Source organism: Adiantum capillus-veneris, chromosome 30, assembly GCF_014529385.1.
Source record: "Adiantum capillus-veneris isolate H3 chromosome 30, ASM1452938v2, whole genome shotgun sequence".
Classification (NCBI taxonomy): Eukaryota; Viridiplantae; Streptophyta; class Polypodiopsida; order Polypodiales; family Pteridaceae; genus Adiantum; species Adiantum capillus-veneris.
In genome coordinates, this window is record NC_140960.1 from 9,288,483 (window position 1) to 9,432,661 (window position 144,179).

The window sequence follows — 144,179 nt, forward strand, 5'->3', positions numbered from 1 at the left end:
GTAGGATGTCTCAAGGGGGTTCTGGAGACCAAATTTTGAAATTCTGAGTTGACCAGTGTGTTTGGAGGGTAGGTTTTACCCTAGTAACATATTGACTTGAGTGTTTTTCCCTATTTTTGTTGACCAAAAGCCAAAAGGCGGAGTCAGAAAACGTAAAATTTTAGAAAAGGCTTAAATTGAGTGATTTTTGCATGTTTTTGCAATTGTGAAGCATACTTGCACTTGCTGAGAGCATAAGGAAGCATCAGGGACACTTCAGGCTGAAAAAATAAGCAGTAGACATCCTACGTGTAGGATGTCTACAGGGTGATTTAGTGGAAATTTTGAAATTCTGAGTTGACCAGTGTGTTTAGAAGGTAGGTTTTACCCTATTTTCACTTGGAAAGTGGAAATTTGACCACATTTTGACAGATCAAAGCCAAAAGATGAGAATTGCCAGACATCCTACCCAAATTCTGTCCAAGGCCTGATTTTGAGACCAAACCATAGGATGACTCCATAGGCATGTTCTAAATGTTGTATTGAGTGCATGTGATAAATTTCATCTCATTTGGATCAGTGAAAGGAAGATTAAACAGACTTTAGTATTTTTGACTGAAAAAGACTAGAACATCTAAAATTGGGGTCTTTTGACATCCAAACCAAAATCTAAGCATAGCATTGGGTTGCTAACATCAAGGGGAAGCTTTGGGTCAAGTATGGGGTCAAACAAGCCAAAAAGACATCCTACGCGTAGTATGTCATATGTGTGATTTTGCACTCCAAACTTAATTCTGAGCATACCACAGTGATCAGCACCTTAAGGAGAGTCTATGGTTCAAATTTGGAACAATTCTGAGCAGTTAGACATCCTACATGTAGTATGTCTAAGGCATGATTTAGAGGCCAAATTCAAACTGTGGACATAGCAAGGTGTTGTATAGCCTTAGATAAGCCTCCTAGGCAAATTTGGTCCAATTTGGAGTTGATTTGACTTGGGAATTCATCAGAATGGACATCACGCTTCTGGAACAGATTCTTGATCATTTGACCAACCTATAGGTGTTTGAATCAAAAAGTAAAAATAGCTGCCCTGTGAGTTTAGCACATCAAGGGGAAGCTACATTGCAAGTTTGAGCTGAAACAGAGCAAAAAGACATCCTACGCGTAGGATGTCTTCAGCTTGATTTAGGACTCCAAACCAACTTATGAGCACACCACTCTGATCGGCACATCAAGGAGAAGCTGGGGTAAAAATTTCAAGTCATTCTGAGCAAAAATACATCCTACGCGTAGGATGTCTAAAGGCCATTTTTTAGGTCCAAATGAAATTTTGAGCATACCATTGTGTTGCTGGACTTAAGGGGAGTCTCTGGACCAAATTTTAAGGTCCAACTGTAATTTTGACCAGTCTAAACTGCATTTCACTGTTTTGGCCATAACTTTCACAAACGGTATCGGATTGGAAAAGTTTTTATATCAAAACCTAGCCTGAGAGCGGCTCTACAGATCTTAGAGCAAAACTTGAACTAAATGATGCCAATGGAAACCATTTAGTTCAACTTTGAAAAAAACATCGTTTGAGGCTCAAAATTCATCCGGAAGTCAGGGGTGTCTAAAAGCGACAATTTGCAAGAATTGTGACGAAACGGTTGAGGTTTTGGACATAGTTTTGACTTTTCCCTAACCAAAGCACTTGAACATAGTGGACTAAGTCTACTTGAAACAAGCAAATGCTCTTAAGCCCAGAAATCATGTCTACCCTAGATTCAAACACTGCTTACACAAGCTTGGAGATCCCGACGATAGAGGAATATCCTCCCACAATGGATCTTCCAAACATGCAATTGATAAAGATCCATCTTGTTGAGAGAGTTTGGATGATTGGTCATGAGAGTGAAGGACTATATAGATACATTGACGACAATGAGGTCAATCTTTATAGGTGCTCAGATCCATACCTAGAAGAGATAACGGATTACAAGCTCTTATATGTTTACACATACGGAGTCGACTGTCAATGGAAATCTATAGTTGTCGACAAGTATGGACGAGAATACAGAGTTGTAGAAAGCACAAATCCACAGACTGTACTAGAAAGAGGTGGATATTTGGTCAATGAAGGACTATAAATGCCTCCACCAAACACGAGAATTCCTATAGGAATTCCAAGAAGAGAGCCACCAGGATTCCCTTCAAGAGCGATAACGAGAGAAGGATTGGGAGAGTCTCTGGTTAAACTTGTAGACAATCGACGAGTTAGACCATCCCAAGTCCAGAAATGGGTAAACAGAAAATACTCCGGAGATAAAGATTCGAGAGATCACGTGATGGCTTTTAGAAGAGTGATTAGAGCAGAGGAAGTTTCAGATTTTGCGACACAATTTGCGAGATTTGGATTGACTCTAGAAGATGATGCACCTACATGGTTCGACTCGGTGGAAAAATGGGATTTTGAGACCCTAGATGAGCTGTTTGAGGAGTTTATTGAAGAATTCTCGCCTTTTATTGCTCACAACACGGTCTCGCAAATCCATAGATTCAAACAAAAAGAGGATGAATCAGTACGCAAAGCATCATTACGACTCAAGAGATATGTTAAGCTTTGTCCGAGAGCGGAATTACCTACGTAAGCACGACTGATGTTGATCTTTATCCAGGGAATGAGACATGTGGGCCTTCAGAAGGATCTGCATATGATAAGGAGGATGACGCTAAACGAGTTGATCAAAGAAGCTCTTTATCTAGTGGATAAATGTGAGGCATACAAAGAAAAGGACTTAAAGATTCAAGGAGATGACACATCCTCTCAACACAGTGTTTCGCAGATAAGTGAGTCCATTGCCAAGCCAACGACACCTATTGATCAAGAAAAGCTTATCGACGACTTGGTCAAGAGGTTGATTCCTCTTGTAAGGTCTGATTCGGGAGAGCCGAAGTGGTGTGAAATTGAGAGAACATGGACGAACCATACGGGGGAAGAGTGCTATTATAGCATGAAAAATGCTAGGGAGAGGTATGTACAACCTGTTCCAGAAGCTTCTAGATACATTAGGGGGAATGCGCCAGGACCAGTAGGAGTTTTAAGGCCCACAGCTTGTCTTAGGACAACAACCTCTGCTGCCAGGTGCTAGAATGCCGGTAGACATGAGATACATGCCAATGATGGAAGCATCAAATAAACCAACGCCAGTACCAGCTACAATGTGGTATAGCAACCAAAGTGAGTACTACCCTTTGGAGAAACAAAATGTGAGAGAAACACATGGAGTGGTGAGGCCAGTACAACCTCCACCTCCTGGGTTTCAATCGAAACAAAGAAGGTATGAGATGGACGAAAGGACATTGCAATTCATTGCAAATAGCGGCTTATCTAGGTCAAAGCTTGCTTATAGCCAAGAGGAAATGCTAAAAGAATCTCCTCAACCAGAGACAGATTTTCACAAAAGTCGTGACAACCACGTGGTCAAACAATGTCCTCATACGGAGATCATTGAAGTAAATGCCTATTGTCTTGAGTGTGGCATCACTCACTTGATCCCCGATTGCCCAAAAAACCCAAACCAAATCAGGAAAATCACGACAAATGTATTAGGGATTGTTCAGCTACCTAGTAGCTCAGAAAATGAAAATGTTGTACCAGTTCAAGTGATTACGAGAGCACAAGCCCAAAAGAAAGCTGATGAGAATCCAGAGACAAAGAACTTGGAAAGTGACATGAGTCCAAAGACAGATGATGGACCAAAGACAAACGCACCTAGTCAGAAAACCAAGAGCAAACGAAATAGTTGGAAAGCTAGAAAGACTAGGATGAAAGCACGCAGGGAACGAGAGCAAAAATCCCTAGCTGAGAAGCTTACCGAAGCTGAGGAGAAGATAAAACAACATGAGGAAAAGGATGCACCTTCTCTTACACAGATGGTTAAACCTCTAGAAGAACCATCCACGGATGAGAAATCGAGAAGTGCTAGTTCAGGAGGATCTGTGTTGGTAGAGAAGGTTAATGAGACATTAGATGCCCTCTTGAAAGCCTATGATGTGAGGCTCAAAAACAACCAAACCCAAGAACACAGGTGGATGACATATCCCAATGCGGAACTAGAAAAGCAAAGGTTTGAAATGTGCCAGAAAATGATGCAAACAGCCCAAGCTTTACTAGAACCACCAGTTGCAAAACCTGAGGATGTGATCCGTGTCATACCTAAACAAGTAATCCCACCAAACCAGGAGCTAGAAGAGCCAGATTCTAGTCATAAGCACAGACCAAACCTCAAAGACCTAGCATTAGAACCAAGGATAGTACTGAATACCACGGATAACTCTTCCGAGGGATTTCACCAAGCTATACCTGAGGATTGTAAAGAGATAGATGGTCTTGATGAATTGTGGAAACAAGTCAGAGAGGCCAATGAAGCCGATGGCCTAAGAAGACGAGTAGACAAGACTGGTGATGAACAAGGAGTGTTTCTACCACCAATAGAGGAATTTGAGACTGGATCTCAAATGAATCTAGAAATGCGATCGTATTGGGACGACAAAGGATCCGTACAATCTATGGATAGTCAACCCCATTCGCTAAGAACACTACCGTCCTACATGGGAGAGTACGAGACCAAGTCAGATGTGGTTGTAGTCCCATCAAAGAGACTGTCTCCCAACAAGGCCATCGATTCAAAGGGGCTAGTAGATATTCTATCTACCCCAGTCACCTGTACAATAATGTTAGCCGAGTTGCTCAGAATAAGACCAAACATGTGGGCTAATGTGGGTAAATGTCTAGAGAAATTTGGTGTAAAAACCCCAATGACTCAAATCGAGGAAGGCATCAAAGAGCTTGAAATGCCTCAACTAAATACTAGGCCAGTGCCATTAAACAAGGTAGGCGAGTATTACGAGGGAGAAGATGGAAACACCACCCTTCCTATGGAATTCAATGGTGTAAAAACCATGGCAATCCTTGACAGTGGAGCTGGTGTGGCCATTGCAACCAAAGAGGTTTGGAAAAAATGGGGAAAACCTGCCTTGATATCCACACGAATGACCCTGCAGCTTGCAGACGGACACAAGGAAAAGCCCTTAGGACTGCTAGAAAAAGTACTTGTTACTTCTTGTGGCATTGAATACGAACACACTTTTGTTGTTGTTGACTTTGGCAAGAAGAACAATTATGACATCATTCTGGAAAGACCATTCATGCGACAATTGAAAATGGTCCAAGATTGGGGTTATGACCATATATACATGAGACATATGGAAACCATAACAAAGATAAACTTGAGGGACCATAGCTATAGGGATGTGACGAGAACACCGGTTGAGGAGTTTGATTCCGCCACAGTTGCAGGATCAGAACTTCCAGCTTGGTTAGGTAAGCCTAAAGAACTGTGGATGTGTGGAGCTTCACAATGTGGTAGCTTGAAACATGAGGAATGTATCTTAGAGCGGGTTATAGAGGATATGGACTATATCCCAAAACCATTTCCTGAAGAAGAGTTAGAGCCTTTTGGATGGGAACACATCTTGGCTACTCTGGACGTGTGCGCCGTGGAGGATGCTCCCACAACAAAGTTTTGTGATGAAAATGGCTATGATGCCGTTCCTTATTTTGCAGTGAGTGTAATCCAGGAAAACGAAGAGATCCAGACATCAACAAGCTCTCAAAATAAGGAGCAAACAAAGAAATGTGGAGAATCAAAAGATGAAGAAGACGACGAGTTCTATGACTCTGTAGAACACTTTGAGCTTCAAGAAGATCAATGACCCGGGAATCAATGTCATCGCTACACGAATAAAGTGCATCAAAAGTGGATTCCAAAGTCCTCGATGAAGACACAGCCACCACAAGCATCCTCATACATGGCTCCTAATAAGGATGCAAAGACTCAGCTAGGAGGAATACGACCAGAGCAACGAGCTAACAATGCTCTAATCAATGGGCTAGAAAAGTCCTCCAAGAAACTACCACCCACGAGCAAACAGACAGTAACTTTCCACTACCAGCCAAAAAATCAAGGGAAAGTACAAGAAGTCAACCTTGCTGAGGATAGTAGCGATAGTGATGAATCTTACGACATCCCCTATCATCAACTCAGGCCATCACTATCACCAACCCCTTCAGCAACAACCATGACAGGTCAAAAGAACAGGACAACAAGTCAAAGCCAAAAAGCTCGACAAATCTGGATACCAAAAAGCCAGATCAGCCAAAAACAGATATGGATCAAGAAGACAAAGATCTCTAATGACAAATCACAAGATCCAGCACCAAAACAAAAACAAGGAAAGTGTGCACGAAACGGGTAAGAATATCACAAAGTCGCAAGCTTTCACAACTCAGGTTTGGGCTCCAAAGAAGTTGATTCAAGCACAAAAAAGTTAGGAATTCATTTGGATTTCCAAACAACCACAGTATCAAATTTCAAAGCCTAAATCCCGTTCCCAACCCAGCGTACAGGGGCTGAAGCAAAGACCACTGTTGACTCACACAACAAAAAGGTGGATCCCAAAGAAGTCTCTTCAAACACAAACGAAGCACGGGCAAGTATGGGTTCCCAAACGAGCATCAGCAACAAAACAACCAATAATCGCAAAGAAATGGGTCCCAAAGAAGAACAACAAAACTGTTGTCAGTGCATCGCCGCTTGAATTCTTACAATTCTTCCTACGATTACAGTACAGTTAGACGAAAGCAAGTCGCTTCAATCAAGCAACGATACAGGAGCTTCAAAGACCATTGCATTGCTTAGAATAGGAAGCCTTGTCAACAAATGCCAATAAGCAAATTGCTTATACCCACATCTTGTACAACATAAATCTTTTCCATGCATTGACTGTGTATGCATAATAGGGCTACATTAGAAGGCCTGCATAGGCACAACTTTTAATTGCCCAAGCACAACACATACCCTTTGCGATACCCTGTCGTAAAGGATGACTCCAAATAGGAAGGGGGGAGGCATTCTGAATGCGGACCTAACATTATGACTATTAGAGGGCAATGTTTTGTGAGATGCATTGAATTTTTGCGTTTTATTGTGATAATTTTTTGACGAAATTTAGAGTATATGCCCTCATAGTAGTGTTACAGAGGAGTATGGGGACAAAATCCATATATGAGCCCCTAGGGACATGTGTATAGTGTACATAGCATTTAGATTTCTATTTGAATGATTTTTCTTTTGTTGAGTTGTTTTAAGATTTTCTTTGTTTATTATTAAGAAAAAATAAAAAAAATCCATAATCCACATGAAGAAAAGACTGACGAGAGGCCTGAGCACTACAAAGAGAAGAAGGTACAGGGAAACAATGAAACTTCACGAAGTATGTCTCAGCAGCCACTACAACAGCCGAAGAACTTGTCACAAAGCAATGTCAACATGCAACCGACAAGTCATACAAGTCATAGTCGAGTAGCTAAGCCACAAAATGAGTGAGGTGTTAGTCCCAAAGCTTCAAGTAATATTCTATGTGGTCTAAGCGTCTTAGCTATTCTAGGTACTGCTCAAGCTGGAAAAGTTGAGCATATTTACGTTGTGTCGCTCATGCTGGTATAGGTGAGCAAAAGAGTCGAAGTCTAAGTACTTAAGTCTGGTGAAGTGAAGGAGAAGGTCCAAAAAACACTCACGTACTGAGCACAGTGAGATACGAGTGGAGAAACTTCTACGTCGACAACCCTTCTTGGAAAGGTGGAAGCTATTGAGACATCTTTTGATGTCACATGTGCTACATTTATTCCTCGAAACACCCATCATCTCCTTCTTTCACATTGCATGCTTTTGGTGACAAATTTCTCATATGCATATAGAGTGTCTCATAATTGGCACTTGCATCAGGCACTCTTTCCGTGTTTCACCCAAGCACTCACCTTTCATGAACATGTACTTCACGTTCAACTGCTCAACTCCAATAAGAGCATATACCAAAGGCATTTTTTTCCCACCGAGTTTTTTCCCTTTGGTCATCCAGGTTTTAGACCCTAATCTAAAGACACCTATCACCATCCTCTTGTACATATTCCTTCTACATCGACAATAAGGAAATGCTACTCAAATCAATTGACAAATGAATTGGAGCACCGATTTCAGATCATAGCATACTTCTCCTCAATGGCGAGTCGAAGAATGGCCTACAATGACAACGCTGCAGACAACACTAACAACATGATTGCACAGGAACAAAGAAGTTCCCAATGCAGAAGAGTAGACATAAAAGTAATCAGAGAATCTCAAAAGATGAATGGTTACGATGATAGATGTCCGCTCTAATGGATCATAGTTCTTGTTGTGGTTCAACAAAGTTACAAGCAGTGCAACAGTTGAAGCCAAAACGACAGCTTGTCCTTGATAATGCGCATCGAATGCTCGGCAGGGTTTTGAACCTCAAATTAGAATAATTAAGTCCTGGATTCGACCTGACAGACAGACTTTGCATTGGAGTGCAACCTGGCCTAAAGAAGTTAAGGGTTTAGCCATACAATTTCTACAAAATCCTTACAAAGTTGTCATTGGCTCACAAGATCAGAAAGCCAATCACTCAATTCTACAGATTGTAGAAGTTGTTTCTGAGAATCACAAATACTCCGAATTGGCTGATTTGCTGGAGCAAGTGATGGATGGAGCTTTCTCTATCCATGATGATAAGAGTCAAATTAAACGACATTGGGTTCTTTTTGAATTTAGATCTGGCAGTAGACCTATAATGACAGAAACAGATGCTGCATCTCGGAGCGTGCATGTGAAAGACATAAAGTTCGTCATCAATTATGATTTTCCTGAATCATGTGAAGACTATGTACATCGGATTGGACGAACAAGACAAGCTGCTGCAAAGGCTATAGTCTATACTTTCTTTACAACAACAACACGGCAGCAAAGACCACATCGCCATCGACAATCAGGTCATGTCGGGGACGACATGAACGCGGAAGGGGGGAGTGTTGACCGCTGGGTCAACAACACAACATAACTCAAGTTTCATACCAAAGTCTTATCTTTTGCGAGTTATGAAATGCTGCAGATTATGGCTATAAACGTCATTTGTAATGAGTAGTTATTCTAGTTTCAGAAGCCGGGGTGCAATGGCACTTCCAGATTGTAAATACAAAGCCATTTGACCCTTTCAACCCCATTTTTGGTTAAACCTAAGGTAGCCTTAGTATATAAGGTACCTAGGTCATTTTGTAAGAGGACTTTTCATAATCAAACTTTAGCGTTGCCGTCTACTGTGTGTGAGAGAGAAAGAGAGTGAGCGTGAGCTTTATCCTCTCGCTACGCCCGGCTCGCTCAACACATTGGAGATCCGACTGCACCATTGTTGTAGGCTCAAGGAGAGCTACGCGACAACGCCAAGCATTCCACACGAGACGAAGCGCACACGTCGACGCATCTACGAGCTATTTGTGGCCGTAAGTGTATCAAACGATGTCTGTTTTTTGCGCGCTAGTAGTCTATAGAATCGTGGCGACATAAGCTACGCATAGGTACTCATAAATTTCAGTTTCAGGAACTTTCAAAATTCTGCTCTGTCATCCTACGCGTTTTTTGCAGACGGGTTTAGAGTGAGGGTTTTGAGTGTAGAAGTGTAGGGACAGGTGTATCCTAGTGAGGGGATGGTGTTCCTTAAGTTTCGCATGAATCTGGCATGATTAGGTGAGTTACCTTCCGTATGTGTGTATGTGGCTAGGTGGTGTAGTTGAGAAGCAGTGAGGTTCTTGATTGTGGTTTAGTTGGCCTTCCAGAGTGTTGTATGTGTAGGATGGTCTCAGCCTAACAAGCTAAAGAGATTTCCTCTGTGTGCCTATCGTGTCATCTGTGTCCTCGATTGACATTATGTTGATCTTGGTAGTGTTTGCATGCACTTCATGGGTGTGTGAGTCGCTCCGTCCAACATCTACCCGACTCAATGTAAGCACTTATCAAGCATAAACAAGAAAATCCCTCTTTCATCATTATTTGCAAGAGCCATTATCTCCATAATGTAAGTTTATCCCATTAGCAGTGATATAATGTAATTCAATTGTTTCTTTGATAGCTCTACAAATTGTCTTAAGTGTTACATCATATGTCATTCAAATTGTTGTTGCATATTAACTTAATAGTGAAGATTTTCTTGCTTTTGTCCTCTTCAAATGGCTCATTGTTATCTATTACTAGTTGTTAATTACAGTAGCACTTGACAACACCACTACCTTTATTAGGTTTACCACTTTTTTTTTTGGCAATATAAGTCTCTGTCTTGATTGACCTTATTCAAATGATTTTTATCATGATCTTCATTTGTTTTTGTTACATTTCTCTACCTCATTTAAGGATTCACAGAAACCTATGCAGACCATAATGCAAGACCCTCAGATAAGTCATCTCCTTACTTTATTTTGCAAACTCGTTTTAAAAGCTTCAGTGATCATATACTAACCATGTTCTCTACGATTTTCCAATACCCACCTTCTTGGCTAATCAATCAAATATCTTAATTAATCCATATCTTACTGCTTAATGGTTGACTATACCAACACTACCATACAAGATTGCGCCAAAATCCTAGATGTGTTTGCTTATACCATTCAAAGAGACAACACAACTCTCTCGACACGCATACATAGATACCCATTCAATATCCTGATGGTATGTACAACAAATACATTAGTGTTCTTTTTATATTTGTTTACTTTGACTTCTGAGTTGAATACTCATGCACTGCTACGGTCATGGTCTCTCATTGATTTAAAGGCTTTTTCATTAACATGATTTGTCGTTAAGCTATACAGCTACTCCTTTGAGCTAAGGTGCTATGGGATAGTAAACAACAGTTTGTGAGTACCCTCCTACTCAAACATGCTCCAAATTGGTCTCACACATGTGATAAATGTTATATTTTTATGCCTAGCCTAGTCCATTGGTCATGAACACATAGATTTGTCGATTAAGACAGTGTGTAGATACTCCTCTTGGTGCAGATCCGTCGATTTATGCAACACATTGATAAATTACAGATTCATGATTTTTAAATAATATCAAATGCAGATTCACCGATTTAGGCAATATTAGTGCAGATTTGTTGATTTAGGCAGCACAGCTTATTGGTGTAGACTCGTCAATTGAGGCAACACCGATCACAAAATCATGCTGCAGTGGCTAGCCACCATTGTAACTGGTATGATTTTGTTACCCGGGTATACAAAATGAAGGATATTTGGATTTTGGATTTGAAATGGGTATATGCTGGCAGATATTTGGATTGGATTTGGACTTGGATTGGGAATTGGTATATGGTGCTTTCATATCTCGACAATATTTATGAAAGTGAACTTGAGACTTATGAGAATATGCTTATTCAATGATGAGTGTGACCAATGATATCCTGATTCATCAGGGTATGACATATACTGCTTATTCTAGTGGCATGGGACACTAAAATAGGTAGTATATGGATGACGGCAGGCATAAGCAATGTTGTTTCATTTCATAAATTTTTCATTTTACAACGTGCTATTTTTGACATAGAATACTAATCACTATTTTTGACAAGTATGCTTTGCAGATTTTTATCTTCGCAAGACATTTGCTTTCTAACAGAGAGGTATGCAATGGAATTGATATTTTATTGTCTGGTGCAACTGACAGGTGGAAAAGGCTAAGGGTTATGCAAAAGGATCTTGAAAGGATATTATATGTTATTATTCAAGCACTATTTTATGGGCTTTGGCCATTTATGACCGAACTGGCCAGTTTGTACTCAATTTAACCATTCAAGAAATCTATAAATCAAATACGTGCAAGAGGGAAATGGTCACTCTTGCATGGGGGGAGATTGCACCCAGTGCTTGTGTCTTTCTTCTCTCCTCTCCTCTCTTCTTTCTCCCGGTGCCGGTGTAACACTCCGCTCTAGGAGGTGTGCGTGCACGCTTTCTTTCTCTCTCTCTCTCTCCCGCTCTCTGTCTCTCCCTTATCGCGTACGGCTTGGAGTATGTGCAAAGATGGTCTCTAGGTATACGGTTTTGTCGATTTATCGCTTGCAATATGCTGTTTTCTTTATTTGGCCAGGCCACCTCGCCTCCCGTTTGTAGCAGGTGGCTTTCTATCCTTTGCAAGGATCTAGGAATGGACATTAAAATAAAGAGTGATATTTATGTTCATATCAAGGGATTGTGAGTCTTGGGTCATATTTTTGTCAAAATATTAAGCCACCAGGCATGACCATATGTTATCGAAAAATATGACATTAATACTTATATTTTCCTTTTTGATAATACAAAATTGGGGTAGAATATTTTTTGTAGGAAAGCTTATCAAGCATTGCTTTTTGTTTTTAATCTTGGTACTTATGTAGCCACTAACTGCATGCCCACAAAAGTCCACATGATATAAACATTAAGTAGACTTTTAAAAAAACTTAGTATTTGCCAAGTCACATTCCATCTACAAAACTTGTATCTCTTTCTTCTCGTCTCCTAATGCTCTATGTAGTGTAGCCATGTGAGGTGTGATTTTGAGTGTTCAATGTGAGTGTATACGTAAGCCTTAACAACTTCACAAGCTTCACAGAAGAGTTTCGTATGATGTATATATTCCATGTTAAAAGGTTTATTAAGACAATGAGTTCTTGCCCTTAACGTTGTGTAAACATCTTATTTTCATGTTTTCTAGATTAACAATTTTGAGCTAAATACCCTTTGTTGAGCTTATATTTTTGGGGTGGCATACACTCCATCATGTATACATGGACGATTTGAAATCATCTTGCTTTTTGGCCTCAAACTAAGACGAGTGGATATAATTGATCACTCTATCAAACTCCGTCTTTTGAGTGTCTAATTGTGGAAACCCTCGGCAGAAAGGGAGGGTGTATGCAAAGCAAATTTCAGCCCCTGTACAATGCTCCAATTTTACTTGGGTGACATGTGTCCACTTTGCTATTTTCATACCAATTACCAGTTGAATCTTGATTTTCAACGTTTTGAGCAAACGCAATATGGACTCTCTCTCTCTCTCTCTCTCTCTCTCTCTCTCTCTCTCTCTCTCTCTCTCTCTCTCTCTCTCTCTCTCTATGAACTTTGTGAAGGGCACCACTAGTGAAGCTTTAAATAGAGGTGATGGCGAGTGTTTTTATATGCTTCTTTGATTGGCAGAAGTGCAACTTTATTCCCATATGTGGATTGGGTATATGAGGTAATAAAGATGAGGGTGCGCATTTCTTTTGTACTGAGCACAAATATAAGTAGGACTCGGTAGGACTGTCGACTTGTTGATGTCTTTGCGTAGAAGAAGCTTTTGTATATGAAAGAAAAAGAAATACCTTTATCCCATCACGTTTTTATCATGAATATGACAAGGAAAACCTTTCTCTAAGATGTAGTAGCTTATATAAAGGTCACATGTTTTCAAAGTATCATCTTGTTACAACAAAATGCAACCGTAAGTATAGAAGTGGCTATCAAGTATTGGTTTGTTCAATTTGTTTCTACATTCGGACACTTGGGCTAATGCCTCGCTCATGAGCTCGTTGTCCACTACAAAAAATTTGGGCACTCCAACTAATGAGCTATGGTAACACAAGCAAATATAAAAACTGACTTGGCTCTCACTGCTGCCAATCTTCTTATATGGTCAAGAGGGTTACACTTTATGTTGTCACCCAACTTGCTACCCCAAATTGTAGAACATTAATTTTGATGCAATGAAACTCTTAAATATGAAAGCTTCATGCCTATTACTATCGCAACAAATTATCTTCAACTACTAAAGCTCTCATGTGGGTGGTAACTCTTGGTACTTGAGCATGATTGGGCTCTCCCTAGCATGGTCTTGAGTCCTTAAAGGTGCCCCATTAAAACCGTTTAGAGTGGATGATACATTTTGGTGTGCACAACTTTGTAGCGATACACAACACGTATGACCAACCACCACCAGCTACTTGACATTGGTCAAAGAGATGACCAGGTCACTGAAAAGTAATGGTAACATACTTAAAGGGCATTGCTTTTCTAATCTTGAACAAAGCTCGTGATTTCACCTATGCCGTGGTCTTCGCCCTCTCTAAATAAGCACCCTTCAAAAGCTCGTGATTTCACCTATGTCATGGTCTTCGCCCTCTCTAAATAAGCACCCTACAAAATCCTTCTCCCCTCTCTTACCAATTTTTTTTTTTGTTTTCAGAGTCGGGTAGGGCACGCCCTGCCGCTCCCCTCATACACCAAAAAAAGTATACAAGAAGAACGACCAGGACTATGCACCCAGAAATCGAAGGCAGACACTTTTGTCATCTCTTACACATTAGCCATCCTCGTCTATAACTCACGCGGGCAACTGCAGATGGGATCAACGCAGCATGGAAATGGAGCAATCTAGACCGTGCGATGCCATGGCCACCTTGCATGCAAAAGTGAATGTAAAAAAGTATGCACGGTATTAAATGCAGTGCCGTTTACAGTAAACTAACCACGCGTAGTCCTCTCCAGAGTGCGGACCCTCATGAGCTGAAAATACACCTTCGCCCGAGTTTACTTTTTTGCAGAGGCTTGCATCCCTCAAACCTTCTTCTGAGCCCTTTTTGGCCATGGTGAGCTTGCCTTCCTGCTCTCAGCCCTTTTCGGCAATGCCTTCCTACTCTCAGCCCATTTCGGCCATGGAGACCTTGCCTTCCTTCTTCTGAGCCCTTTTCAACAATAGCGAGCTTGCCCTCGTGCTCTCAGCCTCAGCGCTCTATATCTTAGCCCAAGACTCCATTATATTGCAAGGGCACTTGTGCCCGATTCCTATGCATGAGCTACAAGTACCTCGACCAATTGCTTTCGGCCATGCTGCTTGTTCCTATGCTCTGTGGAAGAAAGCTTGAATATTAAGCTTCAACTACCTCTTTCCTTAGCTCTGATGATGTGCAAGCATTATAGCTTTAACAATACTAAATTATAGTGTGAATTCTGGCATCCGGTTCTCTGAGTGAGCAATCAACGCAATCGTCAAATTGGGTGAACAATTTTGGAGGCGGAGTTTGGGCAAAAAAGAATCAATTTTGTAGGCGGAGTTTGGGCAAAGCACCAAAATTAACACAAGATCGCAAGTGAGAAAAGTGTTACTCTAAATGGAGGTTGGTACTTTATCGTGAGCTTTTTCGCATCATTGAACATTTTGAATACGTTTTATTTTGTTTGTGATTAAAGTGAAGTAATATTGTTGAGTGTAAGATGCATTAACACATTGTAAAATCAAGTATATAATCAATTACATTTAGAATTTTGTGTCTTTAGAATGGGGCTTTTTACATTGAAAAGACTAGAGAACGTGACAACACGACAGTGCGATATTGTCGCGCATCGGAAGATTGTCCCAATAAGAATAGAGCTTTTCAAAAAAGGATCGATATGATGCACCATTTAGAGAGTTGTCATCAAATTTTCATCACCATTAAAGCTACCATGTGGTCGACCTAAGGAGGGAGAGATGATTCAAAAGCCCACATCTTCTAGAGCAATTCGACAAACCAAGAAGCGCTTCACTAACTTAGAGTTCAAGATTAAGAATGCTAGAAACAAGCATCTACTAGATATAAAGAAGAGGGCACCGATCGTATGGGAACGTCGACAACATCGACCACGTAAAAAGAAAATCGATGAAACATATGATGAATGGTAAGATTCATATGTGAAAGAAAAGATGGAGCAATGGGAGAATGGGATGCCACGTCGTGTGCAGATGATTGAATGACATATCAAAATCGGCTACGATGACGTGGTATGTAGCTACTAAATTCATTTGTTTTTTTAATACATAGTGTAAGCCAATCATTGAGTGAAACATGACTATTAAATCTTTTGACTATACACCAACAACAGAGAAGGAAAAAAAAAAGTAAGAAGGAGATGGAGGAGCAAGCTAATGAGAGTGATGAGAAGGCACAAGAGGATAATGTCCTCGAGCAAAACCATGGGGAGCCCACTTCTGTAAGCCACTCACCTCATCCAACTCCAAATATCCACATTGTATTGTTGTCCAATACCATGTATTAAAACGTTTAGTGTTAATTTTACTGATATAGATGTCACTTGGAGTTGAGAATACACAATCGCCCATGGCTCCGCGAAAGTCTTGTAGAAGATCAATTTCAAACTCACTTTCTTTGATTGCTGGTACACGACAGGTAGGGCTTTATATCGAAGTAAGATGAAAAATTGATTTTCATTAGTGCTTTCACTTATGGTTCTAATTTTGTTATGTTCTCCATATTCTTCCTCGTAGGAGCATTTGTATGCTAAACCAAAAACTCCAACTACACCTATAGAGATAAACTCCCCTATGGGGAGTAGTGGGACTAGAGATATCTATGGCACCATTTCTCAAGGTGTTTTTGATTGGAAAATTCCACCTACATCATCTAAGGCTTCCAAGTTGGAAAGGTGAATCCTCTCTCCTTGACCTTTAGCTTTGTTTTCTGTTTCATGCACAATTAGTGATTGGATTGATGTATTTTGCTATGGGATTGTGGTCTTTATAGTGACATGGTATTCTATTTGAGATCCTCACGTTATGGCATAGCAGTGGATTGCGATATAAACCTTATCAATGACATCATATCCAGTGAAGCCAATACTCAATCAATGAATATGTTTGCCTTGTAAGTCTATTATTTTTTTCATTAGTTATTGGTTTTTTGATTGATTGAGTGCTAATAAGTAATAGACCACACGTAGATTGTAGATGGATGGAGCACATTTTTTCTAGTGACATTATTGAGCATGTTTGGTTCGTGGATAGTTTGCGGTTCTCATATATGCTCACAAATACAAGTCAACTTGCTGTGGAGAATTTCTTTGGAAAGGTGGACTTAGCAGCCCAAACATTTACATTCTTTCCAATTATCAGTAGGTATGAGGAAATTTGTCTCCCCTAAGATCGCTAGAGTTTGTCTTAAAGTTTATTTAATAATAGAATTTGTGTCACTTTAGATCACATTGGACTCTCATGGTATTTTATAATGGCCATCTTTGCCGCTTGTCTGGGTTGCCATTTGGGCAAAGTTCACTCTTGTTTTTTGACTCCTTATCCATGTGCTCAATAATTGACTACTTGCCACACATAGAGAGGTACTAGTCAAAATTTATTTGCTGTATGTATATATCCATAATTATTAATAAGTACTTACGTGAAACGAGCGCGATTTTCTTAGGGCACTCACACATTTCTCCAACTACTGCTCACATGAGATTATTAAGGAGGAGCTTTTGAAACCTCGACAATATCGTCACATTGACTCAATAGAGGTTTGATAAGTACTTTTGTAGGTTTACTATAATGGTCATTGTTACTTGGATGAGATCTTTCTGAATTGATGCTTTTTGTAATAGACACCTATGCAGCCAAATGGGTTTGATTGTGGCTATTATGTCATGACAATTATGAGATTTCTCATTATGGGAGGTATACAACACAAAAGATCAAGGCAATGGGTATGTTCTTGGGCTTTGTTTCAATCTAAAAATGTTGTAGTTATTGTGTGTTTAATATGAAGAACTTGTGTATGCTAAAATTAGTTTTTTTTTTTGTAGCTATAAAAAAAAAAGTTCAAGCATGAGGATGTGGAGGAGACAAAGAAAAGCTTGCATAGTTGGACCCAAAAGCTCTTGGTTGATCATTAGGGACTTTATATTATGGGCCATGGCATGTCACCTTTTATGGCGTTGCATTTTACTCTCTTATGGCGATCATGATTTTTTGCATTGGCCAATTTTGTAATGGAAACTTTTTGAGAACAAAAAAAGATTTTGTTTTGGCCAATGCCTTGCTATTTTCAAATGGAGCCTTTTGTAATAGTTCTTTTCAATTAGAGACAATGAGCATGTGAAAGGGATTTGAGTTGTATTGATAAGGTATTGCAATAGAGTTTAAATTTATGCCACATTTTTTGCATTGGTGTATCAATTTTATTTTAAATGGTGGTTGATTATGGTCTTGAGAATTTCCAACTTAGGGTAATAGAGTTTTTATGACACATTTTTTGCATTGATGGTTGATTATGTTCTTTGGAATAAGAGCCAATTTGCACAAAGTTGAGATGTACTTACAAGGTAGTGAAATGGACAGGATATGCCACAATTATTTATTTTTTGCTTTGGTCTTCTAATTTACTTACAAATGTACACAAAGTATCTTCCAAGGGTGCACACTAAGCTTGGGTAAGACGCTGGAAAAAAGTAAACTCGGGTACCCAAGTTTACTTTTTTCCATAGAGGTGAAAAACCAAATATGATCCATAATAAGAGATGTGGCAACAAAGAAATGTCATGGCGAGGTCATATAGTTTAAATCACTCTCAATAATCTTTGAGAATTGAAACAAATTGAGATCTACAACCACCAAGAAAAGGGCAAATAAAACTTCAAATAAAATCTATTTGAGTTTGGAATGTGTTCTCTATACAAAAGGAGAATCCTCATAATGGAGGCAAGGACCCTAATCTTGTTACAACCATTATCAAGGCTCAATGTGTAGATTCAATCTTCATTTTCAGAATCGGGATACTCACATGCCACTATTTGACAATAAAAAATATTAGAGTCATCACAAACCTGAGCACCTTGCCCCACGATGCTCTTCTCAGCACCATCAGAGCAATGTTTTTTTACCAAAGGCAATAATGCATGCCATGTATGACACGAAAATGTACTAGTAGGATCTACAATTAATGTCTTAGTACAACAATGAGGGCACCAAAATCGCGCCCTTCCTTCAAAACACACTCGATGTCGACCTCGTTAATGCTTTCTCCTTAGTACACCTGTGTGATGAGGTGGCTTTGGGTGTTGGTTAGTGGCTATGCTCGCATATTAGGATAGTTTCCAAGTAACAAGCAAGAGAAAGTCACAAAAACATACCTATTTCTTGCTTTTGTTTGAAGAATCTCAACAAGGTTCCCCCCATGCGATTGCCAGTCTTAGAGTCTCCCACAAGGGCATGTAATAACTCTACAATTGATCGATTGATACGTGCTTCCAAAAGGGTATACTTTATGTACTACCACAATCGCTCTACTAAATTTGTAGTGTCCATGTTGTTGTGGTTGAAAAGCCTTCCAAACTTTGGCCATCATTTTCTCCACATGCAAGAATCCCCACACCAACCATTTGTGATGTATCAAACTATATTCTAGTAGGATGCATATCTTTGAAGCAATAGTTGGTATCTTCCCACAAAGTCTTCCTCTGTTGCCCTATGCATGAGATTTGACATCTCCACGTATACATCTCCGCGTATCTCCATGGGAACCTTCCACAAGAGGAATTTACTATCACAAAAAATATGCGCTATTCACAAAACATGCTATAAGAAAAAGAGATACCTGTGGAAGAAGATTTTCAACCCAAGCCTTCTTGGTGTGGAACCAACACAGCAACACATGGCAAGAAATTTGGGATCGATCACCATTTACCTCATGCATCCAACAATGCGGATCTTCCTCCACTACATTGAGTAAGGCTTCAAGTTCTTGTTGCGATTTATCAATAACAAGAGCACTTGGATATGTCCCATTTTTTAGAACACTTTACGAAGTGTTAGCTCTAAAGCTACAACCTCATGGCGACCACCAACATCTGAGGTGCACAACATGAACCATATTGGAATACCCACACCAAGTTGATTGGGAAGCATAGCCGCAAACAATGGTAGACCAAATGCATTTGTTTTGAAGGTACTATCAATTGCCCACGAGTTATTTTGAGAAAAACGCATAGCTATCTCGAGCATCCATTCATCTTGCAATATTAGGATGAATGGTCTATCTTTTGGATCCATGGCATTGGGATTATATGGTTGGACGTACAACACCTACATGTAACAACTTATCAAGACATAGTAGTTATGGTAAAAATACTCTCATTGGTTTGGATCTTACCTTATGTAGTTTTTGCAAGGCTAAAGCTTCCATATACATTGTTGTCCAATCATCATTACTTACTCTATCTTTAAAAACCATACACGCATGCCATAAACTTTCACATTCTATTACACTCACTAAAGATTCTAATCATGTGTAGTTGTTTAGAAGTACCTTGAATGCGAGGTGGATATGACAACATTTGGATCTCCCCTGGGATCATAAAGAATCTGTAGATTATGCGCTCTAGTATGGAAGCCCTTTCCATTTGGATCTTTTCTTTGGACAATGACAATTGTGCAACATGGCGAGAGCTTCCAACATCAAATAAGTCATCCAAGCAACATTTTATGACATGTGGGTGAATTGGCAAATGATAAAGATCACTTCTTGACCCAGGAACATGCCCTTGATGGACTGGATTGACAATAGTGTGCACATCGTTGTGTTCCTCTATGAACTCCACTTGTACCTGAAGGGGATCGGACAGCACCACAGACGGAGAGAGAGAGAGAGAAGGAGACATACGACACACAAATATGGGTGGGGAGACTCAATCAGTGAGAAACCCCCTATACACTTATGCTATGTATAAGGTATACAATTCAGTGGGCGCCCAGACTCTGGGCGGCCGGGCAAGGCACAGGCGCCTATACCCCAACAACCTCCTACTTAAAGGCGATTGTGTCTTTAAGCAAGGGAACCTAGTGTAAAGACTACAAAAGGCGAGAGAAATCCTCTCAACCGATGCCCACTGGCTGACTGTGATCGTGTGCATCCGACTGTCCTGCTCCCGTGTAAGTCCATACACCACCAGACGTACCGCACACGTACTGCAAGTATGTACACAATACTTGCATATCTCCCTCGTACACTATGCCATCATCAGTCAACAAACGACTGACAACCCCAACTGCAAATGCTCCCACTGCAGCTGCGATATCCGGTCTCAAGATCAGCATCTCATACATGAGACCACCGAATGCCGATGCAATGCTAGCGGGCCCTGCTAGCTCTACGGAGCATGCATCAACATATATATCCCTGGCAATAGGCATCTCTGACTGACAAGGCGTGTCAGCCACATGCATCTCCTGACTGTCCGCAAAAGACGCATCAACCTGTCGTCCAACCTCGGAGCAAACCAGCTGCTCTAGGTGCCTGCTGGAAGACACATCCTGCACAACTATATCCCCATGCTCACTGTCGAGCATAGAAAGGAATGACTACATAATCGCTGACATCTCAGCCTCCTCTGCAATCATCCACCGCAAACATGACTACTCAATCTGCTGTGACTCACTAGAGCTCTCATGCTCTAACTCCTTATGCATAGACTCTTGCACAACTTCCTCCTGCCGTGACTCACTAGAGCAAGACCACTCTACCTGTCTATCCTCCATAAAAGTATCTCGCACAACTGACTCTCTGCTTTGCTCAGTCACTAGCAAAGCATGCATGTTTGACTCTGTCACCTCTCTGTGTGACTGCTCAAGTCGTGCCCCAACTGTGTGCACAACGAGCTCACTACTCTGCACTCCATGCAAAGCACCCTGCAACCCATGAGCAAAAGAGACTGTTCGGGTCTCTCGCTCTCTACATGGCTGTAACAAGATTGAGACTCGACCATCTCGCACCAGTACTACGTGCAATGGGTACCATGTGCCAACTCTAGCACCTCTCGCAATCACCAACGAACCCAAATGCAACGCAAAAGATCGCTCAAGCAGCGATACCCGACATCCACTATCCTTGAGCTGACCAACGGAGATCAAAATCATCGTCAAATCTGGCACATGACACATATCTCTGAGCACGTACGATGCACCGCTCGGTAATGACAGTCTCACATTTCCTGAACCAGCAATCTCATGCAGTGACCCATCTGTCAATCGCACACTACCATGCACTCTACTAGAATAGCTACTGAACTAGTCACGATACGGAGTGACATGAAAAGTAGCGTCTCTGTCTAGCACCCACTGCAAAAGAAGTGCACTATCCTTAGACGTCAAAAAATCAGGAGTAATACAGGAAGCAAATGTGACCTCACTGTCACTAGGATACTCAAACACTGTATCTGATCCTGCAAACTGTCAAGTCAACGGAGCCTATAGCATCTACTGCATCCTTGAGACTAGCTTGTCTCCTGTGTTGTCTCATATGACGAAAGCATCGCCGTCTAATGTGCCCTGTATAACCACAATGCCAACATCTCAAGTGTCGACACGAACGAGAACATCGTCTCTCATGAGTCATTGTCCTAGACTCGAAAGTCTCACACATATTGACTACTATAAGTGAATGTCAAAAATAACCAAGAGCTGTAACTCTACTCTAGGTACGGTAGCAATGAAATGCACTCAACTGATCCAAAAGAAGCAACCTGCAACGAGAAAATGCTCTCAAAAAAGAGCTCACCAACACCTACAATGCTCATGCGAATCCACGCGTAAAATCTCTCGCAGTAGTGTAACCACACTGTGCTCCACAAATGGCAATGCTGCAAATCCCACATGCCAAGTGTACGAGGCTCCTATAGAGTAAACCAAGCTCCCGTATGGCTGCAAATCAGCCCCAAAATTAAGCTCTTAAACAGCTGCATAAACAAGTCACAAACGTGTCCCACATCAGCTTACAACTGAGCCATACATGGACACCTGCAAAGAGAAAACACTGGCTGAAAATTCAGCACCCAAATAAGCCCTCAAACCTGCCTGTAACTTGTAAACCTGTAGTTGAAACCTGTTTAAAAACCTCAAGCCATTAGTGCTCGAATCCGGCTATCTGGCTCGTAGCCACACAAGCATACATCACAATATTCACTCCTGTGAGTGTGCCAAGATAACTGTATGCCTGTCAAACCGTGAGCTAATCACCAAGCCCACACTGTGCGGTATCGATGCATACACACGCACAAATCTTCCACCTGCAGAAAACACCGCACGCAAATGCTGAGTGCAACCCGCAATCTCTACCTAGATCGCATAAATGATGTGCATAAAACTCCTGGGAAAATTTCACCAGAGTTTCGACACACAATGGCTATCAACACAAAATAACCATTGTCTTGCAAGCTCAATACAATGAGCAATCAATGCGCATCAAACTACACTCAACATACATGCATAAGTTCTGCAAACCTGTGTCCAACAAATGTTCACAAAGAGTACCACATGTGACCATACATGTCATCCACAAACAATCTCTGCACTTGCTCACAAGATCTACTGCTCACCACATAAGCATACATAGAGCATTACCCGCTCAAAGACCATGTATGCAAGCCACAATACTGCAGAAGAACCATTCAACTGCAACTGGCAACACCTGTGGGAGTACTAGACTCAACTTGTACCTGGGAGTCAAACCCGGTCTTGTAACACCTCATATGTGCTTGCTACTTGCAGTGTGCACGGGTAAGCTATCTGCAGCAAAGAAAACAACAGAGCCCAAAACTGTCCTGAAAAACAGTCTCTGTGTTTTTAATTTCAGACCCACCTGCACTCCGAATCAGAAAACAATTCCTTTTACAAAGTCGTAGAGCTTGAAGCCAGCTCCGTTTTGAACCAAAAAGTTTTGGAATCGGAGCTTTGTAGCTCAAGTTATGAGCAAAACAATAGACTGCTGTCAAACTGTCAAAAACTGAACGACTTTCTTCTGTGCTTCTTTGAACTCATAGAAAGGCTCAAACTCATTTCCCACCTCGATGCGTGAGCTGAATGCATCAATCTCACAATGCTTCCATGTCTATGGAAGCTCCAAGCTCCAATTTGTTGCCGATGTAGCTGTTGCAAAGCTTGCCGAGAAGACGGAAAATGCTGTACACAGTGGGCTGATCTGTAGAGGAATTGTGGACTGACCTATGAGCACTAGGAAGCTCCTGAGAGCTCTCCTGCAAGCCTCTGTATGGCTGCCCACAAGCCTCCTCTATTTCTTTGCTCAGATCTGTGACCTCTCCGCCATAGCCGACGAGTTCATCGCAAAGCCGACCATCTACGCTCTCACACCTGTCGCTCTGATACCAATTGAAGGGGATCGGAGAGCACCACAGACGGAGAGAGAGAGAGAGAGAGAGAGAGAGAGAGAGAGAGAGAGAGAGAGAGAGAGAGAGAGAGAGAGAGAGATACGACACACAGATATGGGTGGGGAGACTCAATCAGTGAGCAACCTCCTATACACTTATGCTATGTATAAGGTATACAAGTCAGTGGGCGCCCAGACTCTGGGCGGTCGGACAAGGCAGAGGCGCCTATACCCCAACAATACCTTGAATGTGCAGCCACACTTCTTTGATGTTCGCAGTGGCTTTATCAATCCACTCCGCTTGGGTGTTCCTCCTCTATGGCATATGTAGTCCACTTTGACTTTGGAAGGTGTATGCTTCTTTGACGATCGGGCAATCACTAGCTTGACTTTGTGCTCTATCATTATATGTGTGAGATGCTTGTCCACATTATCTTTGTTTGTGTTGATGATGGACATTGCTGGCTTATTGAGATCAAAATCATTGCATCGAGTATTTGACATGTGAGGATTCTTTTAACAATGCATCCACATGAGTTTACAAATGCCTTGATGTAAGCTATCGGTATTCCATGGCGATGAATATCAATAGACCATTTTACCTTGAGAGCTTCGAGCGTTGAAGTGACTCCTTGGTGTTGTTCACCACCTTCATTGCAATAAGCATGCCTAACAATGCTTTCCCAATCCTCAATGCAAGCAATCCGTAGCTTGGGTTCCACTTTCAAGCAAAGTCCAAGCAAGCCATCTTCATCCTGTAGCAAACAAAGGCTCTCTTGTATTCTTTGCCACTTCTTAAGATCTAGCATTCCCCTAGTGTCATATTTCTTAAAAATATCCAAGGGTATGGACATTCCTTCATGTAGAACCATTATCATTAACTTGTAAGTTCCTTTATCAAAAGAGAAAAATGTTGGTGACAAACATTGGAGAGGATCAACCACAACCACATCGAATGGTTCAATGTCTGAAGTATTGCATGACTCATCAGAGCTTGTGCTATCATCGGAGTGATTTTCAAGGTCATCACTTGTGAAAAGCCAATCCATGGTAATCAAGAGTACCAAATATGCTTAATACATAGGAAAAATTGTGAATAGTAGAGTATGGAGGTTATGTAAACAACAATGCTTGAAAACTAAGAGGAGTGTTGTGTGTGTGCAAGGAGAGAAAGCAATGGCATGTGCTTGGAAATAGTACTTCACTTTCACAAGCCCTCTTATCCGAATTTTGGAAAAAAGTAAACTCGGGTACTCGAGTTTACTAAAATACCCGAGTTTAAACTGACAAAAGTATCTTTGATTATAGCACTATCATCATAATATGCAGAAGGTACAATCATGAAAGCTAGAGAAAATCTTTATAATTCTCCACCATAAAAGCACCTTACATGCTTTACATCCAAATTTAAAAGTAATCCGAAATCCCCTCCGTGGTCCCCACCAAAAGTAAACTTGGTTACTTTTTTGGCACCAACAAAATCAACAGATCTCCTCTGTAGATGTGATTCTTAGCCCATTTCCACCCTTGATCCCATCTCCCATGTCCGTGTTAGATATAGTTGAGGGTTAGCCATTAGGGCTCTATTTCAATCCGAGATGTATTGTTATTTACCTTAGCATAACATTAAATGGGCTTTAATAATGCTTCATTCATCTCCCACAAGAGCCATTCTGGTTGTTCGTCTCTACTATGGTCCGAGTTCTACAGCAGCTGGTGAGGCGTGAATGGCTTCCTCAGCGTCATCAGCGCTACTTCTGTTCCGTTCCGCATCTCTCATCCCCTTTTCAAGAGGCATCTCCTGGGGTGAGGGCGCCTGCCCCTTTTCCCTACGCATGGGGTCTGTTCCAGCTCATGGCCGTCCCAAAACGCAAGGTTCCCATCTCTCTCTCTCTCTCTCTCTCTCTCTCTCTCTCTCACACACACACACACACACACACACACACACACACACACACAGTATGTCAAGGGTACATAATCTCAGTTTTTTTCTGTGGAAAATAGGTGAGCCGTTCCAAGAAGGGTATTCGAAATGGGCCTAAGGCTCTCAAACCTCAACCTGTCATTATTCGGTGCACGTATGCTTTTCTTGCCTCAGTGCAATTCTCTTATTGAAGAAAACAAATAATGGGTCGTGATTAAATTTTAAACTTGCTTCATACCAGTAGAAGCTGCATTACTGCTTAGAATGACATTTTTTGTGCCCTACCAATTACATGAGGTCTTAGTTTGCAGCGGCTTGCAGTTTTTGTGCTTTGCTTTCAACTAGCATAAAGGATATGGCATATGCATATCTGGGGCTGAACAGATTTGGCTGGAAATTGTAATTGTTGATTCTAAAGCGTCTCTCATATGCATATCTGGGGCACTTTTCGATGAACAGATTTGGCATGAAATTGTAATGGATGTGTGCCATTCTAAAGTTCTTACTAGAGAATGTTAGACTTGGTAGCTTTTGTTGTTGGCAACTTCAACTTTTGTGAGTATCTGTCTCTAGTTAATTGGTGTTAGATTAGATGCCATCCTTGTTGTCCCCATTGCTTGTGCAACCAGGTCAAGTGACTGAAGTGTTGTGACAATCTGATGACATGGCATGGCTACAGGAGAGACACACACACACAGACACCTTCTGTGAACACTGCAAATATAGAGAACAACGCCAAGATACGGAGGTATGGATCTGGCAACAGGAGCCAAGCTCAACAGGCAACTTCTCAAGCAAGAACCTTGGTGGTTTCCCCTCCAAGCAAGATCCCATCCCTAGCGTTTTGCATCAGGTACTCATCGCCCTCATCAGCTTCAGCCTAGTGTTTTTAGCAGGAGGTCATCGCCATACAGACCCCAGTATCTAGCGTTTTTGAAGATACTGCAGCCCTAGCGTTTTTGGAGAGTTCTAGCCCTTGCAGATTCTCAACGTTTACAAATTCCAGCCTTGGCGATTTTCAACAATGAAGACCTGCAATTTCAACAATGAGGACCTGCAGTTTCAGCCCCAAAAGACCATCAGTTTCAGCCCTAAAGAACATCAGTATTCAGCCGTAGCAGATTTCAGCCCATAGCGTTTTGGACAGCAGATAAAAGATTGCAGATTTCAGTCCTTAGGCCGGTCCCGCCATCACCGTCGTCGACGCCGACATAGCCTAGACTTGCATCAGTCACATGCATTTAGTTTGTACCAGTTTGTGCAATCATAAATAGACCACTCTCGTCGACGAGAGTGGGGCCTTCGGAGGAGGGCTTACAACGTCTCTGGTGTCGTATTTCTCTTCTCTCTCTGTCTCTCAGTCTCATACACCTTCACGCACAGTGTCCATTCACTTTGTTTGTATCAATTGCACTCTCTCATTAAGAACGGAAGGCTCTCCCTGCCATAAGAACAAAAGGAACCTTGAGCACAGTTCGGAGCACTCATCTTGAGCCAAGTTCAAACATTCATTCCGCTGCACCTAACCATTGGTATCAGAGCTTTGGCAGTGTTCTGTATCACTCAAGGAAAGAACCACAAGAATCACAAGATTTTTTTTGCTTGTTGCGGTCGCACGAACCCAAGTTCCCTTGGGCGTGTCGATTCCTAATCGTGTTTTTGAAGAGTGACAGGATTCCCAAGAAAGAAGGGCTTGTCCAGCCTCCCCTTGTGTCTCTTTTCACTCATTGAGAGCGGACCGTGCACTTAGCGGCCGGCCAATCGACGTGAGGTGGGAAAAAGCAACCTTGGTGTGAGCGCAAGGCCGCCAAGGGGTGCGCCCGCGGAAAAGAGGAGAACTCGGATGAAGAGAAGATCCTTCTCAAACACAGATTGCAAGCGAAAGAAAACCTCAAGAACCTCAAAGACCCTCAAGAACCCAAGAACCCAAGACCCTCAAGAACCCAAGTTGCTCGTGAACTTAAGAACCAAAGGTCATAGTGCATGGTCATCACCCGAAGCGGAATGGATACTTCGCATATAGGTGATGAGCATGAGAGAGGCGACAGTTCTCCCCACCAAGAGATTTTTCCGACCCTCCCCCTTCTCCATCTACGCCACAAGTTGTACCAACTTGTGAACGCGAGCGCGATGAACGAAACGAAAGAAAAGCACAAAGAAAGGAGGAACGGGAAGCTCAAAGAGCGGCCTTGGAGGTCGAGCGTGAGGCTCAGAGAGGCCTCCGCACTCAAGGATTGATTCGACAAGTACTTGTTTCGAAGTCCAAACCAGCCAAAGATTGTGGGAGTTCTTCAAGCGGTGCAAGCCATGATGCGGATTCCAACAACCCAGTTACAGAGAAGTTGACTTTCAGCAAGTATGATGGTAAGATGGATGCCACGGTGATTCATTCTTGGTTGCATCAATTTAATGCTTATGTTGCGACAACTAAGAAGATAGAAAATAGCAAGGTTTTGACGGCAGCTATGTACCTTACCGGTGATGCCATCAATTGGTACCACGCATGGCAAGAGGCATAGTTAGCCGCGCACCTAGAGGAAGCCGACGAATTCACGTCCCTTTTCTTCAATTGGGCTGATTTCCAAGACAAGCTCAAGGCGCGGTTTATGCCACCTCAGTACCTCGCACGATTGGCGCGCTCTCAAGAAAAATGGTATGCCGGTTATATCTTTTTCTAATCGTGTTTTGCAGCTGGGTACCCCAATTACGCAAGTCGGATGATGAACGCAAAGAGGCATTCCTTTATGGATTGGACGAGTATATCAAGTACGATGTCGAGGTGCTCGATCCAATTGATCTCAACAAGGCGGTAGCGATTGCTCTCGCACAGGAGATGAAGCACAACAAGGGAAAGCCTAAGGAGAACAAGACTTCCACAAGTACCTCGCAGACTTCTCAGAACCCTCAGAACGGTAAGAATGGTAAGAACGGTAACTCTTCTAACCAATCTTATTATGTGTTCGCACGATTGATACGCACGCTTTGTTCGAGTGTTTCATTCTTGATTGTTTCCTGTATTTTAGTCAGCATCTATATGTGATCCCTTTTCCTAAGCAGGACATATTGTATGTTGAGCACGTTTCACTCATGGATGAGCACGAATGTATACGGATTTTTCATGAAAAGCTGAAAAGTATGCATTCAAGGAAGTCACATTCCATGTCTCTTCCTTGGCATGACACATTTGTAGAAAGAGCACATGAAAGTATGAGCACCAAGTATGTGCATTTCCATTGTGAATTGCCACAATTGATTGATTTAGATAAAAAAGACATGATTCGATCTCATTGTTTGCGTGTGTGTGATGAACGGGTTAGCACTCCGTCTCTTTGTCCATCTAGATTGCATGCACAGTCTTTGAGGGAGACAAGATTTTTTCCACTCACTTTACATGGAATAGGTATCATGGTTATGTGTTGGAAATGGTTTCAAGAATTTTCAGCCATGGAGATTCTTGAAGAAGAAAGAAGCATGACACTCGACGAAGTTGAAGCATCGAAGGAGCCACAAAAGACTTTGTGTCGCTTTCGGCGCGGCCCAAAGAAGCAAGCGTTGCATATCTTTATGAAGTTCAAGTACCGCACGACCCACACATCAGAGTGCGCCAGCGAAGAGTCCCTTCTAGGATTCCGGATGCTATTGGCGATCTCCCTCGACGCCATACAGTTCGGTACCAGTACCTCACTTTGAAAAGGAGGGGATGTTACGTGACACATCCAACCCTATGTGTCCGTGGACAAGCTACAGCACGACAAGGGTTCAGTCAGTCCAGTCAGTCTAGATTAGAAGTGATATGGCACTTTTGTGAGTCTTCGTAGACTGTGCATGTCCAGACACTTCGTGTAGATGCATATCCTCTGGTTGCACACAACATGATCATAAGCATTCCCATCAGAAACCATTAGAATCCTTCAAGGGAATTTTTGAGTGCATTTAGTCCATTTTCCCTATTTTTGACATTTTGTACTTATTATTTTTAAGTGACTTTTGTTGGAAAGTAGGCAGGGCAAATTGAGCAAGTTTGTATATAAGCAAACCTAGACTAGCACAAAATGGCAGAAGAGGCAATAGGAGCCAAGCTCAACAGGCAACTTCTCAAGCAAGAACCTTGGTGGTTTCCCCTCCAAGCAAGATCCCATCCCTAGCGTTTTGCATCAGGTACTCATCGCCCTCATCAGCTTCAGCCTAGCGTTTTCAGCAGGAGGTCATCGCCATACAGACCCCAACATCTAGCGTTTTTGAAGATCTGCAGCCCTAGCATTTTTGGAGAGTTCTAGCCCTTGCAGATTTTCAGCGTTTACAGATTTCACCCTTGACGATTTTCAGCAATGAAGACCTGCAATTTCAGCAATGAAGACGTGCAGTTTCAGCCCCAAAAGACCATCAGTTTTCAGCCGCAGCAGATTTCAGCCCATAGCGTTTTTGGACAGCAGATAAAAGATTGCAGATTTCAGCCCTCAGGTCGGTCTCACCATCACCGTCGTCGACACCGTCATAGCCTAGACTTGCATCGGTCACATGCATTCAGTTTGTACCGGTTTGTGCAATCATAAGTAGACCACTCTCGCCGACGAGAGTGGGGCCTTCGGAGGAGGGTTTTACGTCTCTGGTGTCGTATTTCGCTTCTCTCTCTATCTCTCAATCTCATACACCTTCACGCACATTGTCCATTCACTTTGTTTGTATCAATTGCACTCTCTCATTAAGAACGGAAGGCTCTCCTTGCCATAAGAACAAAAGGAACCTTGAGCACAGTTCGAAGCACTCATCTTGAGCCAAGTTCAAACATTCATTCCGCTGCACCTAACACAAAGACTGGCGCCCCTTGCGATATTTCTTCTATATTAATCTTTGAGCAAAGTACAACCAACTCGCGGGTGCTCGCTCTTAGACTCTGCGTCCAGATGCTCTGCAGAGTGAGCCCCCCCTTGGGTCCTTATAAACATTACAAGGGTTGCTAAAAGTAGAGCCCAATAGCATTAAAATCAAAAGCAAACTATCCTAAAAGCAACTGGTCTAAAATTTGCCAACAAAAAGTAGTCAACGTAATCTGTGGAAATCTGTATGCCCTGTCACGTTAGCAAGTTAGCATAATCTGCGAAAATCCGTACGCTCTGCCACGTCAGCAGGCCATCGTAATTTACGGGATTCCATACAGCTGCCACATCAGTATGCCAGCGTACATTGCGGGAATCTGTACTGACAGCCACGTCATCACGTCCGTGTTGTGTGTGTGTCCGGGCATTGCCATGTCATTAGTTTGTGACTCGGGGCCAATGAACGTAAGCAAGTCGCCAGCTACCTGAGTTGAGGCATGAGGTGAGGCAGCAAGCAAACTCCAACATGGCGGGAGGCTAGTCATGCTGAAAGCCGCCCGTAGGGCGGTAGACTTTGGCTTTCACCCGAAATTCTTTACTTTAGACACACACAGAGAGCACTTTGGAAAGGTAACCTGCGACGGGAATTAACAATTAAGCACACATTGCTCGGAAGCTAGAATGCCCCGAGCAGACGCCGACAACCTGTAGGCGTCAAAATTGGCGTCGACAACCTGTAGGCCCCAAAATTGGCGTCCCGTTCGGTATTCTTTTTACTTTAAGAGGGTACATTACAAGAAGATTCCTGGGAATTCTTTACCTGTATCCAGCTAGATACCACCTGTTCTGGCAAAATTTCGGCAGCATAACAGCCTCAAAACTTGCCCGAAACCAATTCTCCTGTTGGAATTCACTTCCACTGACATGAACCCTCTGATTTCTGCCCAAAAACAGTAAATTCAGCATGCTGTATTTATTGGTTTTTGCCTTGTTTTCAACCCTAAACAGTCCCTCAATTGTCCTCTAACAGTGGGGCACTGTTCCCATTGGTTCTGGCATCCGTATGGCTGAAAAACAGTCCAAATTCAGCACATAACCAGCGCTGAAAACGCACCTGTACGGTGAGGTTATCACCCTCACCGGTGCCTGCTTTTGGAGCAGTAGTTAGCTACTTCTGTTCCTGCTCAGAGAGGCTCTTGCCTCAACAAAAATGCATATAACCACACAACTGTACATGAGTCAAATGAAGAGCCCTCTTGTGGGGCATCACATTACTGGACGTAGGGGAGAGAGAGAGCAGTGTGAAGTGTGCAGGGCATGATTTCTTGCACCACACTGTATATGAGAAGAGAAACTTGCGGTCAATATCTCATAACCTGTGACAACTTGCAAATGAAGCCCCTTTCAGCCAACGTCACCATGAAACGTGTTTCGGTAGGTAAGAACAGGTGAAACGTTTCGGGCCTTGAAACGTTTCGCTCACCAAGTGAAACACAAGCCGTTTCACTAACAACAAGTTACCATGGTTTAAGTTTCAAAGTCGCTAAATGTACGTTTCGGTGTCACGTTTCACTTTGCTCTCATTTTTGATTGAAACGTTTCGTGGTGAAACGCCGCGTTTCAAGGTGAAACGTTTCGGCCTTGAAACGTTTCGCGGTTACGCTGCTTTCAGCTAGAAATCGAGCGTCCCTTGTTCTGCATGAGGAAAGTGCACCAGAAAGTGCCACTTGGCACTTTTACAAGCATTTTCCCATTTTGGGCTTCTCGCTTTGCGCAATTGATTTTGCACCAGAGTTCTAAAATGTTCCCCTTGTCATTCTGGAGGTAATGATGCGAACATATTTCATGGTCCAAAATAGCAGTTCCCTACATTTTAGGGGATGCTTCCGTTGGACCCCCACTGGTCATCTGACCACTGGGACCGCATCCAAAAATGCTATGTGGCCCAGCTGTGGGTACTTTCCTTTGGTGACCCCACCTTGGCATTGTGCCTTTATTGAGTTCACTTCCTAGTATCAACCAACTTGCTAAGTGCGACGGGGGGATCTACATGATCTTGAACTGAGCCTAGACATCCTCTTACTATACGAGTTCCAGTGCCGACCAACTTCCCGTTTACGGGTGAAACTACTATTCACGTCGGCCATACAATGTCCGACCATTTGCTGACCATTTGCAACTTCAAAAAGAGTCTCAAAAATTAAACAGAAATCATTGGAAAGAAACCAACAACTAAGGTTAGCAGTTGCCACGTCCTCGTTACATAGTTAACAGTTGCCACGTTCTCGTGACACATGTCAAGAAGTATGGCAAGGTTTGATGGTCTGTTTGGACAACAAAATCAACACCTAAGAGGTAGTGCTTCCAACTAGAAAGCGCATGAATCACGGCCAAGAGCTCTTTCTCATAGACTTGCATAGTCTTGTCTGGCCCTTGCAAAATTCGGCTTTCATAAGCTACTACCCGTCTGTCTTGCATTAGCACTGCTCCGATGCTACTGCCACGCGCGTCACACTGGACCACAAATGACTTCCCGAGATCTGGCAAAACAATTACTGGATCTGAAGTCAACTTTTCCTTTAAGAGACTAAAAACTGAAATCTCTTTTTGGGTCCATCTGAAAGTAACCTCTTTCTTTTGCAAAGCGTGAAGAGGTGATGCTATCTCTGCAAAATTCCTGATAAACCTTCTGTAGTAGGAGCACAATCCCAAGAAGCTTTTGACATCGTGCACAGTCTTCAAGTCTGGCCATGTCTTAATAGCTTCGACGTTTGCGGGATCCATTCTGACACCATCCTTTGAGGCTATGTGGCCAAGAAAGTGGATCTCTTCTAGGAAGAATTCACTTTTCTTAGGATTGACAAGTAGCGTGTGACTGCACAGCTCTTTGAACACAATGGTCAAGTGACGCCTATGCTCCTCTTCATTCTTCGAATAGACTTATAATGTCATCGAAGAACGTCCCAACAAACTGTTGATGCAAGCGGAAAATACGATCCATGATTCTGATGAACGTGGCAGGAGCATTTGTTAGACCAAACGGCATCACTAGAAACTCATAAAGACCAAATGTTGTTCTAAACGCAGTCTTGTGCACATCCTTTGGCCTCATACGAATTTGATGGTACCCACTCACAAGGTGGAATCCGTATGTACGTAGGTACCATTTCGTACGGTACAGTACATCGTAAAAAAAATAAATTTGGGCGTTTTCTCCTCGGACGAGTTGCGCTAGGGGGCACTTTCAGATGGGCTTAATAGTGTGAAGGGGAGAAAGTCTTAGGCTTTTTTAATCGACCACGAAACCAAAAGAGTCTGTTCCGTTACAGAGAAGTCTGCAGAGCAGTGCACAGAGACCTGCAGAGCCGAGCTACGTGCGTGAAAAGGTACTGCTTCTGCCACCATGCACTCCGTACTCTTCTCGCACTCCGTACTCCTCATGTGTGTGCACTCTTTTGCATTTGCAATGTGCAGGATTCATTATGCCGTGTAAAACCAACCCCAACTGGTCGCTCCACACCAATGTGTTGAGCATCATCACGACCACTTCTCAGCAAGGTTCCGGCACACGCTTATGGCAATGCAAGTATTGTGGGGACCAGTACACCAACACTATTATGCGAGTCAAAAAGCACTTGACAGGCATCGGGTGCACTGATCAGATTGGTGCATGTGAGAAAATACCACCACCTTTGAGGGAGCAGCTTATTAAAGAGTATTTTCTTGTTGGTGCTCCTGGTTTGAGAGGTGCTCTCAGCACACAGGATGCTTTACATGATGCTTTTGTTGGAGAGTTGGAGTCTTTAGGTGCGGAGACAGAGGTTGGAGGGGGTTCGGCCTCCATGCAACCCCCTACTTCCAGGAAGAGAGCACGTGTTGGCGGTGAAGATGAGGATTTCTTGCCACGTGAAAAAGGTACATCTGAAACACCAACGCAGACCACTTTGCCTAGTCGCATCTCTTCTCAGGCTTGGGGCAAAGAGCGTCAGAGGGTGGCAGTGAAACCGGCCCGTGGTGGGGCGGTAGGCTTTGGCTTTCACCCGAAATTCTTTACTTTAGACTTTACGACACAAAGGAACTTCACGAATAAGCCTGTGACTGGAATTCAACACTTGAAAACAAACCACGGCCTGGCAGCTAGAGCGCGACCAAGCAGACAACGACACCCTGTTGGCCCCAAAGATTGGCGCCCCTTTCGGTATTTCTTTATTCTTATTATACTTGAGAAAAACCTGTAAACTTCCACAAGATGTTCCACTTTTATCGGGCTGAAATTCCTCTACTCCAACCCGATTTCGGCAACATAACCGCAGTAGAAGTCTCCACGGACAAACTCCCAAGTAAACATTGACTTTCCACGCACTTTAGAGCGCTTTGCAAAACCTGGCGAGAAAATGCAGCTCGCTGAATTCTCTGTTTTTGCGCTCCGATCTGCGTGCCGATCACTTTTATGGGTAGCCCTCGAGCTCTCGCACCTGTAGGGTCACTTGCCCCTTGAATTAGATGAGATTCCTCGTGGGAAATCTCTCCAAAATGGCCTGTACAAGCACCCAATGCTTTCCCGAGACTCCCCTGACAAATAAACGATCCGAACTCTTGCACCTAGCTCTCACCAAGCTGTCCCACCCTGTCCATGGCTGTAATTGCAGTTTTTTGATCCAATTTCGCCAACATAACGGCGCAAATATCCCTGTAGGTCAAAAGTACACGTCAAGGACACTTTCCCTTGCGGTATGGAAGCTTTCCAGTGAGCTGTAGGTCAATTTCAGCGTGCTGTAATTTACTGTTTTGCCACTGTTTGGTGCCTACTACCCTGTACACGCATCACAAGGCCTTTCCGAGGCTACCCTGACAATTCCCTGCAGTTTAGGTGCGAAACCCTAAACCTGCAGAAAAACACAGCAGGCTGTAATTCTCTGTTTTGGACCGTTTCGAGCGGAGCGAGCACGCCTACGCGTGTCTCAAGTGCTCCCGCACGCAATGGGACAGTTCCCCTGTAAATCGGACGAGTTTTCACGCGAGAAAACTCTCCATTTTCGCATTCCTTCGCTATGGAACTGTGCGTACTTGAAGGGGATTAGCAATTAGCTAATCCGGTTCCTGTACAGAAGGCTCTTGCCTTGGCAAACGCGCATAAAACCGCGAGAACTGTACATGGTCATCTGAGAAGCCCAACTAGTGGGGCATTACCATATGTGCAAAAGGGGAGAGAGAGATGCGCGAGAGCAAATCATCGCGCTACATAGAGCAAGGGAGAAGGCAAGCTTTCCATTAAAGCTGTGATCACCTGCACCCACTACTCACACACACTGTAGCAACCTCTAATGGGCTGAAATCAGCCCCCTTTGTTGATATGCAGCTCGTTTTTGCCTCCCAGAGTGGCAGAATCGCTCACAGGCTGACATGTCGCCCAGTTTCCGAGTTTGAGCTTTCCCTGCTAAAAATATCTCAACTGGTGCGTCAGTTGACTTGGCAGCAGAGCAATAAAATGTTCCCCTTGTCATTCCAGAGCCAATGAGGCGAACACATTTTCCGGTCAAAAATAGCAGTTCCCTAAATTTTAGGAGATGCTTCCATGGCGTCCCTATCGGTCTCCTGACCATCATTGAAGACTACCATTTGACCAACATCTACAATGTGGGTTAATTTACTGGCCCCTTTCACTGACAACTCGACGAGTGGCCCAAATTCCAGTTTGGCGCACACAGGCTTCCATACTCATCAGAATTCAGTGCTAACTGGCCCGACCAGTCCCAGACTAACCGACCCAAACTCCCGATGTGAGAAACCCATTTGGCTGCAGCCGTTTCACACTGGCCATGCAATGTCCACTTGCACCTTTTCAAGGGTTCCGAGAAAAACAAGTAAAAAATAAATAAAAATATATAGTACTTATTTACGGAAGGCAACAGGAAAAATACACCTCCTGGTGACACACCCCACCCTTGAAATACTGCAAGCGACCTCGCTTGCATGCCAATAATACATGCGGTATCTCCTGATATCACATATATTCTATGATGGGAATCCGAGATATACATGCTTCCGGAAATGTAGCGTTGGACGATGAAACAATCCCACCAACCTGGCTACGACACATATATCAAGCATAGAAGTCTTCTATTGTACTCTTGAGCACAAACTTCTCTAGCTAAATTCTGTATGGAAAGAGTAGATACAATTGCTTAACTACTCTCTTGAGCATCATGAACCATGCTCTTGCCTTGCTCCAAAAAGGCTGGATCAAGTCACTGTGGGTTTCATCTGAAAGGCTTCAAGATACAATTGCAATAGCTGAGGTGAATCAATCAATTCAGACTCTTCCATCCATTTGGCATCTAACGATGGATAGTTCTTGAACTTCACCACATAGCATCTTGCAACCTGTCCCTTAACTTTTTACATGTGCAAGAGGCTCTTGTCTCTGCAAACGAGCATAATTCCACAACCTGTGACGTACCACCCACGACATAGTAAGCTCAAATTTCAAGATGATTTACCAATGCGTCATAGAATCCAAGCAATCGCCTCAGAGAATCGGCAAGCAGCGTGTCACCTGGCAGACCCACATCACTCCCGCAAGAGATCTAGTGGCCAATCTACCACCGTGAGACCTCTCCCTATCTCATCTTGGTTCATACTTGCAAACCCTAAAAATGCACCAGAAAATCAGCCCTAATTTGACCACTTTTTGGCAGGGCGTACATGCGGAATTTCCTATGTGTCCTGTGAAGAGGAACCCTCTTCCCTGGTGTCATCTGTCCTGTCAGCCATAGTGTAATTCCAAGTTCCTGTACTCTGTGTCTTTACCCAAAACAACCGAGGCTCACTCTTTGAGGAAAAAGTGATTCAAATCCCGGCAATGGAACCATGAAACCGGCCCGTGGTGGGGCGGTAGGCTTTGGCTTTCACCTGAAATTCTTTACTTTAGACTTTACGACACAAAGGAACTTCACGAATAAGCCTGTGACTGGAATTCAACACTTCAAGACAAACCACGGCCTGGCAGCTAGAGCGCGACCAAGCAGACAACGACATCCTGTCGGCCCCAAAGATTGGCGCCCCTTTCGGTATTTCTTTATTCTTATTATACTTGAGAAAAACCTGTAAACTTCCACAAGATGTTCCACTTTTATCGGGCTGAAATTCCTCTACTCCAACCCGATTTCGGCAACATAACCGCAGTAGAAGTCTCCACGGACAAAATCCCAAGCAAACATTGACTTTCCACGCACTTTAGAGCGCTTTGCAAAACCTGGCGAGAAAATGCAGCTCGCTGAATTCTCTGTTTTTGTGCTCCGATCTGCGTGCCGATCACTTTTATGGGTAGCCCTCGAGCTCTCACACCTGTAGGGTCACTTGCCCCTTGAATTAGATGAGATTCCTCGTGGGAAATCTCTCCAAAATGGCCTGTACAAGCACCCAATGCTTTCCCGAGACTCCCCTGACAAATAAACGATCCGAACTCTTGCACCTAGCTCTCACCAAGCTGTCCCAACCTGTCCATGGCTGTAATTGCAGTTTTTTGACCCAATTTCGCCAACATAACGGCGCAAATATCCCTGTAGGTCAAAAGTACACGTCAAGGACACTTTCCCTTGCGGTATGGAAGCTTTCCAGTGAGCTGTAGGTCAATTTCAGCGTGCTGTAATTTACTGTTTTGCCACTGTTTGGTGCCTACTACCCTGTACACGCATCACAAGGCCTTTCCGAGGCTACCCTGACAATTCCCTGCAGTTTAGGTGCGAAACCCTAAACCTGCAGAAAAACACAGCAAGCTGTAATTCTCTATTTTGGACCGTTTCGAGCGGAGCGAGCACGCCTACGCGTGTCTCAAGTGCTCCCGCATGCAATGGGACAGTTCCCCTGTAAATCGGACGAGTTTTCACGCGAGAAAACTCTCCGTTTTCGCATTCCTTCGCTATGGAACTGTGCGTACTTGAAGGGGATTAGCAATTAGCTAATCCGGTTCCTGTACAGAAGGCTCTTGCCTTGGCAAACGCGCATAAAACCCCCAGAACTGTACATGGTCATCTGAGAAGCCCAACTAGTGGGGCATTACCATATGTGCAAAAGGGGAGAGAGAGATGCGCGAGAGCAAATCATCGCGCTACATAGAGCAAGGGAGAAGGCAAGCTTTCCATTAAAGCTGTGATCACCTGCACCCACTACTCACACACACTGTAGCAACCTCTAATGGGCTGAAATCAGCCCCCTTTGTTGATATGCAGCTCGTTTTTGCCTCCCAGAGTGGCAGAATCGCTCACAGGCTGACACGTCGCCCAGTTTCCGAGTTTGAGCTTTCCCTGCTAAAAATATCTCAACTGGTGCGTCAGTTGACTTGGCAGCAGAGCAATAAAATGTTCCCCTTGTCATTCCAGAGCCAATGAGGCGAACACATTTTCCGGTCAAAAATAGCAGTTCCCTAAATTTTAGGAGATGCTTCCATGGCGTCCCTATCGGTCTCCTGACCATCATTGAAGACTACCATTTGACCAACATCTACAATGTGGGTTAATTTACTGGCCCCTTTCACTGACAACTCGACGAGTGGCCCAAATTCCAGTTTGGCGCACACAGGCTTCCATACTCATCAGAATTTAGTGCTAACTGGCCCGACCAGTCCCAGACTAACCGACCCAAACTCCCGATGTGAGAAACCCATTTGGCTGCAGCCGTTTCACACTGGCCATGCAATGTCCACTTGCACCTTTTCAAGGGTTCCGGGAAAAACAAGTAAAAAATAAATAAAAATATCTAGTACTTATTTACGGAAGGCAACAGGAAAAATACACCTCCTGGTGACAGGCAGAGATGGAGATATGTCGCACTCTTATTGAGTGCAACATATCTTTCAATGTTTTGCGCACGGATCAGTGGAAAAGAATGGTAAAAGCCATTGCACAGGTGGGGCCTACTCAGACATGGACATGTCTTGATTACACCAAGATGTGCACCACTATGTTAGATGAACAGAAGGCCTTAATTGACAAGGCACTTACGCTTGTGAAAGCTGGATGGAAGGAGTTTGGATGCACCATTATCTCAGATGGTTGGGTAGACATACGCAGACGACACATAATCAATATCCTTGTGTCTTCTGCTTTGGGCACCTATTTCTTGCATGCTGTGGATGCAGGAAAAGCAGGGGAAAAGATCACGGCTGAGTTTATATTTTGTCACATCAAAACAACCATAGAGGAGGTTGGCAAGGAGAATGTTGTGCAGGTGGTGACAGATAATGCAGCTAATTGCAAGGCAATGGGATTTATGGTCGAGCAACAGTTTCTAGGCATAGTGTGGACTCCATGTGCTGCACATTGTTTGGATTTGCTCATGGAGGATATTGACAAATTTTCATGGGTGCAGCCCATAGTTGCAGATGTAGTCAAGGTCACCACATTCTTTCGCAAGAAACATCAGGCTCTTGCTATCATCTGCAGCCATAGCACTTTGGATATGGTTCGACCTACAAAAACCAGGTTTGCCTACATTTACTTGGTTTTACAGAGGCTCTACAAACTTAGAGATCCACTACTCCAGACAGTGGTGGATCCAAAATGGCGAGGCATGTCAAGATCCATGATTCCTTTCTCAGGTTAGGAAATTGCCATCCATGATTCCATTGTATATACTACTTTTAACTTCATCTTTATATTACTTGACACTTGTCACTCTCCTAATTTTGTGTGCATTGATGATTGCGCTCTTGCTTGAGCACTGAGCAGGATTGCTCGGCTGGAGCATGTGAGCGCAATTGGAGTGCTTACTCTCTTACACACGAAGATTCGAAATCGCCTTAGCACTTCTCAGTTGGAGAAGTTAGTGTATTGCAGAGCCAACCTGAGGCTCGTGCGGAGTGACCATTCTTTGGGGCCAACCCAAACAGGTAAATTATCTTGATGTTAGCCACTTTAAACTCAACCTGCAAGCATATGCCATAAATAAGTCATTTTAACTTTATTTTACTCTTCAACAGGTTGATGCGACAGAGCTGAAAATGGTAGATGCTCCTAGACCAGAGGAGGTGGACCGACAGATCAGAGACGAGCAGGAGCAGATTCTCAGAGAGCTCGAGAGCGTGGATCGTCGTGTGACTAGATCACATGCACGAGCTCTTAGAAGTTAGCCTTCCTCTACGCACGGTGGGAGGAGATCCAGACACTGTGAGACGAGAGAGTATTTGCAGGAGGAAGCTTCCTATTCGCTCCAATCGCAGGCGAGAGTACAGGTAATTGCCCAAGGACGGAGTTTGCATGGTCCCACAAACATCACTATGCACAAGCTGCAACCTGCATGTGGCCCGAAATGAACCATCCTTTGGAAACTTAGAATGCTGCATCTTACCCAAAATACAGCTTTCACAAACATGTTTGACAAGTACTTCAAGAGGCGGCAAAGAAGCAAATATATCAGATTTCTGCAAACGCAGCAAATTGGCAAAATTCAGATGACCAAAACGTGCATGACAAAGTTTTGCATTTGAAATAGCCCTTGAATCTGCAATAGCATTTGCAAAATTTTGTCCACACTTGTCATACAAAGTGAGCTTATACAGCCCACGACACAAAAGGCCAGAATGAAGCTGTCCGGCTCATCCATGCAGAGATTGCTGATATGCCCGAGGAGGCTCGTGGTGCAGAGGTGCTTGTACCAGAGTTGACATATGTTGAGCCTTACCCTGAGTTTGATGAGGAGGGCAATGTCCTTGATGATGGGGGCTTGCTCTCTACTGACGATTCATCTTCTGTATCTGACACAGACTTTTGAGTTTGCACGTCTTAGTGCACACTGTTGACTGCATGCTTTGGAGGACAGGTTGCAGCAGACTTTTATTGTTATTATGGCATTGTAGTATTTCACAGTACTTTGTTTTGGATCTTGATTCAGTTTGTATGGTATATGCCGACTTTTGGCTGATGCCATGGACACGATGTTTGTAGTTGTTATTTGGTTTTATGATTTATGGTCATTGGTTTTCTCATTGAGTATTGAGTCTTGAGTCATTAAGTTTTATGATCAATATGTTCATTTTAAGCATTGCATTGTTAATGAGGCTGAATTTTGAAAGGTCTGTGAACTTAAATTTAGTGTAATTATCTTTTTTTACAAATGGTACGTACCTATCACGTACCTAAAGGTTAATTCAGTACGGACGTACGTTCCGTACGTACCTAAACCGTACCATACACTACGTACCTTTCCACCTTGCCCACTCTTAAGGTCTATCCTGTTGAAAATTGCAGCGCCCTCTGAACGATCGAGAATATCATCAATCCTAGGAATAGGAAACCTATTCTTGATGGTATTCTTATTCAACGCACGGTAGTCAATACACATGCACCATGAGCCATCCTTTTTCTGTACCAGGAGCACTCGGGAGCAAAAGGGTGAAGAACTAGAGTGAATCAGCTCCTTCTCTAATAACTCCTCAACCTGGCCCATAATCTCTTTCTGTTGCGCCGCGCTAACCTTGTAGGGAGGTCTATTTGGTGGGCTACACCCTGGGATCAAATCTATCCGATGGCCCTCACGTCTCTCTGGCAGCAATTGCGACGGTAATGAATCAGAGAAACAGTCACTAAACTCTTGCAAAAATGCTGACTTTTCTTTATCTAACACAAATAAATTTGACTGACAATTATCCGAGACTTCACGTGCAAAAATCAAGTACACAGAAAGATGATTCTTTATTACAGAAGTGATAGCCGAAGCAGATACAATAGGGACAGACTCCCCTTTGAGCTTTACATCCAAAACATGAGTTTTGCCCCTATGCTGAAGGGTGATTGTCTTGCCGAAGGCATCCAACACACCATGTACTGTGAACATCCATGGAATTCCAAGTAGCGCATCGCACCCTTCCAATGGCATGATATAAAATTCTTCCGTGTCTACATATGACTGAATATGTAGACGTAGCTTTCCAATAATGGGAGTAACACACTCTGAGTAGCCAAGACATGCCAACCCTGTCTCCGTGTACCCCATCTCGTCAACTATGGTGCCCAATTTCATAGCTAACTCTGGTGAGATAAAGTTTGCTTTGGCACCTGTATCAAAGAAGATGAGTGCCGTCTGATCTCCAACCTTACCCATGCTCTGCATAACTCGTTGGCATCTGTACTAGGCCTGTCACCCACCATATCTGGCATCAAACCTGCTGTGGGTTTAGGCTTCTTGCCTTTCTTGTCCTCTTTATCATCTGAGTCAGCTGGTCTTTTCCTTTGTGGACATGTCACGTGACACATCCAACCCTATGTGTCCATGGACAAGCTACAGCATGATCAGGGTTCAGTCAGTCTGGTCAGTCTAGATTTAGAAGTGATCTGGCACTTTTGTGAGTCTATTCGTAGACCGTGCATGCCCAGTCACTTAGTGTAAATGCATATCCTCCGGTTGCACACAGCATGATCATAAGCATTCCCATCAGAATCCATCAGAATCCTTCAGGGGAATTTTCCAGTACATTTAGCTTATTTTACCTATTTTTAACATTTTTCACTTATTATTTTTAAGTGACTTTTGTTGGAAAGTAGGTAGGGTAAATTGAGTAAGTTTGTATATAAGTAAACTAGAGCTAGCACTAAATGGCAGAAGAGGCAACAGGAGCCAAGCTCAGCAGGCAACTTCTCAACAAAACCTTGGCGGTTTCCCCCACCAAGCAAGAAGAACTTCAGCCCCTAGCGTTTTCCTTCCACAAGCCAAGCCTAGCGTTTTGAAGGAGCATCATCGCCATACCTCTCAGCGTGGCGTTTTTTGCATCAGATCTTCCCGCAAGCATTACACAACACTAAGCGGTTTTGGAAGACCAACAAGCTGGCGTTTTTGGAACACATCAGCCTAGCGTTTTTGAAGGTCCCAACTTCAGCCTTTGCAGATTCAGCATGCAGTGTTTTTCATCATTAAAGAATGTGCAAGATCAGCCCTAAAGAAGTAGCAGATTCAGCCTGGAAAGACCATCAGTTTTCAGCTTTTAGGAACCTCAGTTTTCAGCCCTAAACCTGCAGATTTTCAGCGTCAAAGACCCACAGAAAACAGCCCCCAAATCAGCGTTTTTGGACTAGTCGCAGATTTCAGCCCATAGCGTTTTGGACAGCAGTAGAAAGATTGTAGATTTCAGCCCTAGTGTTGGCCTTGTTATCCCTGTCGTAGTCGTCAACATAGTCTAGACTTGCATCAGTCTCATGCATCACCATTGTACCAGATTGTGCAATCATAAGTAGATCACTCTCGCCGACGAGAGTGGGGCCTTCGGAGGAGGGTTTTACAACGTCTCTGGTGTCGTATCTCTCTTCTCTCTCTATCTCTTAGTCTCATACACTTGCACGCACAGTGTCCATTCACTTTGTTTGTGATGATAGCATTCTCTCATTAAGAACGGAAGGCTCTCCCTTCCATAAGAACAAAAGGAACCTTGAGCACAGTTCGGAGCACTCATCTTGAGCAAAGCACAAACATTCATTCCGCTGCACCTTATAGGACAATTGGTAGCAAAGTGATCAGGCTACTCGCATAAAGTATTTGTTTTCAGCCATTAAGACCTTCTTTTCCTCGAGCGACTTACGCACAAAAGGCTTCCTTTTCTGTTTCTTTGCCTGCGCTCCAGAAGTTCCGGCTGAATTCTTATCTTTGTTGGCCTTTTTTGATCCCTGTGACGCTTTAGGAGCCGTTTTCACAAAGGGCTTTTTCGCTGAATTTTTCTTCTGCTGCCCTCCTTTCTCGTTGCTCGGAAACCCATTGTCCTCTCCTTTCAACAAGGCAAGACCAATGTTAGCAACTTCCATGAGCTGGGCGTGTCACAAGGTGCGCACCACGTGCCAATAGAAAAGAATAGACTGAACAGACTTTTAACACTTAAATAAATACAGAACTGAGAGAGAGAGACGACACGCGACACGGAGTGGGAGAATTCCACCCCAGAGAGTATTGGCCCCAAACCTTGGTGCCCCTTTCGGTATTTCTTTATATTGCATCAACACAATACAAGCCGGAAGTCCACCCTCTGCACCTTCTTCAGGAAGCATGCCAGAGAATGAGCCCTAGCCTCATATTTAAAGGCCCTAGGCCCCAAAAGCAGTTTAAAGTAAAAAGCCTTCAAACTCAAAAGCATCTGGTCCAAAAGCAAAGCCAAAAAGCTGCCAATGCAATTTACGGAAATCCATACAGCTTGCCACGTCATCAGTCAGCGCAAAACGCGGAATTCCATACAGCATGCCAGCGTAATTTTTGGAAAGCTGTCACGTCATCAGTTTTTGCAAGTGTGCGGGTCTTGCTTTATTTTAATCTTTTATGTCACTTGGGGCCCCATCGGACGGGGTCCCCATAAGTTGGTAGGACTTCTTCTTCTGTTACTTGTTCTTCTTAGGGTTTAGGCCCCTCGGCTGGCATCTGCAAGTTGACTCAATTCTTCAAGGCTTTGACACGTCAGCAGTTTGTTACAGGTGAGGGTAGCTACTCTGTTCTTGGTACAATAGTCCCGAAGCCCTTTAGGTAGCCCACAACAATACTTCTCTATCTGCTTTGTCAATGGCACAAATGTGTAGGAAGTCACTGAGAGTAACGCTTTACAAAACCTCCGATTGTACTCCAGCAAGCTCTTGCATGTAGCCGAAGTAAGCTGGTGCCAATCTGTCATGACGTCGGCTTTAAATTCATTTGATAGCCAAGCAGATGCAAACATTTGCTTGAAGTAGACCCAAGTGGCGGGTGCCTATCCTTGCATTAACAAGGTCGTCCACCATGTAAGCGCATCATCTTTCAAGAAAGTGGCAGCTTTCCTGACCTAAAGAGGCCTCTGTAAAATTCTCTCCAGCATAAGCTGTATCAAACTGCTGGAGGAAAGTAAGAGCCTTTGTTTTATCCTCGAAGCCACTGAAAGTGCTAAACTTTACAGTTGCACCACCTTCTTTGTAAGCTTTCAGCTTTTCCAGTGTCCCCAAATTGTCATAAGGAATTGTATGCAACATGGGCACTGTAGTAGGAATCATTGGTGCATCTTGGCCAGTAACATTTTGCGTCATAGGTGCCATATCTGGCTGCTGTTTAGAAAAACCAGCCATGTCGAAATGACCCTGTGGGACCCCAAACTGGCCCTGGTTGCTGTGAAAACCTTGTTGCATGCCGATGCTACCATACATGGGGTTTGGCATCATGCCTTGCATACCCCCAAATACTGTTCCTGGCATGTATGGCTGGTTTCCAGGCGCATAACCAGCCATACTCTGGAACACAGATCCACCTCGGAAATACCCAGTATGTACCGTGGGTGGTGGAAAAATTTGATGCATTGCTTGGTAACGAGTTCCCTGTCCATTTAAGACAACATGCGGGCTCTGAAAGGTGGTAGGCTGAAGTGGCATATCTGTGGAATAGGCGTCCTAACCACCTGTACGAGTACAGGAGGAACTTGTTTTGGAGCCCCCGACTCCACAACATGCGAGTGTTCCCTATCCTGTTGAGACGCATGAAGTATTTGGGCTTGAGCCTCAACAAGCTCTGTTCGCGGTGTAGGTTGCCTATTTGCAATTGCACTGGTGGCGCTTGCAAGAACTCCATAAACCTTGGGTTCTGCACCAGTTGCGAAAACACATTCACGGCTGCAACTAACTGAGTCCTGAACGCATCATCCTCAAGTTGCCCAGTCGTAAAGCCTTGTACTGGAGGAACATTCACATCAACAGGAGGTACAGACAGGCGTGGCCGTGAACTCTCGCCAATCTCGAACACCATAGGAACTTCCCGTTTGTCCTTTGAGGAGGAACCCTCTTCACAATGCCCTTCCCTTTGTCGGCCATAGTGTAATCCCACGTTCTTGTACTCTGTGTCTTTACCCAAAACAACCGAGGCTCACTTCTTGAGGAAAAAGTGATTCTGTTCCGGCAACGGAACCATGAAACCGGCCCATAGGACGGTAGACTTTGGCTTTCACCCGAAATTCTTTACTTTAGACACACATAGGAGCACTTTGGAAAGGTACCCTATGACGCAAATTAACACCTAAGCACACACACGGCTCGGAAGCTAGAATGCCCCGAGCAAATGCCGACAACCAGTAGGCCCCAAAATTGGCGCCCCTTTCGGTATTTCTTTATACTTTAAGAGGGTAAATTACAAGAAGATTCTTGGGAATTCTTTACCTGTATCTAGCTAGATACCACTTGTTTTGGCAAAATTTCGGCAACATAACAACCCCAAAACTTGACCAAAACCAATTTCTCTGTTGGAACTCACTTCCATTGACATAAACCCTCTGATTTCCGCCCAAAAACAGTAAATTCAGCACGCTGTATTTACTGGTTTTTGCCCTAATTTCAGCCCTAAACAGTCCCTGAATTGTCCTCTAGCAGTGGGGCACTGTTCCCATTGGTTATGGCATTCGTATGGCTGAAAAACAGTCCAAATTCAGCGCATAACCAGCGCTGAAAATGCACCTGTACGGTGAGGTTATCACCCTCACCGGTGCCTGCTTTTGGAGCAGTAGTTAGCTACTCTTGTTCCTGCTCAGAGAGGCTCTTGTCTCAGCAAAAACGCTTATAACCACACAGCTATACATGAGTCAAATGAAGAGCCCTCTTGTGGGGCATCACATTACTGTACGTAGGGGGGAGAGAGAGCAGTGTGAAGTGTGCAGGACATGACTTCTTGCACCACACTGGACATGAGAAGAATAACTTGCAGTCAATAGCTCTTAACGTGTGACAGCTTGCAAATGAGGCTCCTCTCAGCTAGAAATCGAGCGCCCCTTGTTCTGCATGAGGAAAGTGCACCAGAAAGTGCCACTTGGCACATTTACAAGCATTTTCCCATTTTGGGCTTCCCGCTAAAAAATCTCCCGATTGATTGCGTAGTTGACTTTGCAGCAGAGTTCTAAAATGTTTCCCTTGTCATTCTGGAGGTAATGACGCGAATAGATTTCATGGTTCAAAATAGCAGTTCCCTACATTTTAGAGGATGCTTCCGTTGGACTCCCACTGGTCATCTGACCATCTATCCCCATTGGGGCCGCATCCAAAAATGCAATGTGGCCCAACCGTCGGGTACTTTCCTTTGGTGACCCCACCTTGGCATTGTGCCTTTATTGAGTTCACTTCCTAGTATCCACCAACTTGCTAACTGCGACGGGGGGACCTACATGATCTTGAACTGAGCCTAGACATCCTCTTACTATACGAGTTCCATTGCCGACCAACTTCCCGTCTGCGGGTGAAACTACCGCTCACATTGGCCATACAATGTCCGACCATTTGCAACTTCAAAAAGAGGGTCTCAAAAATTAAACAAAAATCATTGGAAAGAAATGAACAACTAAGGTTAGGAGTGGCCACGTCCTCGTGACATAGTTAACAGTTGCCACGTCCTCGTGACACATGCCGCATGGACCAACTATTATCCATCATAACACATCAAAATTTGCCAAATTAGTTGCTGTGTATAGGGTATCCATGCCTTGTGGAGTTCACAACTACAGCCTCGGTGCTGGCAGTCAACAAACCGAAACTAGGGAGACTTGCTACTAATTGCTAGGGTGGGCAAATGATGGAGGAGAGGTCAAGGGCGTGTCAGGTGTAGCGGAAGGATTTAGCTCGGATCTAGTACTCCGCACAAACACAAGGGACACTTTAATTCACTTGAAAGAATTGAACTAAACTGAATGAGAGAGAGACACACACAAGAGAGAGAGAAAAGAGATGACACCGAATGTCGGGTCTCAAACCCTCAAGGACCCCCTTGCTTTGTTGCCAGAGCAAGTACTTTCTTTATTCTTGCACAATGCTGATACAATGACTAAATGTTGAGATGCTGATGCTAATGGGTATTGATGCGACTAATGCTGGGTACTACTGAGATATTGAAGGGTACGGCGGGTACTGAGTGTAACTAACTTGGACACTCCAAGTCAAGATTCTACCACGACACAACACAAATTCACTTCAAGACAGTTCACAATTGATTCGACACGGCCCGGCGGAGTTCCGTGCCAAGAGGTATTGGCTCCAAAGACGGGCGTCCCTTTCGGTATTTCTTTTTATATTACTTCAAGCAAAGTACAACTCTCGCGGGTGCTTACTCTCAGACTCTACGTCTAGATGATCTGCAGAGGGAGCCCCCTTGGGTTCTTTATAAAGGTTACAAGGGATGCTAAAAGCAGAGTCCCAAAAGCTTCAAATTCAAAAGCTTCTCCACTTAAAATAAAGCAATCCCTTAAAATAGGCTTAAACACAAATTCACTTCAAGACAGTTCACAGTTTATTCGACATGGTCCGACGGAGTTCCGTGCCAAGAGGTATTGGCTCCAAAGACTGGCGCCCCTTTCGATATTTCTTTTTATATTACTTCAAGCAAAGTACAACTCTTGCGGGTGCTTGCTCTCAGACTCTACGTCCAGATGCTCTGCAGAGGGAGCCCCCTTGGGTTCTTTATAAAGATTACAAGGGATGCTAAAGCAGAGCCCCAAAAGCTTCAAATTCAAAAGCTTCTCCACTTAAAAGAAAGCAATCCCTTAAAATAGGCTTAAAATAAAGAAACTTTTCCCAAAAGCCTCTCAAGCAATTGCGTAGGCCAAAAAGCTGGAAATCCGTACACTAGAGCGTGAAAAGCGGGAAGCGTACAGCCAGCCACGTCAGCACTGTCAGCGGAAATCGCGCTGCAATTCACGGGTTTCCGTACAGTGAGCCACGTCAGCCAAAATCCTTAGCGTGCTGCCAGCCAAGGAGGATTTGTGTGTATGCTCGCCATTGTAAGGCCAACCATGTCACCAGTTTGTGACATACCCCTCTCTTGAAAGCATTGTAATCGCCCTCGATTACGCCTGCAAAACAGACAGAGGCCATAAACTGTCTTAGTAGACACTAACTGTTAGTACCGACGCACTAGGAACACACATCTAGCACATGTACCAATCGACAGTCACATCACAGGACATCACATGACAAAATCACATTCACAAATTCATTCAGATCTTAGACCATGATTAATTGGCAATGTATTTAGCAATCGCATCTAGATCCTCTCGGGACCTCATAGATGCCCGATTAACTTTCCTTATTGCAATCACGTCTATCGAGATCTTTCAGACCAAAATGCTGCAGTCATTTCGTCTATCAGTTCCTGCACTTAGACAAGTCAAGAACAAATCAGTATCATATTATCGGGAATTCGAGTTCATAAAGTCATACAACAGAATACTGTCAGCTCACAGTATCCCGAAAACTCAAAAGAGACATTAGTGACTTTAATATCAAAAATCAGGGCAATCTGTTGACAAAGGAGTTGAGCGACTCCCCTCTTGTGCATACCCGCTGCACCAAATTTCGCCCAACTGAGTTCTGGGTTCAATTTGGAATAGACTATGCTAAACCAAAGGCGTAAGGTAAAGGTTCACAATTTGAAGAGTATCTGCCAGGTCCTCCTGCTCCATCCACTTCGCATCCAATGCGGGATAGTTCTTGAATTTAACCAAGAACCGCCTTATCATTTTACCTTTTACCTTTCTATCTTTATGTGCCAAAATCTGTTCTGGAACGAGTATCTCCTCGTTTTCCTCCACTTCCGTTCGCTCATCTGGCTCCCCATCATCGGGCACATCGCCTTTAAAAGGCTACAGAAGACTCACATGAAAAGCATTGTGAATCCTCCAAGTATCGGGCAGCTTCAGTCTAAAGGAGACATCATTTATCTTTTCGGAAATCTGGAAAGGTCCATAATATCTCATGCTAAGCTTTGGAAAAAGCCGCTCCTTTCCCTTTTTCTTTCTCAGGCGTGCCTTCTTAAAATGTAAGAGTACCCAATCGTTCTCCTTTAATTTCAAATCGCAACGATGTCGATCTGCTGCCTTTGTGTGTCTTTCCTAAGATTTCTCCAAAGCCTTTGGACCAAGTCCAAGTCCCTCGTGAACTGGTCGGCTTCAAAAGAAAATCTTATCTCTTGTGCTAAGGAAGGGTGGAACCTTCGTAGCAAATTCAATAATCTCAAATGACACCTTCCACACCAAAGAGTTGATCGTGTTATTGTAGGCATATTCCACCAAATGTAAAAACCTTTTCTCATGTAGTCTTCTGATCCAACGAAGAAGACTTCAACAAATCCGGTACGACTGAATTTGCAATCTCAAATTGCCCATCTGTCTGCGGGTGGCAAGATGACGAGAACTTCAACCGCGTGCCAATGTTCTCCCAAATAGCCTTCCAAAACAAACTCGTGAATCGAGGATCTTTGTCAGAGACAATTGTCTCAGGCATGCCATGTTATCTGAAGATTTGGGCCACAAACAGTCTCGCTAAGTGATCCAGCTTGATTGTTTTCTTCACTGGAATGAAATGAGCTTGCTTGCTAAATCTGTCAATAACAGTCCAGATACCAGCGTGTCCACTCTCTGTTCTCTGGAGATCAAAAATGAAATCCATTGCAATACTTTCCCAGGGGCGGGTGGGTATGGGTAAAGGTTGTAACAATCCCTGTGCTTTATGCCTGTCAAACTTGACCTTCTAAGTTTTGGCATACCAAGCAACTGTGTACAAAATCGTCCACGTCCTTCTTGAGTCTCGGCAAAAAGAAGTATCTCTCCACACCTTTCAAGGTGGTAGCAATGCCGTAGTGACCCGTAAATGGTGGACATTGGCATTCGGTTAGAACCTTTTCCCTCAACGGTTGTGTAACGCACAACATTGTTTTCTTCATCAAGTAGCCATCCCGAATGGACTATCCCGCTACTATCTCCCCATTCCGTATCCGAGTGAAAATATCTACAAAATAAGTATCTGTGGCATACTGATCGACCATATCCTCAAAGCTCCTATGATGTATCGTGGAAATAGCCAGAATTAACGGCTTCCGGGACAAAGCATCTGCCACCAAATTCTTTTGTCCGTGCACATGGACAATCTGGAAGTGAAACTGTGACAAGATGTTTGCCCACCGCATCTGCCTTTCCTATAGCTGCTTCTGTGACAAGAAGTAGCGTAAACTCTGGTAATCTGTGAACACCGTAAAATCGGCTCCAAGTAGGTAACGTCGCCACTGAGTAAGAGCATGGATAACCGCCAAAAGCTCTTTCTCATATATCTGTGTTGTTAATTCCGGCCTTGAGAACAATCGGCTCTCGTAGGCAATGACATGGCCTTCTTGCATTAAGAGAAAGACCTGTAGCAGATGTTTTCTATGTTCTGCCTCATCCTTGGAGAAGACAATAATGTCATCAAAGAAAGTGCCAACAAAAGATCTGTACTCTTTGAAAGTGCGGCAAAGTTTTGTACTTTCATTCATTTGATTCGGTTCGGGCCCCACTCAATGTGGTACCAGTCTTGTTTTTCATCTGCCTTTTCTGCCACGTTCCTCTGCTGCTCTAGAGCTCTCTGGCCTATCTTCAATCCGTTCTTGCTGTGCCTTTTTGGGGCACTTTGCGGAGATGTGTCTAAATTCCCCACAAGCAAAACACTTCCCCTCTTTGAGATAGATAGCCCTTTCTCTAAGAGTCTGTCAAGGACGTGTATCTTTCTTTTCTTTGTCTTGGGAACTCTTTCTCTTTTTACTTTCATTATTAGAAGTCTGTTGGGTTCTCTGAGTCAAGATCTTATCTGTGGGGTAAGTCAGATTGCCTGAATGTATGGAAAAACCCGTTTCGCATAACCCATCAATTCTTGAATAGAATTTGACTTTTGTTCTAAGCAGTAATCTTGGATCTTTGTAGGAAGTCCGCAACAAAACTGCTCAATCTGTTCCTTAAACAAGACCTTCGTAAATGAAGAGGCTGGTAGAAAAGAGTTCCAAAATTTCTTGCAATAAGCGTCCAAAGAATCTCCCTTGGTCATCCGAAGACGATTCCAAGCAGTTCGTATATCTCGTTCGTACTCCTGAGTCAGCCAAGAAGAAAAATAAAGAGCCTTTTGAATTTCAACCATGTAATTGGAGCTGCCTTCCTTAGAAGAAGAGTGGACCACCATGTTCGAGTATCTCGGGACCCACAAAAGGATTCAAATTTAATCGACTGTCCGCCTTCTTTAAATTCTTTTGTTGTCTTGCTCTTGTCTTCGAGGAAGTCATATTGGTTGGCTTTGTAGAAGTGCTTCTTTTCAAGAGTGCTTATCCATGTCTTTCTGCGAATACAAGTTCCGCTTTTCTGCACTCGTCTGTCGTTTCGGCTTACCTCCCTACCTGAGAGGAGAAGCAATGGCCACACGCCATCGCGAGTAAATCTTATCAATCGGGTAATTCTTCAGGTGTTCCGCCAACCTCGAGTCCTTGGAGTACTGAATCAATCTGTTCACACATATGCCAATTTGCAGTTGACGTTTGTGCTCCTTTCTGACAAACTTTGTCCGAAAAAATTTGCCCCAAATCATTCTTTTCTTCAATTCTTGCGCCGGATCTTCAACTTTTCTTTGCCTTCCCACTGAGAAGTGTCATCTCTGCCAGATTCTCCACAAGAACCCATGGGTAATCTGGGATTTTTAATGGCTTTATGCCCTGTAAGATAGAGCGATGAAGACGGGAGTGCCCGATGCGTGATGTATGAAGGGTGGGAGTGGCTAACAAGTCCGGTGTCTTTCCCCAAAGCTGTGCGCGCTGTAAAAAGGATCGGATCCTTCGTAGAAGAAGAATCTCTCTGCGCTCTGATACCACTAACTAACTTGGACACTCCAAGTTCAGATTCTACCGCGACACAACACAAATTCACTTCAAGATAGTTCACAATTGATTTGACACGGCCCGGCGGAGTTCCGTGCCAAGAGGTATTGGATCCAAAGATTGGCGCCCCCCTTTCGGTATTTCTTTTTATATTACTTCAAGCAAAGTACAACTCCCGCGGGTGCTCGCTCTCAGACTCTGCGTCTAGATGCTTTGCAGAGGGAGCCCCCTTGGGTTCTTTATAAAGGTTACAAGGGATGCTAAAAGCAGAGCCCCAAAAGCTTCAAAATCAAAAGCTTCTCTGCTTAAAATAAAGCAATCCCTTAAAATAGGCTTAAAATAAAGCAACTTTTCCCAAAAGCTTCTCAAGCAGCTGCGTAGGATTTGCATAGGCCAAAAAGCTGGAAATCCATACACTACAGCATGAAAAGCGGGATCCGTACAACCAGCCACGTCAGCACTGTCAGCGGAAATCGCGCCGCAATTCACGGATTTCTTCAGTGAGCCACGTCAGCCAAAATCCTCAGCGTGCTGCCAGCCAGGGAGGGTTGTGTATGCTTTGCTGCCCATTGTAATGCCAGCCACGTCACCAATTTGTGACACCGAGGTACTGATGGGTTCTATGTTGACGAAGACGAGGTACTGATGGGGTCTATGTCCACGAGGACAACGATGACGACGAGGTACTCATGGGGTCTATGTCAATGACGACGACGACGACGACAAGGTACTGATGGGGTCTATGTCGACGACGATGATGTCGACAATGAGGTACTAATGGGGTCTATGTCGACGACGGAGGTATTGATGGGTTCTATGTCAACGACGATGAGACGAGGAGGTACTGCTAGGGTCTATGTTGATGACGAGGTACTGCTGGGTCTATGTCGACGACGACGACGACGACGAGGAGGAGGTACTGCTGGGGTCTATGGCGACGACGACGAGGTTTTGATGGGGTCCATGTTGATGACGATGACGAGGAGGAGGAGGAGGAGGAGGTTCTAATGGGGTCTGTGGATTCTTATGCCGAGCCAAGGCACAAGGGGGACTGGGTTCCGTGTCCATGTGATGACGCTAAGGCTGAATGCCGGAGTCTGCTAGCGATGTCGATGGCTAAGGATCTACAACCATGAGGAGGCTAGGGCTGAAATCTAATGCGGTCATGCTGGCTGAAAATGCTGATCATGCTGGGCTGAAAACGTTGCTGGCTGGCTAGGTCCTAAGCTAATGACTCATGCTAGACCATAGTAGAAGCATGTCCACGTAGCGCAAGTGAAGTGCACACGTGACAGGGTGAGGGCAATGGCCAAAGTAGCCAAAGACGGGATGAGGCTTCTGCAATAAGCGGCAATTGTGGGAAGCCGAGAGAGACGATTTAAGTGGTTCGACTCTGCAACTGTAGGGCGGCAACGGCGAGTACTAAGAACGTTGTAGTAGTGGCTGGGCACGCAAGAGATAGCCTGGACATGGAGCTGTGATCTGGCTGGTGCAAGTTGCATTGTTGGCAGCGCGAAGAGCATCATACAACACGTTGCAGGGTTGCTAATAACGGGTTGCGCATGCACAACCCAAGACCCTCAAGAACCCAAGTTCCTCGTGAACCTAAGAACCAAAGATCATAGTGCATGGTCATCACCCGAAGCGGAATGGATACTTCGCATACAGGTGATGAGCATGAGAGAGGCGATGAAGAGTTTTCCACACCAAGAGATTTTTTCCGACCCTCCCCCTTCCCCATCTACGCCACGAGTTGTACAAAATCCTATGGAGGTGGTGGTCAAGTCGATGATGGAGATGGTGGCACAACTAGAAAGACAAGCAGAACGACAGGAGGCCAAGGACCGCGAGTGCGAAGAAAGAAACGAAAGAATTGCCATACAACAAGAAGCGACTCGCATTGCTTTGGAACACGAGTGCGACGAACGTAAAGAAAGAAAAGCACAAAGAAAGGAGGAATCCGAAGCAAGACGAGCTACCTTGGAGGCCGATCGTGACGTTCAAAGAGCGGCCTTGGAGGCCGAGCGTGAGGCTCAAAGAGACCTCCGCACTCAAGAATTGGTTCGACAAGTACTTGCCTCGAAGTCCGTACGAGCCAAAGATCGTGGGAGTTCCTCAAGTGGCACAAGCCACGATGCCGATTCCAACAACCTAGTCATAGAAAAGTTGACTTTCATTAAGTATCATGGTAAGATGGATGCTACGGTTATTCATTCTTGGTTGCATCAATTTAATGCTTATTTTGCGATAACTAAGAAGATAGGAAATAGCAAGGTTTTGACGGCAGCTATGTACCTTGCCGATGATGCCATCAATTGGTACCACGCATGGCAAGAGGCACAGTTAGCCGCGCACTTAGAGGAAAGCCGACGAATTCACGTCCCTTTCCTTCAATTGGGCTGATTTCCAAGACAAGCTCAAGACGCGGTTTATGCCACCTCAGTACCTCGCACGATTGAAGGATGATTGGCGTGCTCCCAAGCAAAATGGTATGCCAGTTATGTCTTTTTCTAATCGTGTTTTGCAGCTAGGTACCCAATTACGCAAGTCGGATGATGAGCGCAAAGAGGCATTCCTTTATGGATTGGACGAGTATATCAAGTACGATATTGAGTTGCTCGATTTAATCGATCTCAACAAGGCGGTAGCGATTACTCTCTCACAGGAGATGAAGAACAACAAGGGAAAGCCGAAGGAGAACAAGACTTCCACAAGTACCTCTCAGACTTCTCAGAACCCTTAGAACGGTAAGAACGGTAACTCTTCTAACCAATCTTCCAACAGTCTCTCAAAAAAGAATTCTTCCAATGAACCTAAGGGTAAGGCTAACACAATTGCTAAACCTAAGCTTACTCCAGATGAAAAGATAGCACAAGGAATTTTAGGAGGATACATCACGTCGGAAGAGCAAAGCACTTATTCTAAAGAAGGTCGTTGTTTTTATTGTCACATTAAGGGTCACATAAAAAGAACATTTGCTAAGCTTGACTCTAATGAATCTAAAGAATCCACAGAACCCGCTTCCTCTGTCAATGCAATTAATGATAACACGAGTGTGCCCCAAGTTTCTCATGACCCTCCCATTGATGAGTCTCTTATTAAATGTTATGGTCATATGACGGGGTAGCGTTTTGTCATATTGTTTGACCCAGGTAGTATGCATGATGTGATCAGTCCCTCTCTTGTTGAGAAAGGCCGCCTAGAGGCTAGTCAGAAATCTCCTTTCGAGGTCTCTGGCTTCGCTCTGGGTATGGACTCTCTCATCACAAAAGAGTGTCTTGGTGTGTTGTTTACAATTCAACAAGCTGCTTTCCGTAGAAGATTTTTTGTCTCTCCTCTCTCAGGATGTGATATGATTTTGGGCATTGGATGGTTTTGTGAGTGTAACCTTGTCATTGATTGGGTGGAAAATACGTTAACTTTGAATGCCAAAAGTGACTCTCCCATTGTCATTCGTGGAGAGGAAGTTGTTCATTCTGGCTCACTCATTGCTAATGTGCATGCGAAGATTGAACGGATTCAGGACAAGGAGACTCTCTCAGTCTCTTCTTCTCCAAAGCATGACACACAGGATTTGCATGATGATAAGCACGATGAATGGAATGATAATGATGAGCATGATGATTTGAATGCCAATGATTTGCATGAGGATTTGGTTGACAATGACTAGCATGATGATTTCCATGATGATCAAGATGTGATTTTTCACAAGCATGATGAGTTGCATGAAGATGATGTGATTGTTCACAAGGATATGTGTTAGTTGATGCTTTTTCTAGCGAAGATAACCTCGTTGCAGATTCGATCAATCACGAAGGATCGATCTTGGCTCGGTCAAAAGCACCCTCATAGGAAGTATTATGTGTTCGCATGATTAATATGCACGCATTGTTCAAGTGTTTCATTCGTGATCGTTTCCTGTATTTTAGTCAGCGTCTTTATGTGATCTCTTTTCCTAGGCATGACATATTGTACGTTGAGCACGTTTCACTCATGAATAAGCACGAATGTATGTGGATTGTTCATGAAAAGCTGAAAAGTATGTATGTAAGGAAGTCACATTCTATGTCTCTTCCTTGGCATGACACATTCGTAGAAAGAGCACATGAAAGTATGAGTACCAAGCATGGGCGTTTCCGTTGTGAATTGCCACAGTTGATTGCTTTAGATCATAAGAGAAAGATTCGATCTCATTGTTTGCGTGTGTGTGGTGAACGGTTTGGCACTCTGTCTATTGATTTATCTACATTGCATGCACAGTCTTTTAGGAAGACAAGATTTTTCCACTCACTTTACATGGAATAGGTATGTTCATGGTTTTGTGTTGGAAATGGTTTCATGAATTTTTAGCCATGGAGATTCTTGATGAAGAAAGAAGCATGACTTTAGACGAAGTTGAAGCATCGAAGGAGCCACAGACGACTTTGTGTTGCTTTCGGCACGACCCAAAGAAGCAAGCGTTGCAGACCTTTATGAAGTTCAAGTACCGCACGACCCACACATCATAGTGGGCCGGCGAAGAGTCTCTTCCAAGATTCCGGATGCTATTGGCGATCTCCCTCGACGCCATACAGTTCGGTACCAGTACCTCACTTTGAAAAGGAGGGGATGTCACGTGACACATCCAACCCTATGTGTCCGTGGACAAGCTACAGCATGATCAGGGTTCAATCAATCCAATCAGTTTAGATTTAGAAGTGATCTGGCACTTTTGTGAGTCTGTTCGCAGACCGTGCATGCCCATACACTTAGTGTAGATACATATGCTCTGGTTGCACACAGCATGATCATAAGCATTCCCATCAGAATCCATCGGAATCCTTCAGGGGAATTTCCAGTGCATTTAGCCTATTTTTCCTATTTTTGACATTTTTCACTTATTATTTTTAAGTGACTTTTGTTAGAAAGTAGGTAGGGCAAATTGAGTAAGTTTGTATATAAGCAAACCTAGACTAGCACTAATTGGCAGAAGAGGCAGTAGGAGCCCAAGCTCAACAGGCAACTTCTCAGCAAGAACCCCTTGGTGGTTTTCCCTCCAAGCAAGACGTCCACTTCCCTAGCGTTTTCATCAGAAGACCCATTGCTAGCATCACCCAAGCATTGGCGTTTTCAACAAGCATCATCACCAGACCATCCTAGTCAGCTAGCGTTTTCTGCAGGCTTCATTGCCAAAGAACTCCTCAGCCTAGCGTTTTAGGAACCCCCAATCGCCCCCATTTTGGCATAGCGTTTTTCAGCAGACAAAAGGTAGCAGATTTCAGCCTTGGCCACCTTAAAGAACAGCAGTTTCAGCCCGCAAGGAGTAGCCACATCAGCGTTTTCGGTCGCGGTGAATTTCAGCCAGTACTGTTTTTGTTACAGCAACAAATCAGCCACAGATTTCAGCCAGCAGCGTTTTTGGACATCAGTTCATAAGCGTCAGATTTCAGCCCTTAGGTTGGTCTCGCTATCTCCGTCGTCGTCATCGATCTAGCCTAGAGTTGCATCAGTCACATGCATCCACTTTGTACCAGTTTGTGCAATCAATAGTAGACCACTCTCGCCGACGAGAGTGGGGCCTTCGGAGGAGGGTTTTACAACGTCTCTTGTGTCGTATTTCTCTTCTCTCTCTATCTCTCAATCTCATACACTTGCACGCATAGTGTCCATTCACTTTGTTATGATCATTGCACTCTCTCATTAAGAACGGAAGGCTCTACCTTCCATAAGAACAAAAGGAACCTTGAGCACAGTTCGGAGCACTCATCTTGAGCAAAGTTCAAACATCCATTCCGCTGCACCTTACAAGTATTCTGGCACCCTTGTGAGCCTGTCCAGGCACTTTAGATTATTTGCATACACTTTGATTGCACATGAGCAGAGCCAGTGTTTGTCAGTTGTAGGCATTGGGGAGTGTTCCTATATAGTTGCATTAGTACCCAGCCTAGGTATTTATCTGCATGTGAAGCACGTCTTATAAGTGAGTTTATTAACGCATTACTAAGTGACATTTCGGCATTGCTCGAGCCAGCTTTATTTCCATATATAAGTGACCCTAGGGGTCACTTCTCAAGCATAAGTTAGTACCCTCAGTACAAGCACCAAGTACCCGCAGTACCTCAGCATCTCTAGCGTTTTTGCACCAGATCAGTGTACAACATCCCATTAGCACCAGTGTTTTTAGTTTCAGTCATAACCTTGCTGTACTGTCACAGATCCAGTCATCAGTACTAGCTTTTTTAGTTTTCAGCCCAAGATAGCAGATCAACCAGGGTTTTTAGATTCAACCCTCAGATTAGCCAGCGTTCTTCAGTTTTCAGCCCATCCTCGACGTCGGCCATAGCAAATCAGCCCATAGTCTTGTCGAGCTTGCAGATCTCACTCAACATACCTAGCGTTTTGCATTTTCAGCCCTTAGCCTCGTAGACCCAAGCATCTACAGCAAGATCCCATCAACATCTCAACATCTAGGACCATTGTATCAACATTTGTGCAATCTAAAGCAAATGCCTCTCTAGCAATAGAGAGGGGGGGCCACTTGGAGGGCGGTTTGGGACCCCATCTGTCACAAAACGGGAGCGTACACGAGCACTTAGAAAATCTGAAAATTATAATACTTTGCAAACATGAGAGAAGGGAGAAGATCGACACAGTATTGGGGACCAGAAGATGGGCTGGCCCCCCCCGTTAAGAGTATTCTTTTATTCAGGGAGAATTCTTATACAAGCACGAGAACCCGAGGAAACCCCTCCGTTTTGTAACCTTAGACCCGAAGGTCGTGCTTTCCCGTAAAGGGCTTGGACGCAAGGCCGTTCCTTCCCGTAAGGGACTTAGACGCGAAGTCGTACTTTCCCGTAAAGGGACTTAGGCGTAAAGCCGTACTTCCCGTGAAGGGCCTTCCCGTGAGACGGGAGATTGCTGCAAAACAAACCACACAGAGCAACAATTCTCAATGCGTATCAACACCTTATACATGTCGCTCCTTGCTTGGAGAATCGACCTCCGTACTCAGTCGTCACGCGAACACTTGCAGTTCCGTCGCCAGTCTCTGCTCCAGAATCCTAGCGCTAGTGCTTTTCTGCTGCTTCCGGCTCTCTCAAACTGAAACGCTGGTTACCCTTTTATAGGGTCTGACACCCGGCAGGAATAGGGATCCAAAAGCAGAGCTTGGCGCTCCTAGAGAGAGGAGAGAGAAAAACGCGTTTTCTAGAGAGAGGAGAGAGAAAATCGCGTTTTCTAGAGAGAGGAGAGAGAGAGATCGCAATTCAGCCTCCCTACGTTGGTTTTAGCGTTGGCTTTTTCTATAAGAGCCTTGCTTGCTTTATTTTATTAATAAAGGGGCCGATCACTTAAAAGTGATTTAAGTGACCGGTCACTTTATAAAATAAAGTGTGAACCTGTTCAAACTTTAAAAACTCACTTAGTCAATGAAAATAATGCTTCACGGACACATTCCAGGCGTCCCCGGGTGCAGGACACGACACAGATGCAATGCAGACACAGACTCCTCGCGGGAAAACATCTGTCCTCCTGCGACTGTTCTTGCTTTTCGTAAAAAGCTTCATTGAACCCATCTTTATTCTTGTGCTTGCGTTCTTACGCGTATTTTCTTACTCAGTTCGGATTTCCTCCTTAGCCTACGGGATGCCCCCTTACTGATGCACCCGTCACCCATCATGTGACGCATCAGGGGCACTTGTAACCCGGTCCTTTCCACCGAACATACGGAAACTCCTTCGCGATGTTTACCGTCACCCATCAAATGACACATCAGAGTTGTCCGTTCCTGATGGCAGTTCCTGTAGCTACAATCTTTTAACAGTTCTTAGTGCACATAATAAAATATCCTCAAAAAGAGATTTAATCATTAAAAATAAGAAAATAGTCCAATTAGCAACATCCCTCTGGCTTCTAAACAGTTGACCTCAACTGTAGTGCTTGGACATATACCTCTAGTATCTGGGGATAAGCTGCTAATTCCTCCTGCGTCATCCACTGAGCATCTAGATTCGAATAGTTCTTAAACTTAACCAAATACTTCCGTGTTATCTTTCCGGATTTGAGAGACCGCTCCCGATGACTTACTATCTGCTCCGGTTGGAGTATTTCTTCTGTTTCCTCAACCTCAGGAGGTTCCTCAGCACTAGGTTGGCTCAAGGGCGGTCCTACATACGGCCGGAGTAAACTGACATGGAAAGCATTATGGATCTTCCAATTAGGCGGTAGCTCTAATCGGAAAGTGACATCATTCACTCGCTCAATGATCTTGAACGGCCCTTAATAACGGGTAGATCTCATAAGGGGAAAGTGGTAAAACTTGAGTAAGACTAACTGTCCGACTGTTAAGTCTAGATTCCTTCTGTGCTTGTCTGCAGCTTTCTTATGCTTTTCCTGAGAGCGTAGGATAGCTCTCCTAACTTGCCCGTAGGCGTTGTCCAAATCCCGGACAAATTCATCTGCTGCAAAGATCTTATCCTTAGTTAAAAGGATCGGTGGAAGCAAAGGCTTACCATAGAGAATCTCAAAAGGTGCTTTCCCCGTCGATGAGTGTATGGTATTGTTATACGCATACTCGACAAGAGGCAAATATTTCTCCCAGTCAGATTGCCGGTCTGACACATAAGCTTTTAACATATCCAATACTGTGGAATTGGCTATCTCACTTTGCCCGTCGGTTTGAGGATGGTAGGCAGATGAAAAATTCAGCTTTGTACCATGATTATCCATCAAGGCACGCCAAAAATTTCTTGTCATGCGAGGATCTCGGTCGCTCACAATAGGCTTAGGCATTCCATGATGCTTAAAGATCTGTGCTAGAAAGACCCTAGCCATATGATCTGCTTTGATCGTTTTCTTGACTGGTATAAAGTGTGCTTGCTTGCTAAACCTGTCCACAATGGTCCAGAACGCGTCATTTCTAGTCTGAGTTCTAGGGAGGTCCATGATAAAGTCCATGGCACTACTTTCCCAAGGTTCATTAGGCACAGGCAAAGGTTGTAGCAACCCAGGCGTCTTATGCCGATCATACTTCACTTTTTGGCAAACCAAGCATTCCCTGACATACTTATCAATGTCTGCTTTAAGGCTAGGCCAAAAGAAATATCTTTCCATTGCTAAGGTTGTAGGGAGAATACCCCGATGACCCGCATAAGGCGAAGCGTGTGCTTCATCCATGATCTTCTTTCTTAATGGTTCCGCCACACATATGGCCTGATGGTGGTAGAGATAACCGTCTCGAATGGAATAGGGAAACTCATTCTCTCCACGATGTAGCTTTCCCCAAATGGTGGAGAAGTCTGGATCATTCGGATACAATTCCGGTAGTGCTTCTAATTCTTGGTGATACACTGAAGTGATAGCGTTCACCCTTGGCCGCCTATAGACAATGCGTCTGCGACTACATTCTTACTCCCAGCCGTGTGAAGGATCTGGAAGTGAAACATAGACAAAAAGTTTGCCCATCTCATTTGCTTCTCAGATAGTTTCCTTTGCGTAAGAAAATAGCGCAAACTCTGGTGATCAGTCTTGATCACAAAATCCGCTCCTAGAAGATAGTGCTTCCAGTTGGATAAGGCGTGAATCACAGCCGAGAGTTCCTTTTCGTAGATTGATACATGCAACTCTGCATCCTTAAGCCGTCTGCTTTCGTAAGTCATTGCATGGCCTTCTTGGTTTAACACTGCCCCGATGCAATCGCCTGAAGTATCGTAGTGAACCTCAAATGGTTTCCTTAAGTCAGGCACTATCAAAATAGGTCCATGGCTTAGCAAGTACGTGAGCTGATCAAAAGCTCCTTGTTGTCTCGATCCCCATCTAAAAGGAATCTTCTTCTTTGTCAAATCATGAAGTGGTTCGGCTACATGAGCAAACCCTCGGACAAACCTTCGATAATATGAACATAATCCCAGAAAGCTACATACATCATGTACCGTAGTGGGAATAGGCCAATCTTCTACCACTCGGATCTTGGAAGGATCCATACTCACTTGATTGTGAGAGACTATATGGCCGAGATAGTGTATCTCAGAGAGAAAGAACTCGCTCTTCTTTGCATTCACATGCAACTCATGCTTTCGCAATTCTTGAAACACTAAGTCCAAGTGCTTCCAATGTTCCTCTTCTGACTTAGAGAAGATGAGTATGTCGTCAAAGAATACTCCCGTAAAAGCTCGATACGGGCTGAAAATGCGGTCCATCATGCGATTGAACGTCGCAGGAGCATTGGTGAAGCCGAAAGGCATTACCAAAAATTCATATAGTCCAAAGGTTGTGCGGAAAGCAGTCTTATGGACATCCTCAGGGGCGATCCGTATCTGATGATACCCACTCTTTAAGTCTATGGGACTAAAGACACTTGCACCCTGCAACTTATCAAGTATATCATCAATCCGAGGGATCGGAAAGCGATTCTTGATCGTGATCTTGTTTAAAGACCTGTAGTCTATGCACATTCGAAACGTGCCATCTTTCTTCTGCACCAGTAGCACTGGAGAGCAGTAGGGTGAAGCACTTGGCCGTACTAACCCTTTCTCTAGAAGCTCGTTGACTTGCTTCAAAATTTCCTCTTGCTGAGCAAGACTCACCCGATAAGGGGTTGATTGGGAGGCGAGCTACCCGGTATGTGATCTATGTGGTGGTCTTCCGGGCGTACCGGAGGGAGTTCATCAGGAAGTGTTTCCGTGAAACAATCCTTGTACTTTTCAATAAATTGAAGATGCTTAATTTCCAGACTAGAAATCAAGTAAGCAAAAACACACTTCTTCATTTCTTTCTTGATGGAGATATGGCTTACAATTGGGAACTGCCAATCTCCTGCATCAGCTTGAATCTTTATTTTCTTACCCCCATGATCAAAAGTGAGGGTCTTTTCCACATAATCGGGAATAGGTGTCATGTGGAAGTGCCATGGCATACCCAAGATGATATCACATCCCTCGATGGGTGCCATCAAAAATGATTCGCGGTCCTTGTACTCGCCAATCCGAAGATTGAGCTGTCCTTGCACGGGAGTTGCATTGGTTGTCAACCCCTCGAATGCCGATCCGGATGTAACCGGTGTGCCAAGCTGAGCCGGTGTAAGGCACAAACGTTCTGCAGTATCCAGGGAGATGAAGTTATCCGTGGATCCTGGATCATAAAGAATCAATACTCGTTGGTTGTTCAAAGACCCCCAGCCCTTCAGAAGTTGACGCTTCCCTTTCTCCGTTTCTGTGTTTCCTTGTACATCTGGAATTGAGTTCGAGCTTGGTGGTGCGGGTTCCTTCCTTGCTTTCTCTTGCCTCGTAGAGGCTTGTTCTTGCCGTTGCTGCTTTAGCGGGCAATCCGGTTTCATATGTCCTTTCTCGCCAGAGTAGAAGCATCTTCCTTCCTCTCTGAAAGTTTGAAGTTGAGTAGGAGAAAGATACTTAGTTCGCTTGCCAGTGCCCTCTGGCTTCTTGGAATGATCGTCGTCTCTAGATGGAGGACGTTTTCGTCCTTGGACCCCTTGGTCATCGTAGACCCCTCTTTGTCTTGCATGGTAAGTGCTATGCTCCATCTTTTTGGGCGTCCCAGTTGAGTGCAAATCCTCAGCAATGATTGCTGACTCCATCATCCTTTGAAGAGTATCATGCGGATACACCTTCATACTCTTTCGAAGCTGAGGTTGGAGACCTGCTTCGAACTTTCTTTTCTTTTCCTCGTCGGCAATCTTCATGAAGGGAGTGACCTTCAGAAGAACCGACCAATACTTGTCCACATAAGTTGTTACTCTTTCATGTTCCTTCTTGGCAAGCCAGTCCCATTCCTTCCGTATGTCCTGCTCGAAGTCAGTTGGAAGAAATTGTTCATAAAATTCAGATTTGAAGCTCTCCCAAGTTCTGGCCTGAGAACCTTCCAGAATCTTGGCTAACCACCAATTACTTGCCGTTTCCTTGAGGTGCATCCCCACATGGCGTAATTTGGATTTTTCTGTGAAGTGCCCATTGGTAAAGGCAACTTCAAATTGTCTGATGAAGGACAGTGCTTTAGAGATGTCTCTCCGTCCGTTGTAGGTTTCGAACTTGATGTCCTTGTCGCCCGATTTGAAGACTCGCATGCGATGTTGAGACTTGCGACCATGCTTCTTGAATCGAGGCTTATCTTTAGGTTGGTGTAGGGTAGTGGCAGTAGTAGCTGCTTCCTTCTTCTAACGAGATGATCGAGAAGTAGAAGTATAATCAGGAGAATAAGATGGAGATGAGAAGAGATGTCCTTGCTCTCGTCTAGCAAAGAGAGCGCTTTTTCCTGGCCTTTCTTTGAAGTAGGCCGTTCATTCCGATCCGAAGATCCTTTGTGCACCTCGGCACGTTCTTCTTCTCTTGCCTCCTGTGGTCTCACACCAACAGTGTTGTCTGGATGCTTGGCTGCATTAGGTCCATTCGTTTTCTTCGTTCCGCCCAAGAGCTTTTGGACGTCTGGCAACAGTAAGATTTGTTGCAACTCCGCAAGCTGAGCTTGCACTTGTTGAAGCTCCTCTTCAACGCTTCTCCCTTGGCTCGACATGGTTCTTCCCGTTCTTCCCGGAATCGTCCTTCTTTGCAGAGAAAGAGAGGAGTCCGAGCTCTGATACCACTGTCACAAAACGGGAGCGTACACGAGCACTTAGAAAATCTGAAAATTATAATACTTTGCAAACGACACAGTATTGGGGACCAGAAGATGGGCTGTCCCCCCCCCCCCGTTAAGAGTATTCTTTTATTCAGGGAGAATTCTTATACAAGCATGAGAACTTGAGGAAACCCCTCCGTTCTGTAACCTTAGACCCGAAGGTCGTGCTTTCCCGTAAAGGGCTTGGGCGCAAGGCCGTTCCTTCCCGTAAGGGACTTAGGCGCGAAGCCGTACTTTCCCGTAAAGGGACTTAGGCGTAAAGTCGTACTTCCCGTGAAGGGCCTTCTCGTGAGACAGGAGATTGCTGCAAAACAAACCACACAGAGCAACAATTCTCAATGCGTATCAACACCTTATACCTGTCGCTCCTTGCTGGGAGAATCGACCTCCGTACTCAGTTGTCACGCGAACACTTGCAGTTCCGTCGCCAGTCTCTGCTCCAGAATCCTAGCGCTAGTGCTTTTCTGTTGCTTCCGGCTCTCTCAAACTGAAACGCTGGTTACCCTTTTATAGGGTCTGACACCCGGCAGGAATAGGGGTCCAAAAGCAGAGCTTGGCGCTCCTAGAGAGAGGAGAGAGAAAATCGCGTTTTCTAGAGAGAGGAGAGAGAGATCGCAATTCAGCCCCCCTACGTTGGTTTTAGCGCTGGCTTTTTCTATAAGAGCCTTGCTTGCTTTATTTTATTAATAAAGGGGCCGGTCACTTTTTAAGTGACTGGCCCCTTTATAAAATAAAGTGTGAACCTGTTCAAACTTTAAAAACTCACTTAGTCAATGAAAATAATGCTACACGGACACATTCCAGGCGTCCTCGGGTGTAGGACACGACACAGATGCAATGCAGACACAGACTCCTCGCGGGAAAACATCTGTCCTCCTGCGACTGTTCTTGCTTTACGTAAAAAGCTTCATTGAACCCATCTTTATTCTTGTGCTTGCGTTCTTACGCGTATTTTCTTACTCAGTTCGGATTTCCTCCTTAGCCTACGGGATGCCCCCTTACTGATGCACCAGTCACCCACCATGTGACGCATCAGGGGCACTCGTAACCCGGCCCTTTCCACCGAACTGATGGAAACTCCTTCGTGATGTTTACCGTCACCCATCAAATGACACATCAGAGTTGTCCGTTCCTGATGGCAGTTCTTGTAGCTACAATCTTTTAACAGTTCTTAGTGCACATAATAAAATATCCTAAAAAAGAGATTTAATCATTAAAAATAAGAAAATAGTCCAATTAGCAACACCATCTGGTGTTAGTCCTCTCTCTCTCTCTCTCTCTCTATATATATATATATATATATATATATATATATATATATATATATATATATATATATATATATATATATATATACATATCACTCACAAAAACTTGACTCACAATATCATTCTCTCTTTTCTCGATAGTCTTTGCACATCTCTCATGAAGTAACATGAACTCTTTTATGGAACCTTGAGCATGCACTGTAATGGGACGGGCACCACGTGCCATCGAAAAAGAGCAGAGTGAACAACTTTAAGCACTTCAAATAACAACTGAATTGAAAGAGATACACGACACACGAGATGGGGAATAGCGGAGTTCCACCCCGAAAGAGCACTGGCTCCAAACCTTGGTGGCCCTTTCTGTATTTCTTTATATTGCTTCAACAAAGTACAACCCCCATGACTCTGTTCTGCCTCTCGTGCGGGTAGACTGCTAGAGTGAGAGCCCATGGGTCATATTTAAAGGCCCTTGGCCGCTTAAAGCAGTTTGCATGAAAAGCTTCAAGTTCTAAAAGCATCTGGTCCCAAAAGCGTGAAGCAACTGAAAACGTGGAAATCCGTACACATGCCACGTCATCGGCTTATTAGCACTCCCAACCTAAGTCTATCGCGCGCACTCTCGTCTTCATCGCTATGTCTTAAGGGCCATCAAGCCATAAAACAACCACATAAATGTTTTGCTTGTTTGAGATTGCACGCGACCCAAGACCACTTGGGCGGTCTCTCTAATCTGTGTTTTTGAAGTTGCAGGTAAGGGCTTGTCCAACCTCCCCTGGTTGCTCTTTTCCACTCATTGAGAACGGACCTTGCACATTGCGGCAAGCCAATCGACATGAGGTGGGATAAGTAACCTTGGTGTGAGCGCAAGACCGCCGAGGGTGCTGCAGGAAGTGGTTGAGCTTGGGTAAGAGAAAAGCCTTCTTAATCGTAGATTGCAAGCAGTACCACGTACCAAGACCCCCAAGTATCCAAGTACCTCAAGTACCAAGAATCCCAAGTATTGAAGAACCCAAATACCCCAACTACTGAGTGCATGGACATCACCTGAAGCAGAATGGATGCTTTGCGTGATGGTGACGAGATTGGAATTGGAGAAGAAGTCTCTACACCCAGAGGACCATTTCTGGATCCTCTCCCGATCCCATCTACACTACGCATTGTAGCAAATTCTATGGAGGCTTTGGTAAAGTCCATGATGGAGATGATGTACAACAAGAGGCCCATCGAGCGGCAACCCAAAAGGGAAAGGGAAGCTCAACAAGCCAAAGTCGAAATAAAAAAGGAAGCTTAGCGAGCTGAAGCCAAAAAGGAAAAGGAGGCTCATTGGGCGGCCATGGAAAGAAACTGCAAAGCTCAAGTTATAGCGGCTGAAGAATTAGGGCAGCTATGGAGCTAGAGTGTGCGTCGTGAGGCGCTGCAAGACCAACGGATGCAAGACTTGGTCCTACAAGTGCTCTCCTCAAAGAGCAATCCACTCAAGGAGACTAGAGAGTCATCACATAGATCAGGTAGAGACGATGACTCCAACAATCCACTCACTGAAAAGTTGACTTTCAGTAAGTATGATGATAACATGGACGCTTTCATGATTTATTCTTTGTTGCATGAATTTAACACTTATGTTGCTACTAACAAGAAAAACAATAATAGTAAAGTTTTGATTGCGGTCTTGTATCTATCAGGTGATGCTATTAATTGGTATCAAGCTTGGCAGGAGGCACAGTTGGCCGAGTATCTTGAGTATGCCGTGGATGGCGTACTACAGTCTTACAGTTGGGCTGACTTTCAAGACGAGCTCAAGGCTCGTTTTATGCCCACCACGGTACCTTGATCGATTGAAAAAGGATTGTGGAGGCCTCAAGCAAAATGGATTGTGTACTGTCTTTTGCAGATTGGTATTCAATTGTCTAAGTCAGATGAGGATGTCAAGGAGGCTTTCCTCTTTGGTCTGGAGGAGTACATAAAATACAATCTAAAAGTCTTAGACCCTAAGGACTACAATGGCTCCGTCAGAATTGCTCTTAAGCAAGAAATGAACACAACAAAGGTAAGCCGAAGGAGAACAAGTCAAGTACCTTGCTGGATCCTCAAAACCAATAGAAGCAACAAAATGGTAAGAACCATAGTATGTAACGAGCACCACACGCCAATTGAAAAGAATAGATTGAACAGACTTTTAAGCACTTCAAAACAACTGAATTGAAAGTGAGAGCCGAGACACGAAGTGGCGTAGCTCCACCCCCAGAGTGCATTGGCCCCAAACTGTGGCGCTTCTTTTGGTATTTCTATATATTGCTTCAACAAGGTACAACGCTTGTGGCTCTGCTCTACACCTCCCGCGGTTAGAATGCCATATTTCTGTATATTGCTTCAACAAGGTACAACGCTTGCGGCTCTGCTCTACACCTCCCGCAGTTAGAATGCCATAGAAGAAGCCCACAACACATATTTAAAGACCCTAGGCCCATCCAAAAGCAGTTACATGAAAAGCCATAAATTCTAAAAGCTATTGGGTCTAAAAGCATGCGCCATAGGAATATGTGTACACTGTTGCCACATGTCAATGCAAATTGCGGAAATATGTGTAGTAGGCCACATCATCAGACCCACGCAATTTGGTGTTTATGTGCACCTCTGATTTATCTTTAGGTCCCATGGAACGGGGTATTGTTGGGAGTCTTATGATTTTTAATCCTAACCCTGTAAGGATTCTAGGAACTAATCCTTAATTAAGTACTAAAACTCATGATTAACACTTAAGAAACTTAAACTTGACTCAGAGATAAGACTTAGAAGACTCTGTGTTTGATTCATTTGATTGAATGCTTGAAAACTGAGTACAATAGGCTCCTTATATAGGAGACGAACAACTTTATATGAAAAGGTATGGCCCTTCACAAAGAGACACATCCTTTAGGCGACACATCCATTTGATGAAGAGCCACAACCATTGGTTGAAGGGACATGACTAGTCGTCGAAGAAGTGTGGCTGTTGGTGAAGAGGCATGACTTTAGAGGGAAGGGTTGTGACCATTCGAGAACAACGGTCCTCTTGGGTTAGTCACACTTCGCATCTGCATCTGTAATGAATCAAGAAGAGTGTATAATGTAATAACAAGTCACAATTGTGACATTCCCTCCCATTTAAAATAAAACCCAGGGTATTTGTAGAAACTCCGGAGAAGGAAATGTATTGTTGCAGTGCTTCTGCATCCAAAGCTCTTTCTCTTAAGTCCCACATCATGGCACTGTTATTGACCATAATGATTTTGCCAAACTGAAAATTGATCATGTCTGCAACTTGATTATGTAGGGAATAAAGGCACTTTGGCCTATTTCGAGTGTCCGACCGTGTGAACGTGGACTTAAATTAAAAAGTCAAAAGTCATCTCAATGTGTATAAGCTAAAGACAGCCCCAAAATCAATAGAATTGTGGGCTTCTAAAATCTCAATGAGTCCTCTCTCTCTCCCCCCCTCTCTCTCTCTCTCTCTCTCACCCCGCATACTCTCTCCCTCTGCTAGCGCTACCTCTTCTCCTCTTGCGTTCCCTCTGCCCCCTCTCCTTTGCACGGTTAGGTACAACCATCGCACTCTCTCTCTCTTTCCTCTTTCTCTCGCGAGAAGATCACAGTAGTGTCACGTGACACATCCAACCCTATGTGTTCATGGACAAGCTACAGCATGATCGGGGTTCAGTCAATCCAGTCAGTCTAGATTTAGAAGTGATCTGGTTTTGTGAGTCTGTTGGCAGACCGTGCATGCCCAGACACTTAGTGTAGATGCATATCCTCTAGTTGCACACATCATGATCATAAGCATTCCCATCAGAATCCATCAGGGGAATTTTCCAGTGCATTTAGCCTATTTTACCTATTTTTGACATTTTTCACTTATTATTTTTAAGTGACTTTTGTTGGAAAGTAGGTAGGGCAAATTGAGTAAGTTTGTATATAAGCAAACCTAAACTAGCACTAATTGGCAGAAGAGGCAGCAGGAGCACCTTGCTCAACAGGCAACTTCTCAGCAAGACCCCCCCCGGGCAGGAGACTTAGCGTTTTCAGCCAAGGAGAGCCAGCGTTTTTCTACATTGCAGATCAGCCCCAGCGTTTTGCATTGCAGACCAACCCGGCGACAACAAGACACAGCAGAAGCCTAGCGTTTTGCAGAAGCACAGAATTCAGCCCTAGCATTTTTGGTTTGCAGATCAACCTCAGTGTTTTTGCAGATGTTCGCGACGAATCAGCCCTAGACTCGGCGTTTTCAGTTTTCAGCAGTCAGTACCCGCAGTAGAACCCCCGAACCTCGCAGATCTCACCTTCCCGCAGCAGATCCTTGCCGCACGGTCAATTTCCGCAAGGTTTACAGTTTCAACCCGGAAAACGCAGATTTCAGCATCTGCGTTTTCAGTGCGTCGTTGTTGCATCGTCGTCATCACCGACATAGAGTCAGAATTCAGCAGATAAAGATTTGCAGATTTCAGCCATTAGCAGTTTCAGACTTCAGCCCGTCTCGTCGTCGTCCTCATCGTCGTCGACATCGTCAGCAAGTCCAAGCATTGTAGAGATTTGTGCAATCATAAGTAGACCGCTCTCGCCGTAGAGAGTGGGGCCTTCGGAGGAGGGTTTTACAACGTCTCTAGTGTCGTATTCTCTTCTCTCTCTATCTCTCAGTCTCATACACTTCCACGCACAGTGTCCCTTCACTTTGTGTGTGTCCATTGCACTCTCTCATTAAGAACGGAAGGGTCTCCCTTCCATAAGAACAAAAGGAACCTTGAGCACAGTTCTGAGCACTCATCTTGAGCAAAGTTCAAACATTCATTCCGCTGCACCTAACAAGTAGGACCTCACAATTGGTCTTAGAGCTTGGCTTCATAGCAAGAAAAGCAGGAATTGTGCACTTCTACGCATACGTAGTGATCACAGAAGTGTGAACGCAAAAAGAGGGACATTTTGATAGCTGCAGAGCTGAAAACAGGGTTGAAAACAGGAAATTCAGCCCGTAAATCGAGCGGACAGCAGTGAATTAAAGGTCTACGGACAGTGGAAAATCAGCAAATTCAGGTTTCTACACAAGCTCTCACTCAATTCGAATGGTTTCGGTGCCAATTCGACCTCAAAAATTTGGGCTTTTGTTGAAATTTCTGAAATTCTGGAATTAATTCCAGCAAATTAAGCGAGTTTGATCTCATTCGCATTTGGGGGTTTTGCTGAATTTTGATCGTATGAAGGAAGGCACTTTAATGTCGGTGCATTTGAGTGAGTTCAATGCAATTTTCAGCCAGCTGACAAATTTGAAATTCAACATCGATGATGAATTCAAAGCTACGTTTTTGCTATGCACATTGCTTGAAAGCTGGGACACTTTTAGGATAGCTTTGAGCAACTCGAATGCCACACTTGCATATGCCGATGTGGAGAGTTCCCTTCTTACGGAAGAGATGAACAGGAAGAATATCGTTGCGAATAGTTCTTCCAATGCTTTGAATGCAAGAGGTAGGCCCCAACAAAGGGGAAAATCTGAAAATAGAAAGGCACGCAGTAAATCTCGTTCCAAAAAGGATGTAGAGTGCCATCAGTGTGGCAAGAAGGGAGACTATAATGGAGAATGCCATGAATGGAAGAAAGAGAAGAACAAGAACATTGATGAAAGCAACAAGAATAAAGATAGTAGCGTGAAGATAGAGGAAATCAATGTAGTCAGCTATAACAATGACGCAAGTGAGATTCTTTAGATGCGCACTTCTTGGTTGCTGATTCCGATGTTGACATGGATACTTGGATACTTGATTCCGGTGCTTCATTTCATGTAACACCTCACAAAGAGTGATTCTTTGAGTATAGAGGTGGAAAACTTGGCGTTGTCTACCTTGGTGACAACTATGCATTTAACATTGATGGGATTGGCAGTGTGCAATTGTCCTTTTCTGATGGTTCGATGTTTATGTTACATAATGTACGACATATACGGCAAATGAGGAAGAGTTTGATTAGCACGGGTCAACTAGATGAAGCGGGCTATCACACAAGTTTTGGTGATCGCAAATGGACGATATGTAAGGGGTCAAGGATTGTGGCAAAAGGGTCTAAATCTGTCACCTTATATCTTTTGTAGTATCTAGTTCATGTAATCATGGTGACCATAACCGAGCAGCCAAGTGTTTCCTTGTGGCATGACCGGTTAGGACACATGAGTATGAAAGGAATGCAAACTCTGTCTCGTTTTGGTTATGTGCCGTGTTTGATGTTTTCAGATTTTTCTCATTGTGAACATTGTGTTTATGGGAAACATGCTCAAACACCGCACAACAAGTCTATGTCTTTGAAGTCATCAGCTTTAGTTTTGGTACATTCCGATGTATGTGAAATGCCAGAGCTATCTTTAGGTGGTAGAAAGTATTTTGTCACTTTTATTAATGATGCATCACGTAAAGTGTGGGTGTATGCAATCCGTTTGAAAAGTGATGTTTTGACATTGTTTAAAAAGTTTCTTGTATATGCTGAAAATCAGACCGGCAAGACACTTAAATGCTTATGCTTTGACAATGTTGGCGAGTACACATCAAACACTTTTAATGCATTTTGTGACTCCAAGGGAATTAAGAGAGAGTTGACTGCTCCTCATAATCCTTTCCAAAAAGGTATTGTAGAGCGCTTGAATCGCACTATTCAAGAGAAAGAGTATGTTGTCACATGCTGCATTACCCGATGGTTTTTGGGTAGAAGCTGTGCGAACAACTGTTCACCTTATTAATCGCTCACCAAATAGGGCTTTGGATGGAAAAGCGCCCGAGTATGTGTGGTCCGGCAAGCCACCTTCTTATTTGCACTTTAGAGTGTTTGGTTGCGAAGGTTATGTGCATGTGCGGGGAGAAGATCTCAACAAACTTGAAACTATGCAACGCGAAGATAGCAAGAAATGGCATGGAGCCATGGTATCTGAGATGGATTCCTTGGACAAAAATTGCAAAGGTGTTGCCATGTAAATGGGTATACAGGATGAAAGTCACTTCTAATGCTTCTCCGAAGTACAAAGCACGTTTGGTTGCTAAAGGGTACAAGCAGAAGAAAGGAATTGACTTTGATGAAATCTTCTCCCCGGTTGTGAAATTGACTACGTATCGACTTGTCCTTGCTTTGGTTGCTTGTGAAGACATGGAACTCATGCAAATGGATGTAAAAACAACGTTCTTACATGGTGATTTGCATGTAACCATTTATATGCAACAACTCGAGGGTTTTGTAGTTGCTAGAAAAGAGGAGATGTTATGTGAGCTTAACAAAAGCTTGTATGGATTGAAAAAGGCATTACGTGAGTGGTATCATAAGTTTGATGCATTTATGAGGTCTCAAGGATTCAAGAGATGTCATGCAGATCACTGCTTATACACTAAAAAGGCTAAAGATGGGAGTCTTTTATTGTTGGTGTTGTATGTTGATGGTATGCTTCTTGCTGGCCGAAATGTCAATGAGTTGAATATGTTGAAGCAAAGCTTACATAAACGCTTTGAAATGAAGGATCTTGGTGATGCAAGTCACATTCTTGGTATGCGTATCATGCAAGATAGAAGTAAAGAGCTTCTTTATTTATCTCAACAGGAATATGTATCCAGGATCTTGCAACGTTTCAATATCGAGGGTGGGAAAGCAATTAGGACACCATTGCCGTAAAACTTAGCGCAGATGACAGCCGTACATCTGATGATAAGCGGGTTGAAATGGCCAAGATTCCTTATGCATCAGCCGTTGGCAGTTTAATGTATGCTATGGTTGCCACACAACTAGACATTGCATTTGCAGTGGGAGTGATAAGTAGAAACATGAGTAATCCCGACAAGAAACATTGGGAAGCAGTGAAATGTATTCTGAGATATGTGAAGGGCACAAAGGATTTGTGCATATTTTGGGGGAGCACAAGACATCTGTGGTTGGTTTTACAGATGCAGATTTTGCTGGAAATCCAGATTGTAGGAAGTCTACTTCTGGATATGTGTTTACTTTCACAGGAGGTGCGGTTTCTTGGATTTCTAGACTGCAAAAGTGTGTTGCTTTGTCCACCACTGAGGCTAAATATGTGGCTGCCACGGAAGCATGTAAGGAAGCTGTATGGCTGAAACGTTTGGTGGGAGAACTTGGTATTGTTGAAGAGGTTCCTGTGCTACATTGCGATAGCCACAGTGCTATTATGCTTGCACGGAATCCGGTCTTTCATGCCAAGACAAAGCACATAGAAGTGAAGTATCATTTTATCCGGAATGCGCTTGATGACAAAGCCATTCAATCACAGAGGTTTCAACCATCTATGGATTGCATTTTGTTGACAGATGAAGGGGAGCCTCTTACATGCAAAGAGGCCCAGTCTTGTGAAGACAAAAGTAAGTGGGAGCTTGATATAAAATCTGAGATGCAGTCACTGTATGCAAACAATACATGGGAGCTTGTGCCTTTGCCCAAAGATAGGAAGGTTATTCCTAACAAGTGGGTTTATAAGGTCAAATGTGTTGATGACAAACCCAAGTACAAAGCACGTTTGGTTGCTAAGGGTTATCCACAGAAGGAAGGCATAGACTTCCAAGAGATCTTTTCACTTGTGGTGAAGATGACTACGCTCCGAGTTTTGTTTGCTTTATGTGCTCTCTTACTTTTGGAGCTGGATCAAATGGATGTAATTAGTGCTTTCTTACATGGTGACTTGGATGAGGAGCTATACATGCTGCAGCCTGAGGGCTTTGTCATTCCAGGGAAAGAGCATTTGGTATGCAAACTGAAACGCAGCTTGTATGGGTTGAAACAAGCCCCTAGGCAATGGTACAAAAAGTTTGATACTTTTATGCTCAACCATGGGTTCAAACGCAATCATGCAGATCACTGTCTTTACACTAAAAAGGCTCTTGATGGTAGTCTTATTGTGCTAATCTGGATGATATTTTGATTGCAGGCAAGCATAAGGAATCTTTGAAGCCCATAGGCAATGGTACAAAAAGTTTGATACTTTTATGCTCAACCCTAGGTAAACGTAGTCATACAGATCACTGCCTTTACACTAAAAAGGCTCGTGACGGTAGTCTTATTGTGCTAATCCTATATGTGGATGATATTCTGATTGCAAGCAAGCATAAGGAATCTTTGAATGCTTTGAAAAAGGAGTTAAATTCAACTTTCTCTAAAAAAGATTTGGGTGCAGCTGAACATATTTTGGGTATGCGCATTACAAGGGATAGAAAGAAGCATCTTTTATTCCTTTCTCAAGACAAGTACATCAAGAAAGTGCTTGAGAGATTTAACATGGCTGATGCTAAGTCTCTTAGTGTGCCGTTACCTCCACACATAAAGCTTAGCAAGCATGATTGCCCAAAAGATGCTGCAGTTGCCCATGCTATGAAAGGTATTCCTTATGCATCAGCTTGTGGGTCTTTGATATATGCCATGGTTGCTACACGACCGGATATTGCTTATGCAGAGGGAGTTGTTAGTAGGTTTATGTCTAACCCTGGCAAACCACATTGGGAGGTAGTGAAGAGCATTTTCAGGTACTTGAAAGGTATACAGGACACATGCATATGTTATGGAAAGGGTACATTGTTTGTGCGGGGATTCTGTGATTTGGACATGGCAGGTGATCTTGACACTCGGAAATCTACCAATGGTTATGTCTTTACATTGGCTGGTGGAGCTATTTCTTGGTGTTCAAGATTGCAAAAGATTGTTGCGTTGAGCACTACAGAGGCTGAATATATTTCAGTCACAGAGGCTTCAAAAAAATCCATGTGGATCTACTTCCCAAACTCGGGTACGAAACCCTTGGGCTGAACTGGCTCTAATTCCTCAGAGCGCTTTTCTCCTGCAGAGGCTCATGTCTTCCTCTGCTCCTACTCCCTCACTAAGAGCTGCAAACAAATACTCAGAGTTCATAACAAGAAAATCGTTACCTTGAAACTCTACATAGAAAATCCTCTTTTCCAATCCTACACACAAAAGAGGTGTTCTCGGGTTCCTTCTCGTAAATCAGCCCCATCTACGAAGTTTATGGGATGAAAACAAAGAAAAACAGCAACTTGTCGCGATGGAAGCACGCTCCGTAGGCACTTCTTCGCGAGAGAACTCGTGCACTCGGTCTTGGCGACATCTAGTACACTTGGGGCAGCCATGGGCATCACCGGCAACGTTTTCTTTGCGGATGAAATCTGTAGCAGCATCATCTTCTTGCAAAAACTGATCTTCCCTTTGGGAGAGGGTGTGTGATGCTTTTATAGCTCCCTGGCCACGACAAAGATAGCAGAGCATTGGCTGCTCGCGTAGAGATCGCGGCCGTTTTATGTTTTTTTTTTTTTAATTATTTTTTATTTTATTTTTTTGCTTTGCTCTGCCAGAAAAAGAGAGAGAAAAATTGTTGGTTGGATTATACTGCTTTGTTTAATTATAGGCTGCCCACTTATTAAGTGGGCGGCTGGTCACCTTTAAAAATGATCTGAATCTGTCCAAAAACTCAGTAAAACCTTATAAGTTAAAAACAATGCTTTTACAACACTTCCTTGGCGTCCCTGGATGCAATCATTTGCACAGTTGCAATGCAGACATAGACTTCCTCGCGGGAAAGCATTTGCTTTCCCGAAAAGCAATTCCGCTTCCTTAGAAAGCATCTGTTTTTCCTCAAAGTTTCCTTTGAACCCATCTTCATTCAAGTGCTTGCTTTTCCTTGTGCACAATTCCAACACAGTTCGGAATTTCCTCTGGACTATGGATATCCCCTTTCCGATGCACCCGTCAACGGTCACCCATCTTGTGACGCATCAGGAATACCCATCACCTAGTCCTTTCCTACCGAACTTGCGGTACAATCTCTTTCACGATGCTCTGTGTCACCCATCCTATGATGCATCAGAGATGTCCGTTCCCGGATGGTCGGTTACTTCTTTCCGATGCTCCCTGTCACCCATCCGATATGACGCATCAGAAGTACCCGTTCCTGGTGGACTTACAGATATTACCGTTCACACTGCTCCCGTCATTATTTTGAATGATGCACTAGGAATACTCTGTACTCGGATGTCTCCAGTGAGAAAAACCCTCTCACTTAAAATTCCAATAATTCATTTAGAATTTTTTTTTTGTTAGATCATTCTATATGTGTGTGCCGCTGAAGTCTGACATAGCAGATTGAGAAGTATTGTTGTGGGTTGCTTAAAGGGCTTAGAAACTATTGTACAAAGAACATAGTGGCTACCCTTACTCGGCTTATGGAAGTTGCCAACATTAGTCATGCCTTGTTGAAGGGAGAGCACAATGGATTTCGGGGCAATGTGAAAGGGTTTCAAGAGAAGAAAAATTCAGCAAAGAAGGCCTTTACTAAGGCGACTCTTGAAGCGTCCGAGGGGGTAGAATAGGTAGAGAAAGCTAAGGACTCAATTGAGATGTCTACTGGACAGGCAAAGAAACAAAACAGGAAGCCTTTTGTGTGTAGGTCGTTCGAAGAGAAGAAGGCTTTGATGGCTGAGAACAAATGCTTTATTTGAGGTCATTTTGCTGCAGATTGTCCACAGAGAAAGAAAGAGGACAAAGAGGATAAGAAAGGGAAGATGTCACGGGGACTGGCACCACATGCCAACAGAAAAAGAACAGACTAAACAACTTTAAGCACTTCAAATGACAACTGAACTGAAAGAGATGCACAAACATGAGATAGGGAGTGGCGGAGCTTCACCCCAAGAGAGCACTAGCCCTAAACCTTGGCGCCACTTTCGGTATGTCTTTATATTGCTTGAACTCAGTACCATGCCGGTACTCCACCTTCACCCAGAAGTGTGTCACAAAGAATGAGCCCTTGGCTCATATTTAAAGGCCCTTGGCCTATGAGAAGCAGTTACATGAAAAGCTTCAAGTTTAAAAGCATATGGACTTCCCAAAAGCTGAGAGCAGCGTGAAACGTGGAAATCAGTTACCAACACATTTAGTAGTCAACGCGTTTTGCCGAATTCCGTACAGTGCCACGTCAGCATGCCAACGCGAAGTGCAGGCCATCCGTATAGTTGCCATGTCATCAACAAATTGCGCAAGAAATTTGTGTTTGTAGGCCACTTGTGCCCCATCAGACAGGGTCCCATAAGTTGGTGGGAACTCTTCTTAAAATATAGGCCACACGGCAAGACTTTGTAAGTTGGTAAAACTTCTTCTGCTACTTCTTCGTAGGGTTTAGGCCCGTCGGCTGGGATTTGCAAGTTGGCTATGTTCTTCAGTGGCTTGACATGTCAGCAATTTGTGACAGAAGAAGCCCAAACCCATGATAGGTTTAGTGCCAGATATAGTGGGTGATAGGCTGAACTCGGATGCCAGTGAGTTATGCAGAGCGTGGAGCAAAGTTAGGGATCTAACGACACTTATTTTCTTTGATCGAGGTGGAAGTGTGCGATGCGTTGTTGGGAATCCCATGGATATTCCGCGTACATGGTCTGTTGAATGTCTTCAACAAAAAGGTCACTCTGCAACATAGGGGCAAAATCCACATCCTACATGTAAAGCTTAAAGGGGAGTCTGTACCTATTGTATCAGCTTCGGTTATCACCTCTGTAATTGAGAATCATCTTTCTGCGTACTTGATTTTTGCATGTGATGTTTCAGATAATTGTTAGTCAAATTTATTTGTGCTAGATAAAGAAAGGTCAACATTTTTGCGAGAGTTTAGTGATTGCTTTCTGATTCATTACCGTCTCAGTTGCCACCAGAGAGGCCCGAGGATCATGCAATAGATTTGGTTCCAGGTTGTACCCCACCAAATAGACCTTCCTATAGGATTAGTGGGGCCCAACAAAAAGAGATTATGAGCCAAGTAGAGGAGCTGCTAGAAAAAGGGTTGATTCAACTTTGTTCTTCACCCTTTTGCTCCCAGTGCTTCTAGTGCAAAAGAAGAATAGCTCTTGGCGCATGTGTATTGATTAACCTGCGTAGAATAAGAATAACATCAAGAACAGGTTAACTATTCCAAGGATTGATGATATTCTTGACCGTTTAGTGGTTGCTATAATTTTCAGCAGGATAGACCTTAAGAGTGGATACCATCGGATTCGTATCAGGCCAGAGGATGTACACATGACTGCGTTTAGAACGACATTTGGTCTGTATGAGTTTTTAGTGATGCCATTTGGTCTTACTAATGCTCATGATCTTCCACCCACATCAAAAGATTGTTGGCACATTCTTTGATGACATAATAGTCTATTCAAAGAATGAAAAGAAGCATAGGGCCATAGGCATCACTTGACCATTGTGTTCAAAGAGCTACGCAGTCACAGGGTGCTCGTCAATTTTAAGAAAAGTAAATTCTTCTTGGAAGAGATCCATTTTCTTGGCCACATAGTGTCAAAGGATGGTGTTCGAATGGATCATGCCAAGGTTGAAGCAATCAAGACATGGCCAGATTTGAAGACTGTGCACGATGTCCGTAGCTTCTTGGGATTATGCTTTTACTATAAAAGGTTTATCCGGAATTTTGTTGAGGTTGCTTCACCCTTACATGCTTTGCAAAAGAAAGAGGTCACTTTCTAGTGGACACAAAAAAGAGATTTCAGCTTTTAATCTCTTAAAGGAAAAGATGACTTCGGATCAAGTAATTTGTTTTCCAGATCTCAAGAAGTCATTTGTGGTCGAGTGTGATGCGTGTGGCAATAGTATTGGGGTAGTGTTAATGCAAGATGGTCGGGTAGTAGCCTATGAAAGCAGAATCTTGCAAGGCCGAGAAAAGACTGCAAATGTATGGGAAAGAGCTACTGGCCGTGATTCATGCACTTTCATGTTGGAAACACTACCTGCTAGGTGTTGATTTTGTTGTCCAAACATATCATCAGGCCTTGTGATACTTCTTGACACAGTCAAAGTTATCTGAAAAGCATATGCGATGGGCAAACATTCCCTCTATGTTCCACGTTTAGATTGTGCATGTGGAAGGCAAGAAGAATGTTGTGGTTGATGCGTTATCAAGAAAGCCACAAATTTCAGCTGTGTCAATTCCTTATCATCATGTGCTTGTGGACATGAAGGAACGATATGCTACTGATGAAGATTTTGCAAGGATCTTTAAATAGTTGCAAGATGGGCTAACGCCATGAGCACTATCTCCTCAGGGACGGTTTTATGATGATGCATGGCAGACTAAGCGTGTCACTAGGCCATTGTGACATAAGGTTATGGTGAAAGCGGTTGAGACATTCTTTTATTGGGGAGAGATGTGGATGCCTTTGCGAGCATGCATAATTTGCTAAAAGGTGAAGTTTGACAAGCAAAAGGTACCAAGGTTATTACAGCCACTGCCTATTCTAGATAAGCTTTGCGCTGAGCAATGCCACGTCATGATGTGCGTCAGTTTTTAGTTATGCTGGCTCTTGTCCCGTCTCTTGTGTCTAGTGGCCACTTTATGGCCATGCCACATCATCACACTCGTGACTCTTCAATTGTCATGCTCGGTTTCGCCTCTTCCTATCCCTTTTGGGCATTGTCCTGTGACCAAGTTCTGGCAATTTGCGATTCCATGTTTTCGCATTCTCTTGATCATGCTGACTTGAATCTGGAGTGTCTTCCATGGCGCGAGTCTAATGCAGTTGCCGGTTTGATTTGCTTGACAGAGGAGCAAAGGACTGAGGTGTGTTACCACTGAAACCGGTGTAACCTTGTAGGCGGTGAAGTACTGTGAAATCACAAACCCTTTGAGAGTATGAAACTAGAAACAGCCTCAGAGACAGACACAATCGCTTGCACAGAGAGGGGCGAACATCCTTTCTAGAGAGTTTTGCCCCCAAGGTGCACAATGTGCCTGATTACAACAGCTTTCTGCAGCACAGGAGAGGATGAACTTCAACTCTGTGAGTTGCAGACCGAGTGCATGGCTCTCTTTTATAGCTCCTGGGATTAGCGAATATAGCAACTCTCGCTAAAGTATGTGCAGTAACAATAGCAACTATTAAAAGCAGGAAAAGCATGCCATGGATGTGTGTGGGTGCACAAAGCTGCCACGCCATCAGTATTGCCACGTAATGAGCATGCTGCCATGTCATCAGTTAAAGTTCAAACAAATTTAGCTCAGAAGCGCAAGATACATAACAGCCAAAATAATTTTGGTGTCATGGCTAGGATCTACAGATTTGTATCACTTCGTTAACCAAGCAGTTTTTGCTTTTTGTGGGTATATTTGCGTGTAGACTAGGGATTTCATTTTCTAGCACATGAGGGCTGAGATCCTAACATATTACCTTAACTTTTGGTTCAGAAAATCTAAAGCTGAATATTTGAATTACAGGAGCTGTGGGCGTGTGAAGCTTCCTCATTTTTACTGCTGTAGTGGAGTAAAAAAGGACTGAAGTGTATTTTTACTTCCAACGTGATGGTACTTTGGGGATCAAAATGACTAATGCAAGAGGTAAAGCTTGAAAGCGTTAGCATGGATAGCGTGGGCATGCAGTTTTGAAGCTAGGTTTGTTGCATTTTAATGCATCTTGTGACTATATGTGGTGGTATCTCGAGTTTCTTTGAATCTAACAACTAGATTTTTAGCTCATGTGGTTGAAGTTCTTAGCTGATTCGTGAAGCATGCATGCATTTTATGCTGTAAAAATTCTACACATGGAAACAGAGAACTCTACAACATGCCCAATTGGTTTTTGATGTGGCTGATTTTCGAAAGCTATTTGGTGGTGCTTAAAACGACTCTTTCCAAAAAGTCGTATGCTTTGTGACACAAGGAGTTCATGTTATATTCATATAGGTATGTGTTCAGGTCATAGTAGCAGACAGAGATTTTGCGTTGTGAAGCTTTCACTCGAATGTGACCAATCATACTTTTAATTCGGTCCATCTTTATTCCAATGTTCTGAATCTGTCCTTAATCTTTGAAGAAACCCAGCATGCTTGACCTCGTTATTGAATGTATGCTTATGCGGTGCTGTACACTACTGAAGAAATCAGTAGGGATGTCATAGAAGTATCAATGTTTTTGGTGGTGAAGCGTTTGATGCTATTGCATTCAAATGTACATACTCGTTTCACAATTACAGTCAGTTGATCTTAAGTTCTGTCCATGCTTCATTTAGCATTTCACACATTTGAATGTCTCGTGGGCCAATTTGGTCATGTCCTCTCTCTCTCTCTCTCTCTCTCTCTCTCTCTCTCTCACACACACACACACACACACACACATACCCTTAGCGTTACATAAAATTGGGCCATAGGTCAATACACACGAAATATAGGAAAAGTGCTTGAGAATTAACACTAAAATCATAGGGAAAAATGTCCAAACAACCACAAGATAAATCAAGGATAGGAGAATCAATCATGAAGATGGTGTAAAAGTTAAATTGGATGCAAGAAGCCTACTCAAATTTACCAAAAGCTTTGCCTGCCCTTGGCGGTGTGGTAAAACTGAGTAGTCTAGTATTAGAAGTCAAAATGATATAACCTATCCGCTGTAAAAACATAGCCGATATAAACCATGGGATTGCCTCAAAATCATTTGCATCCTCTTCACGTAGATAGGATGTGATGGAGCAAGGTAGTCCTATAGAATTGGAATCCATTGTGAATTGTGACTTGCTGGTTGTGGCTTGTTTGGCTGTCGGAAAGCTACTCTTCTCTCTCCTCGCTCTCTGAGGAGCCTTTAGACGATTTTTACTTCGGGCGCAATTTTTCAGAGCCTCTGCAATGTATCCCTGGAGTTCCCTCTTCAGTTATGTTCTTCAGGAGTCACATTTACAAGTGGATTGCTCATTCTTCTGGATGAAATCTCCTTGTTTGCTCCAGTGCAGTGCTTTAATATCCACCTTGTGTCATCTTGCTGAAGCCTCTTGGTGATGTCAATTGCCTCTTCACCCTCTTCTTCATCCCCAACCACTCTCTCCCTATGTTCCTCTTGTCATAAAATCTAATATCTAACTAACCCAAATGATTTTCTCATATTGAACTGATCATTTAATGTGGGAAAATAAACGGGAACAAGATTAGAATATAGACATGTGCTTTTAAGTCTATCTCAGCACGGGACCAAAGGGAGAGAAGGCAATGGGACCAAAAGGGAGATGTCTATCAAAGAGCAATGACCAAAATATGGAGTTTAAAATACCTTAGGGTTGGCTGCATTAAAGACCTCCAAAGGTTAGCGCTAGAAGTCCATAGACCTAGGATCTTAAGATATTTTAGACCTTAATCAAGCTAAGCAGTGCTTGAGGTGCTTATGATGATTTACGACTAAGGTGCTTGAGGGGCTTCATTGAATAATTTTAGATGTAAATTAAAGATGAAAATTAACTAATCAACTTAGATAACTATAAAATAATTGTCAAAGTTGGTAAACATCATTAGCAAGTTGTCAACCTAGACCAAGTCTAAAGAGGCAATAAGGACACATATCAAGCTCCTCCCCATGTTGTGCTCATAAGGTGCTTAAAGCCTATTGGCTTTTAAAGGGGTCCAATGAGAATTTAGTTTGTTTAATTAGTTGTTTAAGCATTTAATTGTTTAAGAATTATTTAAGCCGTCTCTCCAAAAGGGGAAAGGAGGACACTTGTCCAAAGGCTATCTCTATTGCTTGAAATGACTTAGGCTTGTGATTGGCTAGGCTTGACATGAACCAATGAGCTTCAAGCATGAGCTACAAGGAGGGATAGACCCAAGCAAGGAGGGGGTGTGCTTGCAAGGTATGCACCTTCACACACACTCACACACACTCTCATTGTGTGAAGTAAGAACTTCATCTCTTTCTCCAAGCTTGTTGAGAAGTTGAGAGCCTACACAAACACTTCTTGGCTATGGAATGCAAATGCAACCAAGAGCCATGCTCCAAAGCAAAAGCTTGTCATCTTCTTCATCTCCATTTTTACTATGCTACTATGCTATGCTAAGCTACAAGAGTAGTACAAGTGAGGAGACTATTTCTTTTTTGTATGTGACTTCTTCTTCCTCTTTCCTTCCATCACTCCCTGCTAGCTCTCTCCACCTTTGAAGGTGTTTGAGGTCTTGGGATTGAGGCCGGGGATATGTTAATGCTTTTGTAAGTTACTTAAAGGCATAATTTTGGTGTATGAAGTCCACCATCTTCATTGCACCAACGAGGTCTCAAGGAACACAAGCTTGTATTGTACCAAGTCTCTCTTTATGGGGGAATCTATAATACAAAATCCTTTTGCAAGGGGGACTGGCTCCACATAAATCCGGTCCTCAATTGTTATCAATTTCTCTAATTCTCTCTCTCTCTCTCTCTCTCTCTCTCTCTCTCTCAAGTGTTGTTTATGCCAAGCTAATTAGGTGTAATGTTTATTTTGCTACCTTTGATCAATTACTCTTCTTATGCTCTTTAAGAATTTTCTTAAAGGAAATGCTCATTTTTAAGAAGAGAGGTCCTTAAGTTGTTCATGAAAGGCTGGACATGTTCATTGCAAGAGGGTAAGTGGGATATGGATCTATTATCTTGGTTGAAAAGGACTTAGTTCGAGATACTTTGTTGGGAACTATAAACTTAATAATAGAGTCTTTCGGGGCTTGCCTTCGGCTTAACCATTATTGAGCTACAGCAAGCTCAACAGGAACCATAATTAATCGAGCAATGTTAGATCCTCTCCACTACTCTTTGCAATTATCAATCTTTAAACCACGGGTGTGGCTGCTAAAGACCATTATTGAGCTACAGCAAGCTCAACAGGAACCATAATTAATCGAGCAATGTTAGATCCTCTCCACTACTCTTTGCAATTATCAATCTTTAAACCACGGGTGTGGCTGCTAAAGAGCTAGTTTTCAAAGGTAAAGAAGAGTAGCAACTAAGGTTTTTGAGGGTACCAAAGCACAAAGTAGCGTATACATAAGTTTAGTTAACATGGATGACAATAATAAAGAGAGTAGAATGAATATCGACAACTTTGATTTTGCACATAAAGGTGCTACTGATGATGCCCCAATTTTTATGAACTATCTTGTCACTAGATTGCAACAAGCTATGGGCAACCCTGTCTTGCAAGCAGAAGTCACTCAACAACTTTGTGCTTATGGGATTTCCCTACCTCTCCAAGAAGAGAGAGAGCTTAGGAAGTCTCTTGTTGAGACTTTCAAAAGAAGACCAGTTTCCATCATGAAACAATTTCCTGCAAGCGACGCCAAAGATAAAGTGATCACCGAATGGTGGAGTTTGAAGCTACTCTCCAATGAGTCTATCCACAAATATGTAGACAAGTTTTTGGATTTACATCTCGAAGCTACAGTCTTTCAAAAGATAGACTTCGCTGAGCAAAAGCAACAATTTTGTGCGGAAATACTTGAAGAAATGACCGAGTATGTCAACTCACAATGACCTAGTACTATCACCGAAGTCATCGACCACACTATGGTTGCTTCTTGCATTAATTTCCAGCAAGGGAATGCCAAACCCATGGAAAACAAAGACCGAAATGATTCAAGGGGGAAGAACAATGCTCAAAAGTCTTTCCAAGGTAACTCCAACAACAATAACAAGAAGACCAAGGTAAAAATAAACTCTCTCCTCAAGAGCTAGAGGCTTTTTGTGAAAGGATCATTCTTGCCCTAAAATAAATGCACAGAATGAGACTCTTAGAGCTTCCACTGTCAAAGCTCCAAAAGAGGATACTCATTACAAAAGTTCATCCCTTTCCTATTCTTGGGGAAAGGTAGGGGAGCATGATGCCTTCATCCTTTTTGACCCTAGGTCTACTCACAACTTCATATCAACAGAGTTGGCCACTAAGCTGAGCATTCAAGCTTTTGAGATGGGAGATACTGTAACTGCTGATGGAGCTCTCAAGGGACAACAAGCCTTTGTTACTCCCTTGATTGAGAAATTGAGACTTCATGTCTAAAGCTACGTCGACAAAGAAGACTTTTTCACCTCCCATCTCCAACATGAGGATGTTATCCTAGGGGCACCATGGTTCAACCACATGGCTGCCAGCATGAAGTTCCATGAAAGGAGAATTTCTTTCACCTACAGGGCAAAGAACATGTATATGAGTCGGATCGTACTATACCTCTTGTAAATTCACCTACTTTTGATAAGTCAATGAAAATCTCGGTTTCCTCGTACATGATCTTTGTTAAAGAGTCTCTAAATGATGCTAATGTTTGAACAAAACAAAGTGGTAGGAATCAAGAAGAATTAGACTTGTCTAATTTTCTAAATAGATTCCAAGATATATTTATCAATGACATCCTATGGAGTTTCCTCCGATACGAGGGGATGATAACCATAGAATAGAGCTTCTACTTGGGAGCTCACCGCCTAATAAGCCTCCTTATAGAGTTTCTCAAGCTCAACAAGAGAATGTTATGAGGCAAGTGCATGAATTGGTAGATAAGGAGATGGTGAGGCCTAGTTTCTCTCCCTTTTGTTCACCATTCCTACTAGTGCAAAAGAAAGACAATACATATCGTATGTGTGTCGACTATAGAGCACTAAACCGGATCACTATCAAAAACAGATTTTTCGTAATGTGGGTAGAATTTCTGTTTGATAAGCTACAAGGATCTACCTACTTCAATAGGATTGATCTTAAAAGTGGCGATCATCAAATAAGGATAGTGAATGAAGATATTGTAAAGACTGCTTTTCGCACAACGTTTGTCTTTATGAATACCTTGTCATGCCTTTTGGCTTGACAAATGCTCTGGCCACATTCCACCGCCTAATGGAGAAAATTTTTAGGCCCTACCGCAAGTTCACTGGAGTCTTCTTTGATGATATCATCATCTACTCCAATTCTCTTGAGGAGCATAACCAACATCTCCAAGTAATCTTTCAAGCTTTGAGGGAGAATACACTTTTCATTAACCAAAAGAAGAGTGAATTTTTCCTTCAAGAGATTCAATACTTATGTCACATTCTCTCAAGATTGTATCCGTCCGGATCCATCAAAGTAAGAGGTAATAAAAGGATGGCCTAACCCAAGGAATCTACATGAGCTACGAAGCTTTATTGGTATGTGCGCATACTATAGACACTTCATAGAAACATTCTCTCAATTGGCAGGACCATTACATGACTTAACTAAAAAGAACGTTAAGTATGCATGGACTGCTAAAGAGAAAAATACTTTTGATAAGCTTAAAGAAAAGATTACCTCCCAACCAGTGCTTACACTACCAGACCTCTCAAAGCCATTTGAGGTTCAATGTGATGCTCGTGGAGATTGCCTTGGAGCAGTCTTGCTTCAAGAAGGGCATGCCATAACATATGAAATTCAAAGACTCAATATCAATGAACGAGTGTTGGGCATATACGAAAAAGAGCTATTGGCTATTCTACATGTCCTAGACACATGGAAGCACTATCTATTGGGGACTCCATTCATCTTACGAATCGACCAGCAAATTCTCAAGTACTTCATGCCACAAACCAAGCTTTCTGACAAACAAATGAGGTGGGCAAATTTTCTTTTAATTCAATTTTCATATTGCTCATATTGCTGGTAAGCATAATCAAGTGGTTGATGCACTATCAAGACAATCAAGAGCAAATGCGGTGTCTATAGCAACCCACAATGATCTATCTTCCATGATAGATGACTATGCTAATGACCCTAACTTTAAGGATATAATGTCAACCCTTGCCCTAGGGAAGAAAGAAGAACCATTCACCTTGCAAGATGGTTATCTTCTCCATGGCAACAGACCATGTGTTACTCACTCCCTTCATGAGAAAATGATGTATGAATCCCATGCTCCTCCCTATGCGGGGCATAGAGGGATTCAACCTACTCTTCAATGAGTAGAGACGTATTTTTATTAGTCCACCATGAAAGTGGACATACAAGAGTATGTTTCAAAATGTGTGGTATGCCAAAAGACAAAGTATGATAGAGGGAAGCAACCTTGATTACTCTAGCCATTGCCAATACCTAATTCTCCATGGGAGAGTATATCCATGGATTTTATCTTTGGATTACCCAAGTCTATCCATGGGAATACAAGAATATAGACAATAGTCGATAGACTTAGCAAGCAAGCACACTTTATCCCTGTCAAAAAGATCGGAACACCAAATGGAAACCCTCTTCATATCCCAGATTTTCAAACACCATGGATTGCCAACATCTATCGAGTTAGATAGAGATCTTAGAATGACCAGTAATTTTTGGAAAGATCGCTTTGAAAATCTAGGTACAAGATTGAATTTCTCTTCGGCCTATCACTTACAAACGGATGGCCAAAGTGAGATAGCTAACCTTACGATTCTCAATCTACTAAAGACTTATGTTACAAAAGTAGATTAACGCTCACAATGGGAGAGGTTTCTACCACTCTTAGAGTATGTGTATAATAACACTGTGCATACTACTACATGAAATACACCTTTTGAAATCATTGAGGGAAGACCTAAAAGTCCCTTGCTACTAAAGATACATGGGAACATCTTCGCTGCCAACAATGAGTATAGTCGAGACCTATAAAATCTTTCTAAAAGATTAAGGAGGATATATTTATCTCCCAACAAAGGCAAAAAGTTGCTGCTAACAAGCACAGAAGAACATTAACGTTCAAAGAAAATGATTGGGTCTTACTTAAGTTTCCCAAGGCTCGATTGAGGCAAACTACGGGTAAAAATCCTATGGGCCACCAAAAGTATTATGGTAAATTAGCAAAAAGATACTATGGTGCTTTTCAAATCGTAAAACCAATCAATAAAATGGCCTATCAACTCAAGTTGCCCAATCATTGGCTCATACACAATGCTTTTCATGTGAGCCTACTCAAGTCTTACAAAGGAGAGCCACCAACAGAACCAATAATTGAAGACCCCCCAAGAGATCAAAGATCAAGAAGAGGTGCTACAACCCAAAGCTATCCTTTGACATGAGCACAAGGTACTCCGCCATGGTAAGATTATCCGATGGTATCTTATTAAGTTCAAAAATTATCCTTTTGAAGATGCTAGATGGATGCAAGGAACACAACTTAAGGATAGTCTGAACCTTGTCAATGCTTACAATGCTACATTAAAGTAAGCAAATGTAAATGTTTCTTGTGAATGATCAATGTTTTTATCTTATAAGACTAGATCTCTCTTTTTATTGTGTACAAATTTGAGTAGTATGCATGCTTAGGATCATGTTTGTGATGACGACGTCTCCCAATTACTTAGTAGAATTTGTCACTCTACTTTGGAAAGTATAATATGGACTAAAGAGCAGACATGCTTGCAACAACTAAGTCTCCCTAGCACCAAATGGATTAGTCATCCATTCTGGAATGACGTCGTAGGGTAAAAAGGGATCCTCTACCCGCTAAGAAACATCGACTAATGACTAAGGCTTTATCTTCTCTACCTCATAGTCGAGGACGACTATGAAATCAAGAGAGAGGTAATGTCATAAAATGATTTTCTCATATTGAACTGATCATTTAATGTGGGAAAATAAATTGCTTTTGCAAGTTAATTGAGGGCATAATTTTGGTGTATGAAGTCTACCATCTTCATTGCACCAACGAGGTCTCAAGGAACACAAGATTTTATTGTACCAAGTCTCTCTTTATGGGGGAATCTATAATACAAAAGCCTTTTGGAGGGGGGACCTGCTCCACATAAATCCGGTCCTCAACTGTTGTCAATTTCTCTAATTTCAATTTTCGCAACAGTCAATGTTATAACCATATTCCATTACACCTCCATTACGTTTTACTATTAGATTTTACCAGTTGACGGGCTTTGCCCGACACCGAGCTTCTCGTACTGTTCATTGGCATCTTCACCGCTGGTTGCTTTTGGTGGCTCTGGTTCTTGATTTAGAGTTATTGAATGAGCTTTGGGTCGTCGAAGTGCCTATCTTTCAGTGGCTACTGTCATCCTCTCCCCGTTTAGCTTGCCAGGTCACTTTTTACTCTCTTTAGGGGAGGTTTTGATTTTGGCCTTCAATCTTTTCTGTTTGGGCATGTGCCTAGTTATATCTGATTTTACAATTATTCATTTGATGCCTACGGGCTTGCTATGTAAACAGTGATGTACTTGCTCTCAAAATAGGCACCATTTGGGTGTTCTAGGAGATTTTCAAGTAATAGAATCAACCTCTTTTTCTTGGGGGGGGGTGGGGAGGGGGAGGGGAGAAGAGAGAGAGAGAGAGAGAGAGAGAGAGAGAGAGAGAGAGAGAGAGAGAATGTGGGTGGCTATGTTTGTACATATGGATATGTGTATCTGTATGTGCGTTTCTGCGCTTATACACATACTCGTGTGTGTGTGTGTGTGTGTGTGTGTGTGTGTGTGTGTGTGTGTGTGTGTGTGTGTGTGTGTGTGTGTTTGTTTGCATGTGTGAAATGAAGTCGCGGAGCGGAGCGTGGGTCGACTCTCTCTCTCACACACACACACAGTGAGCTTACACAGTACAGTACGCAGAGAGATGTTAGAAGGGTTATCTCCCAAATCCTTAGTATTCACAAAGAATATGTTAGTATATACAAAGAGTTAGAGGTAAGTGAGTTAGGCGGGCGGCCGGCCATATCCGCATAAGAGGCCACTTGGGCTTTAATCCCAACAACCTCCCACTTAAAGTCCAATGTGGCACTTTAAGTAACTGTAAATCTATGAACATAAATGTACAAAGATTTACATGGCTGCCATCTATCCAATGCCCAATAACTCACGACAATGCACAAAGCCCTCTCCTGGAAGTCCCTTTGTGAGTAGATCAGCAGGATTGTCCTTGGTGTGGATCTTCAGCAGTTGTATCTGCTTGTCTTCAAGTACTTCCCTAATGAAGTGATACTTCACATCAATATGCTTAGTCTTCGAATGGAACACTGGATTCTTTGCCAATTGTATAGCACTTTGACTATCACAATATAACTCTGGCATATCTGCATTGATTCCCAAGTCTGCAACCAATCTACCAAGCCAAATAGCTTCTTTGCATGCCTCATTTGCTGCAACATACTCAGCTTCTGTAGTAGACTGCGTAACACAATCTTGTAATCGAGATCGCCATGATATGGCACCTCCAGCCAATGTAAAGACATAGCCTGATGTAGATCTCCTCTTATCCAAGTCTCCTGCATAATCTGAGTCAGTGTATCCTCTGACACTCAAATCCTGACTACCATAGCATATGCGCATACTCTTTGTATGTTTTAAGTATCTCATGATACCTTTCACTGCCTCCCAATGTTTCTTGCCGGGATTTGACATATATCTGCTAACCACTCCCACTGCAAATGCAATATCCGGACGTGTAGCAATCATTGCATACATCAAACTACCCACTGCAGACGCATATGGAATCTTATCCATTTCAGCCTTTTCTTCCTCAGACACAGGACAATCTTGTTTGCTAAGTTTCACATATGGTGGCAATGGAACACTCAATGCCTTTCCCTTCTCCATATTGAAACGTTGCAAAACCTTGTCAATATACTCTGTTTGAGATAACCAAATCAACTTCTTTGATCTGTCTCTCTCAATGCGCATACCAAGTATATGACTTGCCTCACCCATGTCTTTCATGTCAAACGATTTTGCCATCTTTGACTTCAAAGCTGAAATTTCTTCCAAGTGTTTGCCGGCAATCAACATGTCATCCACATACAAAATAAGGATCAGCCAACTGTCATCCTTAGCCTTCTTTGTATATAGACAGTGATCGAAGTCACTACGTTTGTAGCCTTGAGAAAGCATAAACTGGTGGAACTTATGGTACCATGCCCTCGGTGATTGTTTTAAGCCATAAAGACTCTTTAACAACTGGCATACCAAATGTTCCATGCCTTTCTCAACAAACCCTTCTGGCTGCTGCATGTAAATTTCCACATCTAAATCACCATGCAAGAACGCTGTCTTGACATCCATTTGGTGCAACACCAAATCCAATATAGCAACCAATGCAAGAAAGCATCTCAATGTAGTCATCTTGACCACTGGAGAGAAGACTTCATCAAAGTCAATGCCTTGTTCTTGCTTAAAGCCCTTGGCAACAAGCCTTGCTTTGTACTTTGGCTGACTATCATGAGCGGTGATCTTATACCTGTAAACCCATTTACAAGGTAGAGCCTTTTTGCCCTGTGGTAATTTAACCAACTTCCATGTCTGGTTTTTATGCAGAGCTGTCATCTCTGACTGCATGGCCAACTGCCATTTTTTCGAGTCAACCACTTGTAATGCTTCCTTGTAACAAGATGGTTCTCCGCAATCTGTGAGCATGACATAATTTAGAGATGGCACATAACGATCAGGTGGTTTGGAGACACGCTCAGAACGTCTCACCACAACTGATTCTGCCTCTCTAGCCACTATAGGCTGTTCCTGAGCCTGACCATGATGTCTTGATGTGCTAGCACTAGGTCCATCTTCCCTGAAGACAACTCTTCTGATCTCCTCTGTCTTCTCTGGCTTAGCGTGAAACTTGGCTTCATTGAAATGCACATCATTGCTACGAATAAGCTTTCTGGACTCAGGATCCCAAAGCCGGTAACCCATCTCGCCCGATTCTCCGTAGCCAAGAAATATACACTTCTTGCTCTTTGGTTCTAACTTATTTCTGAACTCCTTAGGAATATGGCTATAAGCTTCACAACCAAAGACTCTGAGATGCTTATACGAAGGTGCCTTGCCTGTCCATAGCATCTCGGCCACTGCACTCTTATCCAGAACCCTACTAGGAGACCTGTTGATCAAATGGACTGCTGTAGCCACTGCTTCCGCCCAAAATCCATCAGGCAACTCAGCATTTGACAACATGCTTCTGACCTTCTCTTGTATGGTCCTATTCATACGTTCTGCAACCCCATTCTGTGAAGGATTATATGGTGCAGTAAGTTCCCGCTTAATCCCTTTTTCTTGACAAAAGTCTTGAAAAGCTTTGGAAACGTACTCTCCACCATTGTCAGTTCTCAAGCACTTCAGCTTCTGACCACTCTGATTCTCCACCAGCTGCAAGAATGTCTTAAAGACCTTGAGCACCTCATCCTTGTGCTTCAAGAAGTAAACCCATACTTTGCGAGAATAGTCATCTATGAATGTACAAAAGTACGCTGCTCCCCCTAGTGACAAACTAGGCATTGGTCCGCATAGGTCACTGTGTACAAGAGCTAACCGTTCGTCCCTACGATTCCTCTTTGATCTGTGCGGTTCCTGTGTTTGCTTACCATAAACACAATGCTCACAAAACTCGAAATCTTGAAATGAAAAGCCAGGCAAATAACCATAATGAGAAAGTATTTCCATTCCTCTTTTTGACATATGTCCCAACCTACGATGCCACAGTGACACACTTGGCTGCTCAATCACATTAATTACATGGTTTTTAACCTGTGAAACATGTAAAGTGTACAGAGTTCCTGACTTGCTGCCATGTGCTACAGTCATCGAACCTTTGGAGATCTTCCAAGCGCTGTTCCCAAAAACTGTCACATAACCCGCATCATCCAACTTCCCTGTACTAATCAAGCTCTTTCGGATTGCTGGAACATGTCTGACATTCTTGAGCCATAAAGAAGAGCCATTCTGAAACTTCAACTGCACATCTCCCACTCCAAGTATGTCACAAACCTGCTCATTGCCAAGTCTGACATAGTCTTTAGTAGCCACATATGATGTAAACCACTCTTTGTGCGGAGAAACATGTAAAGATGCCCCTGAGTCGATAATCCAATCACTCATAGCATGTCCATCCTCTGCAGTCAAGAAAACAGAATCAAGATTGCTTGTAAGGAAGATGCCACCAGCTGCTATACCAGAATCACTGTCTGAACCAGATCCTGTGACATTCACCTCTTCAATCTTCACTGAACTCTTCTTTTCATCTTGCTCAAAACTCTTTGTTTTGCCTTTTTCTTGTTTCCACTTCGTACAGTCTCGCTTCATGTGACCCTTCTTGCCACAATGGTAGCATTCTATGTCATCCTTTGACTTCGAATCACGAGACTTACTTCGGTTTTGTGCCTTCTTACCCTTCTTCTCTTTAAACTGTTGTCTCCCTCGAACGACCAAAGCACTATTGCCTTTGCCTTTGTCAATGTTCTTCCTGTTCACTTCCTCTGTGAGCAAGCTGCCTTCTACATTGGCACTTGTAAGACCTTCTGGCGCGACAGAATTACTTAACGCTGTACGAAAAGTATCCCAACTGTCTGGCAAAGTGATTAAGAGAAACATAGCCTTCACTGAATCTGGAAAGACTATCTCTTGTGCTGTTAACTGGCTGAAAATTGAGTGAAATTCATTCAGATGATTTGACATGGCTGTCCCTTCCTTCATCTTCAAATCCACCAATTTCTTGAGCCAGTAAATCTGAGAAGCAGCACTTTGTTTCTCGTACATATCACATAGCTTTTGCCATACGCCATACGCTGTAGTCTCTTCTGCTACGTTGAAGTAAACATTTTCTGCCAGTGTCAGCATGATTGTGGAACAAGCTAACTCGTCAAGCTCTTCCCACTCATCTTGAGCCATAAATTCTGGTCTCTCCCCTTTGAGCTTCAGTGGCTTCACTTGTTTTTTCTGCACCAAAACCTGCCAAATCTGCTTCTTCCAGAATGGAAAGTTTGTGCCATCCAGCTTCTTTATGTTGTAAAGAGTCTCACTGTGAGAAGATGCCATATCTGCCAAACTGTTTACTCCTGAGAAAAATCCGGCAGAGTTTCCCCTGTAAACTGGCCTCTGTACACAGTAAACAAGCTATAATCAACAAGCTGAACACCTCTCCTCAGGAACTGTCAGTATTTTTTGAAAATTTTTGACAGAGTCTCCCCTGTAAACTGAGCTCTGGGAACCAAAAGATAGCTCAAGAAACAATCATAAATAGCTGACCAATGACAAATCTAAAAAATCCCTGTAATATGCTGTCCTGTAAGCATACACTGTCTCCTCTCTGGGCGATGACAGAACCTGTATCTGTCTCAAGACTGAACTCTGAACAATGCCTCAACGGCCTGACGCATAAGATGCAATCCAGTGTCTACACAAAGTCATACATCCTAAGGGATAAAAGTCGCCGAAGAGGATGCGTGTAGAGGGGAACTCCAGCAACCTAATCCACCTCACACTGGGTAACCCAGCCCCCAGTGCTTGGCTTCAAAAAACCTCACACACGACCCTCTCAGATGGCTCAGCAAACTGCCCAGAACTAGCATACATCCTATAATAGACCAATCACTGTCCTATGACCGCTGCGGCGGTCTGTCTGCTAGCGTGACTCACAACTAGCAGACCCACAATCACAGTACATCAATCTGCAATACATGCCAGTGGTGTCAAGCCGTCGTATGGCCACACCTCCCCTGGAACCTGGCAAGCACAAGAAGTAGCAATGCAGACTGCAATATATATATCTGATGATATATATGTGTACCTGGTCTATAGATGATGCTCTGAAGACGAATAAGTGATGTATGTCGATGTCGATATTGATGTCGACCACCTCCTGCTTGCCAATCTACACAAGACGGATTTCTTTGCGGCTGAAATCTATCTTCTGCTGTAGTGCTCAGAACGAAATTCTGAGGGCATCAACGGCTTCGAAAGGGGGGTAAAACCCCAGGTCGCCTGGTGGAAACGCTCCCGGAACGCCGAGTGTGAATTTTCGAACTCCGGATCCAGAATCTGCCGGAAAAGTGTGCGCGCGCGCGATTGCGCAAATCCGCACTGAACCAAGGCTCTGATACCAATTGAAGTCGCGGAGCGGAGCGTGGGTCGACTCTCTCTCTCACACACACACACAGTGAGCTTACACAGTACAGTACGCAGAGAGATGTTAGAAGGGTTATCTCCCAAATCCTTAGTATTCACAAAGAATATGTTAGTATATACAAAGAGTTAGAGGTAAGTGAGTTAGGCGGGCGGCCGGCCATATCCGCATAAGAGGCCACTTGGGCTTTAATCCCAACATGAAAGTGGATGATGCTTGTGCACGCGGGTGTGCATATGTTTGTGAGTGAGTATTCATAAATTCCTATCTTGTATTATTTATGTTATACAAATGAAACACAAAATTTAGTTGGATTTTGCTAAGGTTTCTTGATGGAAAGAATTTCCGAGGTTTTTTGTGGCCTTCGAGAGGCTCATTGTAATGGAAATGGCCTATGAACTTTGAGAATAGCGGAATTAAGAGAATTAGAGTGAGCATTTTTGTGAGACTACTTTGAGAACATAGAGGGTGAACTTAATTTGCGCTAGCAACATAACCATAGTACTTAATTAACTTGGCATGAACAATACTTTTGCAAGAGAGAGAGTTTAGATAACTTGACAACAGTTGTGGACCGGATTTATGTGGAGCCGGTTCTCCCTCCAAATAGGCTTTTGTATTATAGGTTCTCCCATCAAGAGAGACTTGGTACAATACAATCTTTGTGTTCCTTGTGACCTAGGTGATGCAATGAAGATGGAAAGCTTCATGCATTACGAGCATAACATAGACTTTGACTACATTTGCCTCTTTGATTATGGCGATTATGGCCACTTGCCATATATGCATCTCCATGTCCACCGCTATCGAGAGACTGACGTCTAATCTCCTCAATGAGCAATGCACTAGTAACATCACTGAATTTTAGTTTATCGCCTTGTGCAGAGTTACTAATCGCAATATTGAACGTATCCCAAGAAGAAGGCAAAGACCATAGCAAGAAAACCAGCTTCATGTCATCATCAAAATTCAGTCCTTTTGATGTCAGCTGAGAAAAGATGCTATTGAACTCATTCAAGTGTACGCTAACACTGCTACCTTCCTTCATATTCAAGCGCATAAGTTTCTTCATCAAGAAAACTTTGTTAGAAGCACTTTTTCGATCCCAAGCTGCACATAGAGACTCTCAAAGCTGTGTGCTATAATGTTGTCCATAATTGTGAAGAATATGGTCTCACCAAGATGTAATCTAATCGTGGCCATGGCACAAGCATTCAACTCTTCCCAATGATAATTAGTGTTAGCATTCTCTCGTACACTCTTTCAACGGACCTGCGAAGCCATTGTTGACCAAGACATCAAGCTTATGTTGCTTCCAAATCGTAAAGTTTGTGCCATCAAATTTCTTTATGTAGTAGTCTTCCCTTTCCAAAGCACTACTAGCAACCATAACTATAGAGATTGTGACCAAAAATTCATGGCAAAAATTTTGGGAAAATTTTGACAGAGTTTTCTCTAAAATAGGAGCAAAAACTCAAGACAAAATGCAGTAAAATCACTATCTGCAAGCAGTCAAGTGTGCCAAGAAAACATATGGCCAACTCGCGGAAAAAATCCGTCAGAGTCTCCTCTGTACTGGGAGCAAAATCTCAAACCCGACGAGCCAAAAGTCAACGCAGAAATTCGCAAAAGCAATGACTGGGCATAAGATTGACGTAAAATGCTCTAACAAAATGTCATGTGACTACCAACTTGGCATCAAAAGCAAAAATGTCCGACCAGATACATAGCCTACTGCGAGGATACTGAAAGAGGAGAACTCCAGCAACCTGTATCACCGAAAGTGCCTCAGCATTCAAGAACACCCCAGCTCAAGAAAACCTCACGCAAATGACCCTCCAAAGACTAAACAGACTCAAGACTAGCCACAATCTCAGAAAGGGCTCTTCCATTCCGAGTGTCAAAACTGTTGAGTAATTGCCAAAAAATCAAGCCAAATTGGCTCCACAAATAACATACGTAGGCAATAACCGCAACTCAACATACATGAGTAATCGCACACAAACAGGCACCAAGAACTATTGCATGCAGTAAACAAAGTCCCTACGGGGATATGCTTTCAGAAGAGCTCACAACAATACACATGTGTTGTCAAAAATGCATAAATATGATATGCAAAATTCCCACTAAAAATGAGTTGTACTGCAACATGTACCTGTAAACATGTGAAACAACTCCACTTGTAAGGTCGATGCAGAACGCTATGCCTTGAGTGGAAAACGATCTAGGATTAGATCTCCAATGCTAACTCCGCTTGAAATGCTGATGCCGAATATATGCCTCCAAGCAATGTGCTCAAGAAATCTCACCTCTCGAGAGCTCTCTAGCACAGAGAGTAGTTGCTCTCTATGTCCCACTAATCGAGATGGTGTCTGTGTCGCGGTGGAAATTGTGGACTCAAGCAATATCCACAGCTCTATGCATCAACAATCCACAAAAACATACATCCACTCTCTGTATGTATCTGAGAACGATGTTAATGCGGAGAAACGATGTCGGAGATGTCGAAGTTGGAGAGGATGATGTCGGAGAGGAGGGTGCCGATGTCGGAGAAGCCGAATGCACACTCACACACACACACACACACACTATGCGTGTTGATGTCAAAATCGTGGAAGTCGGAGTCAAAATCGGAGAAGGCAAAGACGATGTTGGAGAAGCCAGAGATGTCGAAGAAGCCGGAGTCGATGTCGAAAAAGCCAGAGATGATGTCAAAGAAGCCAAAGATATCAGTGGAGAAGAAGTTGGAGATCTCATAGAAGAAGCCGGAGATGTCGGCCTGAGAAGCCGGAGATACACACTATGTGTGTTGATGATTGTTTCTCTCTCTCTCTCTCTCTCTCTCTCTCTCTCTCTCTCTCTCTACACACACACACACGGTTCAAAATCTCTCTCTCTCTAATATTGTGTAGCGCTATAGATCTTGATAGTGCTGGCTTTTTGCTTGTTTTTATATCTTTGTAGCGTTGCTATACAGTAGCCAACATTGTCTTTAAAAGAAACTTTCAACGCTATGGTTGTTGCCTTCAGCGTTATCCACTAAGGCCTTTAACGCTATGCTCTCTTCACAAAAAAAAACTTTAGTGTTGCCAATTTGCAGCCAACGTTACTATAAGCTTTGCTAGAACTCCAACATTGCCTTTATTCCAAGCTCAAGAGTTCACTGTGTAGAAAATTTTCCACAGTCGAGCTCTCAAGTTTTCTCAAGATTTGATTTGCAAATAATAAGACACATTTATTTTCAAATGCTACAAAGTATAATCAACTTCTACACTGAAACGATGTCAATTATTTGCAAAACACACACGAAAGCAATAATATCTATGATTGGTCATGGCATGACTAACAATCTTTCATAATACATAATGCACTCTCTACATAAACCAATGCATGAAACAACGCAAAGAAATATTTAATACAATCACACAATCGTGGACTACTTGTACCCAATCAAGGATTGTAGCCCCCTTATGCATCCAAGTCACTCAAGACACTCTCCTTCACTTGCACTAATTGCCCATCAAAATCACCAAGAACATCTTCCTTTATTATGTCAATACTATTTCCTATTGTGTAGGCGTAGAAGTCTTTAGAAGACCACGGATACCAAAAAATACCGAGTACATAGATCCCAATACTTTTGTAGCTTGGGATTTGTACATTCATGGGCAACAAGAGTTTTGACATGGAGCCCCAAATGGCTACTTTCTACGCAACATAGAATGGGCAAAAGACCACATTGCAAACGCAATTGGACGGAACATCCTCTACATCAACACCTATAACCTCCTTCGTTATGGATCAGAGTGACCATCCTCGCTTAATTTGCATATAGCAGTTTGTGCCTTAACAATTTTCAGCATTTTGGGACAAAGTAGACTTTTCTTCATCATTCATATCTTCCTTCATTTTATGAACACTTTGGTAAATTTCTACTGACAAATCCATTAGGATTGGAAATAGTTTATGATCATTATGATCGTCCTAGGTGTGTTTGGGATCGAACTAGGATTACTTTAAGGGTTTTTTTGTAGAAACCCAATCTTTTTTGTAAACCACCTCACTAAAGACAAGCCCATGTAAATTGGGAGAATGATATCTCTACCAAAATAAGACTCGTCATTCTAAAAAATGAATTGACTTCCTTGATAGTACCCAAGGAACTATGGATCTGGAAGCATACTATCAACACTTCCTTACTCTCATCAAGTATGCTCTTGTAGAAATGACACAAGAAGTGAAGGTTGCACATTTTGTGTCTGGATCACAATTCTCATTCAAAGAAGGTCTTCAAGCACTAAGGCTTACAACATTTACCGACATCTTGGAAGTAGGCAAGCCTATTGAGACAGAGTTTATCCTTGGTTCTAAGTGTAACATAAACAACAATCTAGCTCGAGACTTTAAAAAGAGATATGAAGGAGATTCATTGGCTTCAGTTGAAAATCCTCTTGCTTTATCTCTCAAAGAAAAGGTCAAAAGAGAGCCATTGTGTAATATATGCATGGATCCAAATCATCAACATCAAGATTGCCCTCTTCTAGAAGACAAGATTGCCCTCTTCTATCTTCTAGTCTTAATCAAGCAATCCAATCTATCCCTCATAGGAACTATCTCCCTCCTATCTCCAGATTCCAAGGACAACCTTTAATCGGTAATCAAGCCCAGAGACCACCTCAGAAAATTTTCCAACCTGGGAGCCCTTCTTTGAAGGCAAACAACCATAAAATTAATGTAAATCCCGCAACTCCAAGTGTAATGGAAATGGCCTATGAACTTTGAGAATGGCGGAATTATGAGAATTAAGCAAAGAATTTTTGTGAGATCACTTTGAGAACATAGAGGGTGAACTTATTTATTGGTAGCAACTTAACCATAACACTTAATTAACTTGGCATGAACAATACTTTTGCAAGAGAAAGAGTTTAGAGAACTTGACAACCATTGAGGACCGGATTTATGTGGAGCCGGTCCCCCCTCCAATAGGCTTTTGTATTATAGGTTCTTTCATCAAGATAGACTTGGTACAATACAATCTTTGTGTTTCTTGTGACCTAGGTGATGCAATGAAGATGGAAAGCTTCATGCATCACGAACATAACATGGACTTTGTAAAAAGCATTAACTATCTCCAGCCTTATTCCCAAGGCCTCAAACACCTTCAAAGGTGGAGAGAGCTCGCCGGGAATGAGGGTAGGGAAGAGGAAGAAGACACATTTATAGGAGAAAGAAATAGTTCCTCACTTATCATCACTCTTCTTGCTAGCCTACATAATAGCATAGTAATGAAGATGGAGAAGATGACAAGCTTAAGCATTGAAGCATGGCTCTTGGTTGGATTTGCATTCCATAGCCAAGAGTGTTGGTGTAGGCTCTCAACTTCTCTACTAGCGTGGAGATGGAGATGGAGCTCTTGTACTTTGCATTTCACACAATGAATGTGTGTGTGTGTGGGAGAGTATATCCTGCAAGCAGGCCCCCTCCTTGCTTGGGTCGACCCCCTCTTCTAGCTCTAGATGAAAGCTCATTGGCCTTTCCAAGCCCAGCCAATCACAAGCTGGGTGCATATCAAGCAACAAGGGTAGCCCTGGGATAAGTTTCCCCCTTTCCCCTTTGAGAGAGAGGACTTAATAAATGCAAAAACAATTAATTAAATTATCATTGGACCTCTCTAGGGATCAAACAATATGCTTTGGGCACTCCTTGAGGGCAACCTAACTAGGGGCTTGACATGTGTCCTACTTGCCTCTTGAGCAAGGGGTGCTCTTTGGGGGGGGGGGGGGGGGGGGGGGGGAGAGAGAGAGAGAGAGAGAGAGAGGTCAAGCAACCACCCCCCCTACCTGCATGGCTCGCCCCTTCCTTGCAGGGATATTTTTTGACTTTTGTGACACCTCAAGCCCCTCAACTTTGAACCTAGTTCTCACCACAGGCTCTGCCCTTAAGTCCCTCAAGATTGGGCGGGGTTCTCACCTCACGTACATCCCTAGAAACTCAAGCATGAAAGCACCTCAAGAACGTCAAGCATCTCAGTCATTAGGCACAACAAGCACCTCAAGCTTGGGCCGGGTTCGCACCTCAAGCATAGCCCTAACTTGCCTAAGGTAAAAGGACTTTTAACACTAACCATTGGAGGTCTTTAATAAAGCTAAACATAAGGTCTTTAAGATCCATTGGCTAGCCTTGGTCTTTGACAAATCATCTCTCATTTGGACCCCTTTACCATTTGCCTCGTGTTGAGATAGACCCGTAAGCACATGTCTATATTCTAACCCTTGTTCCTTGATATCAATGTAATCGAAATGGCCTACAAACTTTGGAGAATAGCGGAATTAGGAGAATTAGAGAAAGCATTTTTGTGAGAATAATTTGAGAACATAGAGGGTGAACTTATTTAGCGGTAGCAACTTAACCATAACACTTAATTAACTTGGCATGAACAATACTTTTGCAAGAGAGAGCGTTTAGAGAACTTGACAACATTTGAGGACCGGATTTATGTGAAGCCGATCCCCCCGCCAATAGGCTTTTGTACTATAAGTTCTCCCATCAAGAGAGATTGGGTACAATACAATCTTTGTGTTCCTTGTGACCTAGGTGATGCAATGAAGATGGAAAGCTTCATGCATCACGAACATAACATAGATTTTTTAAAAAGCATTAACTATCCCCAGCCTCAGCCCGAAGGCCTCAAACACCTTTAAAGGTGGAGAGAGCTAGCGGAGAATGAGGGTAGGGAAGAGGAAGAAGAAACATTCATAGGAGAAAGAAATAGTTCCTCACTTATTATCACTCTTCTTGCTAGCATACAGAATAGCAATAATGAAGATGAAGAAGATGCCAAGCTTAAGCATTGAAGCTTGGCTCTTGGTTGGATTTGCATTCCATAGCCAAGAGTATTGGTGTAGTCTCTCAACTTCTCTACTCGTTTGGAGAAGGAGATGGAGCTCTTGCACTGTGCACTTCACACAATGAGAGTGTGTGTGTGTGTGTGCGTGGGGGGGGGGAGTGGGAGTATATCCTGCAAGCAAGCCCCCTCCTTGCTTGGCTCGACCCCCTCTATGAAAGCTCATTGGCCTTTCCAAGCCTAGCCAATCACAAGCTGGGTGCATATCAAGCAACAAGGGTAGCCCTAGGGCAAGTGTCCCCCTTTCTCCTTTGAGAGAGAGGACATGATAAATGCAAAAACAATTAATTAAATTATCAGGAGACCTCTCTAGGGATCAACCAATAGGCTTTCGACACTCCTTGAGGGCAACCTAGCCAGGGGCTTAACATGTGTCCTACTTGCCTCTTGAGCAAGGGGTGCCTTTGGGAGAGATAGAGGTCAACCAACCACCCCCCCACCTGCATGACTCGCCCCCTCATTGTAGGGATATTTTTTTTACTTTTGTGACACCTCAAGCCCCTCAACCTTGGGCCCGGTTCTCACCACAAGCTCGGCCATTAAGCCCCTCAAACTCGGGCCAAGTTCCCACCTCAATTACAACCCTAACATCTCAAGCATGACAAGCACGACAAGCACCTTAAGCTTGGGTCGGGTTCCCACCTCAAGCACAACCCTAGCTTGCCTAAGGTAAAAGCACTTTTAACACTAACCATTGGAGGTCTTTAATGAATCTAACCCTAAGGTCTTTGAGCTATATTGGCTAGCCTTTCTCTTTGACATATCATCTCTCATTTGGACCCCTTTACCATTGGCCCCGTGTTGAGATAGACCCTTAAGCACATTTTATATTCTAATCCTTGTTTTCATCTATTCTCCCACATTAAATGATCATTTTAATATGAGAAAATCATTTGGGTTGGTTAGATATTAAATTTTATGACACCAAGACAAAAAAAATTGGCGTCCCAATAATCCAATTTTAAGACCAACGGTTGCTAGAGTCGACCAAATTCAAGCAATGAGACAAGAGTCAAATACAAACACATATATTCATGTAGCTATTGAACATGAAGGTGCCAATCAACAGTTTTTAGTGCTCCAAACTCCAACGGAATATGAAGGTAAGTCATTTACCTTATTGATTGACTCTAGGAGCACTCACTCTTTTCTATCTCCTAGGTGTGTTAGAAATCTCAGCTTGCATGAATACCTTGATTCTGCTCTTATAGTAGAATTAGCCATAGGATAGAGAACAAGATCCTTGACAACTATAGGAGCCCTTAATTTTTGTTTAGGATCTGAAACTACTACGACTCATTTTAGGGTTTTACCTTTAGGTATTTATGATGGCATATTACGCATGGACTGGCTAACACATAATGATGCTCATATATCATTGCCAAGGATGCTCTACTTTCTTTTATAAATTGTCAGAGTAACAGAGTCTCAGTTTTAGGCAAGAGATGTAAGCCAAAATTACATTTGGTTAACTTCTCTAAACTAATGAAGACCTATCGCAAAAGGCAAAAGGTCTATGCATTCAAGCTAAATCCTATAGATAAGGCATCTACTTTCCTTGACCTAGAATAGTTAGGAGAATTTCAAGATGTCTTCTCTGAAGAACTCGCAGAGTACCACTATAGAGAGAAGCATATCACTCTATTGAACTCATACCTGGAGCACAACTAGTTACTAGAAGGCCATACCGAGTGTCACTACCAGAGGTTATAGAATAAAAAAAACAGCTTACTCAACTCATAAATCAAGGCTTCATATTGTTATCATATACATGTGGTAGTGATGAGTGTGAACACACTTAGGACTGTCGGGGCATTTTTTCCCTCACTACTAGGAGGTTTCTTTCACGTGCATTGTATATACACCCATAATTCTAGGGCTATATATCATTCCATTACACACTAAGTAATATACTCTCTGTTGTGTGCCTTGAGATTCCTTTATCTTCTCCAAGCTATGTGTGTTTTCTTACAATCCTAATTCCAAAAATTGGTATCAGAGCAAGTTGCGTCCTCCTGGGCTTAGTCGCTCGCCAACAGCTCCAACACACACCTGCTCACTTTCTCCAATTTCTGTGATTTGGAAAGCGTTTGTAGGTCTGCTCAGATTTTTGATTCGGACTCATCTCGACCTCCGTTTTCACTACAAGCAATATTGTGCAGGCTATTTCGTCATTTTGTGCAAAAAAAAAACAGTGTCGTTTTCTGCATAATAGGTCCCTTACAATATTCTACAATTTGTGCTATATAACACGTGCTATTCCTGCTTCATTTCTCCTGTTTTTGGACATTTTTCACATTAGGTGCAGACATTCGGCATGGCCGACAACAACACAGATGTGTTTAAGATGTTTACTGTTGAGGACATATTAGATGGGGACAATTACCCTATGTGGGCTTACATGCAACATGTTCTTGTGTCAAAGGGTTTCTGGAATATTGTGCAGAGCATTGATGCACGTCCTAGTTTTGAGGATGTAGGCTATGTTGAGGATGTTGTAGATCTTGTTGCAAGGATTGCTGCTGCTATAGTTGTTTTGCCTACGGCAGAACAAGCTCATTGGGATGTAAAAGATGTGCAAGATCATGCATTGATTGAGTTGTCTGTGAAGCGCACCATTACTCCTCACATTCGTTCAATGAAATCTGCAAAACAGGCTTGGGATATTCTAGTTGGTCTTTATGCAAGTCGCAATGAGGCAAACATTGCATTGCTACGTAAAGAGCTGGAGTCGAAGATTATGCATGAAGAAGATGATATGGACACTTTTGTTGTTGGTGTCAAGGATATCAATGATCAACTTATTTCTGCAGGTGAAGTCATTTTAGATAGTTCCCTTGTGCAGACTGTTCTTGATGCCTTGCCAGATTCTTACCAGACTTTTGCTAGTACTTGGAGAGACTTATGACTCAAGGAAATCTTGAAGTTGTCAAGTTTGATGCTTTGTGCACATTGCTATTGCAAGAGTCACTTTCTAGAAAAAACAGGACTAGACAGCGTGCAATTGGCTGCTCAAAGGAAAGGTGGTAACAGCAATGCAACCACTTCTCATGGTTCTTCAACGAGTAGAAAATCACATGTTTCTAATGCTTCTGCTGGCAACAATTCGTCTAGGAGTAAGGAAGAAAAGAAGATGCGTTGCCATTACTGTAAAGCTAATGATCACTTGATCAAGCAGTGTCCTAAGTTGAAAGCCAAAGAGGTTAAGAAGAAAGAGGGTGGTTCTACTGCAAATGCTGGTTCCACTACAAATGCAGCTATTGTTGAGTCTTCTTTGAAAGGAGATTGTGATGTTGATATTGCTGCAGAATGGGCTTTTAGTGCAGAGTGTACCTATGATCTTGCGGTCCTTGATGCATGCATTTCAATTGCTGCAGATTCACATGTGTGGCATTTTGATAGTGGTGCTACAAAGCACATTATCTCACATCGTGATTTTTCACCTCTCTTGAGTCTGTCCCTCATGGGAATTCAGTTACTTGTGCCAACAATGCCTCTTATCCGGTTCAAGGAGTTGGAAAGATTGTGCTTACTGTTTCAAAGGCAGCTCTTTCACACTTGTTGATGCACTTTATGTGCCTGGGATGACAAATGTACAATACATGGTCTCATTTTCGGTGATGAAATTGTTGCATTTGGAAATTTATGTCGTGGACTGTATAAGCTTTGCAAATGCAATTGTGGATTCTAAAGCTGTTTCAGATGCAAAACTTTGACATGCACGTTTTGGACATCTGAATTTTGCAAGTTTGCTGCGTTTGCAAAAATTTGATATGGTTTCTTCTTTGCCACCTCTTGAAGCACCTGTCAAACATGTTTGGGAAGGCTGTATTTTGGGTAAGATGGAGCGTTCTAAATTTCCAAAGGATGGTTCAGTTAGGACTACATGCAGGTTGCAGCTTGTGCATAGTGATGTTTGTGGGTCCATGCAAACTCTACCCTTGGGCAATTAGCTCTACTTCGTGACTTTTATTGATGATTACTCTAGGCATGCATGGGTATATCCGCTTAAATAAAAGTTCCAAGTGTTTATGTGCTTCAAATTATTTTTGGCTATGGCTAAAAATGTTTGGAAATGTACTATTGGCACCCTCCGTTCCGATCGAGGGGGGGAGTATATGTCTCATCAATTTAATCCATTTCTGGCTAGTCGTGGGATAAAACACTAGTGTACATTGCCTTAGACGCCTCAACAAAATGGTATTGTTGAGAGAAAAAATGGGTCACTTACGGAAATGGCATGATGTATAATCAAAAGTCGAGCTTTTATGTACTAAACATGTGTCATACAAAAGCTTTCCAGTCTATGACTCCTGGGCTATGCGTAAATTTGCTGACTTGTGAGACTCCAAACTGAATATCTAGCCTCGTGTTGCATACAAAAATGAAGCATCCAATAGCATTTTGGTAAAAAGTGACATCTGTAGGATCACCAAGTCCATGAAGACTCAATTTCAAACCTGTTTCCACGGGAATGGCAAAAGGTTTGCAATCCTCATCCAAACTTACATAGCAATGTCTCTAAGTAACTTTTTTGACACAAGGCAATACCACCATCACACTACTTAAAATGTATACCCAAGTAATGATGCAACCGTCCTAAATCTTTCATCTTGAAAGTAACATTCAAATCAGCCTTAAATTTAGCAATATGTCTTTCATTTGGTCCAGTGATCAGCAAATCATCCACATAAAGAACCACAATGAGAAGTGTATCACCCTCACACTTTACATACAATGTGCTTTCTGTTGGATTGTTACAAAAGCCTCGTTTGACCAAATAAGTATCAACCTTCTCATACCAAGCACGAGGAGATTGCTTCAACCCATACAAAGCTTTGTTACATTTGCACACTTTATCCTCTTGTCCTTTCTTGACAAAACCGTGAGGCTGAGTTACATAAACTTCCTCAAATATGTCACCATTCAAGAAACCAGTAACAATATTTAACTGATGTAGATCCCAACCAAAATGAGCCACCAATGCACATAGAAAACACACAGTAGTCATACGATAAGTGGGAGCAAAAGTCTCTTCATAATCTATGCCTTTTTTTATGCATAACCCTTTGCAACTAGTCAAGCCTTATAGCCATCAATCTCACCATTCGGCTTGCATTTCAACTTGTAAAACCCACTTCGTACCAATGGCCTTTCTGCTAGAAGGCAAATCACATAAAGTCCATGTGTCATTTTCTATAAGTGCATCATATTCTGATTGCATGGTAGCCATCCATATTTCTGAATTATGTGCTTCATCAAAAGAAAGAAGTTCCTCAACATCATGTAAGCTAGACACAGCCAAAGCATAACAATCTGATGCATAAGATGCATGGTGAGAGTGCGAACGAGTATGACTAGACAAAGGTGCATCCAATTTACTGTCACGCAATGTATGCACCATCCATTTTGGAATACCTCTAGCCTGCTCATTTTCAGCCATTTCCTCATCAAGTACATCATGTACATCTGCACATCAGTAATAGACCGATTTGTAACATTTTCAAAAACCCCCATAAGCAGTATATTTGCCTCATTGGAATTTAAATCCGAACTTGCACCACCGAAAAGAGGCAACAAAGTGTCATAACTATCATGTGAGCTTACATTATTGTCTCTAGTACATGATAGCAAGGGCTGAACAGAATCTTCCACAAACACAACATCCCGTGAAACCATAATACGCTTTGTTTGTGGATGATACAACCTGTAACCTTTGCTTTCCACTCTACAACCAACAAAAATATATTTGATAGCCTTATCATCCAATTTCATGCCTTGTGTTTGTGGCACCAAAGCATATGCCAAAAAGCCAAAAACATGCATGTGCTCAATAGAAGGCTTTCTATCATGCCATGCTTCATATGGAGTCACTTTACATCATGGCTTGTTTTATCCCAAGGGGGGATCATTACCGCCAGACTTACATGTTTTTTTGGACTCAGATTGGGCTGGTTGTTTTGACACGCGAGTGTCCACAATTTGTTTCATGCTTGGCAGTTCATGTATATCATGGTTGAGTAAGAAGCAACCTACTGTGGCCACTTCTAGTTGTGAGGCTGAGTACAGGGCAGTCTTCACAACTACGGTTGAGTGTGTATGGCTCAGACGCCTTATGGCTGATTTGGGTGTTGGACAAGACACTGCCAACACTATCTACACTGACAATCAGAGCGCATTGGCAAGAACCCAATTTTTCATGCTTGCACAAAGCACATTGACATGCATTACCACTATGTCAGCGAGAGGCTCTCAACAGGAGAGATCAACTTGGCTTATGTGCCAATACATGACAACCTTGTAGACCTTTTCACAAAGGCGTTGTCTCGTGAGAATTGTGAATTTTTCCGCAAAGCTTTGGGCTTACTCCCTTTGTGGACTGATCATGTCCTCAGGGCATGGCACTTCCCTTTACTCTATGTGCCAGCTCTTGTTAACCGCATCACTCCTAGGGGAATTCTTTACCATATACATGTGGTAGTGATGTGTGTGAACACACTTAGGACTGCTGGGGCAATTTTTTCCTCACTAGGAGGTTTTTTCCCCCGTGCATTGTATATACGCACATAATTCTAGGGCTATCTATCTTTCCATTGCACACTAAGTAATATATCCTCTGTTGTGTGCCTTGAGCTTCCTTCGTCTTTTCCAAGCTATGTGTGTTTTCCTGTAACCCTAATTCCAACACATACATCCTAGAGTATCACCCTGAAGTACCGCACTACTCTTTAATCGCACGAAAGATGGTACTCTCAGGTTATGCATTGATTATTAAGCTCTTAATCAAGTCACAGAGTCAAGAACAATATAAGCTATTCCCTGCATCAATGAGCTTCTAGACAGACTTCATGGAGCTACTATCATCTCCAAAATAGATCTTAAGGAAGAGGTTTATCTCCAAAATAGAATTTAACACTCGTTTTGGACATTATGAGCACAGTAATGCCTTTTGGACTCACTAATGCTCCAGCTATATATCAATCGCCTCATGATGGAAGTTTTTTGAAATCACTTTTGATTATTTTGTCTTGGTTTTCTTTGATGACTTCCTCATCTACTCAAGGAGCTCGAAACAATATGAGCAACACGTTAAAAATCTACTTCAACTGCTCCGACAACATAAGCTTTATGCAAAGAGAAGTAAGTGTACTTTCTTCATAGAAAAGGTGGAATACTTAGGCTTCATAGTTTCCAAGGATGATGTTGCTACTGAGCCAACTAGCATTTAAGCAGTTGTAGCATGGTCTCAACCCCAAAATGTAAGAGAGGTATGCGAATTTCTTGGTCTCATAGGATGGTATCGTATCTTTATTCAAGAATATGCTATCATTTCTACTCCTTTAACTTCCATTTTCAAGAAGACCAATATTTTCAAATGGTGACACTTAGCTCATGATTTTTTTAAAAGCTAAAGGATGCTTTGGTACATGCACATGTTTTACAACTTCTTGATTTTTCAAAAACTTTCATAGTACTCGTCTCACTGATGCTAGTGGTCAAGCTATTGGTGGAGTGTTATCTCAGGAAGGCAAATCAATTGCCTTCACATCTCGTATATTACACACCCATGAGCTGAATTACCCTACTCATGACCTTGATTTATTGGCAATAGTTCATGCTTTCAAATTTGGCACCATTATCTTTTGGGAAGCATGTTTCATCTTCACACCAATAACATGAGCCTTAAGTCGATCTTCTCTCAATTAGATCTCAATATGTGTCAATGTAGATGGATGGAATTACTTTGTGAGTATGATTTCAACATAGAATATAAGCTAGGCAAAAAGAATCTAGTTACAGATGCCCGTAGTCATAAAAGATCTATTAATGCCATTACTCTCCATAGTACTCCGATTAAGGATCAGGTTCTTCAATCTATGCCTCATGATACTTATTTTTTAATGATCAAAACTCTTCTAAATCTTTAAAACAGTTCAAAAAGGCAAGTTAATGGATTTAAAGTCGATAGTCATCTTTTATACTTTAACAAGTTGGAGCTAAAGACTTCAATTCTCAAGGAAGCTCACGATATCCCTATCGTTGCACATCCAGGCTATATTAAGATGTATCATTCTCTTCCCCAAAGTTTCTTTTGGCCTAGATTAAAGCGAGATATCGTTGCTTATGTCAACCGTTGTCTCTCATGCCAGAGAAGGTAATCTAAAACCTATTGAAGCTCCAAAAATGAAGTGGGAATGCATATCCTTAGGATATGATTCCATATTTGTTGTTGTGGATATGATCGCTAAGATGACTCACCTATTCCCAATAAAAACAACCTCATCAGCCAAGGATTTCACGTATTTTCATGAAGGATGTCTTTACTTATCATGCATTATCACATCAAATAATCTCACATAGAGATACTAAGTTTACTTCAAAATTTTGGAAAGCATTGTTCTCATCAATAGGTACAGAATTAGCTTTCAGTACAGCTTATCATCCTCAAACAAATGGCTAGGCAAAACATACAAATCAGGTCATTGAAGCGTGCTTATGAGCTTAATAAATGAACCAAATATTTACTCTTGGTTGAATTTGCTTACAATTCTTCCTTCCATCAAAGCATTGGTATGTCTCCTTTCAAAGCTATTTATGGTCAGGATTGTCTCACTCCACTCAAGTGGACAGATCTCCTTATTAGAGTCCAAGTTTCAAATAATATGCTTGATGAGATGGAACCTCAAACTCAACTCATTTGTCAAGACATAAAGGCTGTTCAAGATAGACAGAAGAGTTATATCGATCCAAAAATATCACAACATCTAGTTCAAGAATGAGATATGGTTTTTCTTAGGGTAAAACCAAAACATAGTTCACTCAAAATAGGCACCTGACATGTCGGGGAGAGGATCGAGAAGGTGCCCTACTCTGATACCACTTATGAGGCGAGCGGGAGCAGGCGTGGGTGTGAGTGCAGAAGCAGGAGCACTGCGGTGTGGGTGGAGCTCATAGTGGATAATTATCCACATCCCCTTATTCTTTTTGTATTATGTAAAGAATAAGGTAATGTTAGTAATGGGTGGCACTCGGCTAGTATGGCCTGCACCCTTACAAGTTTTCCATGCTTGCACAAAGCACATTGAGGTGCATTACCACTATTTCAAAGAGAGACTCTCAACAGGAAAGATCAGCTTGGCTTAGTGCCAACACAGGACAACCTTGGAGATCTTTTCACGAAGGCATTGTCTCGTGAGAAGTTTGAAGCTTTCCACAAAGCTTTGGGCCTACTCCCCTTTGTAGAATGATCCTATCCTTAGGCCATGGCACTTCCCTATACTCTATGTGCCAGCTCTCGTTCACCGCATCACTCCCATGAGGGATTTGATACCATACATATGTGGTAGTGATGTGTATGAACACACTTAGGACTATCGGGGCATTTTTTCCCTCACTAGGAGGTTTTTTCTCCATGCATTGTATATAGGCCCATCACTCTAGGGCTATCTTATCTTTCCATTGCGCACTAAGTAATATTACTCTCTATTGTGTGCCTTGAGCTTCCTTCGTCGTCTCCAGGATGCGTGTGTTTCCTTGCAACCCTATTTCCTACATATGTGGTAGTGATGTGTGTGAACACACTTAGGACAGTCGTGGAATTTTTTCCCTCACTAGGAGGTTCTTTCCCCTATGCATTGTATATGCACCCATCACTCTAGGGATACCTTATCTTTCCATAACACACTAAGTAATACTACTCTCTATTGTGTGCCTTGAGCTTCCTTCGTCTTCTCCAAGCTATGTGTGTTTCCTTGCAACCCTGTTTCTAGCATAAGCGAGTAGGACAATTTGCATAAAAATTGTTGTCAAGATTTAGTCAAGTGGAAATATCACCCTGAAGAAGATGTCACTTGGAAAAACACTAGTGTTCTTAAGAAGAAAATTCTCCACTTTGTTTTCCTTAAGGGGGAGTAATGCTAGGACAAGGGTCCTAGGGTAGCTAGGAGGGACACGAGTTCTAGGGCATGCTCTGCCACATCTCCAGCATGCAATCGAGGGATCTCTAGGGCAAGGGCCTATATAGAGAGTGGTTGGGTGGTCATTAGGATGTAGCCCTTGATGTGGATGCCCTTACTACGGTAGGTTGTGACCCTGCTAAGTATTGGGCTTCACATAATTATACAAATTACATAAAAGAGGTCAAACAAGGCACCACAAAATATCCTGAACCTATCTTGGTAGCATTATGGTTATGGGACCGTCCCATTCTAATAGGCTAGGTAAAAACTTTGATGAGTACGGATGTTTTTGCTTCATCCTAAAGACCTGACAGGGATACCACCAAAGATTGGAATCCGCGCCATTTCTTTGGTCGAAGAGTTAAGTCAATCAGAGGAAGATCCTACAAGCTCAATCTTATGTAGTGGCAATCGAGCAAGAGGTAGAGAAGATACAAGAAGTAGGACTTATAGTCCTAGTAGAGCATACACAATGGATATCTCCAATGATCATAACCCCCAAGAAAAATTCAAACAAAATTCGAGTATGTTTGGACTTAGGCTCTAAATAGAACAACGATTCTGATGGGTTTCCCGCCCCTTTTAAAGAGAGGGTCCTTGAGGATGTAGCTAGGAATAATTTGTATAGCTTCATGGATGTATTTAGAGGCTACAATCAAATAGAAGTCATCCAGGAGACCAAGTCAAGAGTGCATGGACACCAAAGTGGCCTTTGACCGACCTCTTTCAATAGGAACATGCACATTGTTTTTGACCTTTCGGTCAAAGTTTATGAGAATTTTTATGAATGATTTCTCAACCTTCTCAAGAGCCGATTGCTCAACACATGCAGAAATTTTGAGGAACACATATCTCAATTAGAAGAGGTCTAGATGCAGGGAAGTTGGCATAAAACTTAATCCCAATAAATGTCAATTTTTGGTGACTTAAGGCTCTCTGCTTGGTCACATCGTATATGCCAAGGGATTGGCTCCAAAGCGGAAGAAAGTAATTGCAATTTTGAGAATGCCCCTCTAATCAATAGCAAGGGAGTCCAAAATTTTGTGGGCCACATTGGCTACCATAGAAGGTTCATCCTCATGTATGCCAATGTAGCTAGGCCTCTGTCTAGACCTACTAGCCCCACATTCCAATTTCAATGGATAGACCTAGAAGCTAGTCAAATCATTACTTATAAAATTTTGCACAGTGGTTTGTGGTGGCATTTCTATTCGGAGAAGTTTAAATTTGTGAAAATTTATGATACATGCTAGAGGTGTGGGCCTAAAGCAACTCGTCAATCCAACCAATCCAAAAAAAATCCATGGGGTGGTTATCTTTTGAACATTGGGCCATAGATTTATTAGTCCAGCAAATCCAATAGGACAACCCAGCAACATCAAGTACATAGTAGTTGCCATAGACTACTCAACAAATTGGGCCAAGGTCAAGACAACTAGAGATTGCAATGGAACCACTATAGCCAAATTCTTGTATGAGAAAATATTTGTGGATTTAGGTGTCGTTTAGAGATCACCAGTGACCAGGACACACACTTTGTTAGTGCACTATTGGCTAGTGTTTAAAGGATTTAGGTGTTGGTGGAGTTGACACCCTATAAGCATTCCTTGGGTAAGCGACACTATAGCCTGCATGTGGAGAGTGATCACAAATAAAACAATAGCCCCTCCTAGTGGAAAATTGGGGTGGGCTAGTGTGAGAGCGAAGAATCTACCCAATGGAGCATGGTGTAGCTATGCAAGGAGTAGTGATACCAAGTAGAGCATGGCAAGAGAGTGATGTAGTGGTATGATGAAGTGCAATAGGACCATGTGGCAGGGGGTATGTGGCTCTAGGTAAAATAGGTGAAGTGGTAGTGGATATGATGGAAGCAAGGGTGATGGAGGTGGTGGGTGTGATGGAAGCAGGAGTGATGAAGATGGGGGTGGATGAGTAGGGAAATGAGGTGGTGGTGACAAAAGATGAAGTGATGAGCAAGCTCAAGTCTACCTAGGCTTGTCACCTCGGCGCAAGAGCCTTTCTCCCCAGGAGTGTCCACTGTGCATTCTAGCTTGATCAGGAGAGGGATAGGGTTGGAAACACCATCATCCTTATTTCTCTCCTAAATCCTCTAGGGAGGGGATCTCTCAATTGGTATCAAAGTCCAATGTCGTCGGGTCTCTTAGAGAAAACATTGATGGGTAGAAAAGTGAAAGTGCATGCATATTGCTTGCTGTTCAAAAAAAAAAAGTTTGATAGACATTGATTTTTCTTTCTGTAATAGGTTATAAAAGCTTCTAAGTCAAGATATATGTGTGACTTTCCATACATTTTTACATGAGGACTAGAGTTATAAAAATAGAATCTTGGTAATAGGGTATGACATAGACTGGGAATTGTTTATTAGTACATGTTAGGAATGTATAGGATCCATTACCCCCCGTAACCAAGAAGCAAAGACCCTAGAGAGCTACAATATTACTATTGGACCTTTTGAGATTGATGATGGCTTAACAAATATTGAGCTAGCTAGAAACCTAGTGGGGTAGCCGCCAATCAACTATCGAGCATTGTTGGAACCTTGCATTCTACATGACTAATCAACAAAGCCTAGTACTTACATACCAAGGTCCATGAGAAAATGAACCAAAAATAATTTCTTGATTTATACTAAAATAAAAAGAATCCATCGAGCACAACTTACAATGCAGATTAAGATTGATATAGGATATGCTATTCATTGATTTTATTATTTTTTTGAAAGCTTGTCTGATTATGAAGGTGTTTGTGAATTAGAGCCACTATGGCTCCAAGAGTTCCTACACAAATGTTCCTCGAAAGTTATGAAGTGCTTGATATTGTGATGGAAAACATAGCCAAGAGATGCAATAGGGGGTACAAAGAGTAATTCTATGCACATATAAGCCTTGTTGTGTTCCTTGGGAGAATGGGCATACTTCAATAGGAAGTGACTAATACATCTCACGTTGCCATTGCGCGTAGGGATTTTGATCAACTACACATTTCTCTTACTGATAGATGACTATCCCACCCTATGGTTCATGAACCTTAGGCTAATACAACTTAGGGTTAAGGTGGATCTTTACAATTATTACTATTTCAAAGGTGACCTTTCCATTGTTAGGATGGCTGAGGTGATAAATAAGATGAAAGTTTAGTTGAACTAGTAGGAGAGGATAGGTTTTATAGCAACGATAAACCTCAATCACTTTGTAAGGACCATTAGTGATTTTCCAAGAATGACCACTAGGATGATATTCACGAGAAACATGTAATTAAACAATGTTGAGAACTAGTGTTGTACTTAAATATATACTTTTGATGTGTTGTAAGTTCTTCAAATTTAGTTCTATTTCTTTTTTCTCGATCTGAGAGTAATTCTTTTTTTTTGTTAGGACTTCATGGAAGGTAGGAGTATTAGGATGTTTGATGTGGAATATGAAATGGTGTATGATGTCATATTTGAAAAGTTTGTAAAAATTATGACTCCTCTTGAGATATTAGAGTTGTACACTTGTATCTGTGTAAAAGTAGGAGGAATGTGGATTCATTTTGTCAATCGACCTCATCCTTATCAACATCCTTATCCTTTTTGTTTGTTACAAATTTACGTGATCCACCTAAACTATGGTATACAAATCTAGCTATGGGAAAAACTAGCTTTAGAGAATACATATCTTTTAGCAACCTTACCTTTGGAGCATTCATAAAGTGCTACTATGCAACCTAAACTATCAGCTATAGCTAACATTAGAGGAGAAAGGAAGAATAGGGAGGACACCTTATCTTTTGAGGTGTCACTATGTACATAAGTGGGACTTCCATGAATATACATATGTAATAAAAGCTGCTGTCTTATTTTGGTTATTAATTTATCAATCTTGTCTTGCTCTTGAATGTTGAATAAATTGATATCCTCTCTTTCTTTTCAACGTTTCCTATGAGTTTTTCCTTCGTGACTAACAAAACTTATAGCAATGAAACATGGAAATGATTATTTCTTTTTAAAGTGCATGGGGACAATCTTTGTTGTTAGATAGAAAAAGACCACTAAAAGAAAAATATTCATGAGTAAGATAGTGCTTTCAAGATAATATAGAGGTAGCAATGAAGATGATGCCCAAATAATGCTACTCTTTTTAGATGACTTGAACAAGTTCTGAGCACCATCAATATTGATCATTGAACATTGTTTTAAGAAAACGATTAAGTAGTAAAAAGTGATTAACCTATGAAGAAGTAGCTTCCACATCCACTATTTTCATGTTTGTCTTGTGGGAAAAGCACCAGAATATCACCAAGATGTATACCACACTTCTCCTCAATCTCACCCTCTCACAAAGCTTTTAGAGACACACACCAACCCCACCCTCTCTCCTTTATTTTAAACAGATGGAAGCGGAAAAACAAAGGGTCCTCTTTTTTTGAGCCCAAGTTCATAACATACAGAGCTGGATTATCAGTGTCATTACCAAATCTCCAAGATTTGCTATAAAATCTCGTCCAAAAGAATATATATTATAAGGGCTTTATAAAATTGCTAAGTTTTCCAAAAAAGCATAGTCTACCTAGCAAAGAAGCTGATTTTTAAGCTCAACTTAATAAAAATTAACCCACAAAATGTACTATATGTAGGAAAATCAGTAGATAAGCCACTCAACACTATTTATACTCAAAGTATCAAGACTATAAGTCCTCACCAAATGAAACCAATCAAGGGCTCAAGAAAAATAGTATGTCAATCATTAGAAAATAGTATACAAGTGTCGAACCAACCATATTTTTAGGCAAAACAGGGCCATAGATCAAGAATGAACTCATTCTTTGCAAATACATAGAAAAGGAAGTCATTACTATGTTCAAAAAAGACTCTGTAACAATCACAAACTTTTAAAAAAAAGGATTTCAAGTTCTGAGCACCATCATAGATTGTTGAAAGATTGTTTTAAAAAACGATCATGCAAGAAAAGTGATTAACCTATGAAGAAGTAGCTTCCATGTCCACTATTTCCATGTTTGTCTTGTGGGAAAAGCACCACTATACGTCTCCTCAATCTCACACTCTCATAAATCGTTTAGAGACACACACCAACCCCCCTCTCTCCTTGTTTTCAAGCAAATGCAATTCAAAAATTCTCAAGGCTAAGTGAAGGAAAATCCCTCACCTTAAATAAAATGGGAGGAGAGATTATTGTAAGGCCATCCACCACCTCTATGCACAATATATACATGCCAACACTTTTGCAATCAACATACTTCTTCCTGAAGGCAAGAAAAATAGGGGGATACATAATGTATACCAACACAAGCAACTCGACGAGTCAAGCCTTATGATATACCATTGAGAGAACACGTACCAATCCATACATAGGGGGTATTGAACAAATCAAATGGGGTGCAAAGGTACCTATATCCACAGATAAGCACCCTGCAGGAAATGGTAGAGTTTAGAGATCGATGCCTCGTCACATGCAATCACTGGTCCCGATATTGGGAGAGTTCCTAGAGTAAAAATAATCAAGGAGTTTCAAAGATCGGTCCTAGTGTCCCGAAGTGGGCAATAACTACCACTACACAGCTTCCAAGTGAGGAAGAAAAGGAGTATACTTGATGTGGCATTCCTGTATGAGAAGGAAGTAATTACCCAAAAATTTGATTTGTATAAGGATAGTATCCCATTAATTAAGTTAAGGAGGTGTCCCACAAGGTGTCAAAGATCCTTTTCCCATCTCAATTCCAAAAACTTATAGGAGACAAGATGATTCATAATCAAACTGTAAGAAATCTTGTGGAGTAGAATGTGATTGATGAAGGATATAAGCAGAATAGATAATTCTATAGTCTGGTAAAAAAAACACAAAGTCAAGCGAGTATGGACAACTCTAAAATTCATGGCTAGGAAAGGGGATGTGTTTATAGAATTTAACACTTTAATCAGGCCTATATTATTCTCTTAGGTTGAAAATTCAAAGTAATCGTGAAAGATTAAAGAGCCAGATATATATGAGATTTAAAGTATATCCTTTCTAATAATATGTATAAGAAAACACCATATTGTGTGTGTGTGTGTGTGTGTGTGTGTGTGTGTGTGTGTGTGTGTGTGTGTGTGTGTGTGTGTGTGTGTGTGTGTGTGTGTGTGTGTGTGTGTGTGAGCGGTGTATTAAATATAATGCTTAGACAAACATGAACAACTAGCTCTAAACAACATGAAAGTATTTTCACAAAAAAAAATCTGCATTTGAATCATTTTTGTACAATTTAATCAAAACGAGGATACATTCCACTTATCTTATACATTAAGGTAAAAATTGATTATGTGGATAAACTAGGTCTTCATCTTCAATGTCGGCTAAATTAAATCTTTTTAAGCAAGGTGGAATTCTCACTTGCATAAATTCTAAACAACACTACATTTAGACCAATAAGACCATAGAGTTAGCCTTATCAGATAATCAAAGTAGGAAAGATGTAATATCCCAACCACACTCCCTTTTTTTGCATTGCTTCAAAACTTACAGACTAGGTGAATCACATTGCTCCCAATCTCTCAATACAATATCCATTGTTTGTGATAATTAATCATCAAGGAGAGGAGAGTAGGAGTTTCCTAATAGCAACCTAAGAAACCCATCAATTCATCTACCCTTAAGTAGATGAGTGGGTGAGAGATGAAACCTTCAAGTGTAAATAATGGTAGGTTCGATGCAAAGAAACAAAAAATTTCTTCTTACAATGGGAAACTATTAAGGTACAACTTCACTTAGAGACATGACAAATAGAACTTTTTTAAAAAAACAATTAGGCAAAGGAGTGCTAAAAACCCAAGGCAAACTTGAAATATTTGTAGCAAGCCAGGCATACAACCCCAGGGTAATGCATTGTGAAAGTTTAGAACAATGCAATCTTTTAAGGATTCAAACTAGAGAAAGAATCATAACCCAAAAAAAACTTTTAGATAATGGTATTGTAAAGGGTACAAGGTCAAATCACTCAAAGAAAACAAAACAAAGTTCTCGAGTAGTTCCCTACCAAGTCTCCAAAAATACCAACCCTTTAAGGCATCGGGTACTTCCAAAGTCTAAAGCAATTGTGGGCCTTTTTTAGAATAGATTTTTCCTTTAAACATTTCTTGAAAATAGTAAACATATATTTTCTCACAAAAACCAGGTTTTGTTTAGGCTACATGTAAATCCATTTGGTTTAAAAATCTGTAAGTGAATTGGAAAAGTACATATTTGCACCCTAAAACTAAGTCCCAAGAACAAGTCCTGACCCAAAAAGAATAAGGTAGGAGAATTTATAGACAGGCTATGACCTAGTATAGGAAGAAGAGTGGAGGGTGTCATATTTTACATTTTGGAGTAAAAAAAGGAGTCATTATCCAAATCAGCGTTACCAAGACAAAAAAGGCTCCCTTTTTAAACCAATAAGGTATTACTATAGAGATCAAAAGAAAAAAAATTATCCTCAAGTTCGTTTTATATAATTACAGTTTAATTGAAACCATTGTCTTCAAGGGTTCAACAATTAGTGTCATTAGATAGCCAAGAAAGGACAAATTCATTAAGATTAGTTCTTTAATATGTATCGAAATGCAAAAGGATTTCAGAAGCAAAACATTTTTCATAGCTCAGAAATGAACTAAATGGTGCACATACTCAACCCAAATGGTGTTTTTTTATCCCAAATCGGAATCGTGTCATCCAATGAAGAAACTAGTAGGATAGTTAACACCAAATCCTCTCATAACAAAAAAAAAACAAGTTGGTTTAATGCTTACAACAACAAGTGTAGAGTCCATTCAAATCATAGAGAAAATTCCAAATGTGTACCCTTCAAACAAAAATGTGCAAGGATCATTGTTGAGCATTTTAAAATTGCTGTGTTTGGAAGATAAGAAACATCAAGATAAGAACAAGCTAGGGTAACATTAGAAGCTTTTGTACCAAACCAACCATTTACAGAGGAGAATCAAGCGTCAAGGCGACAAAATCTAGAACCTGTATTGAAAACCATATGTAAATATAGTGCTACCAAGTTACAAAAGACCGCAAAAGTAGAAGCATTCTCAAATTTATCCATCTTGAAAAACCATAAGTAGATATAGTGCTACCAAGTTAGAGAAGAAAAAAACCTCAAAAGTAAAGGCATTCTCAGACATATCCATCTCCATACAAATCAATAGGTCACGAGCTAGTGAAGCCATTACCATCTCTCTCTTTAAGTGCAAAAAACCTGAAAACAATGACAAAAAAATGAAAAATCAAGTCTAAGTGAGGGAGGTTTCTTCACCTTATATAATGAGACAATGAAGGAGGTTGAAACATGTTACCTAGGTATTTGCCACCACCCTCTCCATGCGAAGCCTTACCATATCCCATTACAACAATAAAATATTACTATCCCAATACAATCAAATCACAACTTAGGTGTGAAGACCAACTTCGTGGCATGGTGTAATAGCAACATGAAACAATCCAAGTGAGCAGTAAAACACAAAAGAAGTATGGTTATAATCCTTAAATAAAGTGAGGCAAGGCAATCATATACCAACCGTGTATGAAGTCTACTTCCAAATTCAAACGGAGAGTAGTGCCAATGCAAGGGAGAACCAAATGCTGATGCAAGGTTCATGGATAATGAAGAGAGTGAGAGGGCTCATGTAAAGTGCAGCCTAGGGGGTCAGAGAGCCCTAGGTACCCACGGGAGTGGAAAGGGGGAGGTCAGTTAATGCACTTTCCTTATTCCCATATAACTATCTATATTAGCAAGAGGCAAGTCTACCCACATATATTAGGAGAGACCAAATTAGAAGGAAAATCCTCAAGGATTCAATTCTTACAAGGCCTAAAAGGTATTGATTCATTAAAACCACATAGTTCTGATATGCATAGTATTTCCAAGGACATAAGGAACAAGAAGAGTATGTATGTTTGAGAGTATCAAGACAAAAAATTGGGTTTCCAAGAGGTTTGATTCAAGTCAAGACATGACAAGACCAATCTCAATGGGGCTCACATTCTAGGAAACAAAAGCATTTCAGCAAAGTAGTATTAGGGAAAAGAATAAGATCAATGTCCTGAAGTTAGCTACTATCTTCAAGTAAATTGAAGTAAATTGACAATGTGTGTGTTATTGTATTAAGATACTATGTTGGCGGGTACGCCGCGAGCGGACGCTAGCATAGCGAGAACAGAACCAACAACTCTATGTCGGCCGAGGGTGAAGCTTAACCCGTAGGCGCATGGAAATAAGAAGATGGCTGTGAAACTACTTTTCGACCTTCTAAGACAATCTCTAATCATGGAAATCAAATCCAAGCGTTCTTAAGCACTATTGTAGTCCTACTCTCTGTGAACCCATAGGTGCAAAGAACTCACTAAACGGACACCTGGTCTGCAAAAGAACTCACCCAAAAGCTCGTAGGAGCTCACTTCGCATCATAGTCGGAATCACATACTCTTAGCGTTGAATGGAAGCCCTCGCCGTTGCTAACATAATGGTGGTGTTGCTTTGGCAATGGACCTTCTGTAGCGCGCGTAGGGAAGAGAATAAATATCTCTCTCTCTCTCTCTCTCTCTCTCTCTCTCTCTCTCTCTCTCTCTCTCTCTCTCTCTCTCTCTCTCTCACACACACACACACACACACACACACACACACACACACACACACACACACACACACACACCACGCACAGTGATAACCAGATTTGATTAATTCAAAAGATGGTTTAGGGTTACAAAATTGACTTATATACATTCCTCCATAGAGGCTCGTTCCCACAAAGTCTTATGGTTGTTCAAATATTACAAAAGGTATCATTCCGCTTCAAAAAATAATGGTACAATATATTGGGGGAAACTTCTTTTGTGTTCCGCCGTCAACACTCCCCCCTTCCGCGTTCATGTCGTCCCTGACATGAATGGTCCTTCTCTTTTGCTTTAGTGAGAGCTATTCTGCAGTCAGTGGAAGCCTGGTGGCTTTAGTAGCTTTAGGTACAATTCGTACCTGATATTCCCCAAAGCGACTGTTGGATCGAATATCTTGCTATCGTATGTAAAGAACCACATGTAGAAAGCTTCTTTAAAAGTTTGCATGTGATAGCTGGGCAGAAACATGAGTCTCTAATACAATAAATTGAAAACATCTGGAGATGGTTATTTTGACAAATCATATGTCATTGCAATGACAGAATCGTCTGTTGATAGGAGTGTAGAATCCGTGGGTTTGGAAGGCGCAAACACTTCAATGCAAGCCAACAAAGTTTTGCATATTTTCCTAATCCTGACGCACATCAAGTCTGGAGAGCCTTTGAAGATCTTAATGGTGCCCTTCAGGGTTTTCACAATATAAGGGACACATGTTCTCTCTCCTTACATGGGTGCAAGCATAGATGGATAGTTAAGCTAGTTTGGATGAGCCTTTATGATTCTGAAATGATTTGCCCAAGTGCAAACACGAGGGACTGGGTAAAATAAGAGGTCATCTCTGATGATCTTTGGGGCATCCACCAAGTATTTCAAAAATCTTGGGTAATTTAGGAGCCAGGCTTTTCTTGATCTTGGTTGAGAGTCTACCACTTTACCTACAGCCTCTGTATTCTTGATATCTCCTTCATAGATTGGCTCTGTGGCTTCTACTTTGACTCTTTTCCTTATTATTATCACCTCATACTTTAAGAGAGGATATGGAAGTGTAGGTTGCATCCATTCCTCCCTAAGCCCTTGGAATCCTACAGAATGGAGCATTCTTGATTCCCATTCCAAGGCTGCCTTGTGGTCTTCTGTGGTGGTTTTTTATATCAGAAGTGGGAGGTGTGTCTCCTCCTTTGCGATCAGTGGTTGTGTTTGTTCTACCATTGTCTCCTCCTATAATTCCTGGTGGTGTATATCTTCGGCGCCCTCAGGAATTTACATGGGCTCATCTATAGCATTTGTCTCCGTTTCATTGGGCCCTGGTTCTGATTCATGTGTCCTTAAGTCTGCTATTTCCTTTTGTAAGTCCGTGGTCTGTCTTTGCACAAATGTATCTCGTCGAGTACCTTCCTCTGCCATATCAACCATTGCTTCTTGCAATGTTGCTAGATTCTTTTGAAGTTCTTCATGTTCATTCTGGAGAGCTTGGTGTTCGGCTCTCATTCTTTCTTCGGTGGCTAGAGACCCTTCTGCCATATGCATTCGCTGTCTTTGCTCTAGCCACAATTCCTTCTGTAGGGTGGTGATTTGTGCTTCCAAGGCTTTTATAACTTGGGCATCTGCCCTTGCACTTGCCTGCACCACCCTTAGTCTTTTGATTGTCAAGTCTTGGAGCTCTAATTTTTCTTTCAGCTCTAGAACTTTGTCTTTTGCTGCTTCTAATTCATCTTCGACTTGATCTTTTTGCTCTTGGAGAGTCTTGATTACTCGTGAGGCTTCATTTAGTGTGAGAGTGTCTCTTTTGCTCTCAGACTCCCTTAGTGTTGCAGTAAGTGTGTCGAGCTCCTTCTCTCCTTCTTTGGCCTTCAGGTGGGTATCTTGTACCAGATTTGAGAGGTTATCATGTTCCATTTGCATGTTGTCATCCTTGGTACGCAGCATGTTGTTCTCTTCAGCAATGGTAAGAGACCGCATCCTGACTCTGTTCAATATTTGATAGGCGTCTCTTATGTCATCTTCATTTGCTACTACCAGGTTTCTAGTTGTTGGCCTATTTATTGGGCCAGCCAATAAAACCTGATAATCCGTACTGATCATTACTCCTGCAAGTGGTGCTCTGCATGGGTTAGCCAAAGGTCTCCATTGAGGTACTGGAAGGACCTGAACCATCCTTGGCACTCCGGGCTATGGTGAGTTTTTTTTTGGAGTTGTTTTTTGAGACTCATGGTCTACCTTCCTCTTTTCAGATTCATCATCTCTTTCCTTGTCCCTGGGGAGCTCTTGTCTCTCTCTTTCTTTGTTTGCAAACCCATGGTGGGTTAGGAGTTCCGTAAACCAGTGTTGGAGCCTCTGCCATTGTATATCCCACTTGAATAAGATCTTCATAAGTGTTCCTTTCATCTTTTTCCTGATCTTTGTGTGCAGATGTGGCCTCTTCTGTTGCTTTTGGTGATGATTGGGGTTCGAGTGTAGATGGTTTTGGACTCGGAGGAGGTGTGGAAGAACTTGGTGGTGAAGGTGGTGTTTCAGCATTCGTTTGCTCTTTCTCTTGATCCTTCTTCATTGGTGTTTCCGACGTGTAGATGTCCATGATTGGCTACCCCTCGACCCATAGCCAACTTTGTGTAAAGGAGGGGTCAAGGCATGTGTGGTGAAGGAGGAGGAAATTGTAGTTTGTGGATAATTTAATAAGTTTAAAGTATGACATGGATAACCACTGATAGGTTCTTTGACACTTGTTATACGTAGCCAAGTCTAAGAGAATATGTTGTCTTGTCTATGTGGATACGAACTAATAGGTTCTTTGACACATGTTAAATGTAGCCAAGTTTAACAAAATTCGTTGTCTTGTCTATATGAATACATGTGGGAATTTTATCTTTGCTTAAAAAGGTTTAGATTTGCTATAGTCAGACCTCGGAGATGTAGGTGTATTTCATCCTTGTAAAATGGTTTACTCTTCATGTATATGATAACCGGAATGTTATTTTATTCCTATTATACAAAAATGAATCGAATGCAGAATCATTTTTGTGCAAACCACCTTCCTTATGTCTAAATCCAGATGTCTTTTGAACAAAATATTCTTTTGTGTATAAATAGTATGTTGACGGCGGAACATAGAAGAAGTTTCCCCAATATATCGTACCATTATTTTTTGAAGCGGAATGATACCTCTTGTAATATTTGAGCAGCCGTTAGACTTTGTGAGAGCGAGCCTCTATGGAGGAATGTATATAAGTCAATTTTTGTAACCCTAAACCCAACTGTTGAATTAATCAAATCAAATTATCATTGTGCGTGGTGTGTGTGTGTGTGTGAGAGAGAGAGATATATATATATATATATATATATATATATATATATATATATATATATATATATATATATATATTTCTTCTCTTCCCTATGTGCGCTATGGAAGGTCCATTGCCAAAGCAACACCACCATCGTGCTAGCAACGAAGAGGGCTTCCATTCAATGCCAAGAGTGTGTGATTCCAACTACGATGTGAAGTGAGCTCCTACAAGCTTCCGGGTGAGTTTTCTTGCAAACCAGGTGTCTGTTTGGTGAGTTCCTTGCACCTATGGGTTCACGGAGAGTAGGAATACACATTAGGATCATATGCCACGAAAAATGGTAACCTGTATTTTACTACCTATCTTTATACACGATTGTCGCAAGAGGTAGTTGGAGGTCGGTTATCAAGTCATAGTCCATAGGGTATTGATCTCATGTTAAGGAGAGTATATCTTGTGAATTTTGTGACATTTTGAATGCATTTGGCCTAGATTCGGGTAGCATTAGTATCATAGGTTATATTTCTTTCACTAGTGTGTAAGAACGCTTGGATTCGATTTCCTCGATTAGAGATTGTCTTAGAAGGTTGAGAAGTAGTTTCACACCCATCTTCTTGTTTTCATGCACCTACGGGTTAAGCTTGTTGGAATTAGGGTTGCAGAGAAAGGCACACAGCTTGGAGAAGACGAAGGAAGCTCAAGGCACACAATAGAGAGTGTGTTTCTTAGTGTGCAATGGAAAGATGGATAGCCCTAGAGTGATGGGCGTATATACAATGCTCGGGGGAAAAAACCTCCTAAAGAGGGAAAAAAATGCCCCGACGGTCCTAGTGTGTTCACACACATCACTACCACATGTATATGGTAACAAACCCTACCTAGAGTGATGTGGTGAACGAGAGCTGGCACATGAGTAAAGGGAAGTGTCATGCCCTGAGGACATGATCAGTCCACAAAGGGGAGTAAGCCCAAAGCTTTGTGAAAAGCTTCAAGCTTCTCACGAGACAATACCTTTGTGAAAATATATTCAAGGTTGTCCTATGTTGGCACATAAGCCAAGCTGATCTCTCCTACTTAGAGCCTCTCCCTAACATAGTGGTAATGCACCTCAATGTGCTTTGTGCGAGCATGAAAAATTGGGTTCCTCGCAACTGCCAATGCACTCTGACTGTCAGTGTAGATAGTGTTGGCAGTGTCCTGTCCAACACCCAAATCAGCCATAAGGCATCTGAGCCATACACACTCAACTGTAGCTGTGAAGACAGCCCTGTACTCAGCCTCACAACTCGAAGTGGCCACAGTAGGTTGCTTCTTGCTCAACCATGATATACATGAACTGCCAAGCATGAAACAAAAACCACTTGTGGACACTCGCGTGTCAAAACAACCAGCCCAATCTGAGTCCGAAAAAGCATGTAAGTCTGGCGGCAATGATCCCCCCTTGGGATAAAACAAGCCAAGATGTAAAGTGCCACTAAGGTAGTGGAAAATCCTCTTGACAGCCTGCCAATGCTTAGACCCTGGGCTATGCATAAATCTGCTGACCTGTGAGACTGCAAACTGAACATCCGGCCTCGTGTTGCATACATAAATGAGGCAGCCAACAGCAGTTTGATAAAGAGTGGCATCAGCATGATCGCTAGCATCATGTAAACTCAACTTCAAACCTATTTCCATGGGAGTGGCAATAGGTTTGCAATCCTCAAGTCCAAACTTACATAGCAATGTCTCTATGTAATGTTTCTTACACAAGGCAATACCACCATCACACTGCTTAAACTGTATACCCAAGTAATGATGCAACAGCCCCAAATCTTTCATCTTGAAAGTAGCATTGAAATCAGCCTTAAATTCAGCAATATGTCTCTCATTTGGTCCAGTGATCAGCAAATCATCAACATAAAGAACCACAATGAGGAGTACATCACCCTCACGCTTTACATACAATGTGCTTTCTGTTGGACTGTTACGAAAGCCTCGTTTGACCAAATGAGTGTCAGTCTTCTCATACCCAGCACGAGGAGATTGCTTCAACCCATACAAAGCCTTCTTACATCTGCACACTTTGTCCTCTTGTCCTTTTATGACAAAACCGCGAGGCTGCATTACATAAACTTCCTCAAATATGTCACCATTCAAAAAAGCAGTAACAATGTCTGATTGATGTACATCCCAACCAAAATGAGCTACCAATGCACATAGAAAACGCATAGTAGTCATACGACAAGTGGTAGAAAAAGTCTTTTCATAATCTATGCCTTTTTGCTGTGCATAACCCTTTGCAACAAGTCGAGCCTTATGGCGATCGATTTCACCATCCGGCTTGCGTTTCAACTTGTAAACCCACTTCGTACCAACGGCCTTTTTGCCATGACGCAAATCACATAAAGTCCATGTGTCATTTTTTATAAGTGCATCATATTGTGATTGCATGGCTGCCATCAAATTTTTTGAATTATGTGCTTCATCAAAAGACAGAGGCTCCTCAACATCATGTAAGCTAGACACAGCCAAAGCATAACAATCTGATGCATAAGATGCATGGCGAGAGCCTGAACGAGTACGACTAGACAAAGGTGCATCCAATTTACTGTCGCGCAAAGTGTGCACCAGCCATTTTGGCATACCTCTAGCCTGCTCATTTCAGCCCTTTCCTCATCAAGTACATCATGTACATCTGCATCAGTAATAGGCTGATTTGTAACATTTTCAAAAACCCCCATAGGCTGTAAATTTGCCTCATTGGAACTTACATTCGTATTTCCACCACCGAAAAGAGGCAACAAAGTGTCATAAATGTCATGTGAGCTTACATTACTGTCTCTAGTACATGACAGCAAGGGCTGAACAGAATCTTCCACAAACACTACATCCCGTGAAACCAGAATACGTTTTGTTTGCGGATGATACAACCTGTAACCTTTGCTTTCAGCACTATATCCAACAAAAATACATTTGACAGCCTTATCATCCAATTTTCTGCAGTGTGTTTGTGGCACCAAAGCATATGCCAAACAGCCAAAAACATGCATGTAATAGAAGGCTTTCTATCATGCCATGCTTCATATGGAGTAATAGACTGCAAAGCTTTTGTAGGACACCTGTTTAGTACATAAGTGGCACACATGATGGCCTCAAGCCAAAAAGAATGCGGCAAAGCTTGACTTTTGACCATGCATTGTGCCATTTCCATGAGTGACCTATTTTTCCTCTCAGCAACACCATTTTGCTGAGGTGTATAAGGCACTGTACATTGGTGTTTTATCCCACGACTAGCCAGAAATGCATTGGATTCATGAGACATATACGCCCCCCCTCGATCGGAACGGAGAGTGCCCATAGTACATTTTGAGACATTTTCAGCCATAGCCAGAAATTGTTTGAAGCACATAAAAACTTCGGACTTCGCTTTAAGCAGAAATACCTATGCATGCCTGGAGTAATCATCAATGAAAGTCATGAAGTACAGGTAATTGCCCAAGGATGGAGTTTGCATGGGCCCACAAACATCACTATGCACCAGTTGCAACCTGCATGTGGCCCTAACTGAACCATCCTTTGGAAACTTAGAATTTTGCATTTTACCCAAAATACAACCTTCACAAACATGTTTGATAGGTGCTTCAAGAGGCGGCAAAGAAGCAACCATATCAGATTTCTGCAAACGCAGCAAATTGGCAAAATTCAGATGACCAAAAGGTGCATGCCAAAGTTTTGCATCTGAAATAGCCCTTGAATCTGCAACTGCATTTGCAAAATTTTGTCCACACTTGCCATACAAAGTGAGCTTATATAGCCCACGGCACAAAAGGCTAGATGCAACAATTTCATCACCAAAACTAAGATCATGAACTGTACATCTGTCATCCACAAATTTGACTACAAGTCCAAGTCTAGCAAGTACGGATATAGATAAGAGATTCTTCTTGATCCCAAGTACATAAAGTGCATCAACAAGTGTGAAGGAACTGCCAGTTGCAGCAGTAAGCACAATCTTTCCAACTCCCTGAATCGAATAAGAGGCGTTGTCGGCACAAGTGACTGAATTCCCATGAGGGACAGACTCGAGAGAGGTGAACAATTCACGTTGTGAGGTAATGTGCGTTGTAGCACCACTATCGAAATACCACACATGTGAATCTGCAGCAATTGACAAGCATGCATCATGGACAGCAGGATTGTAAGTGCACTCTGCGCTAAAAGCCCATTCTACATCAACATCAGCATTATAGTCTCGTTTTACAGAAGACTCAACAATGACTACATTTGTAGTGGAACCAGCATTTGCAGTGGAACCACCCTCTTTCTTCTTAGCCTCCTTGGCCTTCAACTTAGGACACTGCTTGATCAAGTGATCATTAGCTTTACAATAATGGCAACGCATTTTCTTTTTGCCCTTATCACTAGAATTGCCAGACGAAGTGCTACCAGCAGAAGCATTGGGAACAGAAGTTTTGCCACTCGCAACAAAACCATAAGAAGTGGGTGCATTGCTGTTACCACCCTTTCTTTGAGAAGCAATAAAAGCATGTTCAACTGCACGTTGTCTAGTCCTGTTTTTTCTGGAAAGTGACTCTTGCAACAGCAATGTGCATAATGCATCAAACTTAACAACTTCTAGATTTCCTTGGGTCATAAGTCTCCAAGTACTAGCAAAAGTCTGGTAAGAATTTGGTAAGGCATCAAGAACAGTTTGCACAAGGGAACTGTCTGAAATGACTTCACCTGCAGAAATAAGTTAATCATTGATATACTTGACACTAGCAAGGAAAGTTTCCATATCATCTTCCTCATGCATAATCTTCGACTCCAACTCTTTACGCAGCAAAGCAATTTTAGCCTCATTGCGACTTGCATAAAGACCAGCCAAAATATCCCAAGCCTGTTTTGCAATTTTTGTTAAACGAATGTGAGGAACAATGGTGCGCTTCACAGACAACACAATCAATGCATGAGCGTGCGCATCCTTTACATCCCAACAAGATTGTTCAGCCGTAGGCAAAACAACTCTAATAGCAGCCATCCTTGCAGCAAGAACTGCAATATCCTCAACATCGCCTACATCCTCAGAACCAGGATGTACATCAATGCCCTACACAATATTCTAGACGCCCTTTGACACAAGAACATGTTGCATCATCTAAGCCCACATAGGATAATTGTCCCCATCCAACCTGTCCTCAGCAACAAACATCTTGAACACATCCGTGTTGTTGTCAGCCATGGTAAATGTTGCACGTGATGTGAAAACTGCTCAAAAATAGGAGAAATGGAGCGGGAACAACACGTGCTATATAGCACAAACCATAGAAGACTGTAAGGCACCAATTATGTAAAAAATGACACTGACAAAAATTCTGCACTAAATGACAAAATAGCCTGTGCAGTACTGCCTGTAGTGGAAACGGAGACCGAAATGAGCAAAAATCTGAGCAGACTGAGCTCTAAGAGCCTACCAGAAATATTTGTTGACCTGTGAACGCTCGCCAAACCTCACTGTAATCAGAGAAAGTGAGCAGGCGTGTGCTGGAGCAGCTAGCAACTAAGCCCAGGAGGACGCAACCTGCTCTGATACCAATTGTTGGAATTAGGGTTGCAAAGAAACGCACACAGCTTGGAGAAGATGAAGGAAGCTCAAGGCACACAATAAAGAGTGTGTTTCTTAGTGTGCAATGGAAAGATGGATAGCCCTAGAGTGATGGGCGTATATACAATGCTCGAGGGGAAAAACCTCCTAAAGAGGGAAAAAATGCCCCGGTGGTCCTAGTGTGTTCACACACATCACTACCACATGTATATGGTAACAAAGCTTTGCCCTCGGCTGACATAGAGTTATTGGTTCCGTTCTCGCTATGTTTGCATCCGCTCACGGCGTACCCGCCAACTCAGTCTGTTTTTTGGCACTTACAGACTCAAATACTTTCCAACTTGAGTGTAATCTTGGCTATTGTCTCCTAAGGTCCCTTAGAATTCAAGATATGCCCCAATTCAGCTTTGAAAGTCAATAGGGTCAAAAAGACTTTATACGCACATAAAGTCCAATAGCCAGATTTAGAGTAGACTGAGTAACTTGAGCCTGCCAAGTAATCCACTTAACTCTGACAACACATTTTGCTAGTCAATTCGGTGATAATAACATATACAAGGAACCAACCCTTCCAAAGGAAGCTTTGGACGGGAAATACTTGCATGTTCTTCCTAATCAATACTGAATGTTACTAAAAGAGAACCACCATTGACAAAGATTTGCAGAGTCTAAAGTTTTGTACAGATAGCCAACAACAAAGTCCAGCAAGTCCAGACCAATCGGAATTGCAATCAATCAACCAATTGGAGAGCTGAAATAGCCAGAGTAAAACACGACAGAGCAAATTCTAAAGGTAAAAGGTTTGGATTTGTAGTAGTCTGTTAAGGGATTGATGTATTTGAGATCAGGAAGAAACCTCCAAACATACCAAAAATCACAAGGAGATCAGATCAGCATAGTGTCTACAAAAGAGAGTGTGACCCAAGCTAGAATAGATCCACTACCACCAATCATTGAGGACACTAGTGGAACCAACACCTCCTCTGAACAATCCTTTTATCTCATGGCTGACCGGAACACTGCGGTTAACCAATCAATCCGGGGAGAAGGAGGGAGCACCTGTAGAAAACCTCCTCGAACATTAAGGTTTACAACCCTTTACTTAGAAGGACCAAATACCCATGGGGCTTTGGTCTATGCTGATGAAAGGGGACGAAAAAGCATATGTTTTGAGGAAAAACCAGCAGAAGGAGTGGATGCCCTTCTAGCATATGATGATGGAGATAGACTCCGTGAGGAGGAGGGAACACATTAACTTATTGTTAAGGATCCAGAGAACTACAAAAAGTACGGGGATAATGTGGTAAAGGGGAAGATGGTTTCTAAAATCACCGAAATACCTCCTCTAACAGACCTTCCTAATGCCACCTTGGTGTTTGACAAGAAGGTGGCTAAAGTTGCGACTAGCCAAGGAGCGGTAGGAATCTATGAATACGTGAATGGGAGAGTCAAGACATATTTTCGATGTCTAGCACCATTTGCCTTTGAGCTAGGCACGGAAAAGACTCTGTACTTATTCTCATATGAATCAGGTGAGGGAGTCTCATACTATATGTTGACAAATATGGACGAGAGTATAGGCCAATAGAAAAAGTAGAGGTAGCAAGATTGATAGCCACTAGGGTAATTCCAACAGAACTCGCTGCTACTCAAGGACTAAACCCTCCCCCCAGTAAATCTACTAATCCCTTTGAGGAAATGGAGGATGAGACCAGAATCCCAGCCAGGCAAGCTGGAATGGTAGAAATACCAGCTTTTCCTTCATATCTCAACACAAATCCAGAAACATTGCAATCATGGTTGCGACCCACAGTGACAAGGGAACAAGAGTTCTATAGAGGCGAAGTCCCTATTACAAATAGTTCATATGTGACCCCTATAGTCTCACCCATGCCCACTTACTCTTATTCTTATCCCAAGGAAAGAAAGGGGCCAACAACGGTGCCAACCACAGTAGGATTCCCCTATATGGAGAGAATCAAGACAGAAAGATGGTTTGCAATGGAACCATCGGTTGAAAGGTCATACAGAGGATATGGGACGGGAAGCGCAGTTGACGGAAGATTGAGACCTGGACTAGACCGTGTGAGGGGAGAAGGACGAGGAGATTCCACGGTTTATTTGGTGGAACAAAGATGTGTTAGACCTTCTCAAGTCCAGAAATGGGCACACAAGAGGTATTCAGGAGAAGGGGATCCTAGAGATCATGTGGCAGCATTCTTGAGAGTGATCCGAGCGGAAGAGGTTAGAGACTTTGATACACAATTTGCAGGATTTGGACTCACCCTAGAGGAAGACACCGCCACTTGGTTTGATTCTGTTGAAAGGCGAGATTTTGGGACCATCCAAGAAGTTTTCGATGAGTTTGTGGAGGAATTCTCTCAAAGGGGGATAGCCAACAATATTGTCTCTCAAATCCACAAGTTTAAACAGAAAGAGGGAGAATCTGTTAGGAAGGCAGCCTACGGCTGAAACAATACGTAAAGTTCTGCCCAATGAAAGAACTACCTACTCAATCCAGACTGATGTTGATATTTCCCCAAGGATTGAGAAATGCAGATCTTCAAAAGGATTTGCATATGAAGAAAAGCCCCATCCTAAATGAGTTAACCAAAGAGGCTTTGTTCCTTGTAGATAATTGTGAGATCTACAGAGTTGGAGATCTAAGAGACAAAGATGATGATTCATCATCTCAACAAAGTGGGTTGAAGTTTGGGAAGATAGTACAACCAAATGAACCAGTAATAAATCAAGAGCGACTGATAGAGGAGGTGCTAAAGAGAATTAGCCCATTTGCCAAGCCACAGGCTAAGCCATTAAAGTGGTGCGCCATCGAACAAAAGTGGAAAAATCACATTTTTGAGGAATGCTACTATAATAAAGGGTATGTGAGAAAACAACAGTATGTTTCCCAACCACAAGTAGCACCACCTCAAGTGCCACCTGTACCTAGATATACTGCGGAAATTTGCCAGGACCAGCTGGGGTTGAACAACCACATCCAGTTTTAGGGCAACAACCACCACTCGCAAGGATAAGGCCGATAGGTTTGAGATACATGCCCGCTGTGGAAGAACCAGAGGAACAAGCCTTAGTGCCTGTCCCTGTTTATTATGAAGAGCCAAGTGGAACAATGGCCTGCCCAACATACTACCCACCAGAAGAGCCGAGAACATTGGAACCATGGAGTATGATCAGCAATGTTGGACCACCAACCGCTGCACAGGCTACAGGAGAAAGTAGATATAGTTTGGAAGATAGAACATTGTTGTTCATCACCAATGGAGGTTTCAATGGACCAAGACTTACTTACAAATAGAGGGGTGCTCAAGGATCTCCACGATAACCGTTGGGACCTTGCTATAAATGTGGGGGCGACCATCTTATGAAAGATGTCCTCATTTGGAAATTGTCCGATTCAACACATATTGTCCAGATTGCGGCATCACTCATTTGATTGCCGATTGCCCAAAGAATCCAAACAAAGCAGCTAAAGCAACCATAAACATATTGGATGCTATCCCTTCAAGCAGTGGTTCCGAAATGAAACAGTAATACCTATACAGGTCATCTCACGAGCTCAGACTCAAAAAGAAAAAGGGGGGCTTGAGATTAAAGAACCAGGATGTAAAACACCTAGCATTGAACTGAAAAGCCAACGAAACACATGGAAAGCTAGAAAAGCATGGGTAGAAGTAAGGAAAGAAAGAGAACAAAATGTCATAATAACGGAAGAATTACAGCGAACAAAACACAGATTAGAAACTTGAAAGACGAGCACTTCAAAAACCAGAAACACCAACAGACATAGAGCTTGAGAAGAAAGTGAAATCCAAAAGTGCGGGATCAGGATCCGTGCTAGTAGAAAAAGTAAAGTAAACGAACATCTAAACGCACTCTTGAAGGCATACGACTCAAGGCTTAAAATCGACCAAACTCAGTAACAAAAATGGATGACATATCCCTATGTTGAATTGGAAAAACAGAGACTCGAAATGTGTCAAAAGATGATCCAAACTGTACAAACCTTACTAGAACCAACTTCAAGAAAACAGGTGGAGGAGGTAGCACTTCCAGTACCAATGTCGACGAAACCTCCAACACATGGATCAGAACAACTAATTGCTAGTCCACAAAATTGAATTAAAACCTGAACATTCAATAGAAAGACTTGGGATAGTGTTGAACACAACAGACTCGACATCAGAAGGGTTCCAACCTATTACACCTGAATTGTATAAAAGCGATGAGGGCTTAAATGATCTTTGGAGACAGATAAGGGAAGCCAATGAAGCTAATGAACTAATTCAAAGGGTTAACAAAACCAGTATGGGAGAAGATGACTTCCTTCCTCCTATTGAAGAATTTGAGGCAGGACCTCAAGCAGATCTAGAGATGCACTCTTATAGAGGAGACAAGGGATCTGTGAAATCTTGGGATAGCCAACCTGTATCTCTAAAAACGTTACCCTCATATATGGGAGAGTACGAAGAAAGTCAGATGGTGAAAGTTGTACCATCACAACAACTCGCTACAAGGAAGGGTATGGACTCCCAGGGGTTGATAACACTTTTATCAACTCCAATAACTTGTACCATTACTCTAACAGATTTTCTCAAATTAAGACCCAATATGTGGAATATGGTAGGAAAATGTCTCGAAAAATTTGGAGTAAGGGATCCGTATTCATGAAGGCAGGAAGGAATCAAAGAATTAGAAAAACCTCAAGTAAACATGCAACCAGTGTCTTTAAACAAGGTAGGAGAATACTGTGAAGGGGAAGATGGCAATACCACATTCCCAATTGAATAAGAAGGTGTTATCACCATGGCAATTCTTGAAAGTGGAGCGGGTGTGGTCATTGCGACAAAGGATGTGTGGAAGAAATGGGGAAAACCAGCTTTGAAAACCACTAGAATGAAGCTGCAACTGGCTGACGATTATATGAAGAGACCCATAGGGCTTTTGGAGAAAATAGTTATTGACAGGAAAAATAACTATGACATAATACTTGGACGACCCTTCATGCGACAATTAAAGATGGTCCAAGATTGGGGCTACAATCACATATACCTCAGACACATGGAAACTACTACAACCTTAAAGACCATAGCTAAAAAGATGTCGACAGAACCCTGGTAGAAGAGTTCGTTTAGGGTCAGAACTTCCCGACTGGTTAGGTAAACTAAAGGAGTTATGGATGTGTGGTGCATCCAATTGCGGAAGCCTAAAACGAGAAAAATGTATTCTAGACAGAGCGATCGAGCATACAGAATACATTCCAGAACCTTTTCTAGAAGAGTCCTTAGAACCTTTAGAATGGACACATATTCTAGCAACCTTAGATGTGTGTGCTATTGCGGAGGGACCAACGACTAAGTTTTGTGACCAAGATGAGTATGATATAGTTCCATATTACATGGTTGCGTTAGTAGAAGATGATGATTACCAAATCTTAGATCAATCAAGAAAAATCAAACAGAAGCGAGAAATGAATGGGGAGATGTTCCATGATTCTACCAATCATCTTGAACAAGATGATGATGCAGATAATGAACGTCCTGACAACCCTAGTGAGCTAGAGGAAACAATACTTGATGTAAGGTTTTACGATTTCCAAATCAAAAACCGAGACGTCCAACACATTACAAAAAATGGAAGGAAGCTCACAAGGCCAGAGATAAAACCCAATGCCAAACATTAAAAACAAAATGGAATTCTAAGGCAAAGACTACATTTTAAAAAGAAAATGTCAGCTTAGTTCTCTCAAGATCGAGACACTATGACAAAAGACAGTCCTAGGGATGTAAAAGAACGAACTCATAGGCTAAAGGCGGAAACTAAATCCAAAAGAACAGAAACAAAATCAAAATTAGAAAAACTAAAATTGACAAAACTTGAACGTAAGAAAAGGTACCAAGAGCTCAAGAAGACTCTGAGGGCAGTATGGACAACCGAAACGGACAACAAAGAGGATGAGAAAGACAATAGTGGGAACAATAGAAGTGTACCATCCCATTACAAAAAGTTAACCATTCAAGACCGGAAGATAGTGCTGACATAGCCCAGAAGAGAGCGACGAGAGAAAGAGACTTATGATGGGCTGGAAGATGCAAAGAAAGTAGACCTAGCACAACCTGGAGAGACACCGCAACCTGTATATATAGCCACAAACCTGAGCTGAGACAAGGAAGAGGAACTTCTCAACCTTCTTCAGGAATATAAGGATGTGTTTTCATGGTCTTACAAGGACCTAATGGGAGTGGATCCGACAATATGTCAGCATACTATCCCATTAAAACATGATGCGAAACCAAGCAGACAAAGGCCTTACACGTACAATGATACCTTTGCTAAGCATATCAAGGAAGAGATTGATAAACTGAAAGACGTGGAGTTTATCTATGAGATAGAACACACTGATTGGGTATCCCCAATTGTTGTTGTACCCAGAAAGAATGGCAAACTCCGAGTGTGTGTCAACCTCAAAAAAGTCATTGCAGCCACAATAAGGGATAACTATCCCTTGCCAATTACGGGCCACGTTCTTGAACGAGTGGCAGGAAAGCGCGCATATTCCTTCTTGGATGGGTTATTTGGTTACAATCAACTTGCAATTGCACCCGAGGACCAATATAAAACGGCATTTGCCACAGAATGGGGCATATTTGCATATTGGGTCATGCTCTTTGGGTTAACAAATGCACCTACCACATTTCAAAGATTGATGGCACATGCCTTCAAGGAGTATTTGAGGAATTTCTTGGAAATCTATATGGATGACCTATGTGTACACTCTCTGCAAAGAGAGGAACATGTGGAACACCTCAAAAAGGTATTCGAAAAATGCAGGAATATAGGATTTACCTTAATCCAAAAAAATGTGTTTCCATGGTAAGACAAGGACGAAGCTTGGGACATATTGTCTCGAAACATGGCATTTCCACATATTTGGATAAGATTAAGGTGATTATCAAAATGCCTAAGCCTATCAATGCAAAGCAAGTATAGTGCTTCATGGGACATTTTGGTTATTACAGGATATTCATACACATGTATGCAATTATTGCACAACCACTGTATAGACTTATCGTGATCTTTGAATGGACAGATAAGTGCGAGGAATCCTTTAAGAAATTAAAAGATACCCTTGTATCCGCTCCAGTGCTACGAGCACCTGATTGGAAAAAATATTTCATGTCCATATAGATGCATCTGCATTTGCTATCGGATGTATTCTGGCTCAACCAGGAGAGGGAACCATGGATTTCCTAGTCAACTATTCTAGTCGACAACTAAATAATGCCGAAAGGAATTACACAACCACTGAGAGAGAGGGGCTAGGAATGATTTATGCCGTTAAGAAATTTTGGCATTATCTCCTCTCAAATAAGTTTGTGTTTTTCACAGACCATCAAGCCCTTTTATACCTTGTCAACAAACCATGCAACACTAGACGAATCGTAAGATGGTGCATCATATTATTGGAGTTTGACTTTACCGTAGTGGTTAAGAAGGGGAAGACACATCTTCGAGCAGACCACCTCTCTCGATTACCTAATGGAGACGATCTAGAGGGAGTGAATAATGATCTACCAGATGCATATCTCTTCAATATAGAAATGGTACCTAAGTGGTCCCAAGAGATCGTCAAGCTACTATCATAGGGTGGGGAATTCGATAAAATGGACCTAGACCTTAAATGAAGAACGATTCACCAAGCTAAGAACTTTTGGTTGGTTGGAGGACGGTTATATAATTTAGGCTCCGACGACATCCTAAGAATGTACATAAACCCTGAGGAATATGAAACATATTTGCTGGAAGCGCATATTCAGGCGTTGACGTTTCATTGTTCAGCCACAAAAACTTTCCAACGACTGTGACAATTAGGAGTGTATTGGCCGACTATGCGCATTGATGTTGTAATGGAAATGGCCTATGAACTTTGAGAGTAGCGGAATTAGGAAAGTAGGTGAAGCACTTTTAAGAGATTACTTTGTGAGCATAGCGGGTGAACTTAATTGATGGTAGCAACATAAATATGGTACTTAGTTAACTTGGCATGAACAATAATTTTGCAAGAGAGAGAGAGTTTAGAGAACATGACAATAGTTGAGGACCGGATTCATATGGAGCCGGTCTCCCCTCCAATAGGCATTTATATTATAGTTTCTCCCATCAAGAGAGACTTGGTACAATACAATCTTTGTGTTCCTTGTGACCTTGGTGATGCAATGAAGATGGAAAGCTTCATGCATCGCAAACATAACATAACATAAACTTGAAGAAAGCATTAACTATCCCAAGCCTCAGTCCAAGGCCTCAAACACCTTCGAAGGTGGAGAGAGCTAGTGGGGAATGAGGATAGGGAAGAGGAAGAAGAAACATTCCATAGAAGAAAGAAGTAGTTCCTCACGTATCATTACTCTTCTTGCTAGCATACATAATAGCGTAGTAATGGAGATGGAGAAGATGGCAAGCTTAAGCATTGAAGCATGACTCTTGGTTGGATTTGCATTCCATAGCCAAGAGTGTTGATGTAGGCTTTCACTCTCACAAGCTTGGAGAAGGAGGTGGTGTTCCTCAACTTTCCCCAAGTGAGAATAGCCTCGCAAATGACTGTGTGTGATGGTGTATACCCCCCTAGCTTGCTTTGGGCGAAAATTCTCTTGCTACAAGCTCATTGGACCCCTCTCCCCTTAGCCAATCACATCCAGCATGCAGTCAAGCATATGGGTAGCCTTTTGACAGGTGTCCTCCTTACCCTTTAGAGAGAGAGAGAGAGAGAGAGAGAGAGAGAGAGAGAGAGAGTATTTGTTAGGTAGAAGTAAAAGCTCATTGGACCCCTCTTTAGCCCAACCAATAGAATTCAAGCACCCATGTGGTTAAGCTTAGTGAGAGTCTGACATGTGTCCCATGTGCTCTTTTAGAATTCCCCTAACTTTGAGATTTTTATGCATAGGAAGTTTCTCAAGCAACTTCCTCATTAAGTGAGTAGGTTCTCTTTTTGACTCAAGCATCTTACCCCCCATGCATAGGAAGCTTCTCAAGCAACTTCCTCATTAAATGTGACAAGTACCTCAAGTACCTTAGTCATCAAGCATGACAAGCACCTTAGGTGGGGTTCCCACCTCAAGCACAGCCTTAGCTTGCTTAAGTTTAGGTCGGGTTCCCACATCAAGCACAGCCCTAGCTTGCTTAAGTTTAGGTTGAGTTCCCACCTCAAGCACAACCCTAGCTTGCTTAAGTTTAGGTCGGTTCCCACCTCAAGCTCACAGCCCTATCTTGCTTAAGGTCAAAGGACTTTTAACACTAACCATTGGAGGTCTTTAATGAAGCTAACCCTAAGGTCTTTTAAGCTTCATTAGTTAACCTTGCTCTTTGACAGACCATCTCTCATTTGGGCCCCTTTACCATTGGCCTCGTGTTGAGATAGATCCGTAAGCACATGTCTATATTCTAACCCTTGTTCCCGTTTATTATCCCATATTAAGTGATCAGTTTAATATGAGAAAGTCATTTGGGTTGGTTAGATATTAGATATTTGATGACATTACCTCTCTCTTGAAATCATAGTCGTCCTCGACTATGAGGTAAAAGAGATAAAGTCATAGTCATTAGTCAATTTGTCTTAGCGGGTAGAGGATCCCTTTTCACCCTACGACATCATTCCAAGATGGATGACTAATCCATTTGGTGCTTGGGAGACATAGATGCCGCAAGCATGTCTGCTCTTTAGTCCATTTCATCCTCCCAAGTAGAGTGACAAATTCTACATGGTGTTTGAGAGACGTCGTCATCCCAAACATGATTCTTAGTATGCATACTACTTAAATTTGTGCACAATAAAGAGAGAACTAGTCTTATAAGACAAAAACATTTTTCATTTAAAATGCATTTTCATATGCTTACTCTAGTGCAACATCGTAAACATTGACAAGGTTCATATTATCCTTAAGCTAGGTTCTTTGCATCCATCTAGCATCTTTAAAAGAATAATTCTTAAACTTAATAAGATATCATCAGATAATCTTACCGTTTCTTAATACCTTGTCTTCATGTCATAGGATGGACTCAGGTTGAAGTACTTCTTCTTGATCTTTGATTTTTGGAGGGTCTGCAACAACTATTTCTTCTTTTGATGGTGCTCCTTTGTAAGGTTTATGTAGGTTCTCATGGAAAACATGGTGCATGAGCCAATGGTTGGGCAACTTCAATTGATAAGCCATATCATTGAGTGGCTTAAGAATTTTAAGGATCATAGTATCTTTTTGCTAGTTTAGCATCATACTCTTGGTGGTCCATAGGACTCTTTCCCGTAGTATGCCTCAGATGAGCCTTGAGAAACTTTAGCAAGACCCAGTCATTTTCCTTAAAGGCTAAGGTTCTTTTGTGCTTATTAGCAGCATCCCTTTTTGCCTTTCCTGTGAGATGGATATAACCCCTTTAATCTTTGGAAAAGATTCTTGTAGGTCCCAGGTGTATTCATCAGCAGCAAAGATCTTCCCCTGTAATTGAAGTAGTAAGGGACTTTTGGATCTTCCCTCTTTAACCTCGAAAGCTGCTTTCCCCATAGAAGTGTGTACAATGTCATTGTACTCATACTCTATAAGAGGTACTTCTATCATTGAGAACATTGATCTATTTCCATGACATAGGCTTTTAGTAGATTCAAGGATCATTAGATTAGTTATTCCACTTTGGTCATCCGTTTGTGGATGATAGGCCGAAAGAGAAATTTAATCTACTTTGTAGATTCCAAAAGAGACCCTTCTAGAAATTATTGGTCATTCTAGGATCTTTGTCCAACACTATAGATGTTGGAAATCCATGATTCTTGAAAATTTGAGATCTGAAGAGGGTTGCCATTTGATATGCCTTAATAGTCTTTTTGACAAGCATAGAGTGTGTTTTCTTGTTAAGCCTGCCAATTGAAACAATCCAAGTTGCTTCCCTCGATCAATTTTCAACTTTTGGTATACCACGCATTTTCAAACATACTCTGTATGTTTACTTTTCATGGTAGACCAACAAAAATACATTTCTACTCCTTGAAGAATAGACTATGGAATACCTCTTTGCCCCGCATAAGGAGAAGTATGGGATTCATACATGACTTTCGTATTGTATGGGTGATTAACACATAGCCTATTGCCGTTTGGAAGGTAACCATCCTTCAAGGTGAATGGTTCTTTTTTCTGCCCTATTGCAAAGGCTGTAATTACATACTTAAAGTCTTGGTCAATAGCATACTCATCTATCATAAAAGATAGATCATTGTGAGTTGCTATAGACACAACATTTACCCTTGGTCATTGTGAAAGTGCATTGACCGCTTGATTGTGCTTGCCAACAATGTGAGTATATTCTGAGCATTTGATTAAGGTTCTGGGATGGACAGTGCTCAGAGTACAGGTAAAGCAACATGTCTATCCGCATAAATTTTATGTGGTAGAAGATACGAGCGCATAACATGCCGTATTGCTAGGGCAACCTTGGCAGAGAAGATATAAGGTACAACTTGACTGGAGTCAAAACACTGTGAGTATACAATCTGATTCAGAAAAACAGCAAGTTCCTTTTGCTGCAAGAGTGGAAAGAAAACAATCAGTACTGCAACTGGCGGACAAAGGAAAGCAGCCCTTACAAGCACCCATTGACCCACAAGGGATTCCAAAGAGCAATTCAAGGCAGTAGGATCAAGTCCATAAGTCAAAGACTCTAGTCTACAACGAGAGCATGATATATCATAATCCAAAGAACAGAAGTCACCAAAGCGCACCCCAACAAAAACAACATGGTCTGTACAACAAAGCTATCAAGTAAATTTGGGTCAGAAAGGATCCATTGACAAAGGAGGAGCAACCAGAAATTGCAGTTAACCCTCCAACGCTATCTCATACAAACAGGATTTGAAATCAACAACCTCAAGGACTGCCAGTACACAATCTCTACAAACAACAAATGGCAAGTTCCAATCAACTATTATCGAAGGTTAAGTGGTGGAAACCTAAGCAAAGAACAATCACAGATAC

The 144,179-nt window shown here is 42.3% G+C and overlaps 1 protein-coding gene and 2 pseudogenes across 2 annotated transcripts; 2 read left to right on the forward strand and 1 right to left on the reverse strand.

Annotated features, from left to right (window-relative positions):
* The first annotated feature begins 15,416 nt into the window (after nt 1–15,416).
* LOC147417521 (uncharacterized) lies at nt 15,417–17,608 on the forward strand (annotated as a pseudogene).
* A 708-nt stretch (nt 17,609–18,316) lies between these two features.
* LOC147417522 (uncharacterized) lies at nt 18,317–24,680 on the reverse strand (annotated as a pseudogene).
* Nucleotides 24,681–25,510: 830 nt separating this feature from the next.
* On the forward strand, nt 25,511–82,949 carry LOC147417523 (uncharacterized). 2 transcript variants are annotated; one of them, XM_086507222.1, is made up of 4 exons: nt 25,511–25,746; nt 25,876–25,949; nt 26,475–26,648; nt 82,396–82,949. In XM_086507222.1, exons 1-4 carry the CDS (start codon nt 25,564–25,566, stop codon nt 82,454–82,456), a joined length of 492 nt encoding a protein of 163 aa, XP_086363348.1. In that variant the 5' UTR covers nt 25,511–25,563; the 3' UTR covers nt 82,457–82,949. The 2 variants fall into 2 exon arrangements, with proteins under 2 accessions (XP_086363348.1, XP_086363349.1); XM_086507223.1 differs by lacking the exon at nt 26,475–26,648 and having other exon boundaries at nt 25,527–25,746.
* The last annotated feature ends 61,230 nt before the right edge of the window (nt 82,950–144,179 follow it).

Coding starts and splice junctions, on each gene's coding strand:
- LOC147417523 (XM_086507222.1), top strand. CDS start 25,564: ATGGTCCGAGTTCTACAGCAGCTGGTGAGGCGTGAATGGCTTCCTCAG. Junction 25,747..25,875: donor TGGCCGTCCCAAAACGCAAG/GTTCCCATCTCT, acceptor TGTGGAAAATAG/GTGAGCCGTTCCAAGAAGGG. Junction 25,950..26,474: donor CCTGTCATTATTCGGTGCAC/GTATGCTTTTCT, acceptor GCATGGCTACAG/GAGAGACACACACACACAGA.